Source organism: Rana temporaria, chromosome 2, assembly GCF_905171775.1.
Source record: "Rana temporaria chromosome 2, aRanTem1.1, whole genome shotgun sequence".
NCBI classification, from domain to species: Eukaryota; Metazoa; Chordata; class Amphibia; order Anura; family Ranidae; genus Rana; species Rana temporaria.
The window spans coordinates 504381335-504525513 of NC_053490.1; the positions used below are offsets into that span (position 1 = coordinate 504381335).

At 44.9% G+C, this 144179-nt stretch overlaps 2 protein-coding genes across 4 annotated transcripts; one reads left to right on the forward strand and one right to left on the reverse strand.

Moving 5' to 3' along the window:
• Positions 1-251: 251 nt before the first annotated feature.
• On the forward strand, positions 252-67138 carry LOC120927903 (interleukin-10 receptor subunit beta-like). The gene is made up of 9 exons (XM_040338896.1): positions 252-412; positions 32190-32313; positions 33190-33353; positions 37196-37325; positions 49502-49665; positions 52915-53081; positions 55959-56109; positions 60259-60410; positions 65477-67138. Exons 1-9 carry the CDS (start codon positions 367-369, stop codon positions 65612-65614), a joined length of 1236 nt encoding a protein of 411 aa, XP_040194830.1. The 5' UTR covers positions 252-366; the 3' UTR covers positions 65615-67138.
• A 16482-nt stretch (positions 67139-83620) lies between these two features.
• On the reverse strand, positions 83621-127434 carry IFNGR2 (interferon gamma receptor 2). Of its 3 annotated transcripts, none has more exons than XM_040338897.1 (8): positions 127197-127434; positions 113704-113824; positions 110620-110670; positions 103710-103873; positions 101871-102016; positions 97666-97807; positions 87872-88032; positions 83621-84353 (listed from the first exon to the last, which is right to left on the reverse strand). In XM_040338897.1, exons 1-8 carry the CDS (start codon positions 127273-127275, stop codon positions 84189-84191), a joined length of 1029 nt encoding a protein of 342 aa, XP_040194831.1. In that variant the 5' UTR covers positions 127276-127434; the 3' UTR covers positions 83621-84188. The 3 variants fall into 3 exon arrangements, with proteins under 3 accessions (XP_040194831.1, XP_040194833.1, XP_040194832.1); XM_040338899.1 differs by having other exon boundaries at positions 127155-127232; XM_040338898.1 differs by lacking the exon at positions 110620-110670 and having other exon boundaries at positions 83622-84353; positions 127197-127430.
• Positions 127435-144179: the final 16745 nt, after the last annotated feature.

Consider the following 144179-nt stretch of genomic DNA (forward strand, 5'->3'; position numbering starts at 1 on the left):
GGGTTTTCTGTTGATACTAATAAGTTAAAAGGTCACACAGTTTCTGATAGTACATAAGAAACTAGTCCTGACAGTTCCTGGAACATGTACTGTATATATATATATACACACATGTAGTCATATTCTGGAAGGAAGTGCTCTGCAATAGTGAACCTTATATACAGTAGACAGCCAGCTCTGACACCTTGTGGTGATATAAGGGTAGTACAAGAACCTGTGATCTGCCAGCTGTCCCCTCCCTCTGGCTCTGTAGTATTTTCCTCCCCTGTACTTTCCCTGTAAAAATGAGGAAGTGACAGTGTCGTTGTCGTTGTGTGTGATAATAAAAAAAACGACATATCTTCGGAGGACACAAAGGGGCTCGCAATGTATCCGTATACAATCCTCGTCTTCCTCTGCCTCGCTATCCCAGGTTTGTACATTTTTATATATATATATATATGTGCATTTAGAGTGTTAGCCTGGTGAACCGATTTCACATTCCACCTTTCTAAAGTAACACGAGAGCTCAGAATGTATTTTCTTAGGGAGTTCTGTACAGAGCACCGTGTCCATTGTGTTGTGAGATTCTCAGCATTGTGGACAGAGGGTGGGGTGGGGGGGTTGAAGTCAGGTGACCTCACTGTGGTCCATATAGGGGTATACCGCTGAGGGGGGTAGAATTGGGAACTGTTCAGAAATGTAATGGGTGTGGGGCAGGAGGGGAAGCTGCCCTGGGCACTGTGGTATCATGTAAGGTGTGGGGGTACCACAAGGAGATTGGGGAGGGTATTTGTGGTGGTGGTGGTGGGGGGGGGGATTTGGGGTGCAACAGGAGATAAGAATTGTTCTGGGAGGGTAAATATGGGGAGGCGTACTAGAAGTGCTGATTAGGGGGGGATTTGTGTTGAGAGGTGGGGGATAGGGGAAGAGGATATGTGCTAGGAGAGGGAATTTGGAGGTTTTGTGCTAGAAAGGGTAATATGGTGGGGGGGGGGATTTATGTTGAGAGGTGGGGGGATAGGGGAAGAGGATATGTGCTAGGAGGGGGGATTTGGAGGTTTTGTGCTAGAAAAGGTAATATGGTGGGGGGGGGGGGTTATGTTGAGAGGTGGGGGGATAGGGGAAGAGGATATGTGCTAGGAGGGGGAATTTGGAGGTTTTGTGCTAGAAAAAGTAATATGGTGGGGGGGGGGGGGTTATGTTGAGAGGTGGGGGGATAGGGGAAGAGGATATATGCTAGGAGGGGGGATTTGGAGGTTTTGTGCTAGAAAGGGTAATATGGTGGGGGGGGGGATATATGTTGAGAGGTGGGGGGATAGGGGAAGAGGATATGTGCTAGGAGGGGGGATTTGGAGGTTTTGTGCTAGAAAGGGTAATGTGGGGGGGGGGGGAATTGTGATAGGAGGGGAACTTTTTTTGAAACGGGGATTTGTGCCAGTAGGGATGTTTGGTGGGGGCCTTTGTGCTATTAGTGGAATTTGGGGGGGGGGGGTATTTGTGCTATCATGGAGGATTGGGGAAGGACATTTGTGCTGGGAAGGGGGATTTGGAGTGGGGGAGAGGATTTGTGCTCGGTAGGGGAATTTAAAGGGTAGAGGAATTCATCTGGGGGAAGGGGGGGGGGCACATGACCGCTCTGGGCTCTAGATGACCTTGTCCCAGCACTGAATGGGTTATCAAAGTATGAGAAACATACTGTTTCTTTTTTTCCTGATTTTTTGAACATCAGCCAATCACAATAGAATATGAAACACTGGAGAGGTTTGTTACACAGCTCTCTACGGCGCCGGTGCCCATCCTATGGCTGGGGGGCACATACGCCCATTGGCACTCATTATGCGGCCCTCGGGGGCCCTGCTGACAGTAGACTGTTATCCCTGGCGAGGTGCTCAACTCCTGAAGTCTTGGTTCTAGTAATTAAATGGCTTGTTTTATTTCTTTATTTTATTTTTTGCATCACTTTAGTTTTCTGTGATGTTCATCATTTATTGTTTCTCCTCTGATGTGTTATAATGGTTCTTGCTGAGAAATATCAGAAATATAAGTCTATTTATTAGGCGAGCTGAAGGAACCAAAATATGGAAGGATTAATGTTTAAAGAGCTTTGATCTCTAGCCCTCTCATGTAATGTGTCTTCAGTCTATGACTGTCTTCTGAAGCATGTCAACAACTCCTATATCACGTTTTCAGTCTCTGACCATTTTCTGTAGCATGTCTGCAGTCTCTGACATCTCTTCCAACATGTCTACAGTCTCCAACCATCTCCTGTATCATGTCTACGTCTCTGATTATTTCTTGTATTGTACCTCCAGTATTTGACCATCTCTTGTAGCATGTCTTCCATCTCTGATAATCTCTTTTGGCAGGTCTCCAGTCTCTAGTCATTTATTTTATCTTACCTGCATGTCTACTGTCTCAGACCTGTCTACTGTCCATCTCTTTTGGCAAGTCTGCAGTCTCTGACCATTTCTTGTATCAGACCTGCAGTCTCTGACCATTTCCTGTAGCATGTCTGCAGTCTCTGACCATTTCCTGTAGCATGTCTGTAGTCTCTGACCATTCTTTGTATCAGACCTGTGGGCTCTGACCATTTCCTGTAGAATGTCTGCAGTCTCTGACCATTTCCTGTAGAATGTCTGCAGTCTCGGACCATTTTTTGTATCAGACCTGGGGGCTCTGACCATTTCCTGTAGAATGTCTGAAGTCTCAGACCATTTTTTGTATCAGACCTGTGGGCTCTGACCATTTCCTGTAGCATGTATGCACTCTCTGACCATTTCCTGTAGCATGTCTGCACTCTCTGACCATTTCCTATAGCATGTTTGCAGTCTCTGACCATTTCTTCTATCAAACCTGTGGGCTCTGACCATTTCCTGTAGAAGGTCTGCAGTCTCTGACCATTTCCTGTAGAATGCTGCAGTCTCTGACCATTTCTTCTATCAAACCTGTGGGCTCTGACCATTTCCTGTAGAATGTCTGCAGTCTCTGACCATTTCCTGTAGAATGTCTGCAGTCTCAGACCATTTTTTGTATCAGACCTGTGGGCTCTGACCATTTCCTGTAGCATCTATGCACTCTCTGACCATTTCCTGTAGCATGTATGCACTCTCTGACCATTTCCTATAGCATGTTTGCAGTCTCTGACCATTTCTTCTATCAAACCTGTGGGCTCTGACCATTTCCTGTAGAATGTCTGCAGTCTCTGTTACATAGTTACATAGTAGGTGAGATTGAAAAAAGACATTAGGTTGGACCATGAAGTCCAACCTATGTGTGTGATTCTATGTCAGTATTACATTGTATATCCCTGTATATTGTGGTTGTTCAGGTGCTTATCTAATAGTTTCTTGAAACCACCTTTTATGGAAAAAAAAAAAAAAAAAGAAACCACCGATGCTCCCCGCGCTGAGACCACCGCCTGTGGAAGTGAATTCCACATCCTCAACACTTGTGCTGTTCTCTTTATAGTTATTTGTACATTACATTATTAATCTTTATTTCTACATGTTTGTTTCCATGCATTTCTTTCACTGCTGCCATCTGCTGGCCAGAATTTGCATGCCACACGTCCCTGTTCTTGTTAGTAAAGTTTTTTCTATTCGGAGGCGTGGACTCTTGCTGGGCAGGTCTCTTCACTGGGAGCAGCCATTTTCAGGATCTCCTCATGGCTGTGTGACTAGACACTCCACATTTTTGGGCTCGAGAGAAGGCATCGGTTTTTGACCACGCAGAAGTCAGCAGAAGTCAGCAGTAGTTAGCAGCAGCTCAGCAGCAGCTCTGCAGCCACAGCAGCTAGCCTCAGGACATATTCTAACAAGTCAGCATTGATACCACAACTACAGAACAGTATTGTATCACCGTTTGTTGTCTTATCTGGATTGAATAAACCCACGCTGATTTCATCTTCATGTCTGAGTCTGGATCCATCTAACCTGAACATCTGCCGGTCCTGTCTGCCCCACTGCTTGGATACGAAGGTAAGAAGTCACACAGCTATTATCAGTTATACCTTCATTCGCCTTCATGTGGGAACAGAACAGTCAAAAACTGCCTTAATGTCCACACCCCAGTCACAGATTCCCTCAGAGTTACCACACTAAGGAATCTCCCTTGCAACAGGCCCATCTGCAGCGAATCTGCCCAGCTACAGTGCATGTTCCACAAGTCTAAGGGCAAGCACCGCATGTCCACAGTATCTTTACTGTTGCCTGAAAGCCCTCCACAACTCATCAAGCCGTTTTCTATATCCCATATCAACCTTGCTCGCATAGCAGAACTGTTAACGCACACGGGGTCCCTCTCTAACCTAAACCCCCGCAAATCACTTAAAACACCTGAGGAACCTTGCCAGAGTGCCCCAGCGCAGCCACACTGCAATTTTCAGCCCCCAATTCAAAAGTTTATTTTCTTAAAGAGACAGCGCACCTTAAATCAAAATGGACAAAAAGGACCTTGCACAGTTCCCCAGTGATGAAACAGAGCTAATGCAGCCTGATACTGATCACCAAGAAGTACAGGAAGCAGAACCCACACTTCCAGCAGACCAAGTCGTGCGACCAAGACGCTCCCTCAAACCGACAATAAAGGTCAGGGAAAACTATCAAACCACAAAAGATGAGCTATGCGATAACCTGGAAGAGCTATGGGAGCGAGTTTCCTCCCTCATGTCAGGACTTAAATCCTCTGGTGATACCTCAAGCTTACAAGTTGGCATCAGGCGGCTGAACACAGCTCATGAAGGATACAAGAGACTGTTCACAAGGTATATAACCTTTCTAAAAAACGTTAATAATGATGAAGCCCTTTCAGAACTGAGCAAGGCAGAATCTATAGACATTCAAAGAGACACCATGGTGCTGCTTGCTAAAGATAAAGCGGAACTCCGCATCTCCCATTTGCAAGAAACTAGATCACACAGATCAAATTCATCCAAACATTCCTCTCGGTCATACAGATCATCGTGCTCAAGAAGCTCAACCCTAAGCGACAGACTACTAGAGGCCCGCATAAATGCAGAGCAATCCAAAGCCAGACGTTCCTTCACTGAAAAAGAAGCTCTGGCAAAAGCAGAAGCAGAGGCCAAGAGGGCAGAGGCCAAGAGGGCAGACGCAGAAGCAGAGGCTCGAATAAAGATTCTTGAATCAGAGATGGAAGAGGAAGTTGCATTAGCTAAAGTAAGACTACTTGAGCAAGCATTAAGCCAAGGTCTTGATCCAGTCTGCTCGCTACCACAGGAGGTAGAAGATTCAGCTTACCGCACCAGCGACTACGTGCTGAAACAATTATCTGCATCATCCCCAGTATGCAGTACCGTCCAAGCTGACAACGCCGAAACCTCAAAGTCATCTCCACCTACAGTGCCAGTGTCACTTACAGCACCCGAGAAATCTGATGGTGTTCACCCAGATGTGCCTTCTCAAGGACAGTTATTACGAAACTACAAAAAGGACCATCAGGCGTTTCCTGGCCTACCTCCACAGCTCAAGCAGCAGTCCTCACGATCTACAGAGACTAGATCACAGCTCAACCCTGCAGCAGCATCATTCTACCTGGATGCATCTCACCCTTTCACGCCGCAAAGCCTACACGCCCCGGCGGCACCATAGGTTGTCGTGGCAACAAGCAGTGAGAAATCAGATATGTCTGAGTTGGCCAGGATTATGGCGAGCAGAGAGCTAATTAACACAAGTCTCTCACAATTTGATGACCGTGCAGAGAGCTACAGAGCTTGGAAGGCAACTTTCAAGGCCACCATTGCCAACCTCAAACTAGACGCAGAGAAGGAGCTCAACCTCATGATCTCATGGCTGGGTCCAAGCTCCACAAATCGCATCAAGAGCCTCAGAACTGTCTATGTGGGACAAGCAGAAGCAGGTCTCGCTGCCGCCTGGCAGAGACTCGAACGTACCTTTGGCAGTGCAGAAGCTATAGAGAAGGCCCTATTTAAGAGATTGCAGAACATTCCAAAGATCAATCTTAAGGACGTCCATAAGCTTCAGGATTTGAGTGACCTGCTCATGGAACTAGAGCTTGCCAAAAGAGACCCTCGTCTGATCGGGCTATGCTACCTGGATACAGCCCATGGAGTGAACCCAATTGTCGTGAAACTACCATACAGTCTGCAAGAAAACTGGGCGGCATCAGTCTCAAGGTACAAAAGGGTGCATGACATCACCTTTCCCCCATTTATTAATTTCTGCAGATTCATTGAAGAACAGTCCCAGATGAGGAATGACCCCAGCCTCGATTTCCTGGAGTTCAACACTACAGCTCCAGCGACACCATCACCAAGGTATGAGAGTGCCATGCATAAACACAGAGACTTTAAGAGCAGCGTGAGTGTTAGAAAGACTAACCTACCATCTTATGCAGCACCCACGGGTAAACAGTACAATACCTCATCAGGAGACAAGTCCTTCAATCGTGAATGTCCCATTCATAAAAAACCACACTCACTGAACAAATGCAGAGGGTTTAGATCCAAACCCATACAGGAGCGCAAGAAGTTCCTCAGCGAGCTTGGGGTATGTTTCAGATGCTGCGCTTCATTGGAGCACATGGCTAAGGACTGTAAATCCATCATCAAGTGTGAGGAGTGTCATAGTGAAAGACATGCCTCAGCTATGCACCCAGTTCCACTGCCCAGAGACTCACCAGCTGCCGTCGCCACCAGTCCCGCTCCAAGTCATGGCGGGAGCCCCAGAACCACGCTAACGCAGCCGCCGCTGTTTCCTGCTCATGTTTGGAAGTATGTGGCGAGGGCCAGGGTGAGAAATGTTGTGCCCGAATATGCCTAATCAAGGTCTATCCAGAGGGACTACCAGAAAAGGCAGTAAAAATGTATGCCATCATCGATGACCAAAGCAACCGGTCCCTAGCAGGACCTAAATTCTTTGAAGCCTTTGGGATAAAGGGACCATCAGAACCCTACATCTTAAACACCTGCTCAGGCCGCATTGAGACTAGCGTCAGGAGGGCGCAAGGATTCATTGCTTCCCCCATCAGTGGGAATACCGAAATACCCCTACCAACACTGATTGAATGCGATCAAATACCCAACCATAGGGATGAGATTCCTACCCCAGAAGCTGCGTTTCACCAACCGCACCTAAGGCACCTAGCCAACGTTATCCCACCTATGGACAACAATGCTGAGATTCTACTCCTGCTTGGCAGAGACAATCTAAGGGTGCACAAGGTGCGCCAACAGTGTAATGGTCCTGACTACGCACCATATGCCCAGAGGCTGGACCTGGGATGGGTAGTCATAGGAAATGTATGCCTGAATCAACCAGAAATCGACTCTTTCAAAACGTACGTGCGTGGAGACGGACGCACAACTTGTATTAAGCCGTGTCCTCATCACTATGAAGTGAAAGAGAAGTCTCCAGACCTCGTACAACCACCTGACATCATTTCTCCCCTCTTTGCTGACGACTCGGGGAGATCAGTCTTCAACACAACCAAGGATGACAATAAGGTATCCTTATCAGTAGAAGACAGAGAGTTCTTTAAAGACGAAACCAATCACTGTGTTTCTCCATTACCCTTCCGAACCACCAGGGTAAGTCTCCCGGACAATCAGGAGCAAGCGCTATCCAGATCTAACTCTCTTCAGCGCACCATGGACAGCAAGCCTGAGACGAGAGAACACATTGTTGTACCATTCGAACTTAATCCAGCAGATCACGCAACCAGGCCTACGTCTATGGGTTCCTTTGCTAAATCTACTTGGCTTACAGGCCAAGAGTTTCTGCTAGGACGAGCAGACAAATGTGAACAGGAAGTTTACAGCATCCAGGATCCGGATAATGATCCAGAAATCTGCGCCGAAGTTAGCGCATTAGTCACTGAAACAAAGCAGACCTCCAGGCTTGACTGTCATCGTTTTGAACATTTCTCCAGTTGGATGAGACTTGTCAGAACCATTGCAAGGTTAGTGCACATCGCCAGATGTTATCACAACACTCAAGAAGATAAAGATTGTCACGGTTGGCACATCTGTCATAAACCATTCTCTGCTGAGGACATTTCTCATAGCGAGTCTCTCATAATACGTCATGTCCAGCAGCAGGAATTTAACGTAGAATGGAAGTGCTTGAACAACAGACAGCAGATTCCTATAAAAAGACCTCTTGCTAACTTAAATCCAATTATGGACACTTTTGGCCTGCTCAGAGTTGGTGGTCGTTTGAATCAAGCCCACCTAGGAGTTGCGGAGCAAAATCCTGTCATTATTCCCAGCAAACATCATATCACCACGTTGCTGATCCGACATTACCACAAAAAGACTGAACACCAGGGCAGACAAATCACTGAGGGCAAGTTAAGGTCTGCGGGTCTTTGGATTATAGGTATGAAGAAACGTGTAGCCCAACTACTGCATGACTGTGTGCACTGTCGTAAAGCCAGAGGAAAACAGCTACACCAACAAATGGCCGACTTGCCCGCGGATAGACTATGCACAGAGCCGCCCTTCACCTACACTGGCCTAGACGTCTTTGGACCATGGATGGTGTCCGCACGTAGAACCCGTGGTGGTCACGCAAACAGTAAACGTTGGGCCGTGCTATTTACTTGCATGAGTGTGCGAGCCGTTCATATAGAGGTGATAGAATCTATGGACACATCCAGCCTCATTAATGCCTTAAGACGGTTCTTCGCCATCAGAGGACCAGTGAAACAGTTGAGGTCAGACCAGGGAAGTAACTTCATTGGCGCCTGTAGAGAACTGAACATCGACACTAAGCCTATCCAAGATCAGTTGGCGGAGAAAGGTTGCACCTGGATTTTTAATCCTCATAGTTCCCACATGGGGGGTTCCTGGGAGAGAATGATCGGGATCTCACGCAACATCTTAAATTCTATGTTGATGGATGTAAACTCTTCAAGACTTACACACGAGACTCTCGTCACTCTTCTCGCTGAAGTTTCAGCTATCATCAATTCAAGACCCCTTGTGCCAGTATCTATGGATCCTGAAACACCAGCCATACTGTCTCCGGCTATTCTACTTACCCAAAAAACTGACAATATGCTCACGCCTAGTGGAGAATTTACCCATGGGAATATCTACCAAAAACACTGGAAACGTGTACAACACCTGGCAGATTACTTCTGGAACAGATGGCGTAAGGAGTATCTCAATATTCTTCAAGGAAGGAGGAAATGGCAACATCAAAAACCAAACTTGAAAGAAGGAGACCTCGTATTAATGAAGGAGCAACAAACCGAAAGGATCACCTGGCCTATGGGACTAATTACAAAGGTTCTTCCTAGCAAGGATGGCAAGGTCCGAAAGGTGGAGCTGAAGATCTTCAGGAAGGGTGAGCTTAAAACTTTTGCAAGGCCGATTAACGAACTCATTCTAATATTACCCATCGAGAACGTTCCCGAAGGATGAAAAAGGACTGAACTCGAACTTCACAGTTTTACCCGCTATGGGTCAGCCAACCCACTATGTCATGTTTATTGCATTTCACATGTTCTTTGTTACAGGTTGCATTATATTTTTATGGACATTCGTCATAGTGAAATCTCCTTACGTAAATTTCAGACGGGGAGTGTGCTGTTCTCTTTATAGTTATTTGTACATTACATTATTAATCTTTATTTCTACATGTTTGTTTCCATGCATTTCTTTCACTGCTGCCATCTGCTGGCCAGAATTTGCATGCCACACGTCCCTGTTCTTGTTAGTAAAGTTTTTTCTATTCGGAGGCGTGGACTCTTGCTGGGCAGGTCTCTTCACTGGGAGCAGCCATTTTCAGGATCTCCTCATGGCTGTGTGACTAGACACTCCACATTTTTGGGCTCGAGAGAAGGCATCGGTTTTTGACCACGCAGAAGTCAGCAGAAGTCAGCAGTAGTTAGCAGCAGCTCAGCAGCAGCTCTGCAGCCACAGCAGCTAGCCTCAGGACATATTCTAACAAGTCAGCATTGATACCACTACTACAGAACAGTATTGTATCACCGTTTGTTGTCTTATCTGGATTGAATAAACCCACGCTGATTTCATCTTCATGTCTGAGTCTGGATCCATCTAACCTGAACATCTGCAGGTCCTGTCTGCCCCACTGCTTGGATACGAAGGTAAGAAGTCACACAGCTATTATCAGTTATACCTTCATTCGCCTTCATGTGGGAACAGAACAACACTCTTACAGTAAAGACCCATCTATGTAGTTTAAGGTTAAACCTCTTTTCTTCTCATTTTAATGAGTGGCCACGTATCTTATTAAACTCCCTTCCGCAAAAAAGTTTTTTATCCCTATTGTAGGGTCACCAGTACGGTATTTGTAAATTGAAATCATATCCCCGCTCAAGCGTCTCTCCTCCAGAGAGAATAAGTTCAGTGCTCACAACCTTTCCTCATAACTAATATCCTCCATAACCTTTATTAGCTTTGGTGCCCTTCTTTGTACTCTCTCCCTTCTTGACAGGAATCCCCAGCAGAGGCGGCTCTAGGCTTTGTGAGGCCTTAGGCAAAACTTGACATGGGGCCCCACTCACGCCCGTGATGGGAAAAATAATTCAAGGACAAGAGCCTCTTCCCCACAACCCTGGCCGGTGGTTGTGGGGGTCTGCGTGCCAGGGGGCTTATCGGAATCTGGAAGCCCCCTTTAACAAGGCAGCCCCCAGATCCTGCTCTTTAATAACTTAGGGGCGGGGGGCCACCCGGAGATGTCACCTGGTGAACCCGCCCCCTTGTGACATCATTGAGGGCATGCTGGGTCATTGAGGTCATAAGGGGTATTGTCATCGATATTCGCTGGTTGTTAGGGGCGCTGGCGGCCCCCCGCTCCTGAGTCAGGGCTCTGAATGCTGCCTGAGCACAGCAGCGTTAAGGTCCCCTGTCCCTCAAAACTGGGATAATGCATTGGGCAAGTTAGGCGGCCGCGAGGCCCCTGTGATTGCGAGGCCTTAGGCGACCGCCTAATTAAAGAGCCGCCTCTGATCCCCAGTGTGAACTGATTTAAAATGCTTGTAAATCCTTATAATCCACTCGATTATAGAATATAATGTACAATGTGTGTGTTTCTGTAATATAATTGTGCCAAATACCTTCGTTATAGCGCCGCTCTTCCCCGCAATTATATTACAGAAACACGCACATTGTACATTATATAATACTGTAATAGAGTGGATTATAGCATTTCACAAGCATTTTAAACTAGGGCTTATTTTCAGGGTAGGGCTTATATTGCAGCCCTCCTGGAAAATAACTCTAGGTCTTATTTTTGGGGAAACACTGTAATCTAAGGGTGCTCCGGTCTGGTCACGTGATCTCCGCAGCAGCCAACTTCAGGGGAGAGAACTGCGATAACGGCCTGGGCATTGACATTATCATTAGTCGTACTATGGAACATCCGTTATCCTCTGTCCCTGAAGCTGATCACGTTACCAGACCGGATAGCCCTTATGCCGCGTACACACGACCATTTTTCGGGTTCTAAAAAATGACGCTTTTTAATTTCATTAAAAGCGATTGTGTATGGGCTTCAGAGCATTTTTCGGGTTCGAAAAAATTGACAATTTTTTTTTTGAACATGCTGCATTTTTTTGTAGGCAAGGCAGGCTTAATGATCGGGTTGAAAAAAACGTTGTTTTTTCTAGAGCCCGGAAAACGGTCGTGTGTACGCGGCATTAGATTAGGTAAGTATAAGCATCTTTCCATAAGGCTTAGAATGGGGATGGGAGCAGATTTAAGCTTAGATACCGTGTTTCCCCGAAAATAAGCCTGGGTTTTATATTAATTTTGCCAGCCAAAAACATACTAGGGCTTATTTTCAGGGTAGGTCTTATATGCTGTCTTCTCTCCCCCCTGCCTGTCAGAAATCCCCTGTGGAAATTCCTAAAATTTACAGCAACGCATATTGCATAATGTGTATGTCTGCAATTCAATTGTGCCACATACCTTCTTCTAGTGCTGGGCGCATCTGTAACCCTTTGAAGATCTCTTCCCCTCTTCAAGCACTGCAGAGGGAGGGGGGCCCGAGATCCCTCGCTGACAGCTTGCAGAAGAGCAGAGCAGCCCGACATCAGCTGATCGCTGCTCGGCGATTCTGTTCCCCGACGAAAGCCTCTTCCCAGGTCCAAGAAATGCAGAGGGAGGGGGGCCCGAGATCCCCCGCTGGGAGGAGAGGGGAAGAGGAGAGCATCGCGAGTAGAGCTGAGAGCACAGGGAGGTCAGCGCTATACCAAAAGGTATTTGGCACAACTACACTATATAATAGTGGACTCTAGTATTTCCCCAGCACTCTAAACTAGGGCTTATTTTCGGGGTAGGGCTTATATTGCAGCCCTTCCTGAAAATCAAGGTAGGTCTTATTTTCAGGGTAGGTCTTATTTTCGGGGAAACACGGTAGTATTAGTCTGGACTTCTACCGGACTACTATTGCCACGCAGACATTTTACAATGTATTGGTCTTTGGGTATGAAGATGCTGTTAGACCTCTTCGGTTGTCTGATTGTTGTAGTCTTAAGCCCCGTACACACGATCCGAAAATCGTACGAAAAATGCCGCTTTCGAAACGATCGTACGATAATCGGATCATTAGTACAGAGCTTCCGAGAGCCGATCAGGACAGTTCATCCGATTTTATTCTATCGTACATGCACAAATTTTTTTTTCGTACGATGCCAGATCGTACGACTTTCGTTTAATCAGTACAGCTGTCGTTCGAAAATGCAATACAAATGCATTACAACACATGACATCACTTCCGATTTTTTATTCTGCCGTACGAGAATTTTTGTGACTTTAGTAAAAGATTCGACGTGAGATTAGCATAAAAAAAAAACGGACGATCATTCGTCCGATAATCGGATCGTGTGTACCGGGCATTAGTTAAACAGAGAGCTTTGTTTTCTTCTTTACCAAAACCCTTTCCTGAGGAGCTCCTATCATCGTGCGTTTTGGAAAGTGGATAATTTAGGTGATGCAATGATGGTTATTTACTAAAACTGGAGCGTGCAAAACCTGGTGCAGCCCTGCATAGAAACCAATCAGCTTCCAGGTTTTATTTTCAAAGCCTTATTGAACGAGCTGAAGTTAGCAGCTGATTGGCTATCATGGACAGTTGCTCCAGATTCTCAGTGCACCAGTTTTAGTAAAGGAAATTCATTTTTTAAAGTGAAGGTTCACCCGGAAATAACGTTTTTTACCCTTAGATTGCTGCTCATTTTGTCTAGGGCAGGGGTGTCCAAACTTTTTTCAAAGAGGGCCAGATTTGATGAAGTGAACATGTGTGAGGGCCTACTATTTTGCCTGACATTCTTTGAACCATTAAAATTTGGTCTAAATGTGTTCGAGCTCTAATACACTGCCCAACAAGAATTCCCTTACCTTTGTGGCTGCGTGTGGTGAATAGATGAGCTTGGGTGTGTTATTTGGATATACTGTATATATTTATTTTGTGGCCCCAACGAATCCCAGAGCACTGCTCAGGACCAAGGATGAGCTTGGGCGTGTTATTTGGATATACCGTATTTATGCAGCCTTACCATTGCAACCAATGCAGCCTCACATGTGGCATAAATGCAGCCTTACATGTGCCATGAATGCAGCTTTACCACTGCAATCAATGCAGCCTTACCATTGCAACCAATGCAGCCTCACATGTGCCATAAATGCAGCCTTACCATTGCTATCAGTGCAGACTGATCAATGCCCATCTGCAGCCTCGGAGGGGGGCGGGACGAGTGCCGACAGATTACAAACAGGAGAATATCTTGTTTACTCTGTGGCCTCTTTAATACAAAGTCCAGTCTCCTATCATAGACAGGACAGTCGTCCAATGGCATCCCAGGAGACGGGACTTCCAATACAGACGCTGCTGAGTAAACATGAGATTCTTTTCATGTAATCCGATGGCGCTCGTCCTGTCCCCTCCAAGGCAGTGCTGATAAATACGGTATATATCTTTTGTGGCCCTGGGGGCCACAAACATTATATATATCCAAATCCCAAGGGGGGCCGTATTAAATCAACAGGGGGGCCGCATTTGGCCCGCGGGCCGGACTTTGGACATGCCTGGTCTAGGGGAATCGGCTAGTTGTTTTAAAATCTAAGCAGTACTTACCGTTGTAGAGAGCGATCTTCTCTGCCGCTTCCGGGGATGGGCTGCGGCACTGGGCGTTCCTATTTTGATTGACAGTCTTCCGACAGGCTTCCGACGGTCGCATCCATCGCGTCACGATTTTCTGAAAGTAGCCGAACGTCGGTGCGCAGGCGCAGTATAGAGCCGCACCGACGTTCGGGTTCTTTCGGCTACTCGTGACGCGATGGATGCGACCGTCGGAAGCCTGTCGGAAGCCTATAAAATAGGAACGCCCAGTCCCAAAGACCCATACCCGGAAGCGGCGGAGAAGATCGCTCTCTAAAACGGTAAGTACAGCTTCGATTTTAAATCAACTAGCCGATTCCCCTAGACTAAATGAGCATCAATCTAAGGGTAAAAAAAAATGTATGTGAAAAAAAAAAGAAAAATTATGGGTGAACTCCCGCTTTAAGCATAAAAAACTTTCTATGCATTTTGTAACCAGGCTATTTCCTCAGGTATGGTGCATCTAAAATCCTCTCATTCTATTTAGTAGCATGCAGAGAACGGCACTTGACATTTTTTAAGAACCGGTCTACCTGGTTGCTGCTACCTGCACCCATAATGTACAGTTCAAATTCCAAACATTTATCCTTTCAGACCTCCTCCCAACCAATTGTCTTCAAATGTACGGTTTACATGAAAGCATTTGACGTGTCCTGCAGACATCACAGTAGGTTGTTCGCTCCCTTGTGGCCTCAGGGCATCAATTGGCAGTCAGATTTAGGCTAGGTTGACACTGCTGCGAATTCAAAATCGCGATTTTACCGCAATTTCGCGGCTGTGTGTTTGCCGCGATTTTGCCGCGATTCGCGGCAGCGATTTCAAGGAATGCCAGTCTATAGAGCTGAATTCGAATAGCACACGGATCAAACTTGCATAGGACCCTTTTTTCCACAGCTTATATTCACAACGCATTCATTCGAACGGCACTAATGTTAAACTATGCAATTTAAAGCGGTGGTTCACCCTAAATAACACGTTTTTACCATGAAATCCAGCATACTAGCGTGAGCTACAGTATGCCCTTATTTATTTATTTTGCGCTGTACTCACAGTTTAATCCCGTAGTTAAGTTTCAGACTCCCCGCGGGGAATGGGCGTTCCTATGCAGAGGGAACATGATTGACGGCCGGTTGTGGCGCGTCACGCTTCCCGAAATTAGCCGGGGTAGGACTCGGCTCTTCACGGCGCTATACGGCGCCTGCGCACAGACTAAGAGCTGACTGCGCAGGCGCCGTGAAGAGCCAAGTCATATTTCGGCTATTTCCGGGAAGCATGACGCGCCATAGCCGGCCTTTACTCATGTTCCCCTCTGCATAGGAACGCCTACTCCCCGCGGGAGTCTGAAACTTAACTACGGGATTAAACTGTGAGTACGGCGCAAAAAAATAAAATAAAGGCATACTGTAGGTCGCGCTAGTATGCTGAATGGCTTGGTAGAATTTTTTTTTTTTTTTTTAGGGTGAACCCCCGCTTTAAATGACTTGCAAATTTGAGAAATCGCAACGGCTCAAATTCGCAATAGAATTCGCAGCAGTGTACTCACAGCAGTGTGAACCTAGTCTAAAGCTGGCCACAGATGGGTTGATTTGTTTTTCATTCATTCAGCAGGTTGAGCGTAAAAAAAAACAAAAGAAAACAAATATGCTCCTCCATTCACAAAAGTGAGGCGGATGAAGGAGTCTGCTGAGACATCTCCGCTGTTAGGGCCCTTTCACACGGAGCGGATCCGTATTGATCCGCTCCGTGTGTGTCCGTCGGCTCAGCGGGGATCATCCGTAAATCCCCGCTGAACTGTCGGCGGACAGGGCAGTCCCCGCACACAGTGCAGAGACCGCCCTGTCTTTCCTCCGCTCTCCCCTATGGGGAATCGTGTGTCCATATTCATCCGATCCTTTCCGCCAGACGGAAAAAAAATAGGGTTTTCTTCCGTCCGCAAAAGCGGATCTTTGCAGACGCAGATGTTAGCGGATGCATCATCCGCTAACGTCTGCAATCCCATAGGGAAGCATTACAAGTCCGTTTACGGACTTGTAAAAAACGGACCGTTTGTCCGTACGTGTGAAAGGGCCCTTAGAATACACTAATTAGGAGCCGCAGCTGATTGACTGCAGCTGCTGATCAACAAATCTTTTCCAACATTCCCATGCGACAAAAGTCAATTTAGCAATCGACTTCTGTGAAACTGGGATGCCGACACATAGATAGAAAGTAGACCGGTCTCTGCTGAACCAGCCACATTTTCTATGAGCGGCTTAACCACTTGCCAACCGCCACATGTACATTTTTTGGCAGAATGGCATGGCTGCGCAAAGGGACGCACCTGTATCTAATAGTCCCACGGACTCGATGTCCGCCAGGTGCCCACGATCGTCTCACGGAGTGGCAGAATGGGGAGATGCAAACAAGGCAATTCCCTGTTCTGCCTAGTGACAGGACAGGGATCTACTGCTCCCTGTCACACAGAGCAGTTATCAATGTCGTGTCACTTTTAGCCCAGCCCCCACACAGTTAGAATCACTCCCTAGGACACACTTAACCCCTTCATTGCCCCCTAGTGTTTAACCCCTTCCCTGCCAGTGTCCTTTACACAGTAATCAGTGCATTTTTATAGCACTGATCGCTGTATAAATGACAATGGTCCCAAAATAGCGTCAAAAGTGTCTGATGTGTCGCCATAATGTCACAGTCACGATAAAAATTGCAGATCGCTGGTATTACTAATAAAAAAAATGCCATAAACCTATCCCCTATTTTGTAACTTTTGCACAAACCAATCAATAAACGCTTATTGCATTTTTTTTACCAAAAATATGTAGAAGAACACGTATCGGCCTAAACTGAGAAAGAAATTAGTTTTTTTATATATTTTTGGGGATATTTATTATAGAAAAAAGTTAAAAATATTGCTTTTTTTTTTTCAAAATTGTCGCTCTTTTTTTGTTTATGGCACAAAAAATAAAAACCGCAGAGGTAATCAAATTCAGATGTGAGTATTGAGCCATAGTAATTCTTGAGCCCTGTACACACAATCGGTTTGTCCGATGAAAACAGACCGATGGACTGTTTTCATCGGACAAACCGATCGTGTGTGGGCCCCATCAGTTTGTTTTCCATCGGTGAAAAAAAATAGAACATGTTTTACATTTTTCTTATGGATAAAAAACTGATATAAAAAAACGATCGTCTGTGTGGAAGTCCATCGGTCAAAAATCCATGCATGCTCAGAATCAAGTCAACGCTCGGAAGCATTGACCTTCATTTTTCTCAGCACGTCGTAGTGTTTTACGTCACCGCGTTGGACACGGTCAGATTTTTGACTGATGGTGTGTAGGCATAACTGATGAAAGTCAGCTTCATCGGATATCCGACGAAAAAATCCATCAGATTAGATTCCATCAGATATCCGATCGTGTGTACAGGGCATTAGTATATAATATGTTAAACGTTCCAAAGAAAGCACACTGCCAACAATAGGACCATACTCTGCCTGTGGGCAGATCCATATTGTTAAAACAAACCAGAACTTTATTTATTCATGGTAAAGCATCAGATGTTCATAATAGCCCATACCCAACCCATAGCCCATACCCAACCCTTCCCCACCACCCTTTTAGCCCTCCACAGCCATGTAAAATACCCACTGGGTGAGAAGGGTATTCTCTCACTTTCATCTCACAATATAGTACCAGATGCCCGATTGGTGAGCCCAAATGTGACCAAAAGTGACCTTGGCTTTTGATTATGGCTCCAGTGGGCATACAAGATGCTGTGAGAGTGTCAGGTTTGCTTTTAAGGCATTGATTATACGCAGTGGCGGTGCATCCATAAGGGCGCCTACCCCTCTCTCCAGCCACCCCCTCTATCACCAATAGATACATGCATTGCATTCATCTATTTATGGCCGTCGCTGCCGCCCCCTATTCAGGCGCCCGGCCCCTTTTCCGGCGCCATGCGCCTGAATTACAGCAGCAGGGGTGTTTTTGAAGCACCTGATAGGTGCTCTAATAAGCTTTAAAAAAGGTAAACAGCGAGCGCCATCTCGCAGTTCACCCAGCTGTATTAGAAAAGCGAATCAATATTCGCTTTCCTAACACTGAACCGCCTCTCCGCCAATCAGGTGCTCGGGTCTGTTACCCGTCACCTGATTGGCTGAAGCGACAGGCGCTGTTATTGGACGCCTATCAGGCGTCCAATTATAGGAGAAGACGGGAGGAGCGGACAGGAGAAGACATCAAGGATATGGAGGAGCATGGAGGGCACCACCCGCCACCCCACTGAGACAGGGTAAATGCCGGGCAGACGGCGGGTGGGGGGACACAGTGGTAGCATTTGCTGGGCACAGTGGGAGCATTTGATGGCACAGTGGGAGCGTTTGATGGCACAGTGGGAGCGTTTGATGGCACAGTGGGAGCATTTGATGGGGTACAGTGGAAGCATTTGATGGGCACAGTGGCTGCGTTTGATGGGCACAGTGGCTGCGTTTGATGGGGCACAGTGGCTGCGTTTGATGGGGCACAGTGGCTGCGCTTGATGAGGCACAGTGGGAGCGCTTGATGAGGCACAGTGGGAGCGCTTGATGAGGCACAGTGGGAGCGCTTGATGAGGCACAGTGGGAGCGTTTGATGAAGCACAGTGGGAGCACTTGATGGAGCACAGTGGGAGCGTTTGATGGGGCACAGTGGGAGCGCTTGATGGGCACAGTGGGAGTGTTTGATGGGCACAGTGTCAGCTCATGGTGGGCACAGTGGCTGCATTTGATGGCACAGTGGCTGCGTTGGATGGGCACAGTGGCTGCGCTGGAAAAATCAGATCCCATCAGATCTGGGCTCCTTGATCTGGCAGTTGGGAAGCACTGTATTGTCTATAATGGCTGGTATGTCATGTAAGAACCCGCAGCTATGTTTTGTGAGTGCCAGGTTTCAGTTCCGGCTGCAAGCCTTAAAGTTTTGACCACAATTAAAGTTAATCCCTGGTATCGTATGGTTTACCTTGCAAATGTAAAATGACTATATGTTAACCCCTTCCCACCCAGTCCTGAAATCCTTTACACCCAGGGGCTATGATTGGCTGTGAGATCGCAGCATCGTACCATTGCAGCTCAGTAAATGTGCTGGGACCACGCAATTAGTGCAGAAACCTCGGCCATCCATGTATTCGAATGTACAGCATGTGGGCGTTAAAGCCACCCACTGTACATATGCCTCATGTGAATGGCAAAGCTCAATTCCAGTCCAAAGCTTTTTTTTTAGGTTTGGCAGACAGAGGGTTTTAAACCTTCATTATTGTACATTAAAATTAGTTTTATTGCCATTTCACTTTTAGTCGATCTTGCAGTAAAAAACCCAAAAGCAAACATTTATTATATTGCAGCTTAGCAAATATTAGATGTGATGGCTGCATTATTTTTATTTTTTAGTGTTTCTTTGCTTTATTTTTCTCCTAGTGATCCAGCTAGTAAGTCTGTTTTTTTTTTCTTTAAAAGAACAAGCTGTCCTGCAGATGTATCAGTTACAGGGATGAGACAAACCATTTAAAACTCATAGGGGTGCTTACATTCATTACCATTTTTTTATTTGTGTTAAATATTTTCCCAAGAGGAAAAAAAATGCTGTATTGGCTTATAAAGTGTTAACTGGAGTTTGGCTTTGAGAACGCGCAGCGCAACTGAAGATGCCTTTGCGCTTCGGGTGAGGACATCATGGGCGCCCTAGATAGGTAAGTGTCCTAATATTAAAAAGTCAGCAGCTACAGTGTTTGTAGCTGCTGACTTTTATTTTTTATTTTTTTCAAGCGGAACTCCTCTTTAAAGACTAAACCTTTTTCTGACATTTGTTGGTTTCAAGTAAAAAACATAATTTTTTGTTCTAGAAAATTACTTAGAACCCCCAAACATTATCTATTCTTTTAGCAAAGACCCTAGAGAATAAAATAGTTTTTTTTTTATGCAAAATTTTATGTCACTCTGTATTTGCGCAGCGGTTTTTCAAATGTAATTTTTGGGGGAGAAAAACTACACTTTAATGAATAGAAAAATTAAAATAAACAGTAAAGTTAGCCCAATTTTTTTTGTATAATGTGAAAGATGGTGTTACGCCGCGAGAATCGTGATCTTTATTCTAAGCAAAAAAATCGTGATTCTCATTTTGGCCACAATTGTGCAGCCTTATCAGTGCCTCATGAGTGTAGCCTATCAGTGCCCATTAGCGCAGCCTATCAGTGCCGCCTCATCAGTGCAGCCTTATCAGTGCCTCCTGAGTGCCTCAAAAAATCGTGATTCTCATTTTGGCCACAATTGTGCAGCCTTATCAGTGCCTCATGAGTGTAGCCTATCAGTGCCCATTAGCGCAGCCCATCAGTGCCACCTCATCAGTGTCCATCAGTTACGCCCTCATCAGTGCCAATTAGCGCAGCCTATCAGTGCTGCCTAATATTTCCCATCAGTGCAGCTCCAACAGAGCACATCAGTGAAGGAGAAAAATGACCTGTTTGTAAAATTTTAGAACAGAAACTGAAAAAAAAGCTCTATTTGTGTGATTTTTTTTTTTATAAATGATAAAAAAAGCCAGGTAGTGCTTGCAGGACCACCCACAGCTGAAGTTTGAGCCTTCTGTGGCTGGCATTACTTCCTGTTGTGTCTGAGACCCTTAAAGCAGACAGGAAGTTAAAAAAAAAAAAAATCTTTCCATTAATTTTCTCATCTGCTCTCTTCCATTTTTCACTTTTCACTGTACTCTTTGAAGTGGTTACTTTGGCGAGTTGTTGTGTAAATTGTGTTACCGTTATCAACCAATCAGATTCTCCCTTTTATGTAATGTAGAGCAGAAAATGAAAAGTAGATGTTGGTCAATGTAGTAAACGTGGTTATTTTTTCAGTCAGTCCTGTGTAGATCATGGCCTGTATGAGTCACAGGAAGCCCCGCTGTCTGGCATTTCCTCTCATGACACAATGCATTATTCTGTCTTAAACTGTGTCTTGTTATGGCTTTGTTTTATGGTCAGTTATTGCAAGGTGGTGTGTCTCTTACCTATAGGGCCCCATGCATTCAGACTGGGAATGCACCGATACCATTTTTTTTACGAGTACCTATACATTTTTTTTAGTACTTGCCGATACCAATTACTGATACTTGCCGGCAACTGCTTTGTTTACACTTCAGCTGTCAGCAATGGTATAGACTAGAGCAGGGGTCTCAAACTCAAATTACCTGAGGGCCACAAGACAAGTTTTCATATCCCATGGGGGGCCGCATGCAAACTTTCAAACTTCAAAAACAACAGTACTGGTGCCAGCGAACACATTATTAACCCCCAGCACTGGTGTCAGCGAGCGCATTATTACCACCAGCACTGGTGTAAGTGAGGGTTTGACAAATTTGCTTGGAATGTAGGAGCCAGCTAAAAAAGTTAGGAGCCAGAAAACGCACCCCGTCCCGACGAGCTTGCGCGCAGAAGCGAACACATACACGAGCAGCGCCCGCATATGTAAACAGTGTTCAAACCACACATGTGAGGTATCGCCGCGATTGGTAGAGCGAGAGCAATAATTCTAGCCCTAGACCTCCTCTGTAACTCAAAACATGCAACCTGTAGATTTTTTTAAACATCGCCTATGAAGATTTTAAAGGGTAAAAAAGTTTGGCGTCATTCCACAAGCGGACGCAATTTTGAAGCGTGACATGTTGGGTATGAATTTACTCGGAGTAACATTATCTTTCATAATATAAAAAAAAATGGGGATAACTTTACTGTTGTCTTATTTTTTAATTTAAAAAAGTGTAATTTTTTCCCAAAAAAGTGCACTTGTAAGACCGCTGCGCAAATACGGCGTAACAGAAAGTATTGAAATGATCGCCATTTTATTCTCTAGGGTGTTAGGATAAAAAATATATATAATGTTTGGGGGTTCTAATTAGAGGGAAGAAGATGGCAGTGAAAATAGTGTAAAATGACATTAGAATTGCTGTTTAACTTGCAATGCTTAACTTGTAATACCAACGGCCACCACCAGATGGCGCCAGCTCACATCTGGTGGTAATAACTTGAAATACCAACGGCTCACCACCAGATGGCGCCAGCTCCTCTTTGCTCCCCCCACTTCCGCCCTGCCTGCGGGCCATTTATAACTGGTCCGCGGGCAGTGAGACCACTGGACTAGAGCATTGAAGAAAAGTTATTTACGATTGAAATCCATTTAAAAAAAATATATATTATTTTGTGCTTTTTTTCAACATGTTAAAGGTGTAAAAATATTAATGAACAAAGCAAACATTTTTTTTTTTAATTATTAAAAGTTTATAAAATAGGTTTAAATTTGTTGTATCAGCCATCTCCCATCGAGTGCTGTACGGAGTTGAGCTATCTATGTCTTGTCTTGTCTATTGTGTGTTTTTCTGTCTAAAATTCTTCAATAAAAACAATAAAAAAAAAAAAAGTTTATAAAATAGAAGTGAACAAAAATTAAATCAGCAGAAAAATAATAATTAAATGGAGAAGGAGAAAAAGGAGTTAATTAAGGCTGGTAAGAGTAAATTAAGCGTAAATTAAACATTATGGGGTTAAAAAGAGGAACATTACATAAAAAGAACTCACTTGACAGGCTACTTTAACCGCCTCCCACCGACAGACAAATTATGCCGGATGGGGTACTCTCTTGTTCTGGGACGACGTCATATGACCTCGCCCCAGTCTCACCGGGGTGCGCGGGGATCGCAGGTGCTAACCCTTAGCTTAGTAAAGAGCTGATGACGTAGGATCTTTACCCATGTGATCAGCTGTGTGCAATCACAGCTGATCACATGTAAACAAGAAAATACTGATTATCGGCTCTCCTTGCCTCACACTGACAGAGTGTGAGGAGAAGAGAGGAGAGCCGATCAACGGAATTTCCTCACAGGGGAGACCTTTACAGATAATCAGTGCAGCCCCAACAGTGCCCAGAAGTGATGCCAGTCAGTGCCCAGCAGTGATGCCAATCTGTGCCCATCAGTGACACAAGTCAGTGCTGCCTATCAGTGCCTGATCATCTGACATCCATCAAACCTGCTTTCAGTGCCGCCTATCTATGCTGCCTATCATTGCCCATAAGTGGTGCATATCAGTGCCCATAAGTACCACCTATAAGTGCTTATCAGTGTTGCATATTAGTGCTTCCTCATTAGTGCCATCCCATCAGTGCAGCCTCATCCGTGCCCATCAGTGCAGCCTCATCAGTGCCCCTCAGTGCAGCCTATCAGTGCCCATCAGTGCAGCCTCATCAGCGCACATCAGTGAAGGAGAAAAATTACTTATTTACAAACATTTTGGATGGAAACTGAGAAAAACGTTTTGCTTTCCCCAAATTTTTGCTCATTTGCAAAAAAATAAACCCCGGCAGTGATTAAATACCACCAACAGAAAGCTCTATTTGTGTGAATTTAAACAAAAAAATAATAATTTGGGTACAGTGTTGCATGATCATACAATCGATATTCAAAGTGTGACAGCACTGAAAGCTGAACATTGGCCTAGGCAGGAAGGGGATGAAAGTGCCCAGTATTGAAGTGGTTAAACTGACTTCAACTGCAGATCAAAGTTCGTCCCTTTGATCTGCAGATGAATGAACAAAAAGATACAAAATTAAACAATATTTATTTTTATCTTTCTGTTTCAGGCTGAGCAATGTTGTTGATAAACATTGTCAGGCTGCTTTTTTTTTTTGACAACTCCAATTTTCAGGGCTTTATTTACACTTCAGCTGTCAACAGGAGAACCCCACTGACAGCTGAATGAGTCATCCATTCAGGCGACTCCTCCCCATGTCCTTGAATTTTTTTCTTTTTAACATTACAGCTGTCAGTGGGGGATTTCCACTGACAGCTGAAAAAACCGGAGCATTTGAACGAGTACTGATACCCATGCAAATGCTTAGTATCGGCACAGATACTGACACTGGTATTGGTATCAATGCAACACTAATTCTGACATATGCAATTTACAAAGGCAGCATGAACTTGCATAAACAGTGGGTCACACTGCACCACAGACCACACATTGTTGGTGTTTTCATCTCACCCTGGATGAGTCATTCACATGGCGGCGGCCCAGGCGCCAAACGAACTTCAGTCATTCTCAATGACTAATCACTGTGTCTGCAAGGTGTGAATGTCTCCTTCAGGGAGAAACGTAAATAAATATCTACAAAGTGTAAAATGGCAAATGCCCAAAATGATTATGCATCTCAACTCATATGGACATAAGCGCGTGTAAGAGTGTTTGTCCATATGAGTTAAAGGGGTTGTAAAGGAAAACATTTTTTTCCCTAAATGGCTTTCTTTACCTTAGTGCAGTCCTCCTTCACTTACCTCATCCTTCTATTTTGCTTTTAAATGTCCTTATTTCTTCTGAGAAATCCTCACTTCCTGTTCTTCTGTCTGTAACTCCCCACCGTAATGCGAGGCTTTCTTCCTGGTGTGGAGAAAGCCTCTTGAGGGGGGAGGGGGCGAGCAGGACGCCCACTAACACACAGCTCCTTTCTCTATCTGCAAAGTAGAGACTGTCCTGACTTGCCTGCCCGCCCCCTCCCCCCTCAAGAGGCTTTCTCCACACCAGGAAGAAAGCCTCGCATTACGGTGGTGAGTTACAGACAGAAGAACAGGAAGTGAGGATTTCTCAGAAGAAATAAGGACATTTAAAAGCAAAATGGAAGGATGAGGTAAGTGAAGGAGGACTGCACTAAGGTAAAGGAAGCTATTTAGGGAAAAAAAATTCCTTTACAACCCCTTTAAAATGCATAATCATTTTGGGCATGCGCCATATTCACTTTAATATTTACATCTCTCCCTGAATGAGCCACCCACGCCATTTAGATGCAGTCATGAGTCTGAATGACAGAAGGCCAAATTCATTCTGCGTCTGCGCCGCCATGATGTGAATGACTCATTCAGGGCAAGATAGAAACATCAACAACGTGTGGTCTGTGGTGGCATTTAAAATGTCTGAAGCCGAGTTCACTGTGGCTGACTACACATTGCTGGTTTACGTCTCACCCCGGGTTCACTAGGCAGTGGCAGAGGCACGAATGAGGCCGCGTACACACGGTCGGACAAAACCGATGAGAATGGTCCGACGGACCGTTTTCATCGGTTCACCGCTGAAGTGGCCTGATGGTCTGATGTGTGTACACACCATCGTTCCAAAAACCGATCGGGTCAGAACGCGGTGACGTCAAACACACGACGTGCTGAATAAAACGAATTTCAATGCTTCCAAGCATATGTGGACTTGATTCTGAGCATGCGCGGGTTTTGAACCAATGCTTTTCTGTAATAACCATCGGTTTGGACCGATCGGGCAGTGGGCCATCGGTTCGGTTTTGAAGCATGTTTTAAAATTTTGGACCGAAGGAAAACAGACCGATGGGCTATACACACGGTCGGTTTGGACCGATGAAACTGAACCTCGGTCCATTCTCATCTATTTTGTCCGACCGTGTGTACGGGGCCTGATACTTCAACCACTGGACCTCTAGAAGGTTTTGCCCCCTTCATGACCAGAACATATTTTGCTATTCAGCATTGTGCTACCCATTGGGCGGTCATGCAAAACTGTATGAAACAAATACAATTTATATCATTTTTTCACACAAATAGAGCTTTCTTTTAGTGGTATTTGATCACCGCTGTTTTTTTTTAAATTATTATTATTATGACACCCGCTATCTCATAGGGATTAATGTATGTCCCCTTTTCATCCGTAAACGGATGGATGAAAAAGCGGACATACGGTCATGTGGTATAAGGGGCCTTATGCTGTAAGACTCCTTTCACACTGGGTCGCTTTGCAGGCGCTATAACGCTAAAAATAGCGCCTGCAAAGCAACTTGAAACAGCTGCTGCTGTCTCTCGAGTGTGAAAGCCCCGAGGGCTTTCACACTGGAGCGGTGCGCTAGTAGGACCAGGGCTGTGGAGTCGGTAGATAAATGTTCCGACTCCGACTCCTCAGTTTTATGTACTTCCGACTCCGACTCCGACTCCCCGACTCCGACTCCTCTGTATTAATATGCGAATGTATTTTATACATTCCTTGAGGGAAAGAAACGCAACCTACCACAGGACTACTGGCTGGGAAGCCAACAGTCTACTGTATTGCACAGTTTAAGCAAAAGACAAACACAATGAAAACAAAGTTTTATAAAAAAAAAATATTAATCAATCAAGTGGCTGGATAGTAGCAGCAGGCATAAACATCAGGAACAGGATCTTTACCAGTTCAAAAATACAAACCACATTATTTGGTTGTTTTAGAACAAAAACAAATCTTATCTATAATGAACCAAAAACAAAATCTGTAAAACCTAGAAATGGTTTATATTAATCTTGAAATGTAGTTATAGGCTTAGCAAATGCAAATCAATATAATGTAGAGTTCTAAGGAAGAGAATTGCCTCTGCCAGATCCTCTTTCATAGAGGCTCTTAAAGCGGGGGTTCACCCTATAAAAAAAAAAAAAAAATTTCTTCTAGCATAAAATTCGGCATAGTAGCGCAAGCTACAGTATGCCTGTCTTAATTTTTTTATCCCCGTACTCACTGTGTAATCGTACATAGAAGATTCCGACTGCCCACGGGGAATGGGCGTTCCAATCCAGACGGAAGGTGATTGACGGCCGGCTCTGGCGCGTCACGCTTCTCCGGAAATAGCCGAAATAGGCTTGGCTCTTCACGGCGCCTGCGCATAGTCTGTGCGCAGGCGCCGTGAAGAGCCGAGACCTACTCCGGCTGTCTTCGGGGAGCGTGACGTGCCAGAGCCGGCCGTCAATCACCCTCCCTCTTGAAAGGAACGCCCATTCCCCGCGGGCAGTCGGAATCTTCTATGTACGATTACACAGTGAGTACGGGGATAAAAAAATTAAGACAGGCATACTGTAGCTCGCGCTACTATGCCTAATTTCATGCTAAAAAGTTGTTCTGCAGGGTGAATCACCGCTTTAAGTCAGACTATTATTTTTAGGGCTGAAAATAATCTTTCGACACTGACTTGGGTGGGTGGCATTGCAGTAACTATTCTGGCCACATCACTAACGATCTCTGGATAAATAAGGATGGCTTCTTCAACAGTAAGTTTTGATGAGCGATCATACTTTTCAACTTCTTTTAGTGCTTTATAAAACTCCTGTTGGAATTTTTTTATTTGGACACTTACTGGTTCTCTAACATGCGTTCCCTGTAAAAGCAGAACACAACACTATGGAAAGTATAAGTATTGCAGCTCCTAATTGTGCGTTGCGTGCCATATAGTGAAGCACATTAAAAGCATGCTTCTTCACGGTCACTTAACGTGTTCGTTTTGCGGTTACGTGAGGCACTGCATGCATTGGTCTTTATTCTTACAGTAGAGAAGTCATTAATTATAACTTTTTGTGAATTGGGACATTTAAACTTGCTTTTTTTTTTTTTTAATTCCAATCTAAATTTAGTAGGAGTCGGAGTCGGTGCATTGTTTGCCGACTCCGACTCCAGGTACCCAAAATTTCCCCCGACTCCGACTCCTCGACTCCGACTCCACAGCCCTGAGTAGGACGCTAAAAAAAGTCCCGCTAGCAGCATCTTTGGAGCGGTGAAGGAGCGGTGTGTATACTGCTCCTTCACCGTTCCTGCCCATTGAAATCAATAGGCACCGCAGCTATACCGCCGGCAAAGTGCCTCTGCAGAGGCGCTTTGCAGTGGTTTTAACCCTTTTTTGTCTGCCAGCAGGGGGTAAAAGTGCCCCGCTAGCGGCGGAATAGCGCCGCAAAATTGACAGCGCCCCCACCCCAGTGTGAAAGGGGCCTAAAGCGCTGTATACACGACCGGGATTCCCTGGGAATCCTGGGGGTAAAACCGAGAACCTGCTTGGTAACTTTCCCCCTGTACACACCAGAGGTTTTCCCGTCGAGAAAACTGCGGTGAGAGCTCCACCGCAGTGTTTCCCATAGGGAAACTGCCAGGAAAAAGACTGCCGGGAATTGCGGCAGGAAAAAAGAGAACATGTTCACATTTTTTCTGCCGTGATTCCCGGCGGTTTTCCTGTCGGGAATACTGCCATGGAGCATACACACGGCCAGTTTTCCCGGCCAAAAGCTGTCATGGCAGTTTTTGCGATGGAAAAACTGGTCGTGTGTACGAGGCTTAAGAGCTGGTGTTCGTCTTTGAAATCTTTGTTGTCACCGGTCACCTTTGCTCCCCTGTGTTGGTGGGAAAAAAAACAGGTATTGTCACTTGACACACCAAACCAGTTTCTAATCTGTGACATCAGAAATTCTGTAAACTAAAGTCCATGTTTTTTTTGCCGGGTAATTCCAGTAAATAGTACAGTTCAGAGAAAACAGAAAACACTGAAGGTTCCACCTGACGTTATGACGGCGCTTAGTACTTCTTTTACCAATTTGTGTTACCTCACTAAGCTGTACAAATACATTTCAAATATATCTAAAGCCAAAACCTTTTCATTTTTTTTTTATTATGGGCACAGTAGAGGCAGTTTAAAATTCTTGAACAAAGACTTTCGTGGCAAGATCACAAGGTATAATTTTTGTTAAAAGCAGCAGGTTTAAAATAAAAAGAAAAATGACTTTTGAAATGAGATGTAGCACCCTGATGGTTGGGCAGGGTTGTTAGTATATTTACCTGCCAGGTATAGTTGCCTTGGCCAATTGTTAGGGATCAATTGCTTGCACAGTAACTCTGGAATTGCTGCACTTCTCACTTCTGTCACTAGATGGCCGGGTATCTGGTGACATTAGATAAGACAAGGGCATTGTAAGGACAGATTAGGAATGAATGGGGTGTCTCAGCCAATCGGCTCAGGGATCTTCTTGGGTCCCTTGGCCTGCTGGCAGAGCCTATTTATTTGGGTTAGGTCAGGTGATCGGGGTTCTGTGCCACCTGGACGGCTATCTGGGTGGATGTGTTTTTATGCGCCCCCTGGCTGCTAGGCCAGAGCCTTAGGCCTATCAGGGGGACATCTGGCTGCTAGGCCAGAGCCTAAGGCCTATCATGGGGACATCTGGCTGATAGGCTGTCTGAGGGCCTATCCAGAAGCAAGAGAGTTCAACCATAAGTGGCGGTTCTGCCAGCTGGAGAACCTGTCATGGTCGGAGGTAGAGGGGAAGCTGTCGCCACTAAGGAACCATCCACTTTATTACCAGGGACCACAGTGAGTAGCTGAAGCAAGTACCGGAGCAGTATTCTCACCAACCGGGGATGGTGAAGAATTGGGAAACTTCAGAAGGGGGCAAGCCAGGGACCCAGCTAGTGGAGGTGATGCTTGAGGAGTATCTGTGAATGCCAAGCCAGGGACCCAGCCAGTGGAGGTGACGCTTGAGGAGTATCTGTGAATGCCAAGCCAGGGACCCAGCCAGTGGAGGTGACGCTTGAGGAGTATCTGTGAATGCCAAGCCAGGGACCCAGCAGGGAAGCGGGGGTGAAGTATGAGGAAGATACTCAGTGAGAAGGTTGGAAGTGCTCAGGAGATCCAGTGGCAGTGGATCAGCAAGTCTAGTGAGGAGAGACTGCGAAGCTCAGTGGAGTGAAGAGCTACAAGAAGTGGTTGTAGAGGAAGTACAGAAGTTTGTTACAACTTGTGTTAGAATGGAGAGGACCTGGAACCTTACTACATATATGTTAAAGCTTATATGAGGTTTTGTGATTGAATTTATATATACTTTAACATGGAGCAGTGTTAGTCCCATTCAACTGGACATGTTCTGTAAAGTTGAAGATATTTTGGTGCTTATCCAAGCCACTTCTTCAATTTTAATGAATGTGAGGAACATAGTCCAGCATTCATATCCATACACCAATCACCATGGAATGCGTCAAGGTAGATTGTCAAACAGGACAGGAGGTGTGAAAGTTGTGGAACCACCCTGTTCTGGTTACATAACCCCATCCTTTGGTTTTAGGAAGTCTGCATGGGTGTTAATCCTTTGACTTACATGGCAGAAATTGTAAATGGTTGTCAAATCAGCAAGGTACAACACCATTATATGTGGGAGACAGAAAGTGTCGAATTGCCAAGGACTGGATATGGTGCCAGGATGACTAACACCACAGCGCAGCCGCCACATGCAGCTTGTCACTAGCCTGCTACCACAGCCACCAGATACAGCTTGTCACTAGCCTGCCACTGCAGCCACTAAATGCAGGTTGTCACTAGCCTGCTACCACAGCCACCAGATGCAGCTTGTCATTAGTCTGCCACTGCAGTCACTAGATGCAGCTTGTCACTAGCCTGCCACTACAGGCACCAGATACAGCTTGTTACTAGCCTGCCACTACAGCCACTAAATGCAGGTTGTCACTAGCCTGCCACTGCAGCCACTAGATGAAGCTTGTAATTAGCCTACCACTGCAGGCACCAGATGTAGCTTGTCACTAGCCTGCCACCGCAGCCACCAGATGCAGCTTGTCATTAGCCTGAAACCGCAGCCACTAGATGCAGCTTGTCACTACCCTGCCACTGCAGCCACCAAATGCAGGTTGTCACTAGCCTGCCACTGTAGCCACTTGATGAAGCTTGTCATTAGCCTGCCACTGCAGCCTCTAGATGCAGCTTGTCACTACCCTGCCACTGCAGCCACTAGATGCAGCTTGTCACTACCCTGCCACTGCAGCCATTAGATGCAGCTTGTCACTAGCCTGCCACCACAGCCACTAGATGCAGTTTGTCACTACCCTGCCACTGCAGCCACTAGATGCAGTTTGTCACTACCCTGCCACTGCAGCCACTAAATGCAGCTTGTCACTACCCTGCCACTGCAGCCACTAGATGCATCTTGTCACTACCCTGCCACTGCAGCCACTAGATGCATCTTGTCACTACCCTGCCACTGCAGCCACTAGATGCAGCTTGTCACTACCCTGCCACTGCAGCCACTAGATGCATCTTGTCACTACCCTGCCACTGCAGCCACTAGATGCATCTTGTCACTACCCTGCCACTGCAGCCACTAGATGCAGTTTGTCAATACTCTGCCACCGCAGCCACTAGATGCAGTTTGTCATTACCCAGATGGCCGTTAGTCACTAGCCTGCCACTGTAGCCACCAGATGCCGCTTGTCACTAGCCTGCCACTAGAAGCAGCTTGTCAGGATTTGTAAGGGTTTTGTGCGGTGAAAGAACTTAGTAATAATGGTACAGCCTCTCCCCAGCCTTGTGAAGAATCCATCCAGAACAGGAAACCAGCTCACGCTCAGTTGATTATGATGAGATCTACAAATCTCATGGAGGCGGACCCAACATCGGTGATGTGAGCGATAACTCATTCAGTGAGGCTTGTGTGGCCCGGCATCCAGCAGGGCATGGACCGGCACCGGTCTGCAGCCTGAGGGTTGGGGATCCCTGCTCTAGAGTCTTGACCTGTAGAATGTGCCACCTATGCTGGCCCATTCACTGTTGATAGGTCTTTACATTCCCACTCCAACATACAGTATACTTCAGTTATTTCACATGTGTTTGGGTGTTGGGTCTTTGGCAGGGGTGGACTGACAACTCATGGGGCCCCCGGGAAATAGAAAATTATGGGGCCCCCGGGCTTACAGCTGGCCACCACGCCAGGAGGCAGTGCAGAGGCAGGGCAGCTAAAATCTCAGGATTTTCACATCAAAAGCATGTCGGTTTCAGACATATCAGGGACAGATGTAAAAAAAACACAGATTTTTACATACTGTCCCTGGTTTTACTGAGGCTGGCAGCCCTGATGGGACCCCCTAGTGGCATGGGGCCCTCGGGCAGTGCCCGAGAGTCCCAATGGTCAGTCCGCCCCTGGTCTTTGGATATACAAGCTTATGTCCCAATGTATTGTATATAATGTCATATCATCATCTCTACCCCAGCGACTTGACAACAATTCACACCCTCAGCCAGGTAAAGCCAAGGATTGACAACAATGCAGACGTCATGACAGCAAAAGATTGGATTATATCTTCAACATTACAGAGAAAGTCAAGTTGAATGTGACTAGCCACTGCTAGTTATAGATAACCAGAATGAATTAGAGATTTTATAATTATAATTGAATAAACCAATGCTGCTTTTGTTTAGGTTCAGCCTTTTCATTCTGTTTATTTTGTGCTGTTTTTCAGGTTTTGGGAAGCTGCCTAACCCCACCAACGTCAGGATGGATTCTGTAAAATTTAAGAACATTCTAAGGTGGAACCCCCCACCTGGGATTACGGAAGACGTTGTTTATCGAGTGCAGTATAAACTGTAAGCTTCAAAAAATTCATTTCTTTTGTTTGGTGAAACATATTAGACATACCTGCAATTATTCCCTGATCTCAAAATAATGTGGGTTCAATCGTCCTTATCTCCCCAAATACCACCCACAATTGCTAAAGCCGAAAATAGCAATAGTGTACCTCCTATGAGCAAAATATCAATGTGTATACTATCACTCAAAGCAAACTTGATTTAAATCAGAATTTTTAAAGCGGGGGTTCACCCTAAAAACGATTTTCTAACATTACATCCAGCTCACTCTCTACATTGACAGTATGCCGTTAGTTTTTATTTTTTTGCTGTACATACCTCGTACCGCTATTTTCTTCCCCGGCTTCCGGGTAGGGCCTCCCACGGGAGTGGGCGTTCCTATCCAGCAGGTGATTGACGTGATGACAAAAACGACCTCCACCCGTCGCATAAGGAGCGTCACAGGTTGCCGAAAGAAGCCGAGCGGCGAGTCGGCGCTATACGGCGCCTGCGCACCGACGTTCGGCTTCTTTCGGCAACCTTTGACGCTCCTTATGCGACGGGTGGAGGTCGTTTTTGTCATCACGTCAATCACCTGCTGGATTGGAACGCCCACTCCCGCGGGCCAGGATATTTTAGGGACGGCGCATTCGCAGTTCGTTCGGCGCGGGGACGTGCTTCATTTAAATGAAACATGCCCCCTACCCGCCGAATTTGAATTCCGCAGGGTGATTTACGTTACGCCGCCGCAACTTTACACGCAAGTGCTTTGTGAATAAAGCACTTGCCTGAAAAACTTGCGGCGACGTAACGTAAATCAAATACGCTACGCCCGCCCAGTTTTACGCCATTCTACGAGAATCTGGGCCAATAATCTGTGTTTTTTTTTTGCAGTGATGTTATCAATGAACAGATGAAATACACCGATGTCTGTATGACTAACGACCTGAAGTGTGATTTAACATATATCAAATATAAATTTTATGCAAGAGTGAGTGCAGCAGTGGGTGACAAGAAGTCAGACTGGATGATGATACACTTTGACCCCAGCGATAGAAGTACGTATATTTACTCTGTAAATGAGCTAATGGTTTGTGTAAGTATGTGGATGACAACTTCCTTGGATGCTACCAAGGGCCAGAATTTCAACAGGAGCTCATCTGCAAATATTTGGAGAAATTCCAAACTTCTTTGCTTACATTTTGATTGGTTAATTGGCTAACAGAGTCATGGGCAGCACTAAGAGCCGGTTCACACAGATGCTACTTGTCAGGCGACTTAGCCGCCTGACAAGTCGCGCTACGTTCTGTACAATGGAACCGTTCTAATAGGAGCGACACAAGTCGCTCGGACTTAGGAAAAGGTTCCTGTACTACTTGGGGACGACTTCAGGGCGACTTGCATTGACTTCAATATAGAAGTCATTTTGCAAGTCGCCTCTGAAGTTGTGGGGAGATCGCCTTGCCGAGTCACTCGGCAAGTCGCGCTGCCCCTGTGTGAACCGGCTCTAAGGAGACTTTGTAGCAACACTTTACTAACGCCATAATAAAAACATAAGGCATACCTCCCAACTTTCTGAGATGGGAATGAGGGACGCCTATCAGCAAAAGTATGCAGGCATAGAACACACCCCTTGCCACGCCCCCTTAAAGGAGCATTGTACAAAAAAAATAAGATTGGTTAAACCCACAAGTGCTTTTTTTACCACTACTATTTCTTTATATTGGCTTTTGGAATTTACAAATGCAGCAATTTAGAAATCAGATGAAAGTTTAGTGCTGGGAAACACTTTTTGATAGATAAAAAGTGCATTTTATATACATTTATATAGATCAGACCAAAATGAGGGACAAATGAGGAGAATGAGGGACAGAGGGACATTGCTCCAAATCAGGGACAGTCCCTCAAAATCAGGGACAGTTGGGAGGTATGCATAAGGTAGTCCAACAGATTTCTTGACTAACCCACTGCACAGGCCCCACCAATAAACTTCTCCAGACCCATCAGATGTGAATAGCCTGGTGCCCATCTTTGCTGGCCTCTGGGCTGGTGCAAGGATTTTTGACACCCTAGGCAAGACCTAATTTTGCCACCCCCCTTGGCTCCACCCTTATTTCCCTGACCATGTAAACCCCAACTTTTAATGAAGCAAATGTAGCCTCACCAGTGGTTATCAATGAATGTTTGCTTGCTTCCATTTATTCGGGAGTTGGGACACAGACACAGTCCTTCCCCGCTGCCGCACCTCTGACACTATGTGTAAATGGAGCGGTAGCTGCCTGCCGATGCTGACTCTTAGTTGATTGCTGCAAAGAGAAGAGAGTAGGAACCCCAGTGGCTGGGCGCCGCCTAGGCAGCAGGGCTCCCTAGGCGGCTGCCTAGTTTGCCTAGTGGTAGCACCGGCCCTGGCTGGCCTGTTACTTTGACAGCAAATACAATTTATTGAGACCTATCTCTTGGTGCTTTTTTAATTTTTTTAAATTTTTTTTGGTAGACCTTGTTTCTGAGTTGGCACATTCATTGAGCATACCCTGTCAAGTTTTGTAGCCCACAGACACCTGAGCAGGGATGCTAATATTTTTTGGGTTAATGCTGCAGGTGTCCTTTCTGTTCAGATGTGCACCTCACTGTCTTAAAAAGCAGGGATCCCCAACCCTTTTAACACCAGGGGCAGCTTATGTGGATTTTTTTTTGCCAAGGACCAGGCAGGTGTCGGGGTGGGGGGCGGGCAAGAATGTGGTTGGAGGTTTGCCGGTTGGGGTAGATGTTAGCAGTTCAGTCATCCTGACATTATGGTGGAATAATAAATACTGCAATGCTTCAACGCACTTCAACGCACCAAATGCAGCTTGTCACTAGCCTGCCACCGCAGCCACCAGATTCAGCATGTCACTAGTCTGCCACTAGATGGAGTTTGTCACTAGCCTGCCACCATAGACACTAGATGAGTTTGTCACTAGCCTGCCACCATAGACACTAGATGAAGTTTGTCACTAGCATGCCACCGCAGCCACCAGATGCAGCTTGTCACTAGCCCGCCACTGCAGCCATTAGATACAGTTTGTAAGTATACAAAAAAGTGGCAACCACCCCAATCTATAACTGGCATTTGCAGCAAGGAAGGGCATGGACATGGAAGGGCAATGCAGATCACAAAAAAAAAAGATTTTCCAGCACACTTACCGACCAGCCTGCAAAACAACCAAATGGACCCTGTCTAACAGTTTACATTAAAACAGAGGCCCAGATTCTCAAAGGGCTTACGACGGCGCAACGCAATGTACGCCGTCGTAAGTCCTAATCTGGGCCGTCGTATCTCTGCGACTGATTCTTAGAATCAGTTACGCATTGATAAGCATTAGATCCGACAGGCGTAAGGCTCTTACGCTGTCGGATCTTAAATGCAATTTTTTTTTTGCCGCTAGGTGTCGCCGATGTCGTTTTCCCCGTCGAGTATGCAAATTAGCAAAATACGCGAATTCCCGAACGTACCCGCGGTCGACGCAGTGAAGTTACAACGTTTACGTTAGATTTGCGACGCGTAAAGTTGCCCCTGCTATATGAGGGGCAACCAATGTTAAGTATGGCCGTCGTTCCCGTGTCGAAATTTTAAAATTTACGTTGTTTGCGTAAGTCGTCCGTGAATGGGGCTGGATGCCATTTACGTTCACGTCGAAACCAATGACGTCCTTGCGACGTCATTTGGAGCAATGCACCCTGGGATATTTTCCGGACGGCGCATGCGCAGTATGTTCGGCGTGGGAACGCGCCTAATTTAAATGATCCACGCCCCCCTACCCGGCTCCTTTGAATTAGGCGGGCTTGCGCCGGGGGATTTACGCTTCGTCACCGCAACTTTACAGGCAAGTTCTTTGTGAATAAAGCACTTGCCTGTAAAACTTGCGGCGGTGTAACGTAAACCAGATACGTTACGCCCGCACAGTTTTACGCTCATGTATGAGAATCTGGGCCAGAGGGTTTTGTTTGCACACATTTGCAAACATATGCGTAAGCCACAGTGCCCGAGCCAAGGAACCAAGGGTATATACTATGGCCCTAACTTTCTGAGCCTCCATAGTAGGAGCACATGTAAGAATGAATAGATTAAGAACAGGTATGCATGGAGGGAGCCCACCCCTCCTTAATAGGGACACACGTGATGCCCAGCTCCTACTATGGAGTGTCCTTGGCGTAGGCACTGTGGCTTACGTATATGTTTGCAAATGTGTGAAAACGAAACCCTCTGTTTTTAATGTAAACTGTTAGACAGGATTTCTTGTTTTGCAGGCTGGTCGCTAAGGGCTCTTTCACACTGAGCGCCTGTACAGGTCCGTCTGCCAGTTTTTTAGGCGGACCTGAGCGGGCGCTCCGTGCTCCTCTATGGAGCCGCGGATGTCAGCGGTGACATGCCCGCTGACATCCAACCCGCTCCGATCCGCCAAAGTGTGACGGAGGAAAAACCTACTTTTCCTTCTGTCTGGCGGATCAGATCGTGTGAACACGGACATACGGTCCGTGTTCATCCGATCCCCCCATAGGGGGGAGCAGAAAAAACACAGGGCGGTCCCTGCACAGTGTGCGGGGACCGCCCTGTCATCCGCCAGCTCAGCGGGGATCAACGGAGCGATCCCCGCTGAGCAAGCGGAGGTGCACGGGGCGGATCATTACTGATCCGCCCCGTGTGAAAGAGGCCTAAGTGTGCGTGGAGATCTTTTGTTGGTTTGTGAGATGCAGCGTGTCACTAGCCTGCCACTGAAGCCACCAGAAGCAGTTTGTCACTTTGTAAGGGTTTTGTGCTATGAATTATGAACTTTAACACAATAATTATATTTTAATAAACCAATGCCTCTTTTGTTTAGTTCAGCCTTTTTATTCTGTTTTTTTTTGTGCTGTTTTTTAGGTTTTGGGAAGCTGCCTGAACCCACCAATGTCAGGATGGATTCTGTAAACTTTAAGACCATTCTAAAGTGGAACCCCCCACCTGGCTTCACGGAAGATGAAGATGTACTTTATATAGTGCAGTATAAGCTGTAAGTTTCAGGCAATTCATTTCTTTAGTTTGGTGAAACACATTAGAAATGCCTGCCAATATTCCCTGCTCTCAAAATAATGTGGGTTCAGTCGTCCTTTCCTCTCCAAACACCCACCACCCACAATTGCCAAAACCGGAAATAGTGTACCTCCTATGACAGCCCTCAAAATTTCCACTCGCCTACTAGCATTTGGCGAGTGGATTTAAGCTGGGGGCGAGTGATGACAGGGCTGCATGACCAATCTCCCTCCAATCTGTGCCTACACTTAGAGTCCCGATGAGATTGGCGGCCGAAGAGGAAAGGTGCATGCTCGGGAAAAGTAGTCTGGTGAGCCGCGCACAGGCAGAGCAGTACACAGGTGCTCTCCTTACAATTCTCATTAAGTCATGGGACCTAACAGTATGACCTCTCTGAGCCTGCCCCCCTCCCCCGACCAATGTAGCTGGAGAGCAGAAAGTAATGAGTGAGGTGGAGGATTGCAAAAATTACCACTCCGGTGCAGCGCTCACTGAAAGTTGCCCTGACATGAGAGCGGCAGCCTTCCAGTTTGTACAGTTTTTTTCTCCTTGTGCTCTATGTAAGTGTCCAACAGTTTAGCCTGAGCACTGTGAGCAGACTAGTATCAATATGTGCTGTGCGCTGTCAGTGTGCGCTGTGCTATGGTGTCAACGGCTGTGCAGTTGTGTGGATCTCAGCGCTGGATTGTACTTCCTCCCGCTGTGCTACAGCTCCTCTCCTCTCCGCCAGCCTGAATAAAAGGGGGAAGTGGGGACATGCAAGCGTGGAGCCGCACACACAGGCTTCTGATGATGAGATGAATGGGAGAGAGAGAGAGGATGGATGGGAGTTGCAGAGGAGACAGCATAAGAATGGGGAAGAGACACAGTTCTAGTGCCCTGTCCCTCTGGTCTGCCCCCAGTGCCCTGTCCCTCTGGTCTGCCCCCAGTGCCCTGTCCCTCTGGTCTGCCCCCAGTGCCCTGTCCCTCTGGTCTGCCCCCAGTGCCCTGTCCCTCTGGTCTGCCCCCAGTGTCCTGTCCCTCTGGTCTGCCCCCAGTGTCCTGTCCCTCTGGTCTGCCCATAGTGCCCTGTCCCTCTGGTCTGCCCCCAGTGCCCTGTCCCTCTGGTCTGCCCCTAGTGCCCTGTCCAATTTTGTTAAAGTTGTTGTTGGTAATATTTAATTTTGTAAATTGATTCTGCATAAAACATTGTCATTCCATGAGATAATGTACGAGGGCGTGTTTACGGGTGCAATTAGGCGCAGGGCAGTGTATGAATTAGGTGGGGCAACTGGTGGCGAGTAACTCTTGAGTCCTGGCTAGTGGCTCAGGACTTGAAATTTTGAGCCCTGTCCTATGAGCTAAAAATCAATGTGTATACTATCACTCAATGCAAAATAATCTATTCTGCAGAGAAGGATACAGAACATCAAATGATAAATGTACCCTAATTTTGTTGTTAGCAGTAATAAGGGTTAAAACCCAATTTCAGGTATTGTTTTATAAAATTTGGACTATACAGGAAAGGTTTAGAACGTACATCAGTTTTTATACCTATCTGTGGCCACAATTTAAGGAGATCTCTCTTTCCTTCTTGTGACGTCACCAAGATTTGAAGTAGTAAGAATTGAGGGTGCATTTGTCCCTCTGTCCTTAACTTTGCTGTCTGTAGCTAATTTCCTTCAGTTCCTGTCTCCTCAGGACATGAATAGTCAAGATTTGCACAAATTCATTCCAATGTCAAGATACAAATTCAAGGGTGGGAGGAGGTTGTAGGGAAATGTCACGGGAAGTAGGGGGAGGTCTTATAGAAATCAAAATTACATTTTACTTATTTTTTTCTAGGGTTTTTGGAAACACGTAATAAGGGATACTTTAGTTCCTTTTTTTGTATTTTGAATAATGTTACCCTTTTTTCACTTTAAGGGGTGAAATTTTGACAATTAGGCCTCATACACACGATAGGTTAAACAGAGGACAACGGTCTGATGGACCGTATTCATCTGTCAAAATTGATCGTGTGTGGGCCCCATAGGTTATTTAACCATCGTTTAAAAAAAAGCCAACTTGCTTTAAATTTAACGGATGGATTCCTAACCGATGGGAAAAAAAACGATCGTTAGTAGGCACAACCATCGGGTAAAAATCCACGCATGCTCAGAATCAAGTCGACGCATGCTTGGAAGCATTGAACTTTTTTTCAGCACGTTGTTGTGTTTTACGTCACCGCGTTCTGACACGATCGTTTTTTTAACCGAAGGTGTGTAGGCACGACGGACCATCAGTCAGCTTCATTGGTTAGCCGATGAAAACGGTCCATCGGTCCGTTCTCATCGGATGGACTGATCATGTGTATGAGGCTTAATACAACGAAAAGACACTAAGGCCGCGTACACACGGTCGGTCCAAACCGATGAAAATGGACTAAAGGACCTTTTCATTGGTCCAAACCGATCGTGTGTGGGCCCCATCGGTCAGTTATCCTTCGGTCAAAAATATTACAACTTGCTTTAAAATTTAACCGATGGACACCAAACTGATAGGTCAAAACCGATCGTTAGTATGCAAAAGCATCGGTTAAAAACCCACGCATGCTCAGAATCAAGTCGATGCATGCTTGGAAGCATTGAACTTAATTTTTCTCTGCACGTCATTGTGTTTTACGTCACCGCGTTGGACTCGATCGTTTTTTAAACTGACCATCAGTCAGCTTCATCGGTTAACCGATGAGAACGGTCCTTCGGACCGTTCTCATCGGATGGACCGACCGTGTGTACGCGGCCTAATATTATACAATTTTTTTCTCTCCTCTTTCTTTTTCCTTATTTCACAAATTAGGGTTTTCGTAAACACGTTATAAGGCGCTATTTAGCTCCTTTCTTAAATACATTTTGAATATTGGGTCACAAACAGGTTGGGGTTTCGTTTGTGGGTTTTTTTTATGGACAAGATCTAGGACCTAGTGTACTATCGGGGAAGGGGGGCTTCTGTGTTTTATGCAAATGACTGTACTTGTATAGACATTTTGAGTAATGTGTATTTTTATGTTGTATGCTGAAATTTGTTATAATAAAGGAAAAAGGTGATTATAAAAAAAAAAGATACAAAATTCATTCCAATGTCCAGATACAAATTCGTTCCACTGTAATATCAGGTAGTAGACTATATAAAAGAGCCAACGTGTTTTGGGGGGCCAGAACTCGCTCTCAAACCTACTGCTGACAAACACTGTTCTTCATCATTCAGTTGGTAAAGCCCTGATGAAATGGGCAAGTTCTGGTTTCCATAAATGCATTGGCTCCTTTATAAATTTGTCTATATGACTTTAAATTGGAATAAATTTGTATCTGGACCAGGGGCGGATCCAGAGTCTGGTCTCGGGAGGGGCACTGGCAGAAAATTTTGCGGGCATATTGTCGGGGCAATGGCTGGTGTTGGCACTTCAATCATCACGGCGCCATGGTTGTTATGGTGTCAGGATGATTGAAGCGCATTATTTCTATTATTACATTGTAATAATGCAGAATCAGTGGGAGCCCTGAGTGTGTCACTTGCCACATTCCCTGCCACCAGATGTGGATTGTCACTTGCCAGTGGCTGTGTCCCGGAGTGAGGGCGGACAGTGAGTAGGGTTGCCACCTTTTCGTCAAGCCAAACCCGAACACATTAGCAGCGCACGCCAATATATATATATATATATATATATTTTTTTTTTTGTAGTACATTAAATTCATTACCTCTGTACAAAGCAATGCACAGCTATTGTTTTTTATGCAGTATACACTGTATATATATTTTTGTGATTAAATACAATTTCTAATCATATGGAGTTAATCACAAGAGTCCCCCTTTATATTAGAGTCAGTGGAGAGGAGTGCCTAGGGTATAATGGGGGCAGTATGTATAGAAGAGGAGTGTGGAGTGTATGACAGGGACAGTATGTACAGGAGAGGAGTGCAGAGGGTATGATGGGTGCAGTTAGTACAGAAGAGGAGTGCGGAGGGTATGATGGGTGCAGTTAGTACAGAAGAGGAGTGTGGAGGGTATGATGGGTGCAGTTAGTACAGAAGAGGAGTGCAGAGGGTATGATGGGTGCAGTTAGTACAGAAGAGGAGTGCGGAGGGTATGATGGGTGCAGTTAGTACAGAAGAGGAGTTTGGAAGGTATGATGGGTGCAGTTAGTACAGAAGAGGAGTGCGGAGGGTATGATGGGTGCAGTTAGTACAGAAGAGGAGTGCGGAGGGTATGATGGGTGCAGTTAGTACAGAAGAGGAGTGCGGAGGGTATGATGGGTGCAGTTAGTACAGAAGAGGAGTGCGGAGGGTATGATGGGTGCAGTTAGTACAGAAGAGGAGTGTGGAGGGTATGATGGGTGCAGTTAGTACAGAAGAGGAGTGCAGAGGGTATGATGGGTGCAGTTAGTACAGAAGAGGAGTGCGGAGGGTATGATGGGTGCAGTTAGTACAGAAGAGGAGTTTGGAAGGTATGATGGGTGCAGTTAGTACAGAAGAGGAGTGCGGAGGGTATGATGGGTGCAGTTAGTACAGAAGAGGAGTGCGGAGGGTATGATGGGTGCAGTTAGTACAGAAGAGGAGTGCGGAGGGTATGATGGGTGCAGTTAGTACAGAAGAGGAGTTTGGAAGGTATGATGGGTGCAGTTAGTACAGAAGAGGAGTGTGGAGGGTATGATGGGTGCAGTTAGTACAGAAGAGGAGTGCGGAGGGTATGATGGGTGCAGTTAGTACAGAAGAGGAGTGCGGAGGGTATGATGGGTGCAGTTAGTACAGAAGAGGAGTGCGGAGGGTATGATGGGTGCAGTTAGTACAGAAGAGGAGTGCGGAGGGTATGATGGGTGCAGTTAGTACAGAAGAGGAGTGCGGAGGGTATGATGGGTGCAGTTAGTACAGAAGAGGAGTTTGGAAGGTATGATGGGTGCAGTTAGTACAGAAGAGGAGTGTGGAGGGTATGATGGGTGCAGTTAGTACAGAAGAGGAGTGCGGAGGGTATGATGGGTGCAGTTAGTACAGAAGAGGAGTGCGGAGGGTATGATGGGTGCAGTTAGTACAGAAGAGGAGTGCGGAGGGTATGATGGGTGCAGTTAGTACAGAAGAGGAGTGTGGAGGGTATGATGGGTGCAGTTAGTACAGAAGAGGAGTGCGGAGGGTATGATGGGTGCAGTTAGTACAGAAGAGGAGTGTGGAGGGTATGATGGGTGCAGTTAGTACAGAAGAGGAGTGCGGAGGGTATGATGGGTGCAGTTAGTACAGAAGAGGAGTTTGGAAGGTATGATGGGTGCAGTTAGTACAGAAGAGGAGTATGGAGGGTATGGCGGACTGGCAGTGGCATAATGGGGAGGGATGTCTTGTGGTGTCTATGGGGTAATCAGGGAGTGATGTTGGGAAGATAAGGGAAGGAAAGTGACCATGGAATGATGTCCCTCAGCTGGAGAGGGGGGGGGGGGGGTAGGAAGCAGATCGGAGTGGTGTCTGTATGAAGTGGTCTGGGGGGTGATGCAAGATGGGGGCTGAGAAGTGGTCAGATAGCGATGTTTATAATAATAAAAAAAAAAAAAAAACTCATCCATTAAAGACATTTACAACAATAAATCATACAACAGTACTACTAGATGTAGGTACAGATCTATGTAATCCAGCCCCTAGCACTCTGTATGCCCAGATAATGTGAAGGTAAATATATGATCCAGGCTGAGTCTGTACAATCAGAGGTGTGAACTCACCACATATACAGTATACAGGTTACATGAATGGCTATAAATTACTCCACATATCTAGTCTGAACAATTGGATTGGCACAGACTGTTCATGCTTAGAAGTGATCTGTCACATGTGATCAGGCTGCAGACCTCAGCCCCCTCCCCCCCTCACTCTCACTATCTCCTCCAAGATTCTTCTCCTGAAGAAAACATCTCCTTGAAAGTTTGCAACTACTATCCACCCTAGGAAACTTCAGCTCACCTTCTCCCTTCCTCTGGCCAGCCGACAGGAGCTACAGTGAGCTCCGCCTCCCAGGTCTCTCAACACACCGCACTGCTGATTGGAGGGGGGGGGGGCTGAGTCAGAGATAACAAGGACCCCGCACAGCACGAGACTGGAGGGAGGAGGGGGGGGACAGAAAGGAGCTTTGAATCCCGAACACACACCGCAGGCACAGTGTATTCTTTGCAATGCTGCTGTTTCAGAGTGAAACGTGTGATGATGCCTGGTCTCCCCTGTCTGGATGGTCTGCCCCTGTTCTGGGCTGAATCATGTGCCCGGGTTACGACCCACCTCCTCCTCCGCGCCTGCTATGAATGATAGTGCGACGCCGCCGCGTAACTACACAGATGTGACACACAGTCACAGACGAGTCTCTCTCTCTCTCTCTCTCTCGGCAGCGGCGCCGCTGATTAGCTGATGTGAGAGTCTGAGAGAGACTCGGAAGAGCGGCAGATAGCCGCAGAGCAAGCAGTGAAACCCCCCCCCCCAAAAAAAAAAAATTACAAAAAAAAAAAAAAAACACAGCAAGCGAGTGTGACTGTGACATGATTGTCTCGGGGGGGGCAATTGCCCTGTTGCCCCCCCCCCTGGATCCGCCGTTGATCTGGACTAATACCTTGTGGAGTGGCACTTCAATCACAGATTCATTTAGTTGTGATACAAACCAAGGAAACTGTGAGATCCTTTGATGTGTAAAAGCTGCCAGATGAGAATCCAGACACTGTGTTCGAACATGAACGCAGCACAATTGGATACCAATAGCACAATCCTAGGGTTCCAGCACTATGGGCCAGATTCACAAAAGAGATACGACGGTGTATCTCCTGATACGCCGTTGTATCTCTGAGATACGATTGTCGTATCTATGCGCCTGATTCATAGAATCAGGTTACGCATGGATAGCCCTAAGATCCGACAGGTGTAACTGTGTTACACCGTCGGATCTTAGGCTGCAATTCTAGGCTGGCCGCTAGGTGGCGATTCCATTGAGGTCGGCGTAGAATATGCAAATGACTAGTTACGCTGATTCACGAACGTCCGCTTTGCCCGTCGATCTAAATTTACGTTGTTTCCGTAGAGATGCGTCGTGTAAAACTAAGCATGCCCTCTAGGTGGTCTAACCAATGTTAAGTATGGCCGTCGTTCCCGCGTCGAATTTTTAAATTTCATGTCGTTTGCGTAAGTCGTCCGTGAATGGCGCTGGATGCCATTTACGTTAACGTCGAAACCAATGATGTCCTTGCGACGTCAGTTAGCGCAATGCAAGTCGGGAAATTTTAGGGACGGAGCATGCGCAGTATGTTCAGCGCGGGAACGCGCCTAATTTAAATGGTCCCCGCCCCATTTGAATTAGGCGGGCTTGCGCCGGGCGGATTTACGCTACACCGCCGCAAGTTTACAGGTAAGTGCTTTGTGAATCAGGCACTTACGCTGTAAACTTGCGGCGGTGTAACGTAAATGGAATACGTTACGCCGCTGCAGCGTAGCCCATTTCTACGTGAATCTGGCCCTACTTATCCATCCATCTGACGAAGGTTTCATGTTTTACAACTCTATAAAAACTGGATATCGCTGGGCTTTTATTACAAGGTTTGTAGATGCTGAAGTGTAAAAATTAATCAAGTAATAAAATACCCATGGCAGGAGTCAATATGTTCATTCCAAACTTACTATGGCAGCGAATGTTGTCCATAGCAGGCCAACAAAATATGGGACTACTCTCTACAAGAAGTAAAGAAGAAAAAAATTCATGAACATTTTTTTTTTTTAAAGAAAAAAAAAATGCAACAGTTTTCTTGCTCATATATGAATTTACTATACAAAAATTATTTTTATTGACATTTCCAAAAAATTTAGGGCCAGATTCACAAAGGAGATACGACGGAGTATCTCAGATACTCCGTCGTATCTCTCAGAGTATCTATGGGGATGATTCATAGAATCAGTTACGCATAGATATCCCTAAGATCCGACAGGTGTAATTGTTTTACACTGTCGGACCTTAGGATGCAGTACCGCGGCCGCCGCTGGGGGGAGTTTGCGTCGTAAACCAGCGTCGGGTATGCAAATTAGGAGTTACGGCGATCCACGACGGTTTTTCGCGTTCGCTACGTCGCCGCTAGTCTAGTTTTCCCGTCGCAAAGTTAGTCGTCGTTTTGGGTGCCCTAACTTTAGTCAGCAAACGTATTGCTGACCAAAGTATGGCCGTCGTTCCCGCGTTGAAATTTAAAATTTCACGTCGTTTGCGTAACACGTCCGGGAATACGGAAGTACGCTACGCTCGTCGCCGTTCGAAAAATGACGTCACTTTGCGCAAAGCACGGCGGGAGTTACGAAACGGAGCATGCGCAGTAGGTCTGGCGCGGGAGCGCGCCTAATTTAAATGGCACACGCCCATTTGAATTGGCCCGCCTTGCGCCGGACGTATTTACGATACACCGCCGCAAGTTTCCAGGTAAGTGCTTTGTGGATCGGGCACTAAAACTGGAAACTTGCGGCGGTGTAACGTAAACAGGTTACATTACACAGCCGCAAAAGTATGTGAATCTGGCCCACAGAGACTGCTATAACACTCATTAAAACTAAACCCCAGGCAAACAATAAAAAAAAAACATGGAAACTATATATAAATAGAATCAGCGCTACACCCAAACTAAGTCCAACGTGAAAGGAGCTGCTAGCAACAAGAGAAATATACAATCCTCCACAAAACTAAAATAACAAAAAAAATTGCAGCATTCAAAAAAATATAAAAGAAAACAATTAAAGTCCAAATATCAATGAATCATCCATTAGTGTTTTCTAAAGGTAGTAAGAGAGATGTGGCAACTCACCAGAAAAAAACAAGAGCACAGGAAACACGCTTTGTGTAGTAGAATAGTAATGTAATCATCAAAATCCAGTAATAAGTAGTATCAGCTCCTCCTCAGGATCCCGTAGTGTTGAAATATCATGAAAGCAAAAATGGTGTAGTAGCTATAAATTACTGTATAAAATATTAGAAGTGAACGCTCCCCCACATGCAGTGCGCACTCACCAAAATTCATGTGCTGCCATAAAGTATGCATCTAACACACTTTGCAAAATGGATGGATGAATGGATGGAAAATAAACACCAATCTCCTCTGATGGGATCTTCTCCTTATATCTCTGTAGGGAAAAGTGTGCCGCTCATTTATTTAAATGATATCATCAAACAGCAAAGCTAAAATATCATAGAGTAATACTTTATTTGCCCGAATGTAGCAGCTAAAACAGTCACTAGCAATAGCATGAATCAGCCAGTATAGTAATAAAACAAAACAAAACTCTTTCACTCACATCAAAACGCTGCCACCTCAGAGACCGGCATGGCGGCGTGACGTTACGTAGACAGCTCCGCCCTTAGTGTTTCCCAACCAATGTGCCTCTTCAGGGGCCACTAGTGTTCCTTGATTGGAACCAAGTAGGAGTGCTAGCCCCGGCCCGGTTCCGTAAACGTAACTTGAGAAAAAGAAGAAATGGCTGCACATCCAAAGTTTTCAAAAGTGCCTGTCCTGAGCTTACTGGGACAGCAGGTGGCAGCAGGTAGGCAAGGCACATAGAACTCTATTAGACGTGTTACCCTGTGTACACCCTGGGACACAGACGCAATTCCATATCCAGCCTGCTTGGCTCCCATATAGACTGGTGGCGCTGCTAATTAAGGACCTCTAATAGAGTTCTATGTGCCTTGCCTACCTGCTGCCACCTGCTGTCCCAGTAAGCTCAGGACCATACAAGTTAGTATACCTAAGTTATACAATCCTCCTGTGGCGTTTAGTTTCCTAACCCATGGACCACTGTGTTGACTTTTATTGGCCATCCTAAGATCCTTGGCTCATGAGAACTTTTATACAAGCTCATTGCTGATTCTGATGATTTTTTCTACCTGTGCCTTATATGCCTCATGGATGTATCCGTTGAAGGACCATTGGACATATAAATTTCTGTCTCACTGCTAAAACATATATTCCTCGTCTTCGTCCTGAAGAAGCCCCACGGCGAAACGTGCGTTGGCGACTTCTGAGGAACGTACAGTGATCAATTTTCTGTAAAAACTATTGTAATATTATATTGTATTATTGTTTGTTAATTTATATGCTATTAAATATTTTTTTTTTTAAACATACTTCCCTGGCCTGAAAGTCTGACCATCAATGTCCACTTGCTAGATATTGCTTCCTTTATTGGTTTTATTTCAGTAACACGATCTTGTCCCCCTCCCAGCCTATGACCAGTAAATAAATTAAGAATATTTTGTCTTTATTTGATTAAGTGCCATGACCCCTTAGCGGACTGTACATCCCCTGAAGAAGCCCGGCGTGTGAAACATGTTGGGATTCACCACCATAATACAGCTATGGACTAAAAGAATATAGGAAATGGGTCATTAATGTATTACATTTCATATGGATGTATTTTTTTAACCAAATTTTGTAATAAATATTGTTATTTTAACAAATCGCTTAGTACTGGTGTTGCCCCTTAAAAGTCCCTAGGAACCCTCTGTTTCTACCTTTCTGAAAAGAGAAGCAGTAGACTGATAAATCCATCTCTCTGTCACTCTGTACAAGTACTGCAGCTGATTGGGTCTTTGTGCTGCTTCTCCCTCTCTCAGTCAGACTTTACCAAGTCAAACTCAGAAACTTAGGCCTTGTACACACGACCGAGGAACTCGTCGTAAATGAAACATCGTTTTCCTCGACGAGTTCCTTGTCAGACTTGTCGAGAAACTTGACAAGCTTTCTTTGCGTACACACTGTCAAGACAAAATCTCATTGTTCTCAAACGCGGTGACGTTCAACACGTACGACGGCACTATAAAGGGGAAGTTTGATTCCACTGGCGCCACCCTTGGGGCTGCTTTTACTAATCTCATATTACTGCGTGTTAAGTAAAAGTTTGGTGAGAGACGATTCGCGCTTTTCAGTCTGTTACAGCGTGACGAATGTGCTATCTCCATTAAGAACGCTACTTTTATCGAAGGTGCGTTCCCGTCTCATACTTTATTCTGAGCATGCGCGGGTTTCTAACCATACACACGAACATGTTTCTCGTCGAAAACCAGCCAGACGAGGAAATTGAGACTCCCGTCGAGGAAAAAGAGAACTTGTTCCTCGACAGTTTTCTCGATGAAAAACATACACACGACCGTTTTCCTCGGCAAAAAAGCTCTGCCACCAAGTTTCTTGATGGATTCTGACGAGGAAAACGGTCGTGTGTACGAGGCCTTACACTGCTTACATATAATATAAATACCAATTAAAACAGAACTGTAATCATTTGTGTACATTTTATCTCCCTGGAGTTTAGCTTTAATGTGTGGTGAAGACTTTCTTTCATTGGGCCAGATTCACAAAGAGATACGACGGTGTATCTACAGATACACCATCGTATCTCTGACTTACACTGGTCCTATCTATGCGCCTGATTCATAGAAGCAGTTACGCATAGATAGGGCTAAGATCTGACAGTGTTACACTGTGTTACACTGTCGGATCTTTTTTTCCATTTAAAAATGGCGCCGGGGGGCGTTCCCACTGATTTACGATAAATAATATGTAAATCATCGAGATACGCAAATTCACGAACGTACGCGGACCCGACGCAGTCTTCTTACGACGTTTCCGTATCGGCTTTCCCGGCGTATACTTACCCCTTCTTTTATCAGGCGCAGCCAATGTTAAGTATAGCCGGCGTTCCCGCGTCGAATTTGAATTTTTTAACGTTGTTTGCGTAAGTCGTTCTCGCATACGGACGGACGTCGTTTACGTAAGCGTCGAAACCACTGACGTCCTAGCGACGTCAGTGGGAGCAATGCACGCCGGGAAATTTGGCGGACGGCGCATGCGCATTTAAATCGGCACGGGAACGCGCCTGATTTAAATAGTACACTCCCCCTAGCCGCGGAATTTGAATTCCGCCGGGGGATTTAGGATCCGCCGCCGCAAGTTTGGAGGTAAGTGGTTTGTGAATTAGCCACTTTCCTCTCAAACTTGCGGGAGCGGATCTTAAATCACGTAGATCGAGCGGATCTATAGATCCGCTGATCTACGTGAATCTGGCCCATTGTGTGTATGCACATTGTCAAGAAACGCATTTGGTAAAATTACAATTTGCCATTTAAATACAATAATCAGTTTTTGTTTGTTTTTTGCAGTGATGTTATGAGTAAACAGCTAAATTACGCTAATGTCTGTATAACTAAGGACCTGAAGTGTGATTTATCAGATATCAAATATAAATTTGATGTAAGATTGAGTGCAGCAGTGGGTGACAACAAGTCGGAATGGATGATGATACACTTTGACCCCTACAATGAAAGTACGTATATTTACTCTGTAAATGAGCTAATGGTTTGTGTAAGTATGTGGATGACAACTTCCTTGAATGTTACCAAGGGCGAGAATTTCAACAGGAGCTAATCTGCAAATATTTGGAGGAATTCCAAACGTCTTTGTTGACATTTTGATTGGTCAATCGGTTAACTGAGTCATGCGGAGCACTAAGGAGACATCTTGTAGCAACACTTTACTAACACCATAATAAAAACATAAGGTAGTCCAACAGATTCCTTTTCTAACCCATTGCACCAGAGGCGTAGCTTGAAGCTTGTGGGCCCCGATGCAAAAGTTAACCTGCCCCCCTCCCCCATTACCACCCACCACTTCCACCGTGCGTGCAGATACATCCACCGCACACCAAGATACTCGAATTGGCTTAAAGGGGTTGTAAAGGTTTTTTTTTTTTCACCTTAACGCATCCTATGCATTAACCACTTTAGCCCCGGGCCTGTTTTTCAGAGTCGGTGTTTACGAGACAAAACCATTTTTTTTTGCTAGAAAATTACTTAAAACCCCCAAACATTATATATTTTTTTTCTAACACCCTAGAGAATAAAATGGCAGTCATTGCAATACTTTTTGTCACACCGTATTTGCGCAGCGGTCTTACAAGCGCACTTTTTTTGGAAAAAATTCACTTTTTTAAATTAAAAAATAAGACAACAATAAATTTGGCCCAATTTTTTTATATATTGTGAAAGATAATGTTACGCCGAGTAAAATGATACCCAACATGTCACGCTTAAAAATTGCGCCCGCTCGTGGCATGGCGTCAAACTTTTACCCTTAAAAATCTTGATAGGCGACGTTTAAAAAATTCTACAGGCTGCATTTTTTGAGTTACAGAGTAGGCCTAAGGCTAAAATTAATGCTCTCGCTCTAACGATCGCGGCGATACCTCACTTGTGTGGTTTGAATACCGTTTTCATATGTCGGCGCTACTCGCGTATACGTTCGTTTCTACGCGCGAGCTCGTCGGGACGGGGCGCTTTAAAAAATTTTTTTTTTGCTTTTCGCATTTATTTTTATTTATTTTAGAATTTTTAACACTGAAAAAAAAAAAATTATCACTTTTATTCCTATTACAAGGAATGTAAACATCCCTTGTAATAGAAAAAAGCATGACAGGTCCTCTTAAATATGAGATCTGGGGTCAAAAAGACCTCGCATCTCATATTTGGGCTTAAATGCAAAAAAAAAAAAAAAAAATTTGGAAATGTAATTTTTTCAAATGACAAAAAAAAAAAATGTTTCTTTAAGACGCTGGACGGGACTGACGTTTTGACGTCACTTCCGCCGAGCGGAGCTATGGGGACGGGCGAAGGAGATTTTTCCTTCAGTCTCGTCCCCGCTCAGCTGCCGGATGGTCGCGATCTCCTCCGCCGCTACCGACGGCTACGGTAAGCGGCGGAGGGCGCGGGAGAGCGGCGGGAAGGGGGGGGCCCTCTCCCGCCACCGATAACGGCGATCTCGCGGCGAATCGTTAACACGGCCGCCCACAGAAGAGATGGATATCTCAATTGTGGCAGCAGCTGCTGCCGTTACCGAGATATTCATCTCTAAAGTGAGGACGTATAACGACGGTGGGCGGTCAGCAAGTAGTTAAGGTGAAAAAAAAACTGGCAATGATGGCCCCTCCAGCCCCCTGGTTTTACTTACCTAAGCCCCGAAACTCTGTGGGCTCATTCCCCCAACTTGAGTTGGCTCATTTTTGGATATTGATAGCAGCGCAGTCATTGGCTCGCGCTGCTGTCAATCATATCCAATGAAGCGGCGCGCTGGGGGACGGGGCAGAGGGATACAGTGAGCGGCTATAGTAAGACCTCATCTGGAAAATGCAGTTCAGTTTTGGGCTCCAGTTCTCAAAAAGGATATCGGGGAACTGGAGAAAGTGCAGAGAAGGGCAACCAAACTGATAAAAGGCATGGAGGAGCTCAGCTATGAGGAAAGATTAGAGGAACTGAACTTATTCACTCTTGAGAAGAGGAGAATAAGGGGGGAATGATGAACATGTACCAATATATAAGGGGTCCATATAGTGAACTTGGTGTTGAGTTATTCACTTTACGGTCAACACTGAGGACAAGGGGGCACTCTTTACGTCTAGAGGAAAAGAGATTTCATCTCCAAATACGGAAAGGTTTCTTCACAGTAAGAGCTGTGAAAATGTGGAACAGACTCCCTCCAGAGGTGGTTCTGGCCAGATCAGTAGATTGCTTAAAGAAAGGCCAGTATACTTTCCTAAATGTATATAATATAACTGTGTACTAAGATTTGTCGGTAAAGTTGATCCAGGGTAAATCCGATTGCCTCTCGGGGGATCAGGAAGGAATTTTTTCCCCTGCTGTAGCAAATTGGATCATGCTCTGCTGTTTTTTTTTTGCCTTCCTCTGGATCAACTGTGGGTATGGAGTTGGATGTATGGGATTGTACTATGTTTTTTATTTTGTTTGTTTAATTTTTTTGTGTGGTTGAACTGGATGGACTTTTTTCAACCTGACTAACTATGTAACTATGTATAGCCGCCGGCTGTATCACAGGAGCGCGCCCGCAATAACTTTCCACCATGCAAGAGAGCTCACATGAAGGTGGAAAGTTTTTACCTCACCAGCGACATCGGTCCCATCGTGGCTATAGGACGGCACTCTCCTCCTCTTGCCTCGCTAAGCACAGTTACCATTCCATGTTGCCAGCACACAGCACAGACACTTCCCAATCCTGGGCTGTTCTCACCTCGTGCTCCTCTACATTCAGAAAATGCCCCATAGCTTCTCCCCAGCCAATGAGATTGGAGGGGTGTGGAAGGCAAAGTAGAAGCAAGAAATTGTCGCTCTATTTTTGTTTTATAGCGCAAAAAATAAAAACCGCAGAGGTGATCAAATACCACCAAAAGAAAGCTCTATTTGTGGGAAAAAAAGGACGTCAATTTTGTTTGGGAGCCACGTCGCACGACCGCGCAATTGTCTGTTAAAGCGACGCAGTGCCGAATCGCAAAACCTGGCCTGGGCCTTTAGCTGCATAAAGGTCCGGGGCTTAAGTGGTTAAGTAGTACCGGTAATAACTATCAGTGGGTACTTGAGATTAGGTGACCCAAAATTAGGAACATTGGCTTAGGGCACCCAGATCAGCTGTATTGTTATGTTTTGTAAACAACAGAGTCTATTGTAAATCTATTGTAAATAAATCTATTGTAAATAGTGTATAACTCTTGTTCTTATTTCTTCTCCAGCGGTGATTGGTCCACCAGAAGTCCTTGTATCCTCCAGATCTGGCCACTTGGATATCAGTATGTCTGGCCCTTTCCTTGAGTCAGATAGTCAAAACGACACCATAAAGGACGCATATGGTGAACTCTTTTACAGAATATTGTACTGGAAGAAAGAAGACCCTTCTCATGTAAGAATAGTTATAGTGTATAACTGACCACGTCTACTGTACAAGGTGTCTTAGGTCTAGGTGTGTCTGGATGATTCAGGGGTCTATGCCTTTATTTGATTTAGTGTTAAGCCTCATTCACACTACGGGCCGTTCGGGTCCGTCTGTCACGGACCTGAACGGCCGCTCCATGCATCGCTATGGAGCGTCGTATGTCAGCGGAGACATGTCCGCTGACATCCGACCCGATCCGATCCGCTAAAAACAGACGTATGGGGGCACGTCCCCATCCATCCATGCGGATCAGGTAAGATCTGATGAAAATGGACATGCTGTCCGTTTTCATCAGATGGCTCCATAGGACACAGCGGTGCCCGACAAGCCCCTCCCCGCTCAGTGAGCAGAGAGGAGCTTGTCATCTGTCGGCTCAGCGGAGATCTGCGGACTGATCTCCCGCTGAGCTGACGGGAGCAGGCGGACTCTGTAGCGACGGAGTCCGCCTGTGTGAATGAGGCCTCAGGCTGGGTTCACACTACTACACTACTTTCATCCTACTTTGCTCTGTGTTCAATGTTTCCCTATGAGAGCGTCTTGTAGCGTCCTACACAAGTCGGTCCGACTTTGAAAATGCTCCCTGTACAACTTTTGGTCCTACATTGATCCTACTTCAGGCCCATTGAATATCATTGAAGTCGGACCAAAGTAGTATCCTGTTCATGAAAGTAGGATGGATGTAGGACCAATGTAGGATAAATGTAGGACCAATGTAGCAGAGCAAAGTAGGATGAAAGTAGTGTAGTAGTGTGAACCCAGCCTATGGTCTATTAATTGCAGTGACTTCACTCAGGAACTCAGTTGGCACTTAATTTTTTAATTGCTCCCATAGGAGTTTTATCATTAAAGTGGAGTTCCACCCATAAATATAACATTACATCAGTAGTTTTAAAAACATGTCATTAGTCCTTTAAGAATTTTTTTTTTTTTTTAGATGCCTTCAAAGTGTTGTTGCTAGGCAGAATAGTTAATCTTCCCTCTTCCTGCACCTAGGTGCTTAAGCTTCCTAACCTACACCGCACAGACTCCTGGGAATGTAGTGGGTGTAACTTTCCAGGAGTCTGTGCACTCCCCAGTCTCGAAGAATCATGTGACTTAGGTTTCAGATCAGATTTCAGCACCTGTACTGTCCATTACACTGCTTGTGCAGCGCTGAGCATGTGCGAGATCTGCAAGGCTGAAATCCAGGAAGTCATACAGTCTGGCTTCATGATGCCCACACTTAAGATGGCCCCAGTCAATTTCTATTTTATAAAGTGTCTAAATGCTGTAACAACCTAACAAAACGGACCTTAGTTTACAGACTAACTTTACTAGAATACATTAAGCTTGTGTATTACAGGGGTATTTATATTTAAAAAGTGAAATTGTGGCCGGAACTCCGCTTTAATCGCTTTATTCTAGTGTATAAGGGCATTTGCCATGCATTTGAGATGCATTTACCAAGTATTTGCCACCTATTCAAATTGAATAAAATGGAATAATAAAAGCAAACTACTAACTGATCTTAAACTGATACGGGGATAAGGCCAATGTGTGTGTGCAGGAGGAGGTGTATGGCCAAAAGCCAATGAGTATGTGCTGGTGGAGGGATACAATAGAACAGGGGTGGTAAACTCCATTTCATTGTGGGCCGCATGGGCATTATAGTTGTCCTCAAAGGGCCAGTTGAGCACCACACACCACCTTACACCAGATGTTAAGAGCCCCCCACCATCAGAAGTCAAGAGTCCCCTTTTAAGGAAAAACTAGAAGTTATACGAAACCAGAAAAAGAAGTGGGGGGAGAGAGGGGGGGTGGGATGGAGGGGTGTCTCTTCATCTCTCTCTTCCTTCTCTGCCATAGTCTATTTAAGTGGATGATATTAAATGTAATAATCTGTAACGTAAAACTTGAAATAAATAAAGAATTATAAAAAAAAAGAAGTCAAGAGTCCCCCACCCTCTCTTACATCACAGTTCACCCCCCCTTACCTTGTGCTGCTGCCGGGAAGAAGCTGGGGGTGGAGCTTAGAAGCAAAAAGTGCAGGGTCTGGAGGAGGATCAGACCAGTCTCCAGCATATAACCATTAAACCCTGCTCCGCACTTATGTGTTACCCCGTCATTGCCCAGTCCTCAGCCAATGTACATTATCTATTCAGTGCCCAGCCCTCATATATGTTATCCCCACAGTGTCCAGTACCTTGGTCATGTAGGTTACCCCTCAGCACTAAGGGCCAAATCCTCAAAAGAGATACGACGGAGTAACTGCTGTTACTCCGTCGTATCCCTGGTCCTAACTATGGAACTGATCCACAGAATCAGTTACTCAGCTTCGTTTTTTCTCCGTAAGTTTTATTTTGCAAACGCAAAATTAGGGCTGCTTTTACAAGGTGTAAACTGTTTACACCTTGTAAAAACAGACCTTTCTTGCTAGCGACGCGATTTTTTTTTAATTAAAATTTTTTTTTTTGGCGCCGTATCTTTTTTTTTACCCGACGCAACTTTATTGTCCTGTCGCGATCCACAAAGCCCGACGTAACGTAATTTCGCGCTATGCACGTCGGGAAAATGACGTCACGAGCATGCGCAGTACGACTGGCGCGGGAGCGCGCCTCATTTAAATGGTAATCGCCCCCTGGAGAAGAGGAACGCCTTGCGCCGGCCGGATTTAAGTTACACCGCTCAAAATTTCTAGGTAAGTGCTTTGTGGATCGGGCACTTAGGTAGAAATTTTGCGGCGGTGTAACTTAAATAGGAAAAATTACGTTGCGCCGCTTCTTTGTGGATTACCCCCTAAGTTCCCAATGTATGTCCTTTTCCATTCCGGAAGGAGCTTACTTAAAAAACCTTCATCCCTTCCAGGTTCTGGATGTGAGCACGCCACAAAGTGAAAAAACATTGACTAAGCTGGAGACATGGACCAACTACTGCCTGAAAGTACAAGCTTATATGCCTGAGAGTGAAAGGGAAGGACAGTTCAGCCCAACAGTCTGTGAGAAAACGACTTCTAATGGTAAATATTACTCTTGTTATTACTGTTATAACTTAAACTTAACATTTAATGCAAAGAAAATCCAAGTCCAAACCTGGAAGAAAGACCGGGAGAAGATGGAAGCACCTGTGACAATTGAAGCCGCTTACACCGCAGCGCTGGAAGTGAACGCTGGGCAGGAAAGTTTGCCATTATGTGTTAATATGCAGTGCAGGGCCGATCCTAGGGTACCAGGCGCCTGGGTGCAAAAATATTTCTGGCGCCCCCACATGGGCGTGGTCATTTTACGAACTCCTCCCCTTTTCAAATGTTTCTATGGCAATGACTCAACCACAGAGATGCTCCCCCACGAAGTCTTCATTACCCTGGGATCCTTACACGATCTCTTATAAAACAAAATACAGGAAGAGAAGCAGAGTACTTTATTGGGACCTGGAGGGGGACCTCTCTGATGGACACAAAGAGGGCAAAGAGCCCCCAGACATACTACAGACATGATACAGGAGATGGTCAGAGACCGCAGACATGATACAGGAGATGGTCAGAGACCGCAAACACAGTACAGGAGATGGTCAGAGACTGCAGACACAGTACAGGAGATAGTCAGAGACTCCAGAGATACAGGAGATGGTCAGAGACTGCAGAGATACAGGAGATGGTGAGAGACTGCAGAAATAGTACAGGAGATGGTCAGAGACACATCAGTTCTGGACGGACACACACACCTATGCTCAGAACACTAGTTCTGGATGGACACAAACAAGGAGAGAAGGAGGGAGGGGAAAACTCTGCCACTTTGGCGCCCCCACCTCTGCAGTCACCTGGGTGCAAAGCACCCTGTGCACTCTGCCTAGGATCGGCCCTGTGCACACCAGTACATTATGGCATAAAGCTTCCAGGAGGTTAAATTCTGCTTTAGACCCCTTTCACACTGGGGCGGTGGGGGCATTGGCGGCTTTACCGTCGTTTTTGCGGCGCTATTTGGCCGATAGCGGGGCGCTTTTAACCCCTGCTAGCGGCCAAAAAATGGTTAAAACCACCCGTAAAGCGGCGCTTTACAGGCGGATCGGCGGCACTGCCCAATGCTCCTAGAGCGCCTCAACGATGCGGCTAGCAGGACTTTTTTTTGTGTCCTGCCGGCACTCGGGTATTCACAATGGAGTCAAAGGTCAGCTCTTTACAGGCGCTTTGCAGGCGCTATTTTTAGCGCTATAGTGTCTGCAAAGATCCTCAGTGTAAACGGGGTCTTAAGGTTTCTAAACCCTATAATAATAATAATGTTATATTTTGCAGCCTACTGGTCCTTCAATGAGGTGGATTTGTTTGTTTTCTTTCTTTAAAGTGATTGTAAAGTCAGAAGGTTTTTTATCTTAATGCGTTCTATGCATCAAGATAAAAAGCCTTCTGTGTGCAGCAGCCCCCCCCCCCCCCTAATACTTACCTGAGCCCCATCTCTATCCAGCGATGTCCACAAGTGCCTAGGCCGTCCAGGACTCTCCCTCCTGATTGGCTGAGCCATTTGCTCCCACTGCTGTCAATCAAAGTCAGTTAGCCAATGAGGAGAGAGAGGGGGCGGGGCGAAATGTGGCTTTGTGTCTGAATGGAAACACAGAGCTGCGGCTCGGGTGCCCCATAGCAAGCTGCTTGCTGTGTGGACACTCAAAAGGAGGGAGGGGCCAGTAGCACAGAGGAGGGACCCTAGAACACGAGGACCTGGGCTCTTCTGTGCAAAACCACTGCAACAGAACAGGTAAGTATAACATGTTTTTTTTTATATAGAAAAAAAAAAGAGACTTTACAATGACTTTATTTCCGCATTAAGGCTTCTAAACCCCATACATTGTATATGTTAGAGCCTACCAGCTTCAATGAGGTGGACTCATTTGTTTTCTTTCTTTTCTTTTCACTTTGTGGTCTTGCCAGTAGCACACTTCCTGTGCTAAAGTGACAATGCTCACTCACTGTATGTATGGTGGAGTAGAGTTGTCCCCCTAGGACAGGAAGTGTGTTAGGAATGGACTAAAGAACACCTTGTCCTTTCCTCATTTCCTCAAAATGTTCTGAAGTCCACAGACACGTGAGCAGGGATGCTAACATTGTTTGAGATAAGGCTGCAGAGTGATTTTTGCAGCCTTATACCGAACAATAATATAATATAATAAAATATAGCAAAAATGTTTTATATCGCAGCCTACCAGTACTTCAATGAAGTGGCTTGATTCATTTTCTTTCCTTAAGCTGTTCACCTTGTGATTGTATATTTAACACACTAAGAGGAGCACATAAAAGAAGTTCATTGTTGGGGTTCATTTATACTTTATCCATAACTCATAGTATGTGATTTATGAGTGTAGCGCTACACCAGGAGGAGCCGCTGATTAGATTTGGGATCGGCGTATTTAAGTTACCTCTATACTGTGTCTAGGGATGATGGTAGTGTTGAGAGCAATAACAGAATGTCCAGGACCGTTGGTTGACGTTTTCAAATGCTTTATTTTCCCGGTCAAACATGACCAACATGTAAACTTGAAGTTGACAGGAAAGGTTGGTGAAGGAAGAGCAAGTTCCTGGAATCAGGCTGTGGATAGTAAAGGCAGTCCTGCCCTCTGTAGTTGTATTCATCTACGTCGCCACTCCAGCCGGAATGGGTAAAAGTGCCCCTGGACAGACCCCTCTTACAGGCCTGGCAGCCAGAGCGCCACTTAGAGCTTCTGGGAGGAACAAGTCTCTGCCACCGACTTGGCTCTGATTAAATTAAGATGGTAGATGGAGACCTCTGCCACAGGCCTAGTACTGAAAGTTGTGAACGATAGAGCGAATCCTCCCAGTATGTCTTTTGGGGTTACCGACTGACAGTTTTAATGTAACCTGTCAGTGTCCGGTCACCCAGATGCCTGATGGTTCGTTCAAGCCCCGTTGGATCACCTGCCTCTGTGTTCTCCTCAGACCGATCCCCCACCGAACAGCACCCAGCTTGGGATCTTCTCAATAGAAGTGGGGACCCAGTAAGTCACTGGGGTCTCCTGGTAGCATCAGTTGCTCCGGGCTATGAGAGCCCAGAGTCAGGAACTCCGCGTAGCACACGACCCCGGCCAGGTAGGCCATAGTGGTGGGGACTGTGATGTGCGCACACCTTAAAGGTGGGTGCCGCACCTGGAACCAGGAACCGGCGAAGAACCCCGAACAACGGCCTCCGCCACAGAAATACCCCTCCGCAGCATGCCCCGCGAGGGAAAAACTCCTCCGATTGGCTGCTGGGAAGAAGCGGCTCCGCCTGGACCCCTCTGGCGCCACCTGCCACCCAGAGATGAGACCGCATCTCTGGGGCACAGACTGACCCACAGGAAAGTCCAGATTTGGCGATAGCCAAATTTAACAAATCAAAGAATGAGAGCAACATAACTCTCTCATTCCCCTACTAAATGTAATACATGAGGTTAATTTTAAGCCCTGTATAGGCCTGCTGCATGGCCATGGTTACTGTCTGGTGGGATGTTCTGTAGCCGCATAACTGTATATCTCCAGTGTGAGATCTAATGCCGTGTACACACGATCAGTCCATCCGATGAGAAGGGACAGATGGACCGTTTTCATTGGTTAACCTATGAAGCTGACTGATGGTCCGTCGCACCTACAAAAAAACGAAGTTCAATGCTTCCAAACGTGCGTCGACTTGATTCTGAGCATGCGTGGATTTTTAACCGATGGTCGTGCCTACTAACGATCGTTTTTTTCCTATCGGTTAGGAATCCATCGGTTAAATTTAAAACAAGTTGGCTTTTTTTTTAACGATGGTTAAATAAGCGATGGCGCCCACACACGATCGGTTTTACCGATGGAAACGGTCCATCAGACCATTCTCATCAGTTTAACCGATCGTGTGTACGCGGCATAAGGCACTGCTGCCTCTAACTGCTAGTCTCACCAAATATGCTGGTGAGGAAGCTGTACCTATGGACTAGTACTGCATGTATCTCCCTGCTTCTGCTTTATTTATTCCATGGATCTGGAGCAAGGGTTACTGAAGGTAGTGCAGAGCTGCTGCTAAAAGCATCCAATAACAATGGTGCCTCAGGTGTAGGGCATTTCTGGTCATTTTAAAAACTCAAGACCCTAAATGAAATGATTCTGCTGAATATGATGTATACTTATACTGTATATTAATTACAGGGAGGATACCATGGTGGCAGATCGCTGGTGTGTTCCTCATAACAATGTTATTAACAATGACTACAGTCCTTGGACTTTGCTACTTCGGTTTCACAGCATACACGAGATGGAGATCGTTCCCGTCATATTCCATCCCTGAACATATGAAAGAGGTCAGTATTTCACTGCAGAAGAGGCTCAAGTTGTGTGTTCATTTTTTGTACAGTTGTATGCAAGTTCCCCACCACCTTCCAAATAACCAGTGAAATCAGAGATCTATCTTTTCTATCTAAACTAACTAATCTATCTCAAATTCTCATATAAGCACTGTGCTAAAAATTTAAAAAACTAAATATTATCAAACATGCTGCTACTCTAAAATAAAATATTAGACAAAAAAGGTGAAAAATATATAAAACATTGAATGAAATTATTTAACCACTAGAGGCCCGCGCTATAGTCGAATGACGGCTACAGCTCGAACCCCAATTGCTAGGAGGACGTCAATGGACGTCCTCCCCTTTGCACGCGCGCCCCCTGCAGGGAGCGCGCTGTGATCACTGAGTCACTGAGACTCGGGTGATCACAAATCCAAGTAAGGGGCTGGTCCTGGCCCCTTACCACATGATCAGCTGTCAGCCAATGACAGCTGATCATGTGATGTAAACAAAAGTTCGGTAATCGTTTTTTTTTTCTCCTCGCACTGACAGCGTGAGGAGAAAAAAAAAACGAACATCTGCTCCTGCATAGGGGACATCAGTCCCCAGTGGAAGAGGCACATCAGCCTCATTAGTGCACACCAGTACCGCCTGCCAGTGCCCACAGTGCCCACCAGTGCCACCTGTCAGTGCCCATCACTGCCACCTATTAATGCCCACCAGTGGTGCCAGTCAGTGCCTCATCAGTGCCACCTAGCAATGCTGTATATCAGTCTCACCTATTAGTGCCAATTCTCAGTGCCCATCAATGCCCTTCAGTGCCACCTATCAGTGCCACCTCTCAGTGCCCACCAATGCCGCCTATCAGTGCCCACCAGTGCTGCCTTATCGGTGCCCATCAGTGCAGCCCATCCGTGCAGTCTATCGGTGCCCATCAGTGCAGACTCATCAGCGTACATCAATGAAGGAGAAAAATTACCCGTTTGCAAAATTTTATAACAAAATATAAAACAGATTTGTATTTTTTTTTATTCTGTCTTTTTAATATTTTTTTAACAAAAAATAAAACCCGCAGAGCTGATCAAATACCACCAAAAGAAAGCTCTATTTGTGGGGGAAAAAATGATAAAAATTTCATTTGGGTACAGTGTTGTATGAATACGCAATTGTCATTCAAAGAGTGAGAGCGCTGAAAGCTGAAAATTGGTCTGGGAAGGAGGGGGGTTTAAGTGCCCAGTAAGCAAGTGGTTAAAATAGTGTCCATATTCAAAATGTCCATCACAAATATAAATGCTTTTATATCAATGTTCTCTGCCTATCTATCACAGCACTCCTTCAGTGTTGCCTACAACTCTGTCTCCTCCTCTCCATTGCCCCTTTCTGTGGGGGTCCCCCAAGGCTCTGTTCTTGGACCCCTTCTATTCTCTATCTACACTTGTCACTTGATAACCGCCCCGGCTTCCAATACCACTTATACGCAGATGACACCCAAATCTATCTGTCTACTCCTCACCTAACTCCTTCAGTCTCCTCACACATCACTAACTTTCTGAGGCCTTGTACAGACAAGAGGATATCCGATGGAAACGGTCCGCCGGACCGTTTCCAGCGGTCATTCATCCTCCGGATTTTGATCTGATGGCTTGTACACACCATCAGATCAAAATCCCCGCGGAAAACATCCGCGGTGATGTGGCCGCGCCGTCGCCGCGACGATGACGCGGCGACGTGCGCGACCTTGGAAGGTAAATACTTCCATGCATGCGTCGAATCACTTCGATGCATGCGAGGGATGGGGATCGGTTCGTCTGTACAGACGACCGGATAAGTCCGAGGGACTGGATTCCAGCGGATAGATTTCTTAGCATGCTAAGAAATTTTTATCCGCTGGAAATCCGTCGGCTGGATTTTTATCCGCTGGAAAATGTCCGCTCGGGCCTACACACGACCGGATCTGTCTGCTGGAACTGATCCGCGGATCAATCCCAGCGGATAGATCCGGTCGTGTGTACAAGGCCTAACTGACATCTCAGCAAGGATGTCGCACCACTTCCTTAAAGGAGTTGTAAAGGTCAAAAAATCTTTTGCCTAAAATGAATGTCTGCAAGGTAGACAGACAGAATAGTGTAATGATTCTGTTAAAAACGAGTAAATACCTATTGAATTCCTTCATCTATATCACCTCCGGCATTCTAGTTTCTGTTCTCTCATTCACTTCCTGGTTTGCATCGCTCGTTCATGTAAGAACTACATTTCCCAGTATGCATTGCGGCACGCCCAGTAATTCACACCTCCTTGAAGTCTCTAACACGTAGAGAGCGTCCTGCCGCACAGATGTAGTTCCCAGGAGGGGGTGAGCACGTCACTGACCACCGCAGTAAACCCTCCCTTCACGGTGGTGAGTAACAATCCGACAAGCAGGAAGTGAACAGAACAGAGAAGAAATAGAGCAACTTCTGAGCAAAAACGAACAATGAGGAAGTGAAAAGAGGAATGTCTGCAGCTAAAGGATGCTTATTATGAAAAATATTTTTTTCCTTTACAACCCCTTTAAATGAAATCTCTCTAAAACTGAGCTATCAAAGTGGTTGTAAACCCTTTATAACCACTTTTACCTACAGGTAAGTCTAGATTACGGCTTGCCTGTGGGTGCTTGAAATATCTCTTAAACCTCCACCGTTTAGGAGACAATTACAAAAATTACGGGTGCCGATGTCTACGGTGCATGCGCCATAGACAACGGCGCAGGCACACTTTAGCAACAGCGATCGTGCTGTTCCTAAAGGAGGCCATGCCATGACGGCTCCAGCGCATGAGTGACGTGCGCTGTGATTGGCCAGAGCCGCGATACCGGGAAGTAACGCCCCGGGAGAGATGTCGGCCACCGGAGAGGTGTACAAGGACGGCTGCGGGGGCTTCGATCGGAGGTGAGTATTACATAATGAGCTAGTATGCTATGCATACTAGCTCATTATGCCTTTGTCTTGCAGGTGGTGTTTTTTTTTTTTTTTTTCGAAAAGTGGGTTTACTTCCTCTTTAATATTCCCCCGCCTGTGCCCCCCTCAAAGACGTTTCTATAAAAATCAACAATGCATAAATCCCTCTGTAAAACACTGCTCGGGTTGGTAGATGACCTGGCCCCTACTACGGCTATACGAACCTTACTGTTTTTTTTTTTTTTTTTCATGTTAGGCAATGCATAGTTTTATCTTGGAAGAGCACTACACCCCCGTCCGTAGAGTCCTGGAAGGCCTCCGTGAATAAGACCCTGCCCTTTTACAAAGCCACATAATTGAGTAGGGGGGCGCTTCTTAAATTTGGTAAGATTTGGGGGGGGTGGGTGGCCTCACCTTCGTGTTTTTTCAAACACCTTACACTGTCTGGCCCCTAGCCCCCCGTTTTACTTATCTGAGCTTAAAATTTCAGGGGGCGCAATCCCGCGTCTCTCTCTCCACTGCTTCTCGGCTCTTCATTGGATAGATTGATAGCAGCGCAGCCATTGGCTCCCGCTGCTGTCAATCAAATCCAATGACGCGGACACCGGGGGGTGGGGCGAAGTCATACACATACATGGAACCCGACTGTATGACACGGGAGCATGCCCGCAAGGTAACCCCTCAGGAGAGAGCTTCCCAGAGGGGGTTATCTATTGCGTAGAGGAGCCGTGAGAGCCGCCAGGGGACCTCAGAACAGGAGGAACGGGGCCACTCTGTGCAAATGTGCAAAACGAACTGTACAGTGGAGGTAAGTATGACATGTTTGTTATTTAAAAAAAAAAAAAAAGTGAACCTTTAGTGTGACTTTAATTTCATTGTATTATAACTGTATTGTCTCCCTTTTATATTGTAAGGCACTGTGGAAACTGTTGGCCCTGTGGTGCAAATATCCAAAAGAGAACTTAAAGTGGAGTTCCACCCATAAATATAACATTACATCAGTAGTTTTAAAAAAAATGTCATTAGTCCTTTACGAATTTTTTTTTTTTTTTTTTAGATGCCTTCAAAGTGTTGTTGCTAGGCAGAATAGTTAATCTTCCCACTTCCTGCACCTAGGTGCTTAATGCTTCCTAACCTACACCGCACAGACTCCTGGGAATGTAGTGGGTGTAACTTTCCAGGAGTCTGTGCACTTCCCAGTCTCAAAGAATCATGTGACTTGGACAGCACAGGTGCTGAAACCTGATCTGACACTGCTTGTGCAGCACTGAGCATGTACGAGATTTGCAAGGCTGAAATCCAGGAAGTCATACAGTCTGGCTTCATGATGCCCATACTTAAGATGGCCCCAGTCAATTTCTATTTTATAAAGTGTCTAAATGCTGTAACAACCTAACAAAACGGACCTTAGTTTACAGACTAACTTTACTAGAATACATTAAGCTTGTGTATTACAGGGGTATTTATATTTAAAAAGTGAAATTGTGGCCGGAACTCCGCTTTAAAAAACACCATAAATCCTTCACCAAAGTGAACAAGTGCCAATTCCACACCCTTTTCGAATGAGGCTCGCCAGATTGTGTACATTTTAATCGCATGTGCAATTAATGCAGATGACAATCCCAATCTCCGTTCAGATCTCTTCAGACTAAAAATAGATGACAGCTCTCTCCACATGTAGAGATAAAATCAACACGGAGCCTCCAATAGCGTAAAACCTCTAGTCTAAGGTACCAGTTTTAATGAAAAAAGTATTGCTCTTACATCACAATTTAAAAAAAAATCTTTGACATAATTTAAGTTACATGCCGGTTGCCTACGCTCTGCGTCTCCAACCTCTCCTCGCTCGCACTCACAGATCGCACTTCCAGCGCCAAGATCCAGTTGCAGTTTAGTCATCCCTAACGCGTTTCGTCATTTCAGACTTCATTACAGGGGATGCCCTTTAAATTGAATTTCATTCAGTGTTTTATATATTTTTCACTATGCTACTGTGAATGTGTAGATTGACACTACATTTGTTTTCACCTTTCTTGTCTAACTAATCTATCTAATCTATCATGCAATGGTGTGACAGGTCCTTTCCAGTGTGTATGTGATCAGTTTTTCAGGATAAAATTTGATGTTTTTTTTTTTTTCTTTCAGTTTTTAAGCAATCCATTTAATAACACCCCAACGCTGCCGTCACAGTCTTCAGAAGAATATGGAGAGTCCTGTGAACCGCTGACATTTCTATCAGAGGAGAATGAAGAGACAAAGGAAGAGACCAATGAAACTGCCTAAAGAAAAACTCTGCATAGAACACTATTTATTTTTTGATAAGTTCCTGGAAATTGTTCAAGGAAGTTGTTCATTTTCTGGCTGTCCATCTCCTAAATGTACTACTTAGTAAGCCATTGCCTGGAATAAGTACTCTATCGATGTCTAAACAGGTTAACAAAGGCACAAACGTGGGATATTTGATGGGATTTTAAAGGTGCAAATTGAATAAATATTATTTATTGAAAATTTAAAACGACAGTCAAAATATGAAAATCTGATCATACAGTACAGTTGAAAGGTGCAAACTGAATAGTTCTCTACATGTTTCACCACGACTGAGGAAGCTACTACTTGTGGTGAAACATGTAGAGTACTATTCAGTTTGCACTGTACTGTGTGGTCAGATTTTCATATTTTGTCATTTAAAATTTTCAATAATATTTATTCAATATAATAGTCAAAATATGAAAATCTGATCATACAGTACAGTTGAAAGGTGCAAACTGAATAGTTCTCTACATGTTTCGCCACGAGTAGTAGCTTCCTCAGTCGTGGCGAAACTTGTAGAGAACTATTCCGTTTGCACCTTTCAAATTTTCAATAAATAATATTTATTAAATATAACTTTGGTGTAAAATACCAAATATAATACCATAAAATATCCCCACTTTTGTATAAATGTTCCCTATAGGGATGTGGTGCTGGTCTAATATTTAGATGATAAGCAATAACTTCTCTCCTTAGGTTAACAATGGTGCACAAATATAACTCTCAGTCCAAGATTGAGTTTGGTTCCCCGGGTGCAGTAACTGTCGAGTGTTTGCATGCTCAGTAAAGCTTGTTTCATATCTTTGCAATGTACGTTGATGCACATTCTTGCACGCGCTACTGCGCATTGCTTAAGGGCAACTCATTAAATTTTAATGGGCTGCCCAACATACGTTTTTTTGTAAAATGCAGCAGACCACAACGCATGGTAATAGATTACTATGCATTGGGGGGCACTGCAACACATGTGTGTTTGGGTGCTATTGGGAATGAATGGCACTGCAACACACCTATAATAAAACACGTGCTCCCGCAGCTCACGACGTGATTTAAAAAAATAAAATAAAATCAGAGCTATGAATGAAAACGGGGGGTCAGGTAAAGCGTAGTCACATGGTTTACTCACTACAATTTAAAAAATATTTCACACTATATGCAGCGACTGGCCTTTGATTAAGTCCACACAGAAAACGGTTGTTAGTTGTTGTTCACATTGCTATGCTGCCTCTGGGTGGGTTGCGGTGCGTTGCACTGAAGCTCACCAGAATTCGGTGTCTATTTTCGCACCGCAGGTCCGATGCGACTCATAGGCATGAATGAAATGTCACGATGACATTTCAATAAAGTAAAAAAAAAGAAAGAAAAGTTAACGTATCGTGTTAGCGTGCTGTTAATGCGAACACGCCCTATAGAAAGCTTGTCGGTTTATTACTATGAATAATAAGAGACACTCAGCTTATCAATAGGCATTTTTTTTTGCAGTCTGGAGAGAACAAATTAGGAAAATACCGTAATTAGAAAAATAAAATAAATCAAAGTGGAACTATACTCACCTTCTCTCCAGCTCTGTGGTGTCCTGGAGCTTCCTGCTGGCCGCTGACATGGTACCGACCTCCGGGCGTTTTCATTGGCCGGGTCGGACCAAAATTTCGGTAATTTGCAGCTCAATGTAGAGACATAGGGGGTTTTTTTACTAAAGGCAAATCCACTTTGCACTGCAAGTGCACTTGGAAGTGCAATCACTGTAGATCCAAGGGGGACATGCAAGGAAAACCAAAAAAAAACAGCATTTTAGCTTGCACATGATTGGATGATAATATCAGCAGAGCTTCCCCTTATTTAAATTCTTGTGCAATTCAGTGCACTTGTAGTGCAAAGTGGATTTGACTTTAGTAAATAGTATGGCCTTCAGGTCCTTGCAGAGCATGTTAGCCCATTCACGTATGTGCAGGTGATTTTCTTCATGTGTTTTTGGACTGCACTGTCAGCAGTTTTGCGCATGCACGGGAAACCCCACATGTGTGCAGATGGCTGGGAAACCCGGTCCATGCACAGACGTGCCACAGGGCTCTCTCACAGTGCCAGGACAAGGTCATCTAGACATTGATGACCAATACCAACCCCCCCCCCCCCCCCCCCCCCAAGATGTATGAGCATTATGTCTCAGCAAAAATCCCCCCCCCCCCCCAAAAAAAAAAATAATAATTGGGCACTAATCCCCATGCTTAACCCCCCTTGCTGAAATCCCCTCTCCAAGAACAAATATTTGCCCCCCTTCCAGCACAAATGCCCCTCCCCCCAAAAAAATCACCACTCCTAGCACAAATCCTCTACCCATCAAATTTCCCCTCCGAGTACACATCCTCTCCCCCCCACTCCAAATCCCCCTGCTAGCTCAAATCACCCCCCTCTCCTAGCACACACACCCCCACCTCAATTTTTTTCCTCCTAACACGAGTACCCCTCAATCATCCCTACTTGCACAATCCCCCCCCCCCCTGAAAAAAATCACCCTAGCACAAATATTTTACCCCTCAAATTTAACCACTGAGTACACATCCTCTCCACTCCACTCCAAACCCCCTGCCAAAACATATTCCCTCCTAGCACACATCTGGGGGAACGGAGGAGGGGCCGGACATGGCGTAGATTGCCGGAAGTGGGCGCAAATACCTGTATTAAACAGGTATCTGCTCCCCCCTGAAAGGTGCCAAATGTGACACCGGAGGGGGGGGGGAGAAACCGGATAAGCGGAAGTTAAATTTTTGGGTGAAACTCCACTTTAATTACAAATTAATAGTGCTTTATTTATCACTAGCTACGTTTTGGGCCGACCTAATATGGCCACATGGCTATACATTGCCAATGTCTTTGACCAAATATGGCTGTGGGGTTGATTTACTAAAACTGGAGAGTGCAAAATTTGCTCTGCACTGAAAATATTAAGCTTCTCAGGTTTTTTATGATAAAGCTTAACTGAACAAGTGGTGTCAGAATCTGACAAGGTCAGTGATGTCACAAGCATCTTCACCCCTTTGTTACGCATTGCTATGGAGCAGGGAATTCCATGGCTGCTGTTGATCGGCCCACATTCTGCTATCATATGACAAGTCGGTTTGAGCCGAATGTGAACTTATTCTTATTTAGCACTGAAGACATACTCACGGGTATCAAAGCACTCCTTTTATTACAAGGCACTTTATTTTGATAAAAAAGTTAATGTGGCCACAGCCTACATTTCTATTGGCTGGCTACATTCCACTGTGCTTTAGCCACACCCCCAAGGTTCCTCTTTGGAATCTTGGGGGTGTGGCCAAGGCACGGTAGATTGTCTGGAATCACAGTGTGGAACCTGTGCAGAAATTCAGATTGTATCAATGAAATTAGAGGGTAGTTTAAGCAGACTTAAAGAAAACCTATAGTTTGCCCATTTCATGAGAATTAACCAGTTCACTCTATAGGAGGTATCATAGGTTGGTTGAACTCACTATCCCTATGGTCCACCTCCAGGGTGCCCCAAAATCTGTGCAGGGATGATATATATTTTTTTTTTAGTTGTGCTTGGCCCTTCCCCTTTTTCTTTCTATTGGTCTTTTCATGTGATTGGTTGCCTCATTAACCAACTGCAAAGTCCAGGAGGTATAAGGGGTGGGGCAAAGCTCAACCTTTACAGTTGTCTATATCTTTAAATGTGTTCTTGTTTTGACACACTGACGGTAACCCCTGTTATGCATTTTGTAAAAACGCTTCAGTGTGAAAGGGGTCTAAAGTGTAAACTAAACCCATAACAGTAAACTCTCTGTATATGCAGTAAAGAATGCTTGTTATAATCACTATGGAATCTAGGGGGTTAATCATTTGTAGTGTGTAAAAAGGCTGCTTGACCCTGTCTTCTCTGATCCTCCCCTCTTTTTATTGTCCCCTAATAATTTCCTGATAACAAAAAGTGTATGGAGTCAGGCTGCACATGCTCAGTTTGATGTGTTTTGCAAGGGAGTTTATTTTATTTTTCTTGGGAGAGTGCATGGGATCAGCACAGGACCAATCGGCACTGTCCAGACAGAGGGTCAGGGGTCCTGCAGTCTCATAGGATAGTCAGAAAACTCCTCCTATAAGATTTAACCAGACACTGATAGAAGTCATAGGACTGCTATATACTGCTGATGAGAAAATGTATTTAGCAGTTTATATTTACTAACATAATTGCATTTCCATTTTCTGTGTACTGTGGGAGATCAGATATAGTGAACGCAGGGTTCTGGGTTTAGTAACACTTTAAGTCAAAGTAGTGCAAAAATAAAAGTCTAAATCAGAGTTAGCAGGACTTAGAGCCGGTTCACACTGGGGCGGCACGACTTTGGGGGCGACTCTGCAAGTCTTCCTGAAGACAAATTCAGAGGCGACTTGCAAAATGACTTCTGTATAGAAGTCAATGCAAGTCGCCCCGAGTAGCCCCCAAAGTCGTACAGGAACCTTTTTCTAAGTCGGAGCGACTTGCGTCACTCCTATTATAACGGTTCTGGTGAATAGAATGGGACGCGACTTGTCAGGCGGCTGAGCCGCCTGACGAGTCGCCCCAGTGTGAACCGGCTCTAACTCAAGTCTGTTAGAAGATGAAAGTTTTTGTAAAGTTCCTGTTTATTTTATAATGTTTATTTGTAGTTTACTTGTGCCACTTTAATCAAATACAAGGTCTGTCTAACATACTGTTAGTTGTAAAAGATTTTAATTTGAATTAGTTGCTATGGCTTATTTCAATTTCTACCTCGCTCTTTACTTTATTAAATCAGCCTATTCTTCATCTTCATTAGCCGTTCTATAGTAAACCTGTGCTTTGTCCATGAATTTTTAGACGGCCGGTGCATAGAGAGGTATATCTTTCTCAACCAGGGTGCCGTTTGGGCTTATCCAGTGTGCCATAAATATAAGATGCGGTTAGTCGTCTATTTTTGCACTGTGTAATAGGTTGCCATGGTTTGGGTTGGCCGGCCACTCGTACCGTAACAACCAATGATGTTCTAGGGCCAGGGCACATGATGTCATTCATTATAATGGCAATACATGATGCTAATCCAGGGAGGGTGTCCCCCAACATTTAGGAGAGGACAGGAGTGTACCTCTATCCAGACCTGCTCCACTCCCCACCCTCTGCCATGATGCTGGAGTCATAGGCTAGGGCTCAGATGGAAGAAGTGGACTTTGTGATGGGAGAATTCTGATGTGACAAAGAGACTACATGATGGGGAACTCTGACGTGAAGGGGGAAATGTGATATGGTGGTGAGACTTCTATTATATTGGGGGGGGGGGGGGGACGACTTATGTGATGGTGAGACTTCTGTTATGTTGGGGGGAATCCTGATGTGATGGTTCAATTACCCTTACATGGTAGGCTCCCCTCCCAGGTCTTAAAGTTACCTGTCCCCGATCCAGTGCGATATCCCCAACAAAGCTGCAAAAAGCCCCTTGTCGAAATCTTCTGCCCTCTCCCATGCAATCTTTTGGGGCGTTTGTACTCCATTCTCAGGAGTACAAAATCTTAATTAGACTGAATAGGGAATACAGAGCAAGTGTGCAAGGACAGCTCAGAGAATTTGGAGGTCTTCAGCTCTATGTTTCTATCTCACTGAATCTGCAGCTTCCTGAACAATATCTATCTGGATGGGGAACAGTTGAGTATAAGACTTCCACTTGCTTATGCAATAGTGCATACATGGGACTTGGGAGGGGACAAAAAAGTTGGTGAACAATGTGATGCTCACTAGTATAAATATGGCGTCATCTGCTGGTATTTCCATGAGGTTTGGCGAAAAGCTGACAATGACCACAAGAGATCTCCTTTGAGATAGGGCAATGCTTTAAGGGGTGGAAGAAAGCCACAATTCGGGCTTTCGGTACAGCACAGGTTCTCTTTAAAGCTTGGTCTCCCAGCAGCACATGCTCACCCTTCCTGTGCTTAGCCTGTCTGGAGCGTGGGAAATGTCTGCTACTTCCAAAAATGGAGTAGCCGGGAACTCAACCTATGTTTAAGCACTTGGTGATTTTCCAAGGGTGTCCCATGGAGGGAGATAGTAAGCCCTATGTAAAGCTGGTCATATATTTAAAGGCTTCTTTCGTTCAGCCAGTTGGGCTGAAGAGAAATTTATATATTTTCCCATTCCTGTGATAGACGGATCTCCTGCTGCTAGTTATAGCATTCTGATTGTCCGTCACTAGATGGACAATTTTTTTCTGCTTGGCGCCTTTGGTATCCTAATTGAAGTTTGTCGAGCTGGGTGGCGTTGACAAGGCAATACACGGCTCCATTTTTGGACAATTCACAGTAATCGTCCCAAATTTGAGTTGTGTATGGCCAGCCTAAGCACAGACTTACACAGCGCTGTTCTTCCTTGCACCCCATGGAATAAGAGAGTGGAGGGGGAGATCAATTAGGATAAAAAATGCTTTTGGGGGATGAGGAGGATCACATTTATTGTGTTGCATTGCCCTGCATGATAAAAGCACAGGTTCACTTTAACAATAAGAACTCTTTATTGAATAAGGCTAAAAGTTGGTTGAACTCTGACTTTTACTTTACCTGTCTTAAATTTTTTTTTTAGATGTTTAAGTTATGAAAATGTCTTTTTATAAAAGTAATTACACTATTTTTTTTCCAGAACATTTTACCTTTGCACAGAAAGAAAACGCCTTTATATTTTAATGTTACAAAGCAATCAGAGTCCAGCTCTTTATCTCTATTTGGACAAAACAGAATCTGATTGAATGTCCATTATTACGTTGACACAGTTGTATATTAATGTTGTTTTTTTGAATTTTTTCTATAGTAACTAAAAACTTTCTATGGTGTGTGCAATTAACAATGATTTTTTTTTAATTATAAATAAATATATATTTTTCCAAAAGAAACATGATTGTCATATGCGTGAAATAAATATTTTTAACTATATACATTATATTACTGAACATTTGTGAACACGTGACCATCACACCCCTATGATCTTGTTGGAAATTCTATTTCAAAACAATTATGGATGCCGATGCAGCTACAATTGGATTTTCATTCCTGCAAGATTCCCCCTATAAACGCAGTCAGTGTTGATGAGGGGATCGCTCCTGCAGAGCTATTGTGTGTACTCCCAGTGAATGAAGGGGGGGGGGGGGAGCCATCCCTACCAGGAGAGCACACAGCGATTATTGCTAGCAGCTATTGTAAGGTTGGAGGTGTTCCTCTGTACCCGGGTTGGACTATTGGGTGTGTGGAAGAACCTTTGATGCACATCAGATATTTAAGAGCCACTCAGGATTATGGTGAATCTTAACTAACTCTGGTTTATTGGTTACACAGCATATTTATGCATTCATCATTAGGAACCCCCCCCCCCCCTCGGGTCAGCCAATTACAGCAGGACACGATATTTACACAATGCAATAGTATGTTAGGTTCCAAGCAACACGTAATATTCTGCCTGCAGGTAATTCTATGTATACAGTAATGACAGACCATAAAAAACTAGCTTCTGCTATGGTTCTAATTTTTCCTGTCAACAAGCACATTCTTGTTATGTTTATGTTTGTGCTAATCGCAGGATACAACCTTATCAAACTAAGTTAAATGCCATCTACACATTCTTCTGCTCCCTTTTGCACGTAGGTATACATGATATGTTATTTATAATTTATCCTAGTTAAAACATAAAGGGGTACTCTTTCAGAACCTTACAGCTATACAATAAGCACATGAAAAATGACATGCTAGTTGTACCCAAGTTGACTGATCGATCAACTTGGGTACAATCAGTCTACCCATACATGGTTTGAATTTCAGACGGTCCCTGTTTGAACTGAGATTCAAACTGTCGCTAGCCAGCTTAACCCCCCTGGCGGTATTCCTGAGCGTGACTCAGGGTGTTTTTTTTGTGCCATTATCAGTAACCCCCGAGTCACGCTCGGGGTAGCTATGCAGAGCCAGCAGCGCGCGCTGGCTTACCTTGTTCCTGGATCCAGCGATGCCACCGCGCTGTGTGAGCGAGCGGGACCTCGCTCGATTCACACAGTGTCCCCATGTGCCGTCGATCTCCGGTCCCTGCGATGTTACGATGCACGGGGGTGGAGATCGGCACCAAATTCAAAAAAGTAAACAAACACTATACATACAGTATACTGTAATCTTATAGATTACAGTACTGTATGTAAAAAATACACACCCCCTTGTCCCTAGTGGTCTGCCCAGTGCCCTACATGTTCTTTTATATAATAAAAACTGTTCTTTCTGCCTGCAAACTGTAGATTGTCCATAGCAACCAAAAGTGTCCCTTTATGTCAAAAATGGTTTTAGAGCCGCTAGAAAACAGTGATAATAAATTTATAATCACTTGCAGAATTGTGCGATAGCGATTTGTGGGGAAATTCGTCATAAAAAATAAAAAATGACAGTAACAATTCTGCAACTGAGCAAATTTCAGTGATTTTGATTTGATTACATTATTGAATAATTTTTATTAGAATTATATTATTATTTGTTATAATTATTTATAATTATTTATTATATTATAATTTAGGTTTTAAAAAAAATTCATACCTGGGATGCCTATTAGACTCTTGTTTGGTCAGATTTAAGTGAGTTATTCCTAAGAATTACAGGCCTACAGTATAAAACGCCAAATTTCCTTGCAAATAATGGTACCGCTTTAAGCACCTTTTTTTCTGAAATAATCATACCGCCAGGGAGGTTAAGACCCCACTCTTTTGGGAAGGCTTTCCATAAAATTGTGTCTGTGGGAATGTGCGCATTCAGCCAAATGAGCATTTGTGAAGACAAGTACAGATGTTGAATGAGAAGACATGCATGTCTTGCAGTTGGTGTTCCAATTGGTCTCAAACTCGTTAATTAGGGTTGAGATCAAGGCTTGGTGTATGCTCCTTGAGATCCTCCTTACCGAACCCTTAATGGGTTCGGTATGGAGGATCTCAAGGAGCATGCACCAAGCATATCTTTACGGAGCCGGTTTTATGTACTGATGCACACTCATGTTGGAACAACAAGTTTGGAAGCGCTCAATTGTCCAAAATGTACTTGTATGATGTAGTGTTAATGGTACCCTTTACAAAATGTTGTGTATCACTACCCCCGAAGGAGCTGCTGATTGTTGTTGGGATCGGCGTATTAAGTTACCTCAGTGTTGTCTAGGGGTGTATTTGATGAGTAGAGTAGTGAGCGAATGTCCAGTCAATGAATTAAGATTTTCAATCGCTTTATTTCCAGGCCCAACACGGCCAACATCAACATCAATAGGGAGAAAAGGTTGATGAAGCGGAAGAGAGAACTTTGCAGTATCAGGCCTGGATATGAACCAAGCAATCCTGCTCTCAGTAGTATCAATTGCAGTTCGTCGCCACTCTAGCCAGAGTGGGTGAAGTGCCCCCGGACAGACTCCTGTCACGAGCCTGGCAGCAGAAGTGTCACTTTAGGTTTTCTGGGAGGAACAGGCCTCTGTCACAGGCCAATTACTTAAATGGGCTAAATGAACAGATTGAGATTGAGCGAATCCTCCCAGTAGATTAAGCATATGTCACAGGATGACAGCAATAGTGTACCTGTCAGCATTCCGGTCACCAGATCCCCGATGGTTCGTTCAAGCCCTGTTGGACAACCTGCCTCCGGGTTCTCCTCAAGTCGACCCCCCCAATCGAGTGGCACCCAGCTTGGGATCTCTTCAATAGAACTGGGGACCCAGTAAGCCAATGGGGCCCCTCTCAGGAACATGGAACTCCACGTAGAATGCGACCCCGGCCTGGTAGGCCATCGCCGGGGTCCGTTTGATGCGCACACCCTAAAGGTGGGTGCCGCACCTGGAACCCGCGAAGGACCAAGGAAGATGGTGTCTGCCATAGATATACTCCTCCCCAGCATGCTCCTCGAGGGAAAACTCCTCTAATTGCTCTGCCAGAACCCCTCTAGCGTCACCTGTCACCCAGGGGTGGAACCGACACCCCTGGAGAGCAGACTGACCTACAGGACAGTTCAGGAATGACAGCAGCCCAAATTTAACAAATTGCGAATGGGAGCAAAATAACTCTCCCATTCCCCACTAACTTTAGCGTAGTGCCCATACTGAAAGTAAGGGGGCGCTACAGTTGCATAGTGACCTGTAGAAGTGAATGTTTTATATCGTAATTAAATGCAAATAGTTACTGCGCTAACCCAATAAAGAAAAAAAACGGGGAAAACAGCTGCTACATAAGAATGTGACAAAAATTCTAAGTAAAGGATGATGTGAAATGAAACGCTAGACATAGTGTACAGTGAGTGTACCAGTGGTATAAAGTGAGCATAAACAGTCCACCACAAAGAAGTGGTTATTCCAAAGCAGATACTTCTACAGAAGTCCTATTTGGATGAAACACGTTGGGCTTGGCTTATTGCTCCCCACGCTGCTTTTAATCTGTGATACATATTATCCATGTACGTTGTTTTAAAAAATAAATAAAAAAATAAACTCTTTTGACCTACACTATTGCAGGCATTTTTTCTTATCATACTCCCCTGGATGAGAGTTTTTTGACTGTCCAGTTTTGGTCATCAAAATTTCAGTTTGGCGGTTATCCACATGATCCTTTGGAGTCTCTTTTGGAGTTCCTTGGGCTTCTTTGATCGATTTGGAGGCCTGCCGATCCGAGCACCCCTGCTTGACTGACTCGTTGTCGCTGACACTCGAGTCCACCTTTTCTGATCAGAGTATATACCTCGTTCACTGGTTGGATGACATACTATTCCAGATGTTGTACATGCTTGTTTACGCCATCAGTACCTGCTTGGGAATAACCACTTCTTTGTGGTGGACTGGTTATGCTCACTTTAGGATTGATTTACTCCACCAGACTTGTTTTATATGTGTTTTTATTCACTTACGTACGATCATTATATTGGAGATTGATTTTTATTAACCACTTACATACCACTGGTACACTCTCACTGTACACCAGGGGTGCCCAACCTTTTGAAGAGCGAGAGCCACTTAAGCAACAAGGTAACCAGTTGAGGGCTACAATGAGCGAAGCGGGTGGATGACAGGTCAAGGCTATGCAATATGCCCTCCGATCCACCCAGATAAAAGGGGACGGATTCCCTTCTGTTTTTCTGACTGGAGGTAGGCAGGCGTAAACAGACATCTGTTGCTCTATAGAGGTGAATCGAGGGTCCCATTTGGTCGGGCTGATCGTGTGAAAAAGGCCTAAGACTGCTTTCACACTAATGTGCTGCGGTTTCCACACAACGCGGGTGCAACGTAGTGCACCTGTGTCAAACCTGCGGGTTAGCTGAACTTTGCCATAGACCCCACCTGTGGCAAAAGCCGACGCTGTCGAGGAAGCATTGGCTTATGGGGCTGTACTCCGCAGCCGCTTTCTTCCCCTACTACCAGCTTCATTCACAACACTGATGCTGTGGTATGGCGGGTCGGCAACCTGCTCTCTGGGCTTGCCATCCCGCCATTTCAGATCAGGAGGTCGCAGGCCACATGTGGCCCCCGGGCCACTGGTTGGCCACCCCTGCTGTACACTATTTCTAGTGCTACATTTCACATCATGCAATGTTTTATATCGGTTCCCAATGATGGCACAGGGTGGATGGAGAAAAGTGCCATTGTGTGCGATGGCAAGAGTATATCCACAAAAAGAAGACGCAATAGGTCTATTTCCTGCTATGGGTCCACACTTAATCAATTCTTTACTTGAAAATAAAAATGTATGAACAAAAAAACAGACACAGGCAGGTAGATCTTCACATTGCCTACCATCAGGTTTCCTCCAGAGAGAGTAAGGTTGCTCTGGAGATTCGGGCACCAGGTGTTTCCAGGTATACATCAACAGTTATATGAATGATCTGATCTATTGCCCGGAAATATTCTTTATGTTCTAATTGCAGTTAATCATATGTTCCCGAAAAAGGTATTTCATAACACTTCCGCCTCACCATTTTATTACATGATGTTATTTAGATTGGAGCCAGGCTCCAGATAATGGAAAGATCAGCATGAAAAGATCAGCTACACAATGCAAAGGCTGGTGATTCACCGACTGGCAGCACATTTCCTGGCAGGACAAGTCTATTTTTCTATTATTAAAACAATTAAGAAAAAAAAAACACGCTTTTGTTGTCTTCGCTGTGGCATCTTTGTGCTCCCTGAAGGATCGCTGAGAACTGTTTTGTGCATTCTGCAAGGCTCTGCAGAACAAAGGTAGTACAATAGTATAAAAAAAACTCAATGTTCCACTTCACGTACCTTAAAGCGGAGCTCCGGCGTTTTTCTTTTTTTTTTAAGTCAGCAGCTACAAATACTGCAGCTGCTAACTTTTAAATAAAGGACATTTACCTGTCCTGGGCGCCCGCGATGTCAGCACCCGAAACCGATCTGTCCCTCGGCTCTAGGGTGCTTCCGCCTCCATTTTCGGTAAGGGAATCAGGAAGTGAAGACTTGCGGCTTCAATTCCTGGTTCCCTACTGTGCATGCGTGACATTCCCACTGGTCCCTTCTGTCTTCTGGGATCTGTGTGCCCCCCAGAAGACAGCAGGGGAGGGGCAGGTATCTGCTCCCCCTCCACCTGAAAGGTGTACAATGTGACACCAGTGGTGGGGGGGGGGGGGGCAACTCCGCTTTAACGACCAAGTCCAGGGAAGTAAAATTTTTGCACACACATTAGAATCTGCATATTTGCTTTGTTTCGGTCAAAGCCCCATTAGACACCCTCATGCTATTATTTAATCTTGTATCTCTTGACCCCCCAGGAGGACTGCCCTTCTCCCCAAAACAATCCTGAAAAGATGTGCATCTAGCTCTAAAGTCTTCTAAAGTAATTTCCAAATCGTACTGACATTTGAGATGCAATACTAAAATCTGGCCTGTTAGTGGGTCCTGAGGACAGGCATTGGGAACCACTGCATTAGAGAGAAATCCCCAAAATTCTAAGATTTTACCATACCTGATTGTTCAGCATACATCCTGCTACACCACTCCTCAACCATTCCTCAATTCCTATTAAGCCATACAATATATTACCAAAAGTATTGGGATGCTTGTCTTTACATGAACTTTAATGGCATCCCAGTCTCAGTCTGTAGGGTTCAATATTGCGTTGGCCCACCCTTTACAGCTATAACAGCTTCAACTCTTCTGGGAAGGCTGTCCACAAGGTTTAGGAGTGTGTCTATGGGAATGTTTGACCATTCTTCCAGAAGCCCATTTGTGACGTCGGCACTGATGTTGGACATGAAGGCCTGACTCGAAGTCTCCATTCACTCTAATTCATCCCCAATGTGTTCTAATTGGGTAAAGGTCAGACCTCTGTGCAGGCCAGTCAAGTGCCTCCACCCCAAACTCGCGCAGAGAACAGCAGGCTACGTCCGTGTTTGCTCTGCATCAGTGGAGCGTCATTCGGAGATCCCCTGCTGAGTGGGAGGATCTGCTGACAAACTCCGCCAGTGCGAAGGGGACCCAAATCCTGGAAGCTGATTGATTTCTCTGCAAAGCTGCACCAGATGTTGCACTCTCCAGTGTTAGTAAATCTTTCCCACAATGCGTTTTTCTTCTGCTGCATTAAAGTTGAACTTCAGTCAGAAAATAAAGTCCTGCTAGATCAATTCATGCCGGCTTCTTTTGCAGGTAGTTATGTAAAACATTAGAAATAAGTGCCTATACTGTTTAACGACCGCCATATATGTACATATACGTCCACAGAATGGCACGTATGGGCGTACATGTACGTCCTCGCCTTTCCGCGGGTCGGGGTCCGATCGGGACCCCCCCCCCAGTACATGCGGCGGTTGGTAACCCGCGGGGAGCGATCCGGGACAAGGGCGCGGCTATTCGCGATCGCTCCCCGGAGCTGAAGAACGGGGAGAGCCGTGTGTAAACACGGCTTCCCCGTGCTTCACTGTGGCGGCGTATCGATTGAGTGATCCCTTTTATAGGGAGACTCGATCGATGATGTCAGACCTACAGCCACACCCCCCTACAGTTGTAAACACACACTAGGTGAACCCTAACTCCCTCAGCGCCCCCTGTGGTTAACTCCCAAACTGCAACTGACATTTTCACAATAAACAATGCAATTTAAATGCATTTTTTGCTGTGAAAATGACAATGGTCACAAAAATGTGTCAAAATTGTCCGAAGTGTCTGCCATAATGTCGCAGTCACGAAAAAAATCGCTGATCGCCACCATTAGTAGTAAAAAAAAAAAAAAAAAATTAATAAAACTATCCCCTATTTTGTAAACGCTATAAATTTTGCACAAACCAATCGATAAACGCTTATTGCGATTTTTTTACCAAAAATAGGTAGAAGAATAATCGGCCTAAACTGAGGAAAACATTTTTTTTATATGTTTTTGGGGGATATTATAGCAAAAAGTAAAAAATATTGAATTTTTTTCAAAATTGTCGCTCTATTTTTGTTTATAGCGCAAAAAATAAAAACCGCAGAGGTGATCAAATACCACCAAAAGAAAGCTCTATTTGTGGGGAAAAAAGGACGCCAATTTTGTTTGGGAGCCACGTCGCACGACCGCGCAATTGTCTGTTAAAGCGACGCAGTGCCGAATCGCAAAACCTGGCCTGGGCATTTAGCTGCCTAAAGGTCCGGGGCTTAAGTGGTTAAAATCCACTAATACACGGTCTCGACCCTGCTCTGCACATGCTCAGTTACTCTCTAATTTTAGGCACTGGGCTGAATTTGTAGAGGCAAATCTCCTGCCAGCCTAAACATTTGCTGCTTTTCAGGGGCTCTGGGCTTCAGCAAAATGGCAGCCTCCAGAAACATAACAATGCTGGAGGCAATTTACAGCACACACAAATTTTGGTAGCATAATTATAATGTAGAATGTATGCGCCTTGCTAAAGAACATTGGTTATTTTTTATTATTGTATTGGGTAAAGTTTCACATTTACAGCATTGTTTCACACCTAAGACATTTGCACAGTACCAATTATATATATATTAGGGCTGGGGAAATTAAAGATTAATTCCTTGAATAATCTCTAATTTTTTTAATCGATCAAAATTCTTGACGTCACCGGACAGCCTGGACAGTGAGACTTGCCCTGCTGGATGCGAGCAAACTGCACCCATTGGATTGAGGTAAGCAGGTGGGAGAATGGATGGACAGCCGCACTCCAAAAAGTCTTGTTGAAAAAAGACGTGCTCTTTATTGTAAAAAGGAAAAAATGCACAGCACACAACAGCATACAGTGGGATAGACAGCTGACGCGTTTCGCATTAACAACTAATGCTTAGTCATAGCTTCTGTGTGTGGCGACATCACATGACCAGGATTCAACCAATGCGTTTCGTCATACAAAAGACGTCATCTGCACACACTAACTAGTGTTTTAAAGCTCTGTTTAAAAAAAACAAAATGCTGCATTATCATCATTAACATGCATTGTTTTTTCTTTTCAAAAATGGACTTCTCAATTCACCAATGCCAGAGAAAATAAGTGTAGCACATTAGTATTTTATATGACATAGTAAATTCACAGATAACGTACTGGTGATCTCTCCTTACAATACTGCTGGCTTTAGGTTGTCAATAACCCAATTTCAAGAAAGTCTCCATCGAGGAAAGCAGGAAAAAAAGCCTTTTGGGGTGATTATAAATGAGGATTCATGAGATCGCATTAATAAGTACAGTATACCAGGCTTTCAATTCAGTTGAATACCTCTTTATTGCCAACAAATAATTCCACAGTGAGAAAACCATTAGAGCTCCGAGTCTGAAGTGAACACTGGAAGTAATTTTATTACACGGCATGAACAGAACACGTCATTTATTCCCTAAAAAATGTGCTTGTGCCTTCCCAATGTACCATATAGAAGAGTTCCCAGTAGATAAAAGTCTACATCACGTGGCTGCCACTCTTGTACAGTTCTTCGCACTTGCCGGTTTCTGCATCCTTTAAGGTGTGCTAAAGTGATAAACATACGTACAGTATTATGTTCACCAAAAAAAAGGAATCCTTGGCTGGTCACATGACAGGCAGCTCTTTGGGCACCAAAGTGCGTTTCTGCTGCCGACTCTGGGAGACGGAGTCCTGTTAGAAGGGGGTGGGGCTCTGTGAGTCGTTGAACCACAGTGAAAAGGCACTGAACCGCGTAGCTCCACTCTGGTAAGCAAAATGATCATCATGAAAAAGAATCTCCAGTCTAAAGACGAAATACATATATAGGAAATGTTTTTCTAGCGGAATATATAATTTGGTTTGTCACACAGGAAGCCACATTACCCAAAATGTGTTGTCACCTGCTTGGCTTTGCACTGTGGCTTGGGTGTGGTAATCACAAGACTGGCTGGACAGACTGAGATAGATGTCTATATTAGTTTTATTATATATAAATATTACTAATTCTCATTCTGTCCAGCCAGTCTTGTGATTAATTCTAGACATATGCAGTTAATTTCATTCCAAATCAAAATTCGTACAAATTTTCCGTTATTTGGAAATTCAGATGTATCCAAATTTCTGAATTACCATAGCAACAAATTTAAACAAATCCAAAATAACAAAATGAAAATGTGAGACAGAGTTATAATTCAAATAGTTTTCAAATCCAATTTAAATATCTGAAGAGAAAATAGAATAGAAAATAAAAGACTAATAAAAGTAAAACAAACCATTATACGAAATAAGAGAATAGAACTAAGAGAATAGAAAAAAAAGCATAGAATAGAAAAGAATGGAGTCAAACAGAACAAAATAGAAAATGAAAAAATTGAATAGACAAAAAAAAAAAAAAAGAATAGCATAGAATAAAAAAGAAAGAATATATAAAAAAAATTGAAAATAATATAACCTCCTTCTAAAATGTGAATTTCGATTAGAATTAAAATAGAAAAGAACAAATTAGAAAATAAAATAGAATTTTAAAAACAATAGAAAGAATATAACTGTTTGCCAAAATTTGAATGTAATAAATTTGAATAGAGAAGAAAAGAACAGAATGGAAAATAAAATAGAATTTTTAAACAATAGAATAGAAAGAATATAACGGTTTGCCAAAATTTGAATGTAATAAATTTGAATAGAGAAGAAAACAGAATGGAAAATAAAATAGAATTTATAAACAATAGAATAGAAAGAATATAACTGTTTGCCAAAATTTGAATGTAATAAATTTGAATAGAGAAGAAAAGAACAGAATCGAACGTAAAATAAAATTTTAAAAACAATAGAATAGTAAGAATATAACTGTTTGCCAAAATTTGAATGTAATAAATTTGAATAGAGAAGAAAAGAACAGAATGGAAAATAAAATTTATAAACAATAGAATAGTAAGAATATAACTGTTTGCCAAAATTTGAATGTAATAAATTTGAATAGAGAAGAAAACAGAATAGAAAATAAAATATAATTTATAAACAATAGAATAGAAAGAATATAACGGTTTGCCAAAATTTGAAGAGAGAAGAAAAGAACAGAATCGAAAATAAAATAGAATTTTAAAAACAATAGAATAGTAAGAGTATAACTGTTTGCCAAAATTTGAATGTAATAAATTTGAATAAAGAAGAAAAGAACAGAATCGAACATAAAATAGAATTTTAAAAACAATAGAATAGAAAGAATATAACCGTTTGCCAAAATTTGAATAGAATAGATTTGAATAGAATAAAAAATAAAAGAAAACAATAGAATAAAATAGAAAAGAATAAAACCATTTTCAGGAATTCAAATTTTGAATAGAAAATAGAAAAAGGAAACTTTTAGAAAAGAATAGAAAAAAAACAATAGAATTGAAAAGAATATAACAATATAACCATCTTTTGGACTTGGAATCAATTAGAATTTTCTGAATTCTGAAAATTCGTATAAATTCGAACTCGAAAAAAGGAAACGAATTTTGAAAACGAATCAAAACAAAATTTAAACTAAATGAATGTAAATAAAGAATCTAAACAATTTTTTTTTTCTCTCTGAACATTAATACATTTTGAAAACAAATTAAACAAATTTAACCAAGCAAATTTATGTAAATAATGAATCAAAAACAAAACATTTTTTGTTCATTCTGCAGATGTCTAAGTCACACCCAAGCCACGCTGCACCTTTTCACCTTTGCGCTTATCTGTTTGGATGGAGTTCTTTAGTAAAGCTTTATTCAACACTTTATGTCTGCATGTCACATGAACCCCCATCGGAAGGTCCAGGACTGAGGATCCGCCACGTTCATATGAAAACCCGTGAAAATTGAGGAGCATAGTGCAAATCATTGATTAGCTTTACATCTTTTCCTTGCTGAAAAAAAATAGGAAGACAATAAGACGGGAAGCAGCCGGCTGCCCCTACAGAATATCAGATTCCCAGGATGAGGCCTATGAATCCTTTGTACACCCGGCCTGCATGGTGTACAAGGTAAAGATCCGCTTGTCCTGATTGCGTCTGTAGCAGCGCTCCGGGAGTACATCCTCTGTAGTCCATACTCTGTATGTTCAGCATGAGGCTCCAGGTTTGTAAATTGATTGTTCCATTTACTAATATCCCTCTACGGAGCGCTCAGGTATTCTCTGAATCCGATTGGCTGTGATCAGGAGGCATTTCTTCATGATCATCCTGATAGAGGTCCATTTCTACGATAGATATGTGATCACATTGTTGTTCTTCAAGTATGTGCCGAGTAGATTCCTCGTGGACCAAGGGAGAAGGGTTTTCCACCAAGTACTGCAAGAGACAGATCATCATATACTGGAGTTATTAAAAACCTACAATTAAAAGTATAGAAGAGCAGGGGGGGGGGGGTGGTACAGCATGGATAACCCATTTGGGGGGGGGGGGGTGGTGTGACTCCCAACCAAATGAAGTCTTACATGTAATTTAAAGTGCAACTCAATCTGAACAGCTAAATACAGTAAAACCTTGGTTTGAGAGCGTTTGTCTTGATATAAGAGTAGCGTCACGTCACAACTGAGTATAAAAGAGAAGAGAGGCGCCTCTAAGTGTAGCAATATGGTTACATTTAATGAAGGTACAACATTTAGAAACTCATAGGGCTGATGATTAAAAGAGCCACATCTAAGTATCGAGGCATCCGGGGTAAAGCTGTCCACATAGACTGTCCTCTGCACCACCATTGATGTCGTCCCTTCCACGAGCAGTTAAAGCCTCGCTTTCAGATCACTCTACTGCAGGGTAGTCTTCCCGGTTACGATTGCAGACTGATAGTGGCGAGAGCCGGCGGTGAGGAGGACGGTCTATGTGGACAGCTTTACGCCGGATCCCTGCATACTTAGATGTGCCTCTTTTAATCATCAACCATGTGACTTGCTAAATGTTGTACTTTCATTAAATGTAACCATATTGCTACACCTAGAGGCGCCTCTCTTCTCTTTTATGCTCTGTAGCTCCTGCTGGATTTTGCTTTTAAGCCCCTTGTGGAGGCTTCCATTTGTGGATGGACATTTTATGGTCACACAACCTATCACATTGCTATAATCTTTTTATATGGACTATAAACTGAGGGACTTATAAATAAATGGTTGTGGAACGAATCATTCGAGTTTCCATTATTTCTTATGAGAAAATTTGCTTTGATATACAAGTGCTTTGGATTGCAAGCATGCTTCCGGAAAAAAATTATGCTCGCAACCCAAGATTTTTCTGTATGCAGTTGTAATGCATATTTGTTAGCCGTTATGCCTGCCCAGGGATTTGTTATTCAGCTCAGCCAAACTTGTGATTCAAACACCCTCGTCAGCTTGCACAACCATGAAAAGGATTCTGCCATTTCCTCGGTCAGCTTTACAGTTTCCTGGGTAATAGGCTGATGATGCCAACATATTGCCCATTAAATTGTTACTAAACCCAGGACTCTGCATTCACTATATCTGGTCTCCCACAGTACACAGAACATGGAAATGCAATTACTTTAGTAAATATAAACTAAATAGCTTTTCTCATTATAGCTAGAGGCTCTAATAGGCTTCCAAATGGTTAAACAGAGGGTGCACAGGCTGTGCCTTCCCTGTTTAAACAATGCTGTGTTAGGGAATCGCTTCCCCAACACTGACCCGCCTCTCAGCCAATCAGGTGCACTGGGTCTGGTTACCGGGCACCTGATTGGCTGAAACGACAGGTGCTGTGATTGGACCCCTATAAGGCGTCCAATCATAGCAGAGAGGACGGAGGAAGACATCAAAGGACTCAGAGGGAGCGTGGAGGACGGGCGCTGACCCCAGTAAGGTAAGTGCCGGGCGGGGGGGGGCAAACCAGCTGCATTTGAGGGGGCACAGTAGCTGCAATTAGAGGGGGCACAGTAGCTGCAATTAGAGGGGGCACAGTAGCTGCAATTAGAGGGGGCACATTAGCTGCAATTAGAGGGGGCACATTAGCTGCAATTAGAGGGGGCACAGTAGCTGCAATTAGAGGGGGCACAGTAGCTGCAATTAGAGGGGGCACAGTAGCTGCAATTAGAGGGGGCACAGTAGCTGCAATTAGAGGGGGCACAGTAGCTGCAATTAGAGGGGGCACAGTAGCTGCAATTTGTTTTTTTGTTTGTTTGCGCCCCCCAAAAAAAATTTGAGCACCAGCCGCCACTGTTTTAGACTTTTCTTCATGCTATGATTGGGGTAGAGGAGCCGCTTCACCACTCATATTACATCATTAATTCTCACTGCTGATACATTCGGATTTTCCCTTCACCTAAATTAAACTCCTATGCTGACAGATAGATTACTGGCCTGTGTATGCGACTTTGCACACAATGGCAGGCTAATAAAAATAAATCACAGCCCCAGGCTTATTTTAAAGCCCAAATGATCTTTCCGTTTAAATCAAATCAAAAACAAAAAAGGGAAACAAAGTCTTACAGCTCATACAGTTTTAGGAATGTATTTCATACATCATGGCAATCAAAGATTTAATGCCCAATTAAACTTGCAGTGTAAAGAAGCTACGTATATTTCAGGTGAAAAAACAAAACAAAAAAAGTGTGCAAAGTCTTAGGTTGTTGAGTCGCAGTTCTACTGCCCACCTAAAAGATGGGCTCAGGGTTATACACAAGCCCCAGCCATAATTATACCCATGTTACATTCAGTGGGCAGTACGGTCACCAAACCAACCGCTTCAAAATTAACAGGGTTGTGCCGTAACGATGAGCCAAACACTTGGCTTGCAATCGTGGCACTGTACAGTGCATCCGGAAACTATTTAAAGTGGGGGTTCACCCAAAAAAATGTTTTTAACATTACATTCCTAATGACAATCGGCTGTTTTTTGTTTTTTTTCCCCGTACATACCGACTTTCACCGCCGCATCCGGGTATGTCTTCTTCGGGACTGGGCGTTCCTATCTGATTGACAGGCTTCCGACCGTCGCATACAGCGCGTCACGAGTTGCCGAAAGAAGCCGAACGTCGGTGCGGCTCTATACGGCGCCTGCGCACCGACGTTCGGCTTCTTCCGGCAACTCGTGGCGCACAGTATGCGCCGGTCGGAAGCCTGTCAATCAGATAGGAACGCCCAGTCCCGCAGAAGACATACCCGGAAGCGGCGGTGAAAGTTGGTATGTACGGGGAAAAAAAAAACAAAAAAAAACCATCCGATTGTCATTAGGACAACTCGGCTGAATGTAATGTTAAAAATTTATTTTTTGGGTGAACCTCCACTTTAAGGTGCTTCACTTGTTCCATGTTTTGTTATGTTACAGCCTTATTCCAAAATGGACTAAAGTCATTATTTCCCTCAAAATTCTAGAAACAATCCCCATAATGACAATGTGAAAGAAGTTGGTTGAATTGTCTGGAAATGTATTAAAAATACACGAAAATAAAAAATCCCATGTACAGAAGTATTCACAGCCTTTGCTCAATACTTTGTTGAAGATGCATTAGCGACTTTGCCGTGTTTTGTTGAGCAAAGGACAGCCCACTAAAATTAATAGGCTGCTGCCTTGTGTGCATGGTGCAAAAATATGCACATGTGCGGGGCAGCTTTGCGCATGGTCACAAAATGCGAATGCAGTCATATACTGCAAGTTCAATCTGGCTTTAAACTTTATTGCCATGATGTATAATATATGTGGCAGTCCAGTCAAAGAGGTTACATACTACTAAACACCACCATTACCATTTTCTTTTCACCACAGATCATTGCTGACCCAGGGAAGATAACCAGAGAGATAGAGAGGAGCAAGGCAATGTGTACAGGTCAGATGATCTGTAGAATAGAATCTGGGGTACTCACATTTATTACGTGGGGGGGAATCCTATAAGGGCCATCAAGCCAATCCTTGATCCCAGATAGAGCCTTGTGAAGAGGTTTGTCGGGGATGACCGACAAGCTGATTACAACAAAAATGAGTACAACACCGAATGCACACACCAGCACCACAGTAAGAGTGTAATCTGAAATAAAAACAGATTTGTTAAATACAATAAAAAAATAAATAAATGAAACTTTAAGCAGATAGAAAAGGTAAACATGAATCCAGCTCTAAAGTGGTTATAAAGGCATCTATATTTCCTGAAAAAAGAAATAAAAAAATTATATACTTAACTGCTTTATACCATGCTAGTACGCAGAGCGGCCCTGATCCTCCTTTTCTGGGGTTCCCCGTCGGTGTTGTCCAGTCCTCCCCATGTGAGTGCTACCATAAGCAAGTCGGCTGCTACTTGTGCAGGCGCGCTCCCTGCATCTATAGACACATACAGCCCAGCTTGACCCCACCTTCCACATCCATGGGGTGCTTTAACCTCCATGTGTAGCTCTAATGTCTATGGGTAACTCTAGCATCCATAGGGTGCTCCAACATCTATGGGGCACTAGCATCCATGGGGTGCTCCAACATCTACGGGGCACTAGCATCCATGGGGTGCTCCAACATCTACGGGGGACTAGCATCCATGGGGTGCCCCAACATCTACGGGGCACTAGCATCCATGGGGTGCTCCAACATCTATGGGGCACTAGCATCCATAGGGTGCTCCAACATCTATGGGGCACTAGCATCCATGGGGTGCTCCAACATCTACGGGGCACTAGCATCCATGGGGTGCTCCAACATCTACGGGGCACTAGCATCCATGGGGTGCCCCAACATCTATGGGGCACTAGCATCCATGGGGTGCTCCAACATCTATGGGGCACTAGCATCCATGGGGTGCTCTCAAGTTTATGGGGCACTCTAACAGCCATGGGTCATTCTAATGTCTATGTGGCACCCTAACCTCCAGAGGGTGCTCACATGTCTATGTGGGACTCTAACCTCCATGGGGGTGCTCTAATGCCTTTGTGCAGCCCTCAGTGCACCTTTAGCTGGATAACCAGCCATTCCTACCAGCTGTTCTCACTTTTTGCACAATACATAATTTATTCTGCAAATATATATCCTAATGTGTAAGAAACAAAGTTGGTGGTTGGACAGCAGCAATGAGTTTAGTACAATGCATGATCATATTTCCTTCTCCACCTATACCTGCCCTTATGCATTCCCCAAGACCACACCCTCTTCACCCCCAGCACTCAGCATCCTCTGACCAGCATCATCATCCTCCCTGCGCAAGACACGAGAACCCCACAAAGCCACCGCATCAACTCCGGACAATGGAACAGCCCGACTTGTCCTAGGTCTACCCGGCAGGACAGTGTCATTTTCTTATCTGGTTCTGACAGATGCCTTAATATACAAGGATTCTCCAAAAAGTTCCCGCACTTTATTTTATACGTTTCGCAGCTATATTCACCACAGTGTGCCAGCTCTTCTACTGAACTGCAAGGTCAGCCGGCTTGCCAGACACATGGCACCTACAGACACGACCACTTACTACTCTTCCTGCCCCATCTGTTTCCAATGAAAATATAAAAGTGCAGAGATTTTTGAAGACCCCTCGTGTCTGGTAATTGGTCATATGAACTTTTGGGGCAACTCCCCCAGAAAGCCAGATCAGGCAGTAAATATACATCAACAACCCAAGTTTTTTTTTTTTTACAGTAAAATGTTTATCTTTTTACATGATTCTGTTTGTCCGATTCAATTAGTTCTGTTTTGTGGCTCTATGTAATGATCATATACAGTGGATATAAAAAGTCTACACACCCCTGTTAAAATCAGGTTTCTGTGATGTAAAAAAATGACAAAGATAAATTATTTTTTACAACTTTTTCCATGCGACCTATAAAACAGTAAAACGTTTGAAAAAAAAAAAATTAAATCTTTGAGGGGGTTGAAGTAAAAAACAAAATAATTTGTTTGCATAAGTGTGCACACCCACTAATAACGGAGGATGAAGTTGTGATCAGAATTAAGGGGGGTTGTAAAGGCCAGTGGCGGCCCGTCCATAGAGGGCGCCCGGGCGCCCCCCCCCCCCAATCAGTAAAAAAAAAAAAAAAAAAAATCTAAAAAAAAAAAAAAAAAAAAAAGTTTATTTAAACATGTCCCTTTAAGGAATTTTTTTTTCCAAAAAAGGTACTTAGGTGCACTGTGTCCGAGCGCTGGACACAGTGTTGTGTGGGTAGCGCCACGTCTGTGCAATCACGGGATTGCAGACAAGGCGCTACATTGGCAGAAAAAAAAGTGTTGTGTGGGTAGCGCCACGTCTGTGCAATCACGGGATTGCAGACAAGGCGCTACATTGGCAGAAAAAAAATGCCTTTGTGGCGTTCTCCATCGCGCCACTTGCTTCCGGCGCGATGGACTGTCTTGTTATGGCTTGGGTGCACACTTTCTGTGTGCACCCGCACGTCTCTGTGCTAGTCCCGACGTCTCAGGAAGAACCGGAAGTGACGTCGGGACTCAGGAGCTATCTGCCAGCATGCCTGCAGTAACAGGTATGAACCCCCTCCCTGCCTAATTAAAGTGTGTCAGATAGCGGGCATGTATGCAAGAGCCAGCAAACGGACCCCTTCCCGCACCCTACCTATAAAAAAAAACTTTGGGCAAAAATACCGACCGTATCGGCCGACCACCAACCCCCCCCCGCTTATTCAGATGATTCAGATGTTTTTTTTGTCAATAGGTGGAAAGAGCAGCAGTAACGGCACCACCCAAACCAGCTGTGACGGCACCCAACCCCCCCCCCCCCCCCCCACTTATTCATTTTTTTATTTGGACCCCATCCAATCCCCCCCCCCCCCCCCCCGGCTTGTTAAAAAAAAAAGTATTTAACATTGTTTTTTTTTATTTAATTGGTGGAAATAGCCAAACCATCCCCCCCGCTTATTCATTCATTTCTTTTTGGACCTTATCCAATCCCCCCCCCCCCCCTCCGGGCTTGTTAATATGTTATTTTTTTTATTTATTTAATTGGTGGAAATAGCGGCAGGAAGGGAACCCATACTCCCCCCCCCCCCCGCATATTCAATTGGTTTTTATATTTAATTGGTGGAAATAGCGACTTGGGACTGGAAAGTTGCAGGATAAGTTGGACCTGATCAGAACCGTTCATATCTGTGCAACTTCAAGTCACAGCGACTCCGAAGTAGTCCCTGCATTACTTTTGTCCCACTTTGATGTGACTTGAGGTCCATAGACCTCCAGAATACACAGGCATTGCTTCAAGTCGCTGCAAAATCGCAGCAAAAAATTGTGGCACAATCTTGCGACTTTCAGGCTAAAACAGTCTGAAAGTTTGATGCGACTTAAAGCAATGCCTGTGTATTCTGGGGGTCTATGGACCTCAAGTTGCATCAAAGTGCGACCAAAGTAATGCAGGGACTACTTTGAAGTCGCTGTGACTTGAAGTCGCACAGATATGGGGTACGACTTGTCATGCAACGTTGAATTCCCAAGTCGCAGGACAAGTAATGCAGTATGTCTTCAGTCTCTGGTAATCTTGTGCAGTATGTCCACAGTCTCTGATAATTTCGTGCAGTATGTGTGCAGTCTCTGGTCATCTCGTGCAGTATGTCCACAGTCTCTGATCATCTCGTGCAGTATGTCCGCAGTCTCCGATAATCTCGTGCAGTATGTCCGCAGTCTCCGATAATCTCGTGCAGTATGTCCGCAGTCTCTGATAATCTCATGCAGTATGTCCGCAGTCTCTGATAATCTCATGCAGTATGTCCGCAGTCTCTGATAATCTCATGCCCATTTAGAGTCCTTCATAACTAACAGTGTCATTTTTTAGTTTGTTTGCGCCAATCTGTAAGCCTGCGCTATATACCATGATTTGTGATGCTGGGGCTATATACTCTGTGCTGTGATGCTGAGCTGTATACTCCTGACACTATGAGTGGAAGCAAGTGGAATACAGGGGACGGAGTGGGTGTATTCTATAGGGGGTGTGGCTTATGAGAAGTGGGAGGGACCAAATGTGGAGGGGCGGGGTCTTGCGCCCCCCCATCCTAAAATGTCACCAGCCGCCACTGGTAAAGGCACATGTTTTTTTTTACCTTAAAGCGGAGCTCCACCCTAAACTTGCACTTCTGATGATCGGAACCCTCCCCCCATCCGGTTTCACATTTGACACCTTTCAGGGGGAGGGGGGTGCAGACAGGTATTTGCACCCACTTCCGGCCACACAGTCTGCGGGTAGAACGTCAGTTACGGCCCCCCCCCCCCCCCCGTTGTGTTCTGGGAACACTCGGCTCCCAGAACACAGCGGGAGCCAGTCAGATTTCACTTCCTGGTTCCCTCACCGAGGATGGCGGGGGGGGGGGGCAGCAGAGTGACGAGCGATCGCTCGTCCTCTGCTGCGGATGGCGCTGGACTCCAGGACAGGCAAGTGTGCGGATATTAAAAAAGTCAACAGCTGCAGTATTTGTAGCTGCTGGCTTTTAATATTTTTTTTTTCAGCAGACATCCGCTTTAATGCATTCTGTGCATTAACCACTGAAGGACCCCTTCACGCCGATATACTTCGGCAGAAGGGCACGGCTAGACACAGGCACGTACCTGAACATTGCCTTTAAGAGCCCAGCCACGGGGGCCGGTCCGAAGCTCCGTGACCGCGCCCGTGGGATCCGTGGACCCAATCGGCGCCGGTGTCCCGCGATCGGTCACAGGAGCTGTAGAACGGGGAGAGGTGTGTGTAAACACAGCTTCCCCGTTCTTCTGTGTGGCAGTGAAACTGATCGTTTGTTCCCTGATTTTTCTCAGTTTAAGCCGATATGTATTCGTCTACATATTTTTCGTAAAAAAAAAAAATAAGCGTTTATTGATTGGTTTGCGCAAAAGTTATAGCGTCTACAAAATAGGGGGTATTTTTATGGCATTTTTTTTAATTTTTTTTTTTTACTAGTAATGACCGGGATCAGCGATTTTTTTACGGTAATGCGACATTATGGCGGACACTTCGGACACATTTTTGGGACCATTGGCATTTTCATAGCGATCAGTGCTATAAAAATGCATTGATTACTATAAAAATGCCACTGGCAGTGAAGGGGTTAACACTAGTGGGCGGGGAAGGGGTTAAGTATGTTCCCTGGGTGTGTTCTAACAGCCTCACTGGGGAAATGACTGATCTTCTGTTCATACATTGTATGAACAGAAGATCAGTATTTCTCCCCCGGACAGGACCGGGAGCTGTGTGTTTACACACACAGCTCCCGGTCCCCGCTCTGTAACGAGCGAACGCGTGTGCCCGGCGGCGATCGCGCCCGCCGGGCACGTACACAGGAGTCGGGGGCAAGCGGGTGGCGCGCACACGCCCCTAGTGGCCTGCGCGAGAGCCGACGTATAGCTACGTGCTCTCGCGCAGGGGAGCCGACCTGCCGCCGTAAAATGAAAAAGTAGTTAACCTCAAATAAAGTTCAGCTGTCCTAGTAGGTCTTTTCTGACATTTTCTTAGTCGCATCTTACAGCAAAAGCCATGGTCTGCGGAGAGCTTCCAAAGCATCAGAGGGATCTCATTGTTAAAATGTAAATGTATCAGTCAGGAGAAGGGTACAAAAGAATTTCCAAGGCATTAGATATACCATGGAACACAGTGAGGACAGTCATCATCAAGTGGAGAAAATATGACAACAGTGACATTACCAAGAACTGGACGTCCCCCCAAAATTGATGAGAAGAAAACTGGTCAAGCTGCCAAGAGGCCTACAGCAACATTAAAGTTGCTGCAGGAATATCTGGCAAGTACTGGCTGTGTGGTACATGTGACAACAATCTCCCATATTCTTCATATGTCTGGGCTATGGGGTAGAGTGGCAAGACGGAAGCCTTTTCTTACCAAAAAAACATCCAAGGCCAGCTAAATTTTGCAAAAACACATCTGAAGTCTCCCAAAAGCATGTGGGAAAATGTGTTCTGGTCTGATGAAACCAAGGTTGAACTTTTTGGCCATAACGCCAAAAGATATGTTTGGCGCAAAAACAACACTTATCACCCAACAAACACCATACCCACCGTGAAGCATGGTGGTGGCAGCATCATGCTTTGAGGCATCTTTTCTTCAGCTGGAATAGGGGCCTTGGTCAAGGTTTAGGGAATAATGAACAGATTTTTAAATACCAGGCAATATTGGCACAAACCTTCAGGCTTCTGCTAGAAAGCTGAACATGAAGAGGAACTTCATCTTTTAGCACGACAACGACCCAAAGCATACATCCAAATCAACAAAGGAATGGCTTCACCAGAAGAAGATTACATTTTTGGAGTGGCCCAGCCAGAGCCCAGACCTGAATCCCACTGAAAATCTGTGAGGTGATCTGAAGAGGGCTGTGCACAGGAGATGCCCTCGAAATCTGACAGATTTGGAGTGTTTTTTGCAAACAAGAGTGTCAAGATGTGCCATGCTGATACTCATACCCAAGAAGACTATAATAAAATCAAAAGGTGCTTCAACAAACTACAGGGAGTGCAGAATTATTAGGCAAATGAGTATTTTGACCACATCATCCTCTTTATGCATGTTGTCTTACTCCAAGCTGTATAGGCTCGAAAGCCTACTACCAATTAAGCATATTAGGTGATGTGCATCTCTGTAATGAGAAGGTGTGTGGTCTAATGACATCAACACCCTATATCAGGTGTGCATAATTATTAGTCAACTTCCTTTCCTTTGGCAAAATGGGTCAAAAGAAGGACTTGACAGGCTCAGAAAAGTCAAAAATAGTGAGATATCTTGCAGAGGGATGCAGCACTCCTAAAATTGCAAAGCTTCTGAAGCGTGATCATCGAACAATCAAGCGTTTCATTCAAAATAGTCAACAGGGTCGCAAGAAGCGTGTGGAAAAACCAAGGCGCAAAATAACTGCCCATGAACTGAGAAAAGTCAAGCGTGCAGCTGCCAAGATGCCACTTGCCACCAGTTTGGCCATATTTCAGAGCTACAACATCACTGGAGTGCCCAAAAGCACAAGGTGTGCAATACTCAGAGACATGGCCAAGGTAAGAAAGGCTGAAAGACGACCACCACTGAACAAGACACACAAGCTGAAACGTCAAGACTGGGCCAAGAAATATCTCAAGACCGATTTTTCTAAGGTTTTATGGACTGATGAAATGAGAGTGAGTCTTGATGGGCCAGATGGATGGGCCCGTGGCTGGATTGGTAAAGGGCAGAGAGCTCCAGTCCGACTCAGACGCCAGCAAGGTGGAGGTGGAGTACTGGTTTGGGCTGGTATCATCAAAGATGAGTTTGTGGGGCCTTTTCGGGTTGAGGATGGAGTCAAACTCAACTCCCCGTCCTACTGCCAGATTATGGAAGACACCTTCTTCAAGCAGTGGTACAGGAAGAAGTCTGCATCCTTCAAGAAAAACATGATTTTCATGCAGGACAATGCTCCATCACACGCGTCCAAGTACTCCACAGCGTGGCTGGCAAGAAAGGGTATAAAAGAAGAAAAACTAATGACATGGCCTCCTTGTTCACCTGATCTGAACCCCATTGAGAACCTGTGGTCCATCATCAAATGTGAGATTTACAAGGAGGGAAAACAGTACACCTCTCTGAACAGTATCTGGGAGGCTGTGGTTGCTGCTGCACGCAATGTTGATGGTGAACAGATCAAAACACTGACAGAATCCATGGATGGCAGGCTTTTGAGTGTCCTTGCAAAGAAAGGTGGCTATATTGGTCACTGATTTGTTTTTGTTTTGTTTTTGAATGTCAGAAATGTATATTTGTGAATGTTGAGATGTTATATTGGTTTCACTGGTAAAAATAAATAATTGAAATGGGTATATATATATTTTTTGTTAAGTTGCCTAATAATTATGCACAGTAATAGTCACCTGCACACACAGATATGCCCCTAAAATAGCTAAAACTAAAAACAAACTAAAAACTACTTCCAAAAATATTCAGCTTTGATATTAATGAGTTTTTTGGGTTCATTGAGAACATGGTTGTTGTTCAATAATAAAATTAATCCTCAAAAATACAACTTGCCTAATAATTCTGCACTCCCTGTATTAGTTTAAAGGGGTTGTAAAGGTTTGTTTTTTTATTTTTTAAATAGGTTCCTTTAAGCTAGTGCATTGTTGGTTCACTTACCTTTTCCTTCGATTTCCCTTCAAAATTTTTTTTTTTCTTTGTCTAAATCTCTCACTTCCTGTTTTTCCTCAGTAAGCTTGCCCCCATTATCCGAACCGTTCTGGCTGGGGGTTAGTCAGCCAGAACAGCCTAATGAGGAGGAACAGAAAGTGAGACATTCAAAGAAAACAAAAAAAAATGTTTTAGAAGGGAAATCAAAGGAAAAGGTAAGTGAACCAACAATGCACTAGTTAACCACTTACCCCCGGACCATATTGCTGGTCAAAGACCAGAGCACTTTTTGCGATTCGGGACTGTGTCGCTTTAACTGACAATTGCGCGATCGTGCGACGTGGCTCCCAAACAAAATTGATGTCCTTTTTTCCCCACAAATAGAGCTTTATTTTGGTGGTATTTGATCACCTCTGCGGTTTTTATTTTTTGCGCTATAAACAAAAATAGGAGTGACAATTTTGAAAAAAATGAATATTTTTTACTTTTTGCTGTAATAAATATCCCCCAAAAATATATAAAAAAACATTTTTTTTCCTCAGTTTAGGCCGATACGTATTCTTCTACGTATTTTTCATTAAAAAAAAAATCGCAATAAGCGTTTATTGATTGGTTTGCGCAAAAGTTATAGTGTTTACAAAATAGGGGGTATTTTTATGTCATTTTTATTAATATATTTTTTTTACTAGTAATGGCGGCGATCAGCGATTTTTTTTCGGTACTGCGACATTATGGCGGACACTTCGGACACTGTTGACACATTTTTGGGACCAGTGGCATTTTTATAGCGATCAGTGCTATAAAAATGCATTGGATTACTATAAAAATGCCACTGGTAGTGAAGGGGTTAACACTAGGGGGCGGGGAAGGGGTTAAGTATGTTCCCTGGGTGTGTTCTTACTGTGGGGGAGGGGTGGCCTCACTAGGGGAAACACTGATCCTCTGTTCATACATTGTATGAACAGAAGATCAGCATTTCCCCCGCTGACAGGACCGGGAGCTCTGTGTTTACACACACAGCTCCCGGTCCCCGCTCTGTAACGAGCGATCGCGTGTGCCCGGTGGCGATCGCGCCCGCCGGGCACACGCACAGGAGTCGGGGGCGAGCACGCGCCCCTAGTGGCCGCTCTAAGAGCCGACGTAGTATGACGGGCTCTCGCCCAGGAGAGCCGACCTGCCGCCGTAGAACGGCGGCTGGTCGGCAAGTGGTTAAAGGAACCTAGTTAGAAAATAAAAAACTAACCTTTACCACCCCTTTAAGGGTGTGCACAATTCTGCATCCATATTTTATTTTTATTTTTTTTACCCTCCATCCACCTAAAAGATTTCAGTTTGTTGTTCAACCGAGTTGTACAGTTTATAGGTCACATTGACAAGGTGGAAAAAGTTCTGAAACTATTTATCTTTGACTCGATTTTTTTACATCACAGAAACCTGACGTTTTAACAGGGTTGTGTAGACTTTTTATATCCACTGTATACGTTGAGAACATGGAAATACGATACATTTACTGACTTTGCTCTAGACTTCACATTTCAATGTTACATGCCATTCTCTGCAAGAAGTTTTTCTATAAATAAAAAATCAAAATCAAAAAAAATCAATTACCTGTAACAGTTTTTTCACACACAGAGTCGCTCATCAGACCTTTTATAGAACGTGTATAAGCATACACCTGTACACAGTAATTCGTATTGCGCTCTAGATTGTCCAATACGTAGGTCATGGAAGAATGGAGGTCAACTGTCTTCTAAAGTGAAACGACAAATACAGGTCAGAAGATGAACAAGTTGTATAGACGTCATCAAGAAAGAACTTTCAGCTAGAAACAAAACAAGCAAAAAACAAACCAACTCAATGATATAGTGAAGTTCCAAGATCTTTGAAGGCCACGTATGTGGCAAACCACGGGCGTGGCCACGTAGACTGCTGGAGACCGAATCGGCTTCAGAAAAGGTATGTATAGCCATTTTTGCTTCACAAGGTTAGACAGATCAGTCTTAGAATGTGGCTGTCAGTAGATTTAGAGTTGGTTAGTTTTAGGCTACTACTTTAAAGCCAAAGGCCCAGATTCACGTAGGGCGGCGTAGCTTTGTGTGGGCGTAGCGTATCTTGTTAACGCTACGCCGCCGCAACTTAGAGAGGCAAGTGCAGTATTCACAAAGCACTTGCGTCCTAAGTTACGACGGCGTAGCGTAAATGGGCTGGCGTAAGCGCGCGCAATTCAAAATAGGCTGGTAGGGGGCGTGTTGTATGCTAATTAATCGTGACCCCACGTAATTGACGCTCTTAACGAATGGCGCATGCGCCGTCCGTGAAAGTATCCCAGTGCGCATGCTCCAAATTACGCCGCAAATAGTCAATGCTTTAGACGTGAACGTAACTTACGCACAGCCCTATTCGCGTACGACTTACGCAAACGACGCAAAATTCGACTCTGTCCTCACGTCCATACTTAACATTGGCTACGCCTCATATAGCAGGGGTAACTTTACACCGGAAAAAGCCTTACGTAAACAACGTAAATCAATGCACCGGGCGCACGTACGTTTCTGAATCGGCGTATCTAGCTCATTTGCATATTCTACGCGTAAATCTATGGAAGCGCCCCTAGCGGCCAGCGTAAATATGCAGTCCAAGATACGACGGCGTAGGAGACTTACGCCGCTCGTATCTAGGCAAAATTCATGCGTAACTGATTCTAAGAATCAGGCGCATAGATACGACGGCGCACATTCGGACTTACAACGGCGTACGTGGAGTTAAGTCCTTTGTGAATCTGGGCCAAAGTGTTTTTAGCTTCTCTTCTTTTACTTCCTGTTGCGTCTCTGGGACAGAGTACAGTGGAACCTCGGATTACGAGCATAATCCGTTCCAGAAGAATGCTCGTTATCCAAAGTACTCGCATATCAAAGCGAGTTTCCCCATTGAAGTCAATGAAAACGAAAATAATTGACTTCAATGCCATGCAATACCGCATGCGACCAGAGACGGGTGGGCGCCGGAGAGCCTCAGAAAGACTTTCTTCCCGCCGAGATTTGCCAAGGTCAGCCGAGCTATCCTCGGGCCTTTCCGTGCATTTCTGAACGGCGCCGATTGGCGCCATTTGGCTTCAGCGCCCCCCCCCCCCCACACCTCAGGCCAAATGCGGTACTCCACACCGCTTTGGCCTGAATCGTGCTCATTTCGCGAGACAACACTCGCAAACCAAGTTACGATTTTTAAAAATACAGCTCGTTAACCGGGTTACTCGCAATCCGAGGTTCCACTGTATGTACTTCATACTCATTCACATGGGGGGGGATCTGGGGGGCCCCTTGCTTTCAGATTCTGATAAACTCCCTGTGGGGATGAGGACCCCCTCTGCCATACAGAGCATGGGGTTCTTATCTCCATCGTGCTGGCAGGGAGCAGGGTTTTCTACTCAGGATGTGGCTTCTTTCTAAAGAAAACTGACTTTAACGCCCCTTTCACACCACGCTGATCTCATCCATCCGTTCATTCTGCGGACGGAGGAAAATCCTATTTTTCCATCCGTCTGCAGAGCGGATCGGGTGAACACGGACAGGCGGTCCTTGTTCATCCGATCCCCCCATAGGGGAGAGCGGAGATCTGACAGGGCGGTCCCTGCACAGTGTGCGGAGACCGCCCTGTCACCTGCCGGCTCAGCGGGGATCAACAGAGCGATCCCCGCTGAGCAAGCGGATACACATGTATGGATCCTCACGGGATCCGTACATGTGAAAGGGGCCAAAGATTTTGCACATCTTTTGTTTTGATGCACCTGGAATGTGCTTCTCGGCCTCAAACTGAAAGTTCAGTCGAGCTAAAAAGTTTCACATCCGACTTGAATGTATGTGTGCGGCCCGGGCACGTCACACAGCAGTTGGTTAACCACTTCCATACCGGGCACTTACGCCCCTTCCTGCCCAAGCCAATTTTCAGCTTTCAGCACTGTCGCACTTTGAATGACAATTGCGCGGTCGTGCTACACTGTACCCAAACAATTTTTTTATCATTTTGTTCCCACAAATAGAGATTTCTTTTGGTGGTATTTGATCACCTCTGCGGTTTTTATTTTTTGCGCTATAAACAAAAGAAGAGTGACAATTTAAAAAAAAAAACACTATTTTTTACTTTTTTATTTAATAAATATCACAATTTTTTTTAAAAAAAACGTTTTTTTTCCTCAGTTTAGGCCGATATGTATTCTTCTACATATTTTTGGTAAAAAAAATCGCAATGATCATATATTGATTGGTTTGCGCAAAAGTTATAGCGTTTACAAAATAGCTGATAGATTTATGGCATTTTTATTTTATTAATTTTTTTACTAGTATTGGCGGCGATTTGCGATTTTTTTTACTGTCACCGTGACATTGCGGCGAACACATCGGACACTTTTGACACGTTTTTGGCGCCATTCACATTTATACAGCGATTAATATGCACTAATTACTGTATAAATGTGACTGGCATTCAAGGGGTTAACACTAGGGGGTGAGGGAGGGGTTAATATGTATACCTGAATTGTGTTCTAACTGTGGGGGAAGGGGGGTGACTGGGGGAGGTGACCGATCTATGTCCCTATGTACAAGGGACACAGATCGGTCTCCTCTCTCCCCTGACAGGACGTGGAGCTCTGTGTTTACACACAGAGCTCCACGTCTTGTCCCTGTAGCCGCCGATTCCGAGTGCCTGGCGGACATCGCGACCGCCAGGCACGCGCATCGGCATCTCGGGGACGCGTCGGGCGCGCGCGCGCCGCCGTCGGCGCGCTCGCGCGCCCCCCAGTGGCCGCAAGAATACAGGATGTCAAATGACGTCCTGTTGAATTTTCAGAGTAACCGTGGAGCCGTCATTTGACGATGGCCCGGTACTCTAGTGGTTAAAATGCAATATGCTGTATTCCACATAGAGCAAAGACCTGGTGATACCCAATTCCATACCTCCCAAAATTTGACATGGGAATCAGGGACACCTACTAACAAAACGTATGTAGGCATAGGACACGCCCCCCACCACATCCCCCTTTAAAGCGGAGTTCCACCCACAATTTCACTTTTTAAATATAAATACCCCTGTAATACACAAGCTTAATGTATTCTAGTAAAGTTAGTCTGTAAACTAAGGTCCGTTTTGTTAGGTTGTTACAGCATTTAAATAGTTTATAATCTAGAAATAGACCGTGGCCATCTTAAGTGTGGGCATCATGAAGCCAGACTGTATGACTTCCTGGATTTCAGCTTTGCATATCTCGCACATGCTCAGTGCACAAGCAATGTAATAGGTTTCAGTCAGGTTTGCAAGGACTACTGGGAAACATGATGCCTATCCCAGAAACCCTTGCAAATAGCCTAGGCTAATAAGGAGGAGGAAGTAATGAAGGACTACAAAATAAAGGTATTTACAAGCAACAAATTAAATAAAAATTGGCCATTCTGAACACTATGAGATTAGAGCATGCAGCACAGACAAACATAAAAAAATGGGTGGAACTCCACTTTAAGGAGAATTAACCCCAAAAAAAGTTTAATCAAATCCACAAGGGCTTTTTTTTACCACTATTTCTTTGTATTGGCTTTAAGAATGTACAAATGCAGCAATTTAGAAATTGGATGAAAGGTTTAGCACTGGGAAACACTTTTTGATAGACAAAAAGTGCATTTTATATACAACTATATAGATCAGAGCAAAATGAGGGACAAATGAGGGACAAATGAGGGGGGAAGAGGGACAGAGGGACATTGCTCCAAATCAGGGACAGTTGGGAGCTATGCAATTCCCTGGACAAGCACATGCCAGGAACCTACCTTCTCCTCTGAATCTTCCTTCCAGTAAGACAGGTTATAGTATATTACCAATACATCGGGAATTGGTGAGAAAGGAGGTGAAAAATCCACAGCCAAATTTCCTGAATGGGAATTCAGACCAAGTGACTTCACGGGTCCTATGATTGCTGCAGAGAGAAACAGCACATGTGAACATGACTGTATGATCTGTACCGGCATCTATCGATCCATCAATCAGCCATCATTTTATTACCACCCACCTAACACCCACCCACCTAACATGTAGGAGCAAAGTGTCAGATCAAGCAAAACGTATTCAGGGCACAGGTCTCCCTGATTAGATACAATTTGATTGGATAGTCTAGGTAGGTCCTCATATTAGGTAGATCCAAAAGATGATTCTGCAGAGAATGGATGGTCAGATAGTGAACTTTAAAGTAGAACTTCTAATCGGTACATATGAGGACTTGAAGAATGTTGTTCGAGAATACTTCAAGATTTAGTTTGCTTTTAACCACATCAATACTTGCTTAAAGTTCATTCTAAATCCCGCCATAACTTCCGCAATGTCTCCTGGGAACAATGACAAAAGCTCCCAGGAGACATTGCGGCATCGAGGAAGTGACGGAATACCCGCACACTACCCGATGAATCCATATACAGGAAGCGGCCAGTAACATAAAGGATTACTAAGGTACAGTGGATGGGGGAGTGGATCTTGAGTGGGAGTTCCCACACTTTATTCCCCAGGACTTGACCCCTGACTGACAGGCACTGATAAGGCGGCACTGATGGGGTGGCACTGATGAGCATCTAACAGAAGGGCCCCCCTATCCAGCACAGCTGGAGGAGTGTACGGGATGCTGAAGGCTCTCCATTTGCTGTAGATCAGGCATGCCCAACCTTTTGAAGAGCGAGGGCCACATGAGCGACTTGGTTACTGGTCGCGGGCCACAATAAGTGGAGCGGACGGAAGACGGAATCTGTGTCTGCTCTGTATATGCAGAACAGACACGGACACAGCCCACTCTACTCTGTGGGCCCTCCCATCCAATACAACCAGATGGAAGGGGACAGATCCCCTTCTGTTTTTTTTTTTGTATTGGATTGGAGGTAGGTGGGTGCAAATGGACACAAGTCCGTTTACAGCTGCCTCTACATAGAGATGAATGGAGGGTCTGTGTGGGTTGAACCGATCATGTGAAATGGGCCTAAGGCTGCTTTCACACGGGTCGGCAACCTGCGGTCTGGGCTTGCGAACCTGCTATCCCAAAGCAGAAGGCCGCGGGCCACATCCGAGGGCTCCGCGGGCCACATGTGGCCCCCGGGCCGCTGGTTGGGCACACCTGCTGTAGATCTTTAGCACAGCCAAGAATCAAGGAACTACATGCTGGAAATGTAATCATTATAGCTCTTGCTGTGCAGGGGCCATTATTAGCATTTTTCTTCTTGTGACTTAAAGTGGTTGTAAACCCTTACAGACCACTTTTGCCTACAGGTAAGCCTAGATTAAGGTTTACCTGTAGGTACAATAAATATCTCCTAAACCTACACGGAAGGCGATCATGCCATCACTGCTGGCTCCCACATGCATGACGTCATCGCTGCTCTGGCCAGTCACAGCGCCGGAGCAGCGATACCCGGAAGTAACTCCGGGTATTATGGCGGCGACGGAGGAGGTGAACGAGGGTCGCTTCGGGGGCTTCGATCTCAGGTAAGGAATTCATAATGAGCTAGTATGCTATGCATACTATCTCATTATACCTTTATCTTGCAGTGTGTTTTTTTTTTTGAGGGTTTACTTCCTCTTTAAGTGTCACTTCAAGGATAACCACTCCCTCCCATCTCAGAATCACGTACTGTTTTTACTTGGTTGGAAATTCGGCAATACAACCCATTCCGATCTTCTTGATCCCAACTCCGCCCGGACCTTCATTCTTCCCCTCCAGAAGGACTCAATTTTCTCTGTGAAGTCACACTCTGTCTCTGTGATGTTTACGCACAATTCACGGAAATCCATGTAACTGCAAGACACAAAATACAGAGTTATTGCAATGACTCTACTATTGCCATCCTATTTCACCTACATATACATTTTTTTTTTTTTAATCAGTATAAACCCCGAAGTAGACCTAGCTGTGAAAAACAATTCAGATTGCTGCCATTTCATTTAACGCTCAACTCCAGGCACAAAAAAATTAATTTAATTATATTCTTCATTAGCCACAAAAGATATACAATGTACTTTCAAATGCCTTTGCAAATTTAGATATTACCATGTATAGGTATCAGTGGCATCATTACTGTTTTCCCACATTGCCTGTAGAGAGCAGAGCTGTGGGAGGGCCAACAGGCTCCATCCACTACAGGCTGCCTGCAGAAAACTACAGGAAGGGGGGCGGAGACAAGACCAGTCGCCCTGCACAAGGAGAGAGAGCAGCAGTGAGAGGTCTTTATCACAGGAAGCTCCTACACTGAAGAGTAAAGCCTCACACTGAATCACTGCACAGATCTGGAATAAATATACAAAGCACACCAAGATTCAAGGAACAATACACATGACTTTTATATTTAGACAATATTTGGTGATCCCGGCATTTAGTTTTAAAACGACTTTTTATTCAAGTATATGAATGTGTACAAACACAAAATAACGAATGATGATGCAATGTAAACAAACTGTAGAAGACTAACTTTTAGGCCCCTTTCACACTGAGGAGTTTTTCAGGCGGTTTAGCGCTAAAAATAGGTGCGCGACCCACAGCTGGGCACTTAAAGAGGACGTACAGGTACGTTGCTTGTGCCCAGCCGTGCCATTCTGCCGACGTATGTTTGCAGGAGGCGGTCCTTAAGTGGTTAACCTGCTTATATTTTGCCTTCCCTGGTTCCTCCTCTCCCTCCTCATAAACATTCCAATGAAATAAAATCTTTAAAGGGGTTGTAAAGGTCAAAAAAAAAGTTCTCTAAATAGCTTCCTTTACCTTAGTGCAGTCTTCTTTCACTTACCTCATCCTTCCATTTTGCCATTATATGTCCTTATTTCTTCTGAGAAATCCTCACTTCCTGTTCTTCTGTCTGTAACTCCACACAGTAATGCAAGGCTTTCTCCCTGGTGTGGAGAAAGCCTCTTGAGGGGGGAGGGGGTGAGCAGGAGTGTCAGGACGCCCACTAACACACAGTTTCTTTCTCTATCTGCAAAGTAGAGAGTGTCCTGACTTGCCTGCTCGCCCCTCCTCCCTCAAGAGGCTTTCTCGACACCAGGGAGAAAGCCTTGCATTACTGTGTGTAGTTACAGACAGAAGAACATGAAGTGAGGATTTCTCAGAAGAAATAAGGACATTTAAAATCAAAATAGAAGGATGAGGTAAGTGAAGGAGGACTGCACTAAGGTAAAGGAAGCTATTTAAAAGGAATTTTTTTTTTACCTTTAACCCCTTTAAGGCCTCATATACACGGGGCAGTTGAAAACCTCTTCTGAATGCTGGAAACTGACAGCTAATAAACGACATTGAAAAATCACTGTTTAACAGCTTTTACATACTGGCCAGGATTCAGATAGCCTTTACGCCGGCGTATCTATTGATACGCCGCGTAAGTGCTACGAAGTGCCGGCGTATCTTCTTTCTGTATTCAGAAAGCAAGATACGCCAGAATTTCCCTAAGATCCGACCGGCGTAAGTGTCTTACACCGTCGTATCTTAGGCTGCATATTTACGCTGGCCCGCTAGGTGGCGCTTCCGTATATTTCCGCGAGGAATATGCAAATTAGGTATTCACGGCGATTCAGAAACGTACGCCTGCCCGGCGCATTTTTTACGTCGTTTGCGTTAGGCTTTTTCCGGCGTAAAGTTACCCCTGCTATATGCCCGGGTATCCTATGTTAAGTATGGACGTCGTTCCCGCGTCAAATTTAGAAAATTTTACGTCGTTTGCGTAAGTACATAGGGCTGTACATAAGTTACGTTCACGTCTAAAGCAATGACGATTTGCGGCGTAATTTCAAGCATGCGCACTGGGATTTTTTCACGAACGGCGCATGCGCCGTTCGTAAAATACGTCAAGTACGTGGGGTCACAGTGAATTTAAATAAAACACGCCCACATCATCCACATTTGAATTAGGCGGGCTTACGCCGGACCACATACGTTACGCCGCCGTAACTAAGGGCGCAAGTTCTTTCTGAATACGTAACTTGCGCCCTAATTTACGGCGGCGTAACGTACCTGAGATACGTTACGCCCCGCCGAAAGATACTCCAATGTATCTGAATCCGGGCCCACTGAGTTTAGCAGCAGTTGAGGTTAGAAGCTTACCTCAGATAACCTCAAGAAACTATCCCAAATGTCCACAATGCAGGGAAAACATGTAAATGATTAACTATTTCAGCCGTAAGGCTTCACTGCCCGTTTCCCTTAGCGAGGATGGAGGCGCCAGGACCGAGCGATCGCCGTCGGGGGGCCGACTTCGGGGGCACCTAAGACAGGGAAGTGTCCTTATTAACAAAGTCAGCAGCTGCAGTGCTCCCCTATTTTGTAGACGCTATAATTTTTGCGCAAACCCATCAATAAACACTTATTGCGATTTTTTTTTAACAAAAATAGGTAGAACAATATGTATCGGCCTAAACTGAGGAAAAAACATTTTTTATCAATTTTTGGGGGGGATGCTTATTATAGCAAAAAGTAAAAAAATATTGATTTTTCTTCCAAATTGTCGCTCTATTTTTGTTTATAGAGCAAAAAATAAAAACCGCAGAGGTGATCAAATACCACCAAAAGAAAGCTCTATTTGTGGGGGGAAAAAAAAAGGACGTCAATTTTGTTTGGGAGCCACGTCGCATGATTGTCAGTTAAAACGACGCAGTGCCGAATCGCAAAAAGTGGCCAGGTCTTTGGCCAGCAAAATGGTCCGGGGCTTAAGTGGTTAAACTGACCAAAAATTCAGCAAACAAGATTTTTTAACACCACAAGGGAAGCACAGCGGACCAGTGCGAAGACAGACATAGAATTTAAAGGAATGCATGTTTCTTGAGCTTTTCTTGCACTAAACAAGACGATAAAGTCCGACAATATATTCAGGTTCATTTAAAATTTAAGATATTAATTAAAACATTTTAATACAATTTTATATATAATCTGTCATTTTCAGTTTGGGTTTTGGCCAATTGCATCCTGCATTTTGGGTTTTGGCATCAATATTTTCATTTCATTACACCCCAAATTTAATTGGAGTTTGAAAAAAGTGTGGAAACTTTTTGAAGACTCCTCTTATTTAAAAAAAAAATAAAAAAAAAATGGTTACAAATGCTGCATTTTATTTTCGCCTGTGCGCATGAGGTCTTTAGGGCAGTTCACACCAAAATCACACAGAAACGTGGTCTGTGTTCCTGTGTATTTCTCTGCAGTGCGATTTGGCAGCCCATTCCTTTGAATAGGCTGCAAATCACACCAGAACTCACAAAAAGCATGCACTACTTTTGAAAAAGCGCGCTGCACCGTGCGATCTGGTGCCTGCAAAATGCACTGTGTTTGCAATCTGGCAGCTGCAGAAGATCGCAAAGGCAGTGCATTTTGAATGTGGCGAGTGAGCTGGCCCTTAACCACTTAAACCCCGGACCATATTGCTGGTCAAAGACCAGAGCACTTTTTGCGATTCGGCACTGCGTCGCTTTAACTGACAATTGCGCGGTCGTGCGATGTGGCTCCCAAACAAAATTGGCTTTCTTTTGGTGGCATTTGATCACCTCTGCGGTTTTTCGTTTTCTTCTACCTATTTTTCGTAAAAAAAATTAAAAAAAAATTGCAATAAGCGTTTATTGATTGGTTTGCGCAAAAGTTATAGCGTTTACAAAATAGGGGGTATTTTTATGGCATTTTTATTAATATTTTTTTTTTTACTAGTAATGGCGGCGATCAGCGATTTTTTTTCGGTACTGCAACATTATGGCGGACACTTCGGACACTTTCGACACATTTTTTGGGACCATTGGCATTTTTATAGCGATCAGTGCTATAAAAATGCATTGATTACTATAAAAATGCCACTGGGGGCGGGGAAGGGGTCAAGTATGTTCCCTGGGTGTGTTCTAACTGTAAGGGGGGGTGGCCTCACTAGGGGAAATGACTGATCTTCTGTTTATACATTGTTTATATATTGTAGATCAGCATTTCTCTCCCTGACAGGACTGGGAGCTGTGTGTTTACACACACAGCTCCCGGTCCTCGCTCTGTAACGAGCAATCGCGGGTGCCCGGCGGCGATCGCACCCACCAGGCACGCGCACGGTAGTCTTGTTAGTGGCCTGCGCGAGAGCCGACGTATAGCTATGGGCTCTCACGCAAGGGAGCCGACCTGCCACCGTATAACTGTGGCGGCAGGTTGGCAAGCAGTTAAAGAGGAACTGCAGTCGGCTCACATAATTTGTAATTAAAAAAAACATCTTTGCCATTCTGAAGCTTCCCTCCAACCACTTTGCATATTATTTCATATATATATATATACACACACACACACACACACACACACACACACACTCTGTGATTCTGTACTTGCCAAATCTGCTGCACAAATCTCCCTCCACTGAGTCTGGCTGCAGCCATTTTAACTGAGAACTGTGGGAAGCTGAAGCTGCTGCCTGTTTACTTCCTGGATTTACACAGAGACACACCTCCAGCTCTGCATCTCTATTTGGCCCTCTTAGGCTGCATTCACACCTGAGCGTCGGTCGTTCGGTCGTTTTTTTCCGGCGTTTTGTCGCGCGTATTCATGCTTATTTGCGCCTTTGCATACAGCGTTGTCCGACGTTTTTGTACTTCGACGTTTTTTATTTTAGCCAATAGGAAAAATTATCATCTTTTCATCACTTGTTGCTATGTTGGTAGATTTTTTTAATCTTCTGCATGGGTCGACAAGTTCTATTGATTAAAGCGACGAAACGCCCGTAGCAAACGCCCATGTTACTTTCTATGGGAAATGGAAACGTTTAAATACGCCCAAACCGCCCGATACGCGCGGCAAATAAGGGTCCGGAACTTGTTTGAGCTTCAGGCGATCGTCGTTTCAGCGTTCGCCGTTGAGATGTGAACAGTCTCCATAGAGACTAATGTAATTTCGACCCTCCGGCGTATTGTAGCGACGCGCTTCAGGCGTTAAAACGCCTAGGTGTGAATGGAGCCTTATGACTCACCCCCCCCCCCCCTCCTTTCCTGACAAACTCTCACTAGAATGAGGGTGAGTGAGAGAGAGAGAGCCGTGCATGATGTCATAAGCCTAGGCCAGTGATGGCGAACCTCGGCACCCCAGATGTTTTGGAACTACATTTCCCATGATGCTCTTGCACTCTGCAGTGTATTTGAGCATCATGGGAAATGTAGTTCCAAAACATCTGGGGTGCCAAGGTTCGCCATCACTGGCCTAGGCTAATGACCAGACAAGAAACAGGAAGTGGGCTGTATAAAGTATTTACTGGCAGAAAAAAATGGTTTTACTATCCAAAGTTAAAACAACAAGGGCAGAAGATTAAATAGATGGAAAGGTGAAAAAATAACTGAAGTTCCACTTTAAGTAATCCTTGGGTCTTAAAATGTGCATTTTAATGTGTGCAGGAAAGTTTTTTTTTTTTTTTTTTTTTTTTATTAATAAAAAAGGGCTCAGGCACTAAAAGGGGTTGTAGTAGCCAGAGTGCAGAGAGGAGCAGGGATGGGACACCCCGTGTATTGGATGTTGAAGATTCTACCAACAGTTTTATGTCTGCAAAAGAGTGAAGATGCAGCCTACACCCCAATGATAAGAATCAGAGATGTGTTCTGTGATGTCACAATAGTGTCCCTTTAAAGCTAAATTCCAGACAGTCAGGGCTCATTCAGATGTGTGGTCCATGGGGGGGGGGGGGGGGGGAGGGGGCAGTGTACATGCAGGCAGTTGAGCCACAGACCGTTTACATCCCCCCTCCTGACCATCCATTTAAACCCATACAGCTTTGCTTCATAGGCATAGCACAAATTAAACCACCCCCCCCCCCCATTCGTCACCTTCGGCGGGCAGTACCACCACTGCATGTGACCAGGGCCGTTTGAAGGAATTTGGGGGCCCCAAGCAAAATGCACATGGAGGCCCCCCAACCCCCCCCCCTTACGCACACATGCAAAGCCCCCCTCCCCATGTTTTTTTACCCCCCCTCCCCTCCCTATGTTCCTTTTACTCCCCCCCGAGCCCCCCCTCCATACCGGGTCCGTACCGCGCAGCAGGAGATTCTGTTTCCTGTTCCTGGCCGGACTGACAGGAAGTGAGAACTCAGTGTTCACTTCCTGTCAGTCCGGCTGGGAACAGGAAACTGAATCTCCTGTACCGCGCGGAGTACGGACTGACAGGAGGAAGGAAGAAGAGCTCTGCAACGCTACAGAGAAGGGGATGTGACGACTTGTCAGGTGGCTGCAGCAAATAGGAAGTTTAGCACGGCAAGGGCCCTGCTTGGGGCCCCAGGCCAGCTCGGGGCCCCAAGCAATTGCTTGGTTTGCCTGCCTTGTAGCAACGGGCCTGCATGTGACCCAATCAAGGAATGCAGACATGCCTCAACTGGCCTCAACACGGTGGGTCAGCATTTTGAGGGTTAAAACAGGCAGCGAAGTGGTGACATATCACCTCTTCATCGCTTTTCCAAGACACTCTGAAAAAGTGATCCCCTGCAGATCACTTTTCAGAGGGGCTTCCGCACATCAGCACAACGCCCATACACAAATAATTCAAATATATATTTCTGGGAACTGTCTTACCTCACAAAAGATTTGTCATTCTGTTCAGACATTCTTGTGGACTGACCATCCCTGCAAGACAGCATAGCCAAGTTGGTGACATCACTTCTCTACAGTTACAGCAATACAGCGAAGTCACCAGCATGCTGAATAGGGAGCAAAGCATTATGGCCATGCAGGGGGGGGGGGGGACAGATCCAAGGACTTACAGCTGCTAAACCTAAAATTAATTACCGTATTTATCGGCGTATAACACGCGCCCTAATTTTTAAGAGGGGTGTTTAAGGAAAAAAAATTATATTTTAAATGCCCATCAATGCAGCCTTATCAGTGTCCATCTGCAGCCTTGCCCCCATGCCATCCATCTGCAGCCTTGCCCCCATGCCATCCATCTGCAGACTTGCCCCCATGCCATCCATCTGCAGTCTTGCCCATCATTGCAGAATGATCAGTGTCCATCTCCAGCCTTGCCCATCCATCTGCAGCCTTGTCCCCATGCCATCCATCTGCAGCCTTGCCCATCATTGCAGAATGATCAGTGTACATCTGCAGCCTTGCCCATCCATCTGCAGCCTTGCCCATCCATCTGCAGCCTTGCCCCCATGCCATCCATCTGCATCCTTGCAGAATGATCAGTGTCCATCTGCAGCCTTGCCCTTCCATCTGCAGCCTTGCCCCCCATGCCATCCATCTGCAGCCATGCCCATCATTGCAGAATGATCAGTGTCCATCTGCAGCCTTGCCCCCATCCAACTGCATCCTTGCCCCCATCCATCTGCAGCCTTGCCCCCATGCCAGCCACCTGCAGCCTTGCCCCCATGCCAGCCACCTGCAGCCTTGCCTATCATTGCAGAATGATCAGTGTCTATCTGCAGCCTTGCCCATCCATCTGCAGCCTTGCCCCCATGCCATCCATCTGCAGCCTTGCCCATCATTGCAGAATGATCAGTGTCCATCTGCAGCCTTGCCCATCCATCTGCAGCCTTGCCCCCATGCCATCCATCTGCTGCCTTGCCCATCATTACAGAATGATCAGTGTCCATCTGCAGCCTTGCCCATTTATCTGCAGCCTTGCCCCCATGCCATCCATCTGCAGCCTTGCCCATCATTGCAGAATGATCAGTGTCCATCTGCAGCCTTGCCCATTTATCTGCAGCCTTGCCCCCATGCCATCCATCTGCAGCCTTGCCCATCATTGCAGAATGATCAGTGTCCATCTGCAGCCTTGCCCCCATGCCATCCATCTGCAGCCTTGCCCCCATCCAGTGTTAATCTGCAGCCTTGAGCGAATGAGCGCCAGCAAGATACACAGAGCCGGGTTGTCCGGTGTACTCGGCTCCTCTTGCAGTCCCGCCCCTTGGCTCGGCTCTTATGATGGACCTAACGCTGGTCCAGTGGCGTGACTGCGAGCTGAGCCGAGTACACAGTACACTCAGCTCTGTCTATTTCGGGGGCACTCGTTCCCGCCGAGGCAGCCGTTTTGCATATAACACGCACCCACGATTTTCCCCTAAATTTTAAGTAAATACGGTAATTATTATTTTTAACTGGATTTTGATGTGCCAGAGGCATTTTTGCAATTTATTTTTAATACATGTTACAATGCACATTTTTGACCTGAAGATTAGATAAACCGCCCCTCCAAATTATATATTTTTGGAAAGCAGGGACCCCCGAGAATAAAAAAAATAAAAAAACATTAACAAACATGTTTGCTTACCTGCTCTGTGTAATGGTTTTGCACAGAGCAGCCCCAATCCTCATCTGGGGTCCCCCACCAGTGCACCTTGCTCCTCCTGTCTTCCAAATGCCCCCATAGCAAACGGCTTGCTATGGGGGCACTCATGTGGGCTCTATCCATACAAATGATCTCCTCATGATGAAAAAAAAACAATTCAGCCTTTACAACCACTTTAAAATTTTATGACCCTCTGAAATTAATGAAAACTTCGGTACCAAATATTGTCCATAGGATACACTTAATAACCTTTACAGGTGATCAATTTAGAGTTAAAGCGGTAGTAAACGCTGAAAAGAAAAAATTTACAGGCCCCCTGCAAGGTATTGTCATAACGTGCTAGTACTGGCACTGCCTTGGAGGGGACAGTAAGGGGGCAGGACGAGCGCCATCAGATTACATGAAGAGAATCTCCTGTTTACTGAGCAGCTTCTGTATTGGAACTCCCGTCTCCTGGGATGCCATTGGATGACTGTTCTGTCTATCATAGGAGGCGGGACTTTGTATTAAAGAGGCCACAGAGTAAACAAGAGATTCTCCTGTTTGTAATCTGTCGACACTCGTCCCGCCCCCCTCCCTCTGCCCTCCGAGGCTGCAGATGGACATCGATCAGGCTGCATTCATGGCAATGGTGAGGCTGCATTCATGGCACATGTGAGGCTGCATTCATGGCAATGGTGAGGCTGCATTCATGGCAATGGTGAGGCTGCATTCATGGCAATGGTGAGGCTGCATTCATGGCAATGGTAAGCCTGTGCGTGTTATACGCCGATAAATACAGTTTATCCAAATAACACGCCCAAGCTCACCCTTGGTCCTGAGCAGCGCTCTGGGATTCGTTGGGGCCACAAAGGAAGGATATACACGCCCGAGCTCATCTCTTCACCACACGCACAGCCACAAAGGCAAGAGAATTCTTGTTGGGCAGTATATTAGAGCTCAGACGAACACACTTAGATCAAATTTTAATGGTTCAAAGAATGTCAGTCAAAATAGTCAGCCCTCACGCATGTTCACTTCATCAAATCTGGCCCTCTTTGAAAAAAGTTTGGACACCCCTGTCCTAAAGGATTACTTCAAGGAGGATTGAGAACAGGAAAGACTCTCTTTAGTTGGGTAACACTCAGCCACCTCCTACTCTGTCGATTTTTAATGTGAGGACTGTACATATAGAGCACACAGGATGCTACTGCCAATTATATATTCAAAAAATAAATATCATAAAATTAAATACTCACGTATTAGGGTGAAGCCTCTATAAAAGGCTGCCTTTTCTTGAATGGTCGCCAAATACTGGTCACCCAATATCCTCATCAGAACAACAAAGATGGCACAGATCCAAAAAGGTAACACAAAGTAATACTTACAGTTCAAATCTCACACTGTACATTACGGGCATTGACTCATCCTTCACTTCTACCGGATCCCACCTCACAATGTGCTTCATGTTGTAGGAGTCAATGTGGACATTGCTTGGGGCAGGAAGACCTAGAAAATATAGAGAGAGACTATAACCAAAGCATTGCTCAAACTCAGAACAGCTAAACAAACAAAAAAAGTTCTTCTGGTCACAGAAGGAAGCTGATGGGTTGATTCGCCAGCTAGTTGGTTCCTTACATCATCCTTGAAGCACCAATGTGGACATCTGTGCACCCATTACTCTGGTCAGGGCAGCCACAGGAAGATGTCCCTCAAATCTCCCTTATGCCTCGTACACACGATCAGACATTCCGACAACAAAACTGGATTTTGTTTCAGACGGAATGTTGGCTCAAACTTGTCTTCCATACACACGGTCACACAAATGAAGTCGGAAATGCCGAACGTCAAGAACGCGGTGACGTACAACACTATGACAAGCCGAGAAAAATGAAGTTCGATGATTCCGAGCATGCGTAGGATTTTTGTGCAGTTCTCATCTCTGCTCCTCTGCTTACTCTTCTTGCTGCATTCTCTACAATATACTCTAATGCCGCGTACACACGATTGGAATTTCCGACAACAAATGTTCGATGTGAGCTTTTGGTCGGATATTCCAACCGTGTGTAGGCTCCATCGGACATTTGCTGTCGGAATTTCTGACAACAAATGTTTGAGAGCTGGTTCTCAATTTTTTTCCGACAACAAAAGTTCTTGTCGGAAATTCCGATCGTCTGTAGCCAATTTCGACGCACAAAATGCCTATGCATGCTTGGAATCAATTTGACGCATGCTCGGAATCATTGAACTTCATTTTTCTCGGCTCGTCGTAGTGTTGTACGTCACCGCGTTCTTGACGTTCGGAATTTCCGAAAACATTTGTGTGACCGTGTGTATGCAACACAAGTTTGAGCCAATATTCCGTCTAAAAAAAAAAATCCACAGTTTTGTTGTCGGAACCTCCGATCGCGTGTACGCAGCATTAGTTTGCTGCCCTGCTGAATAAAAATGCAGGGCAAACCTACTTGGCCTGTCCCTGGGTTTCCCTTTCCAGTGCATGGTTTACCGTTAGCACTACCAGTTGTGCTTGCCCAGGGCTCGACAAACCCCAAGCGCCAGGTCGCATTGGCGCCTAGAATCAACGGCCTGGCGCCTGGGCTAGACTGCGGCAGGTGTCTTGTCTAGACATGTGCAATTTGTTTAGTTTCTAATTCGTTTAACGAAAATTCGTTAATTTCGAATTTTTGTTTTCACACATTTATTTCGAATTTATCAAATTTCAGAATTTTTGGATTTCCGAAAAATTTGAATTTCCGAACTTCCAAAATTTTGAATTTCCGAATTTTTTAATTTCCGAATTTGTAATTTCCAAATTTTTCGAATTTTTTAATTTTCAAATTTAAAAATGTCCGAATTTTCGGAAATTCGAAAATTTTTCTTTTAATTTTAAAAATCCCGAATTTTTCATTTTTTATTTTCGAATTTTTCAATTTTAGAAATTTCCAATTTTTCATTTTTTTTTTTAAATTTTCATTTTCCAATTTCAAATTTTTCAATTTCGTATTTCCGAATTTTCGTATTTCCGAATTTCGGAAATTCGAAAATTTCTTTTTTTTCCATTTTAGAAATTCCGAATTTTTCATTTTTTATTTTCGAATTTTTCAATTTTAGAAATTTCCAATTTTTCATTTTTTTTTTTAAATTTTCATTTTCCAATTTCAAATTTTTCAATTTCGTATTTCCGAATTTTCGTATTTCCGAATTTCGGAAATTCGAAAATTTCTTTTTTTTCCATTTTAGAAATTCCGAATTTTTTCATTTTTTATTTTCGAATTTTTCAATTTTAGAAATTTCGAATTTAATTTTTTTTTTAATTTTCGAATTTTTCAAATTTCGAATTTTTAAATTTTAGAAATTTTCAAATTTTTTACTTTCGAATTTTTCAGGTTTCTATTTTTTTATTTTTCGAATTTACGAATTTTTTACTTTCGAAATTTCGAATTTATGAATTTTCAAAATTTCTAATTTTCGAATTTTTCATTTTCGAATTTTCGAAAATGAAAAATTCAAAAAATAAAAAAAATGTAAAATTCGAAAATTAAAAAAAAAATCTGAATTTTCAAATTTTCAAAATTGTGGAATTCTGAAATCCTGAATTAAATTTTTTTCGTACTTCCGAATTTTTTCTTTTGCGAATTTTCCGAATTTTTTGAATTTCCAAAAATTCGTTTTTTTTTTCATTTTCATTTAATTTTTTTTTTCCCCGGAAATTTCGTTTTTTCCGTTTTATTCTTTTCTTGCTTTTTCGGAAATCCGAAAATTCGGAATTCCGAATTTTCGAAAAGAGCAAAAAAACTAATAAAACGGAAAAAACGTTTTTTTTGGCAGTGCACATGTCTAGTCTTGTCCCCATGCAAGACCCCATTACCCGCTCATCTGGCAGGTGCGCGGACTAAGATGTCGCTCTGGTCAGTAATTGAGGCCAAGGCTTTGCGGCCTGCTGGAGCGAGGTGCACCGCTCGCTCTGTTGACTGAGGGCATTGCCCTTACATTGCTCACACTTCAGGGGAACTGGCGCCCTCTTCTGGTGGCCGGGACTGCTACAAGCAGTCACTGGCCGCGCCGAGGGTTTTTTCTGCCTGACAACTGGTTGATGGAGTTGCGGGCTTGATCTGGTGCCCATAACAATGAGTGGACAGGGATTGTGGGGCAGCTGGTTGGAACAGCTTTAGTTCCATTTACACACCCCCTCCCCCACAAAGATGGAAACAGTTTTCTGTGTAAATTTAAGATCAGTTATTTTGGTCGTAGGAAAAAAAAAAAAAACAACTGGCTTCTAACTTTTTTAGCTGGCTCCTAGTTTCAAAGTAAATTTGTCAAGTCCTGTAGCTTGCCCCTCTTATAGCATACAAAATTTCTTTTTGGATAGATTAAGGAAGGGTTAAAACCCTTGCTGGTTCAATTTTTAAATGTTTGCGTTCCATTGGAGAGACTTCACTTCCTGCAACAGGAAGCGAGAGGAAATCTCTGAAAAGTGAGGCCAACACCTCTCCTAGACTGCTGTGCATATTGGATCATTTCCATGACTTCCTGTACTGGTGACAATGGCAGAATTTTGAATTTTCTATCACCTTGTCCCAATGACAATGGTCAGCAGAAAAAAATGGAGGGGGTGAATTTGTCCTGCATGTACTCAAACAGCAAAAAAGAAAAAAAAAACCTGAAAGGGGTTCTAACCTTTCACCACTATCCAAAAAATACATGAAAAATAAGTACATACATACCAGTATCTCACAAAAGTGTAAATATTTTATTATAGCTTTTCATGTGACAACACTGAAAAAAAAAAATACAAAAACATACTTGGGGGGCACACCCTAAAATTTACATTGAAGAAGGTGCTGCTGTAAAACCAAAAAAACAGTACAAAAGAGATTACAGCACACACATGCAAAAACGACACTGAAGAAATGACACTTTGCTACAATGTTGTGTAGTGAGTGTACAGCTTGTATAATAGTGTAAATGTGTTGTCCCCTCAAAATAACTCAACACACAGCCATTAATGTCTAAACTGCTGGCAACAAAAGTGAGTACACCCCAAGTGAAAATGTCCAAATTGGGCCCAAAGTGTCAATATTTTGTGTGGCCACCATTATTTTCCAGCACGGCCTTAACCCTCTTGGGCATGGAGTTCACCAGAGCTTCTCAGGTTACCACTGGAGTCCTCTTCCCCTCCTCCATGATGACATCACAGAGCTGGTGGATGGTAGAGACCTTGCGGTCCTCCACCTTCCATTTGAGGAGGCCCCACAGATGCCCAATAGGGTTTAGGTCTGGAGACATGCTTGGTCAGTCCATCACCTTTACCCTCAGCTACTTTAGCAAGGAAGTGGCCATCTTGGAGGTGTGTTTGGGGTCGTTATCATGTTGGAATACTGCCCTGCAGCCCAGTCTCCGAAGGGAGGGGATCATGCTCTGCTTCAGTATGTCACAGTACATGTTGGCATTCATGGTTCCCTCAATGAACTGTAGCTCCCCAGTGCCGGCAGCACTAATGCAGCCCCAGACCATGACACACCCACCACCATGCTTGACTGTAGACAAGACACACTTATCTTTGTACTCTTCACTTAGTTGCTGCCACACACACACACCTGACACCATCTGAACCAAATAAATGTATCTTGGTCTCATCAGACCACAGGACGTGGTTCCAATAATCCATGTCCTTAGTCTGCTTGGCTTAAGCAAACTGGTTTGCAGGCTTTCTTGTGCATCATCTTTAGAAGAGGCTTCCTTCTGGGACGACAGCAATGCTAAACCAATTTGATGCAGTGTGTGGCGTATGGTCTGAGGCTGACCCCCCCCCCCACCCCTTCAACCTCAACAGCAATGCTGGCAGCACTCATATGTCCATTTCCCAAAGACAACCTCTGGATATGAAGCCTTATCACGTGAACTCAACTCCTTTGGTCGACCATGGCGAGGCCTGTTCTGAGTGGAACCTGTCATGTTAAACCGCTATATCTTGTTGGCCACCGTGCTGCAGCTCAGTTTCAGGGTCTCGTTATACTTCTTATAGCCTAGGCCAGGGGTCTCCAAACTTTTTAAACAAAGGGCCAATTTACTGTCCTTTAGACTGTAGGGGGGGACCAGATGTTGGTGTCAGTTGGAGGAATAATACCCCATCATTGGTGTCAGTGGGAGGAATAGTGCCCCATCATTTGTGTCAGTGGGAGGAATAGTGCCCCAACATTGGTGTCATTGGGAAGAATAGTACCCTATCTTTGTACCCCAAAGTTAGTGTGAGGAATAGTGTCTTGTACCAGTAGGAGGAATAGTGCCCTAAGGGCCGGATCTGGCCCCCAGGCCGCAGTTTGGACACCACTGGCCTAGGCCATCTTCATATAGAGCAACAATCCTTTTTTTCAGATCCTCAGCGATTCCTTTGCCATGAGATACAATGTTAAACTTCCAGTGACCAGTATGAGAGAGCGAGGGCGATAACACCAAAATTTATCACACCTGCTCCCCATTCACACCTGAGACCTTGTAACACTAACGAGCAGGGCCGGCATCAGGAATTATGGGGCCCCTTACACAGCTTCAGGCATGGGCCCCCTGGAGCAGAAAACCAGGGGGGGGGGTAGCCATCCAGGGCCCTGGGGACCTATGGGGCCTTTAATAAAAACAAAAAATACATATACATATTTTATATACACATATAAAAAAATTATAAAAAAAGGGGGGTTGCCCTCCGGGCCCCTTACAGGTGTACTGCCTGTACCCCTTGATGGCGGACCTGCTAACGAGTCACATGACACCGGGGAGGGAAAATTGCTAATTGGGCCCATTTTGGACATTTTCACTTAGGGGTGTACTCACTTTTGTTGCCAGCGCTTTAGACATTAATGGCTGTGCGTCAAGTTATTTTGAGAGGACAGCAAATTTACACTGTTATACAAGCTGTATTACTAATCTTACTACTGTAAAGCAGGGGTTGACAAATTTGCTTGGAATCTAGGAGCCAGGTAAAAAAGTTAGGAGCCAGAAAACGCGCCCCGTCCCGACGAGCTTGCGCGCAGAAGCGAACACATACGTGAGAAGCGCCCGCATATGTAAACGGTGTTCAAACCACACATGTGAGGTATCGCCGCGATTGGTAGAGCGAGAGCAATAATTCTAGCCCTAGACCTCCTCTGTAACTCAAAACATGCAACCTGTAGATTTTTTTTTAAACGTCGCCTATGGAGATTTTAAAGGGTAAAAGTTTGTCGGCATTCCACGAGCGGACGCAATTTTGAAGCGTGACATGTTGGGCATGAATTTACTCGGCGTAACATTATCTTTCATAATATAAAAAAAAAAAATGGGGATAACTTTACTGTTGTCTTATTTTTTAATTAAAAAAAGTGTAATTTTTTCACAAAAGTGCGCTTGTAAGACCGCTGCGCAAATACGGCGTGACAGAAAGTATTGCAACGATCGCCATTTTATTCTCTAGGGTGTTAGGATAAAAAATATATATAATGTTTGGGGGTTCTAATTAGAGGGAAGAAGATGGCAGTGAAAATAGTGAAAAACAACATTAGAATTGCTGTTTAACTTGTAATGCTTAACTTGTAATACCAACGCCACCACCAGATGGCGCCAGCTCACATCTGGTGGTAATAACTTGTAATACCAACGGCTCACCACCAGATGGCCCCAGCTCACAAAAAAAAAAATTTTTTTTTTTTTTTGCCCCCCTTCCAAGCCAAGTCGCCAGGACCCTATTTCTAGTCGCCATGGCGACCTGGCGCCCGGGATTTGTCGATCCCTGCTGTAAAGCACTACTTTAAATTGTAGAAAAGTGTAATTTCTTCAGTGTTGTCACATGAAAAGATATAATAAAATATTTACAAAAATGTGAGGGGGTGTACTCACTTTTGTGAGATACTGTACATGTTAAAGATGAATTATCAGTATAACTTAAAAAGAACTATAAATCCCCCCCCGGGGGCCCAGTGCATGGAGCCCTTGATCCTGTTCTGGTCTGTGCTCTCGAGATTAGGGACTATGGGATGTGCATACTAACGAGAACTGCTTGTTCCAAACAAATTAAAGTGGGGGGGGGGGGGGGGAGAAAGACACACTAAGAAACTATTTAGAAAGAAAAAAATATTTAACAGAGGATGTGTATGAATTATATTTGTAGAAAGAAAATATCATTTACAGTAATTTTAAAACCTCTAATGCCGCATACACGACCGTTTTTCATGACGTGAAAAATGCTATTTTTTAAAATGGTCATTAAAAACGATCGTGTGTGGGCTCCAGAGCATTTTTCCTCGACGTAAAAAATGGGCATTAAAAATTTAGAACACGCTCTAAATTTTCACGTTGTTTTTCACGTCGTGTGTAGGTTTTACAGCAAGATGCTGTAGTGTGAACCAGAAATTAGACTAATAGATGTAAATAAAATATGTGTAGCGCTACTGAAGCATATAGGCCCCAGGTGTGAACCTAGAGAACAATAAACATGAACCCCTAGGGTTGTGCAAAAATTATCAAGGTGATTAAACCAAAAAATGTATATTAGTTACGGTAAGTTGTTTTGGTGCATCTACAAATCAGCTTTAGACCCCTTTCACACTGAAGTGTATTTACAGCATTTTAGCTTTAAAAATAACGCTCATAAAACGCTCTCCATGCATCTCAATGGACCCTTTCACACCGAGTCCTGCAAGCAGCATCTTTGGAGCAGCTTTTGGGCGCTGAAAAAAAAATGCTCCAAAAACGCCCCTCTCCATTTAAATGAGTTGAAAGCGCTGTAAAAACGCCTTGCCCTTTCACACTGAGGCACTGCAAAAACGCCCTAAAACATTAGGGTCTTAGAGTCCATTCACACCTGAGCGACAGGCGCGTTCGGCGGTAGCGGCGTATTTTGCCGCGATTATGAAACTTTCATTTTTTTTTTTCTTTCAAAAGTCTTCCCATTGCTGTCAATGGGAAAACGCCACTGTCGCCTGAAAAAAAGGGTCCGGGACTTTTTTTCAGGCGACAGGCGTTCGGCGTCTATGAGATGTGAACCATCTCCATAGACAGCAATGGGAATTCTCCCCTCTAGCGGCAGAAGCGTCCGGCGTCGGGCGTTTTGTCGCTCAGGTGTGAATGCAGCCTTAGTGGTGCTTTACCAGCACATTGGGATTGCAGAGGAGGCTTCACTCGCAAAACGCCCCAGTGTGAAAGGGGCCTTAAAGCGGGGGTTCACCCTTAGAGGGCACTTTTCCCCCTTAGATTCCTGCGCGTTATTACTAGGGGAATCGGCTATTTATTTAAAAATAGGTGCAGTACTTACCCGTTTACGAGACGCATCCTCTCCGTCGCTTCCGGGTATGGGCTTCGGGAATGGGCGTTCCTTCTTGATTGACAGGTTTCCGAGAGGCTTCCGACGGTCGCATCCATCGCGTCACGATTTTCCGAAAGAAGCCGAACGTCGGTGCGCAGGCGCAGTATAGAGCCACACCGACGTTCGGCTTCTTTCGGCTACGAGTGACGCGATGGATGCGACCGTCGGAAGCCTCTCGGAAGACTGTCAATCAAGAAGGAACGCCCGCTCCCGAAGACCCATACCCGGAAGCGACGGAAGAAGATGCAGCTCGAAAACGGGTAAGTACTGCACCTATTTTAATACAAATAGCCGATTCCCCTAGACCGAACGAGCAGGAATCTAGGGGAAGAAAAAAAATTTTTTTAGAAATGGGTGAACTCCCGCTTTAAGGTTGGACACTCAGCCACCAAGAGCATGGCAAATTTCAAAAGTTGCATAGCAGCAAATATAATGTAGCCTCACACAAGTGCATGGGTGTTCAGATTACGCAAACCGTACAGTAAGCATCCAATCCGAGTGTAGTAGTTAGTATTGGAAATCAAGGTCAGCATTTTTACGCATTCAATATGTTACAGTAAATAATGGGATCATCCACAGCCAAGTAGCAAGGAGATCCTTGTCTATGATGGTAATACATTAAATTAGATACAAGCAGGCACTTGAAGCATCAGCACCAACAGCAAATGTCAGAATCCAGCCATATATAGACAGCAGCAGGCACAATGGCGTCCAGCCACGTGCAGAATGTGCATCTGTCACACGGATACAAGAAGCACAGAACACTAAAAGTACAGTATAAAAGCACAAAACTCTAAGCGTACAAGTACAAAACTAAGCGTACATTACTACAGCATACAAGTACAGTATACAGTACTAGAAATACAACCTAGAAGTACACTACACAAGTACAGTATATGTACAGAAGGAATACACTAGAGGTACAGTATACTAGAATACAACATACAGTAGACAAGTACAGTATACAGCATACAGTGCACTAGTACAGTGAAAGTATAGAAGTACAGTATACAAGTACACTACACAAGTACACTACACATGAAAAGGGGGCATTACTTAGTGCCCACAACATGGGGAGAGTGGCTGTCTGAATAAATAAAAAAAGAAATAAGGTTTAAGTTTAAAAAAAAAGTCCTATGACTGAGCGAGATCTTGAGAGAGAATTTTAAGTTTTGAAAGTTATTTATTAAGAATTTAAATATTGAAAGTTTTATTAAGAATTTAAATAATATTAAATGGAATATATATATTCACACACACACACACACACATATAAAGGTGCCGCGGCCATTTCTATTACCATTAAAAAAAAAAAATTTTTATCAATAAAATTATTTAAATATATTTTGGTCTATGTTGAGTTTTTTATTTATAGGCATTAGTCAAATTTATTTGGTACAGCCTACATTCCCAAGTATACAGCATACAGTGCACTAGTACAGTGGAAGTATACAAGTACACTTCACAAGTATACAGTGCACTAGTACAGTGGAAGTATACAAGTACACTACACAAGTACACTACACAAGTATACAGTGCACTAGTACAGTGAAAGTATAGAAGTTCACTACACAAGTACACTACACAAGTATACAGCATACAGTGCACTAGTACAGTGAAAGTATACAAGTACAGTATACAAGTACACTACACAAGTATACAGCATACAGTGCACTAGTACAGTGAAAGTATAGAAGTACACTACACAAGTATACAGCATACAGTGCACTAGTACAGTGAAAGTATAGAAGTACACTACACAAGTATACAGCATACAGTGCACTAGTACAGTGAAAGTATACAAGTACAGTATACAAGTACACTACACAAGTATACAGCATACAGTGCACTAGTACAGTGAAAGTATAGAAGTACACTACACAAGTATACAGCATACAGTGCACTAGTACAGTGAAAGTATAGAAGTACACTACACAAGTATACAGCATACAGTGCACTAGTACAGTGGAAGTATACAAGTACACTACACAAGTACACTGCATACAGTGAAAGTACACTACACAAGTACACAGCATACATTGCACTAGTACAGTGGAAGTATACAAGTACACTACACAAGTACAGTGAAAGTATATAAGTACACTACACAAGTACAGTGAAAGTATATAAGTACACTACACAAGTACAGTGAAAGTATATAAGTACACTACACAAGTATAGTAGAAATACACTAAAAGTACAATATACAACATACAGTACACTAGAAGTACAGCATGCAGGTACAGAACACTAGCAGTATTGCCTCCAGAATGCCTGCCAGCTGCTATATATATTAAAAAATAAAGATCCGTCCCTGGAGGTAGGGAAGTCATGGACACTACACATTTATTGGTTCAACATCTATTTGTTCAGAAGATAGGAGGTATAGAAAATATATCCAAGTGGATCTAAAATAGATAGGAAAGGAAAGGACATGTACATATTATATATATATACATATTATATATATATATATATATATATATATATATATATATATATATATATATATTTCCCCCCCCCCCCCAAAAAAAATAATCATTAATTACAGGAACAGATGGTGATTCGGCAATGGGGTGGTTGGGTTTTGGGGGATGTTGGGGACCCTAAATATGGGTGCAACATGAAACATGGTCAAGAAGGTGAACCTGACTTGACTGCATCAATATACAATAATAAAAAACAATAACATAAGAAGAAATCGAGTTTTCATTATCTGAGAAGATGTTTGTTTCCCTGTCTACCAACATGGATTTTTATTAAATGAAGTACAAACAAAGAATGGATGAATAAGGCCAGACACCCATCCCCACCGGTGATATCAGAGGAGGAGCAGGGTGCCCGGGTGCAGGTCTTAAGGCATTAGTACAGGAATTTCTGAGAAAAGGCCAACTAAACAAAGTGCTCTGTGTATGGAGGATCACACGACTGAACAAGGAAGCTCTGTGTGTATTTGTTTGTCTAAAAATGGAACTCTAAATACATGTAAACTGTATTACTGTAACAGAAAGGGGAACTTTGAGGCTGCCGGACTCAGATTGGTTGGATGTGGTAATCATTTTACACCATGTGCTGTTTGCTGTAAAAGGCCCAGTGTACTCAGCACTCGTGCGTTACTTCTGCTCGGACTCCATTTGTTTTTATTTTTTTCAAATGTATTTCAGAATCTCTAGAACCATTTCTCTCAAACATTTTATCATAGAGGAACGGTAGATGGGGGACTGTGGCCCCCGAGAGTCAGTGGTACGGTAGATGGGGGACTGTGGCCCCGAGAGTCAGTGGTACGGTAGATGGGGGACAGTGGCCCCGAGAGTCAGTGGTACGGTAGATGGGGGACTGTGGCCCCGAGAGTCAGTGGTACGGTAGATGGGGGACTGTGGCCCCGAGAGTCAGTGGTACGGTAGATGGGGGACAGTGGCCCCGAGAGTCAGTGGTACGGTAGATGGGGGACAGTGGTCCCCGAGAGTCAGTGGTACGGTAGATGGGGGACAGTGGCCCCATAGATGGGGGACAGTGGCCCCGAGAGTCAGTGGTACGGTAGATGGGGGACAGTGGCCCAGAGAGTCAGTGGTAGAGTAGATGGGGGACAGTGGCCCCGAGAGTCAGTGGTAGAGTAGATGGGGGACAGTGGCCCCGAGAGTCAGTGGTACGGTAGATGGGGGACTGTGGCCCCGAGAGTCAGTGGTACGGTAGATGGGGGGACAGTGGCCCCGAGAGTCAGTGGTACGGTAGATGGGGGACAGTGGCCCCCGAGAGTCAGTGGTACGGTAGATGGGGGACAGTGGCCCCGAGAGTCAGTGGTACGGTAGATGGGGGACAGTGGCCCCCGCGAGTCAGTGGTACGGTAGATGGGGGACAGTGGCCCCGAGAGTCAGTGGTACGGTAGATGGGGGACAGTGGCCCCGAGAGTCAGTGGTACGGTAGATGGGGGCAGCTTCCACTACAGTCAGTGGTAGGGTGGGTGACTGGCAGTAGCCACTAGTCAGTGGTACAGTTGGTGTGAGACAATAGCCACTAGAGTCAGTGGTAGGGTAGTTAGGAAGCAGTAATCACTAGAGTCAGTGGTAGGGTGGGTGAGAGGTAATGGTTATTACCAGAGTCAGTGGTAGGGCAGTACTCACTAGAGTCAGTGGAAAAGTAGCTAGGAGCAGTGCTTCGTAGAGTCAGTGGTTGGGCCGGTTGATGGCAGTAGTTGCTAGAGTCAGTTGTAGAGAAGGTGAAGGCACTGCTCATTATAGCCAATGGTAGAGCAGAAGGGAGGCAGTATTCTGTAGAGACAATGGTAGAGCAGGAGGGGGGGCTGTATTCTGTAGAGTCAGTGGTAGAGCAGGAGGGGAGGGACAGTATTCTGTAGAGTCTGTGGTAGAGCAGGAGGGGAGGGACAGTATTCTGTAAAGTTAGTGGTAGAGCAGGAGGGGGGGGCAGTATTCTGTAGAGTCAGTGGTAGAGCAGGAGGGGGGGCAGTATTCTGTAGAGTCAGTGGTAGAGCAGGAGGGGGGGCAGTATTCCGTAGAGTTAGTGGTAGAGCAGGAGGGGGGCAGTATTCTGTAGAGTCAGTGGTAGAGCAGGAGGGGGGCAGTATTCCGTAGAGTTAGTTGTAGAGCAGGAGGGGGGGCAGTATTCTGTAGAGTTAGTGGTAGAGCAGGGGGGGGGCAGTATTCTGTAGAGTTAGTGGCAGAGCAGAAGGGGGGGGGCAGTATTCTGTAAAGTTAGTGGTAGAGCAGGAGGGGAGGGACAGTATTCTGTAGAGTCAGTGGTAGAGCAGGAGGGGGGCAGTATTCCGTAGAGTTAGTTGTAGAGCAGGGGGGGGCAGTATTCTGTAGAGTTAGTGGTAGAGCAGGGGGGGGCAGTATTCTGTAGAGTTAGTGGCAGAGCAGAAGGGGGGGGGCAGTATTCTGTAGAGTTAGTGGTAGAGCAGGAGGGGGGGGCAGTATTCTGTAGAGTTAGTGGTAGAGCAGGAGGGGGGGGCAGTATTCTGTAGAGTTAGTGGTAGAGCAGGAGGGGGGGCAGTATTCTGTAGAGTTAGTGGTAGAGCAGGAGGGGGGGCAGTATTCCGTAGAGTTAGTGGTAGAGCAGGAGGGGGGGCAGTATTCTGTAGAGTTAGTGGTAGAGCAGGGGGGGGGGCAGTATTCTGTAGAGTTAGTGGCAGAGCAGAAGGGGGGGGGCAGTATTCTGTAGTAGAGCAAGAGTGGGCAGTATTCTGTAGAGTCAAAAGGTAGAGCAGGAGGGGGGGGGGGGGCATTATTCTGTAGAGACATTCATAGGGCAGGAGGGAGGTGGTAGTCCACAGAGTCAGTGGTAGGGAATACTCACTAGAGTCAGATAAGGTGGGGAAATGTACCATTTAAAAAAAAAAAAAAAAAGTAATTTTATACTGGTATATTCTGGCATACATCTCAGGGGTACTGGCATACATCTCAGGGGTACTGGCATACATCTCAGGGGTACTGGCATACATCTCAGGGGTACTGGTATATTCTGGTACACATCTCAGGGGGTACCTACTGGTATACAGCTGCCAGTCACCATACAGGGTTGATCACTCACCAGGCTCGGTGTTGGAGGAGAGGACAGCCGGTAGCACGGTGATCAGAGCCGGGATCAGGACGAGGAGTGCAGGCGGCATGCCTGGCCGGAGTTCGGAGGATCCGGTGCGGGGAATCCGGGGTGGTGCGGGGGGGGGAGGAGGAGGTTGGGGGTGAAGCTCCGGTAGCAATGACGGGATTATCCGACCTCTTCCTGCTCGCCGAGCTCCTCCTTTACTGGAGGCCAGCCAGGGACTTCCCGTCTCTTCTCCTCCTGCAGATGACTCATCTCCTCTCCTCTCCTCTCTCTGCACACATCTGATAAGGAATTGTATCCTCCACACTTCTCCTCTATCACCCAAATGTCAATAGAAACATTCTGGATTTATATGTTTTATTCCATAAAGAGGAATTCATAAATAATAACAAACACCAGATCTGTTGTGTACATCTCATTACTCAGTCTATACAAATGTGCAAACAAAAAAAGTGTTTCCTAACATTCAACACAATGACAATGTTTCTTATTTGCAACCAGATTGTGTGCATGACAAATATGAAACATTGTATCAAAAATGAGAAAACATTTGTGTTCCCTTCAATACAATAATCTGCAGGATCCTGTGCTGGGCACTCTCCATGATCTGGGTATAATTGCCCAGTTTTAGGATTTATTGCAATTAAATTAATTATTGCACTTTTTTTTTTTTTAATATGCATGTATCAAGTATTTTTTAAATGTGAAATCTGCCTTTAGGCTTTTGGGACACGGTTGCCTAAAACTCATTTTTTAGGCATACAAGCACTTTCTATAATGCAGCCCACTGTTTTCACTGGCCCGGATTCAGAAAGGACTGAATGTGCGCCGTCGTATCTATGCGCGAATTCAGGAACTGAGATACGCCTGAATTTTGCAAGATACGACCGACGCAAGTCTCTTACGCCGTCGTATTTTGGGTGCATATTTACGCTGGCCGCTAGGGGCGCTTCCGTAGATTTACGGGTCGAATATGCAAATGACCTAGATCCGCCGATTCACGAACGTACTTGCAACCGTCGCATTCAGCTACGCCGTTTACGCAAGGCTTACGTCCGGCGTATAGTTACCCCTGCTATATGAGGCGCAGGTAATGCAAAGTATGGACGTCGGAACAAGCGTATATTTTTACGTCGTTTACGTAAGCCGTACGTGAATGGGGCTGAGCGTAGGTTACGTTCACGTCACAGGCATTAAGCCGGCGTATGTTATGGAGTAAATTTGACGTGATTGTGAGCATGCGCGCACATGTGCTGTTCATTCGGTGCTTCATTTACATGGGGTCACGCTTCATTATAATACAACACGCCCACCTTCCACCTACTTTGAATTAGGCGGGCTTACGCCGGGCCGATTTACGTTACGCCGGCGCAACGTTGTCGGCGAGTGCTTTGTGAATACAGTACGAGCCTCTCCAAGTTACGTCGGTGTAGCGCATATGAGATGCGCTACGCCAAACTAAAGATGCGCCGATATCTCTGAATCCCGGCCACTGTGTCTGTACACACAGGAGTGCAAACATGCAGTGCATATAGATCTGAAGAACTAAAAATACACAAATCCGCATTGCCGGTGTTCTCTCGATTTGTGCCCTCCGTTGAAAAATGGCCGCGCATGCGCAGAAGGGCATTCCAGCGGATTTCCTGTTCAGATGGCGTGACGTCACCATAGCGCATGCGCACATCGTAGGAGGCTTTTTTCGATGGGAGATACCATTTGACGGGCACAATTGAATGCTATGCAAACAGCGGAGGGACACCGTATCTCTGATATTATGCCTCGTTTTGTTTATGTTACAGGGCAGGTTTGGTGTGTTAAATGGCGATTTTTGCCTGTGTCTGAAAGGGGTTGTAAAGGTTTGAAAATTATTTTAAAAAACAAACAATCATGTCATACTTACCTCCACTGTGCAGTTCGTTTTGCACAGAGTGGCCCCTATCATCCTCTTCTGGGGTCCCACGGCAGCTCTTGCGACTCCTCCCCGCAAGAGCTAATCCCCTCTGGGAAGCTCTCTCCAGAGGGGGTTAGCTTGCGGGCGCACTCCCCTGCCATACAATCTGCATCCATAGCTGCCAATTGTATGACTCAGGCCCCGCCCCCCGTCGGCCACGTCATTGGATGTGATGGACAGTGGCGGGAGCCATTGGCTGCGCTGCTATCAATCATCCAATGAAGAGCCGACAAGAGCTGAGGGAAAGCAATGGGGGATCGTGCCCACGGAGATTCAAGGCTCAGGTAAGTATAACGGTCAGAGGGTGGGGGGGGCGCTGACCGCAAAGGTGTTTTTTCACCTTAATGCATAGGATGCATTAAGGTGAAAAAAACACAAAGCTTTACAACCACTTTAAGCCTTGTGCACACAATCAGATTTTCCGACGGGAATTGTGTGATGACAGGCTGTTGTCGGAAAATCCGACCATTTGTATGCCATACAATGTACATAAGGCAGGGTTACTATCAAGGTAGAGTTTAACCACTTCAGCCCTGGAAGACATTGGCCCGGATTCAGAGAGCAATTGCGCCTGCGTAACCATAGTTACGCAGCGCAATTGCTGACTTGCGCCGGCGTTACGAATGCTCCTGATTCAGGAACATCGTAACGCCGACTGCAGCCTAAAAGGCTCTTATGCCACGCATATTTTAGGCTGCATTCTTGCGATGGCCGCTAGGGGGCGCTCCCATTGTGCTCAGTGTATAGTATGCAAATTGCATACTAACACCGATTCACAATGTTGCGCGAGCCCTCGGTACGCAAGTTACGTTGTTTCCGTACGGCGTGTTTAGCGTAAGGCTGCCCCTTCTAATAGTAGGGGCAGCCAATGCTAAAGGATACCTGTCGTTCACGCGTCGCCAAATTTGAATTTCACGTCGTTTGCGTAAGTGATTCGTGAATGGCGCTGGACGCCATTCACGTTCACTTGAGAGCAAATGACGTCCTTGCGACGTCATTTGCCGCAATGCACGTCGGGAACGTTTCCAGACGGAGAATGCGCTCTATGCTCGGCGCAGGAGCGCGCCTAATTTAAATGATTCCCGCCCCCTACGGGATCATTTACATTAGGCGCCCTTACGCAGGGCAATTTTAAAGAGCGCACACGCAATTTACGGAGCTACTGCTCCGTGAATCGCGTGCAGCGCAGATAATTTGCGGGGGGCGCAGGGCAAAAACGCTGCCCTGTGCCTCCGTAAAAAAAGGGGCAAATTTCTTTGAATCCGGGCCATTATCTTTAGTAAAAATAATCCAAATAAGTGCATATTATTTGGTCTTTGTGAAAGTTATAGAGTCCACAAGCTATGGTGCCAATCATAGAAAATTGATGACACCTGATGTACTGATGGCCTCTCATTTCTTGAGACACTAACAAGCCAGGAAAGTACAAATACCCCCCAAATGACCCCTTTTTAGAAAGTAGATGATCCAAGGTGTTTAGTAAGAGACATGATGAGTTTTATGAAGTTGTAATTTTTTCCCACAAAATTGTCATAAACTGCATACTATACTGTACATCAGGGGTGCCCAACCTTTTGAAGAGCAAGGGCCACTTAAGCGATTAGATGGCAGCCCACTCGACTCTATAGAGCCCACTTTTTTTTGCGGATTGTATTGGAGGTAGGCGTTTCTATTCCACTCAGACGTGAATGGAGGGCCCAATTGGGTCAGAGTGACCATGTGAAAGGGGGTAAAGGCTGCTTTCACACTGATGCACTGTTGTTTACCCGCATAACGGGTGCAGCACAATTCACCTGTGCCTTTCCTGCAGGTTAGCTGCAATTTGCCATAGACGTCTATTATATCCGGTAGGTGTGGTGCACTTTCAGAAAGCACACCAAACTCGCAGCTAACAGAAGTCTACGGCTCAGTGCAGGTAACCCGCAGGTAAACTGCTCTGCACCTGCGGATCAGTTTGAAAGAAGCCCAGTAACCACTGCAGAACAGATATGCCCATGTATACACTGTGATTTTAGTAATAAACTTACCTTTAGCCCTGGTTCACACTGGGCTGCGGGAGTGAAGCAGTGCGAGTTCAGCTGAACTCGTACGGCTTCACTCCCGCCGGCAGTCCCGAGTTCGGCCGCGATTTAAGAGACATCTGTGCAGGTTTCTGCACAGATGTCTATGTAAATTGCGGCCCGAAATTGCAAAAAGTAGTACAGGAACTACTTTTTGAAATCGGTGCAGTGCCGCAGATGCGGCGTTGCACCGATTAGGACGGAGTCATTGCCGACAATTGCCAGCAAATGCCGCCGATTTGAGATGCGATTTCACATGTGAAATCGCATCTCAAATCGAAGCAAATCGTACCCAGTGTGAACCTGGGCTAAATAACAGTATTCTATTCTATTCCGTCCCAGAGCAGGAGGTCACGGGCCACATCAGAGGGCTCCGCGGGCCACATGTAGCAACTAGTTGGGCATTCCTGCTGTACATGGACATATTTTTCAGTAGGCTGTATTAAAAATCCTTTTTTTATTGGTCTTATGAAATATTCTAATTTTCTGAAATACTGAATTTGGGGTTGTGAAGGACTTTTTACCTATATGCTTCAGGTTAATCCTCCCTGCTTGTTTAAGGCTGTTAATGGTATTTACCCTTCTGCAGCCAGTCCTGTTTCAAATGTTAATTGCTCTAGTGTGTAGTGTGGAAAAGCCCTGTGTTTACTGGTTACTGTGATTAGATAAGTGGCTCATGTTAATTATGCTGATTGCTTCATTGTGGTAATTATCTCTCTATATGCGGGGTCGAGCTGTGTAGTTAATGTATTCAGTACAACTAGTAATTAGCGTCACTGATCTCATTGTCTAAAGAAATGTGTCTGATCAGGTTAAACATAGCGGAGCCGAACCGGCTAGATACTGATTAGTTCAAAGAAATATCCTTATTTCAAAGGATCTGTATTGAAGACCCCCCACTGTGTAAGGGGGGGCGGAGATTGTCACTGTAACAGTTGTAACCACATATAAGCTCTGTGTTATACCATTAAAAGTCTGTCTGGTTCCAGCAGTAAGCTTGTCTCATGTGGGGATGATTCTGTGATGTTCCGTTATGGGAAGAAGGGACTGTTTGACGGGGATATCATACCAATACCGTCACAGGGGTTTTCACTAGATGTAAGCCATAATCATCAAAATTAAAATAAAAAAAAGGCTTTAACCACTTCAGCCCCATACCATATTGCTGGTCAATGACCGGGCCCCTTTTTGCGATTTGGCACTGCGTCGCTTTCACTGACAATTGCGCGGTCGTGCGACGTGGCTCCCCAAACAAAATTGGCGTCCTTTTTTTCCCACAAATAGAGCTTTCTTTTGGTGGTATTTGATCACCTCTGCGGTTTTTATTTTTTGCGCTATAAAAAAAATAGAGCGACAATTTTGAAAAAAAATAATATTTTTTAATTTTTGATGTAATAAATATCCCCAAAAAATATATAAAACATTTTTTTTTCTCAGTTTAGGCCGATACGTATTCTTCTACATATTTTTCGTAAAAAAAACCGCAATAAGCGTTTATTGATTGGTTTGCGCAAAAGTTATAGCGTCTGCAAAATAGGGGATAGTTTTATGGCATTTTTATTAATATTTTTTTTTACTAGTAATGGCGGCGATCAGCGATTTTTATCGGTACTGCGACATTATGGAGGACACTTCGGACACTTTTGACACATTTTTGGGACCATTGGCATTTTTATAGCGATCAGTGCTATAAAAATGCATTGATTACTATAAAATGGCACTGGCAGTGAAGGGGTTAACACTGGGGGTCGAGGAAGGGGTTAATTATGTTCCCTGGGTGTGTTCTAACTGAAGGGGGGGTGGGACTGACTAGGGGAAATGACAAATCGCTGTTCATACATTGTATGAACAGACGATCCGTCATTTCTTCCCCTGACAGGACCGGGAGCTGTATGTTTTACACACACAGCTCCCGGTTCTCGTTCTGTAACAAACGATCGCGGTTGCCCGGCAGTTATCCCGCCCGCCAGGCACCTATTGGCTGAAATGCGAGATGTTGCATAGCTACGTGATCTCGTGCAGCCGAGCCGACCTGCCACCGTATAACTGCGGCGGCTGGTCGGCTAGTGGTTAAATATATCACTCTGTGTGTAACGCACTTAGATACAATATACAAGTTTCACTTTTTGAATTACTGAAATAAATGAACTTTTTGATGATATTCTAATTTTATGAGAAGCATTTGTAGTTTAGCTGTGAACTGCTGACTTAGTAAATAATAAAAAAAATTCTGGTCCTGTGGTTTTCTCTCGTGTTATAACACAGGAAGCGGGGAGCGGCCCCAAGGTGAATCTCATTGTATTTACAAACAATGTCTACATTATTCTTTATCTGGAAACTCCCCCAGCTACTGAATGTTTTCTGGACTGCGGCCTGCACCCAGGGCCGGATTAACATAGGGACTATTGGAGCTGCAACTCCTGGCCCCTTGCCTTAAGATACGATAAAAAAATTCACAAAAAAAAAAAGATCGACTTCGAGGGTCGTGGTTCGGGGACCAGGGGTCACAGAGACCCCAAATTTGCCTTGGCCGAGCTGCGCTGATGTCACTCCCATGCATGCTCATGCGCATCCTCTCTCTCACCCCCTTTCTTTCTCTCTCATCCTCCCTCTCTCTATTTAATTTAATTTGTTATAACAAAAAAAAAATTGGCCTTTTTTTTTTTTTTTAATAAACAGCCCCTCCAAAATCCTCGGCACCAGGCCCATAATGTAGGGTGACCAGACATCCCCAGTTTCAGGGGACAGTCCCCTGATTGAGAACACTGTCCCCGGACCAAGTCTGTCCCTGGTTTTGTCCCCAGATTGGATTTAATAGGGGGCAGGGGCAATTTCAAAGACAGTCAGTGCAGAATTAAAATAAAAAAAATTGAATTACACCCCCCCCCCCGCTCCGCCGCGTCTACTAGCATAGGGGGGTTGTATTTTTCCCATTATCTTTCTGATGATCGTGTGCTGGTCGGAGCGGAGGGAATATTTCTTCAGTTTCGGGCGAATGCCCATTCAGCTTCGCTCGCATGTTCCTCTGCCTTGGCTCAAATCCTGGCCAGCCACCTGCCTATCTCCTTGCCTTCCCTGGCAGAGTGATCTTCCTGCGCTCCCCATCCAGTAGTACCCGGGGCCCGGAGTGTAAGACTTGAGAGGCTATGAGGTGGGCGGCGACGGGCAGAGAGTCGCTGATTGCTGCCATTACTAGTAAAGAAAAAATATGTCCCCGGATTTCGATTTAGAAATCTGGTCACCTTACCATAATGTTCTTAATCCGGGCCCTGCCTGCACCATCAGAACAAGAGGCAATCTTTTCACAAAACAAAATAAAAAATGAAATAATAATTTGGGCACAACAGAAAATATTCTTGCAGTGGGCCATCCCACAGACAGCAACGGTTAAATGTTGGTTAAAGCATACCTCCCAACTGTCCCTGATTTTGAGGGACTGTCCCTGATTTGGAGCAATGTCCCGCTGTCCCTCGTTCCTCCTCATTTGTTCCTCATTTTGGTCTGATCTATATAGATGTATATAAAATGCACTTTTTATCTATCAAAAAGTGTTTCCCAGAGCTAAACCTTTCATCTGATTTCTAAATTGCTGCATTTGTAAATTCCAAAAGCCAATATAAAGGAATAGTAGTGGTAAAAAAAAGCACTTGTGGGTTTAACCAATCGTATGTTTTTGTACAATTCTCCTTTAAGGGGGCGTGGCAAGGGGTGTGTTCTATGCCTGCATACTTTTGGTGATAGGCGTCCCTCATTCCCATCTCAGAAAGTTGGGAGGTATGGTTAAAGATTATGGAAACCCAACACTTCATAATCCTGATATGTGTCTGCTGTACCTTGTATGAGAAAGTATCCTGTTCTCTTTGTATCGCTTCCTTTGTGTGAAATCCCTGGTGTTCCTGCCAGTCTCTATGCTGTCCTATTAAAAACTGACTACGCCAAGCAGAAGAACAGACTGTGGTCAGTTCTCTAGCTGTGTTGGGAACTCAGTATGCTCTCCTCCAATGATCAGGCTTCTGCTGACATGAGCCCTCTGCACAGCCATTCACTGGGAAGATGAGTGTGCTGCTGTTTCGCTCACTCATCCATGTCTTTATGGACCTTGCTTTGTGCACTGGTGCGCAGTCATGTTGGAACAGAAAGGGGCCGTCCCCAAACTGTTCCCACAAAGTGTTCAAAATGTCTTGGTATGCTGACACTTTAAAGCCTCGTACACACGATCGGATTTCCCTCTGACTTTTCCGTGGATTTTGGTCCGAAGGGGCGTTGGCCATAAACTTGTTCTGCGTACACACAGCAGAACTTTTTCAGCCAACATTTACCAAATCATGTGGTTTTTCAGCTCTTTACCGCCACCCTTTGGGCAACTTCTGCTATTGTTGTCTGATCTTTAGCATTGGTTCTGAGTATGCGTGTTTGTACTTTGGACTTTAGTCCGATGGACTTGTGTACACACGATCGGACATTTGTTGTCGCAAATTTTTCATGCACAGCGAACATTTGTCCGTTGAAAAACCGAAAACAATTGTCCGATGGAGCATACACGCGGTCGGATTGTCCGATACAACACGTCCATCATACAGTTGTTGTCAAAAAGTCTGATCGTGTGTACGGGCCTTAAAGGTTCCCTTCACTGGAACTAAGGGGCCAAGCCCAACCCCTGAAAAATAACCCCACACCATAATCTTCCCTCCACCAAATGATTTGGACCAGTGCACAAAGCAGGGTCCGTAAAGACACGGATGAGCGATTTTGGGGGCGGGGAGGAACTTGAATGACCTGCACAGAGTCCTGACCTCAACCCGATAGAACACTTTTGGGATGAATTAGAGTGGAGACTGTGAGCCAGGCCTTCTCATCCAATATCAGTGCCTGACCTCACAAATGTGCTTCTGGAAGAATGGTCAAACATTCCCATAGACACACTCCTAAACATTGTGGACAGTCTTCCCAGAAGGGTTGAAGCTGTTATAGCTGCAAAGGGGGGGGCCAACTCCATATTGAACCCTACAGACCAACACTGGGGTGGCATTAAAGGATATGTGTGTGTAAAGGCAGGCGTCCCAAAATTGTTGGTAATATTGTGTATATTGTGCATTCACATCAGTCCCTGCCCTTAAGAAGCTTACAATCTAAGGTCCCTATCTCATATGCCCAGGGCCGCCATCAGGAATTATGGGGCCCCTGGCACAGCTTCAGGCTTCGGGGGGAAAAATATATATAAAAAAAGGGGGGTAGTCATCCGGGGCCCTGGGGACCTCTGGGTCCTTTAATAAAAATATATATATATATATTTATATACACACATTTTATTTTATTTTATAAAAAGAAATTACAAAAAACGGGGGTTGCCATCCGGAACCCTTGGACCCTTTAATAAAAAAAAGTGTAGTATTGCTGTGTGCATAGCGTGCTGCAGTAGAGTGTGGGTGTGGCCAGGACCGGTGCAAGGATTTTTGCCAACTCAGGCAAAGGTGCATTTTGCCGCCCCCCGGCGCGCACACACACACCCCAACACTATACAGAGAGATACCACATAATACAGTATATCTAGATATATAGAGAACAATGCTAGTACTATCTGTCTACTCTTGTGCCCACACTGCCCAGTGAAACTGACCTGCTCTCTCTGGGGGTCCTGGACAGCGTGGCGCTCTCTCTCCCTGGTGGTGGTGCGGGTACAGTGTGACGCTCTCTTTCTGGTGGTGCGGTGCATTGTGGCTCTCTCTCTCTAATGGTGCGGTGCAGCATGGCTCTCTCTCTCTGGTGGTGCGGTACAGCGTGGCTCTCTCTCTGGTGGTGCGGTACAGCATGGTTCTCTCTCTGGTGGTGCAGTACAGCTTGGCTCTCTCTCTGGTGGTGCGGGTACAGTGTGGCGCTCTGGTGATGCGTGTACAGCGTGGCTCTCATGGCTCTCTCTGGTGGTGCGGGTACAGCATGTCTCTCATGGCTCTCTGGTGGTGCGGGTACAGCGTGGCTCTCATGGCTCTTTCTGGTGGTGCAGGTACAGCGTGGCTCTCATGGCGCTTTCTGGTGGTGCGGGTACAGCGTGGCTCTCATGGCGCTTTCTGGTGGTGCGGGTACAGCGCGGCGCTCTGGTAGTGCGGGTACAGCATGGCGCTCTGGTGGTGCGGGTACAGCATGGCGCTCTGGTGGTGCGGGTACAGCATGGCGCTCTGGTGGTGCGGGTACAGTGTGGCGCTCTGGTGGTGCGGGTACAGTGTGGTGTTCTGGTAGTGCGGGTACAGCATGGCGCTCTGGTGGTGCGGGTACAGCATGGCGCTCTGGTGGTGCGGGTACAGCATGGCGCTCTGGTGCGGGTACAGTGTGGCGCTCTGGTGGTGCGGGTACAATGTGGCGCTGTGGTGGTGCAGGTACAGCATGGCACTCTGGCGGTGCGGGTACAGTGTGGCGCTCTGGTGGTGCGGGTACAGCATGGCGCTCTGGTGGTGCGGGTACAGTGTGGCGCTCTGGTGGTGCGGGTACAGTGTGGCGCTCTGGTGGTGCAGGTACAGCATGGCGCTCTGGTGGTGCGGGTACAGCATGGCGCTCAGGTGGTGCGGGTACAGCATGGCGCTCTGGTGGTGCGGGTACAGCGTGGCGCTCTGGTGGTGCGGGTACAGCATGGCGCTCTGGTGGTGCGGGTACAGTGTGGCGCTCTGGTGGTGCGGGTACAGCATGGCGCTCTGGTGGTGCGGGTACAGCATGGCGCTCTGGTGGTGCGGGTACAGCATGGCACTCTGGTGGTGCGGGTACAGTGTGGCGCTCTGGTGGTGTGGGTACAGTGTGGCGCTCTGGTGGTGCGGGTACAGCATGGTGCTCTGGTGGTGCGGGTACAGTGTGGCTCTCTGGTGGTGCGGGTATAGGGTTGCCACCTTTTCTTCAAGCCAAACCCAAACACTTTAGCGGCACAGGGCACCTTTTTTCCCGTAGTATACACAATCGGATAATAAAAGACCTGGGGCACTTTCGGGTGCCTCAAGGACAGTGGTATTGCAGTGCGCTGCGGCAAACAGTGGGTGTGGCCAAACTGCTCTTGCTGACATCATGGCTCCCTCTCAGTGATGCCAAACCTGCCCCCAGACAGCGGCCCGCATCTCCCGAATGACAACAGATTTTTGTGTGACTACCTCAGTTACTTGGGGAGCCACAGCCCAGTCTAAATAATGTGTCCGGGTTTCAGGCAGACTGAAACCCGGACACAAGATCCCAAACCCGAACTGTCCGGGTGAATCCTGGACAGGTGGCAACCCTAGTACAGGTACGTGCTGTGCTATTGTTCAGCCGTGGGTCACGGGCGCGCGCCCGCGACCCGGTCCGAAGCTCCGCGACCGGGACCCGCGGAAACCCGATCGCCGCTGGAGTCCCGCGATCGGTCCCCGGAGCTGAAGAACGGGGACAGCTGTGTGTAAACACAGCTTCCCCTTTCTTCACTGTGGCTCCGTCATCGATCGTGTGATCCCTTTTATAGGGGGACACAATCGATGACGTCACCCCTACAGCCACACCCCCCTACAGTTGTGAACACACTTCAGGTCACACATTACCCCTACAGCGCCCCCTGTGGTTAACTCCCAAACTGCAATTGTCATTTTCACAATAAACAATGCATTTTAAATGCATTTTTTGCTGTGAAAACGACAATGGTCCCAAAAATGTGTCAAAATTGTCCGAAGCGTCCACCATGATGTCGCAGTCACGAAAAAAATCGCTGATCGCCGGCATTAGTAGTAAAAAACATTTTTTTTTTTGAAAAATGCAATAAAACTATCCCCTATTTTGTAAACGCTATAAATTTTGCGCAAACCAACCGATAAACGCTTATTGCGATTTTTTTTTACCAAAAATATGTAGAAGAATACGTATCGGCCTAAACTGAGGAAAACATTTTTTTTTAATATATTTTTGGGGGATATTTATCATAGCAAAAAGTAAAAAATATTGCATTTTTTTTCAAAATTGTCGCTCTATTTTTGTTTATAGCGCAAAAAATAAAAACCGCAGAGGTGATCAAATACCACCAAAAGAAAGCTCTATTTGTGGGAAAAAAGGACGCCAATTTTGTTTGGGAGCCACGTCGCACGACCGCGCAATTGTCAGTTAAATCGACGCAGTGCCGAATCGCAAAAAGGGGCAAGGTCCTTTAGCTGCATTTTGGTCCGGGTCTTAAGTGGTTAAGGCCTTGTTCACATGTTGTACTGACAGTGGAAGTTTAGCCTATTCCCAACTAAGCTTAACCACTTCAATACCAGGCACTTTCACCCCCTTTTTGCTGATTGGCACTGTTGTTGGCACTGATTGGCAGTTTTAGGGGCACTGACAGGCGTTTATAGAGGGGGACAGGCTGGCTATGGGCACTGATTGGCAGCTGATGAACACTGATTGGCAGCTGATGAACACTGATTGGCAGCTGATGGGCACCTTTTCATGGGGGCTGTGCTGATAATCAATGTGCGGATTATCAGCACAGAACCCCTCTACCCGCCTCCCCCCCCCCAACAGGGAGAGCGGCAGATCAGCTCTCCCTGTCAGCGTAAACAAAGGAAAGCCGCTAACTGGCACTTTCTGGTTGACGCGATGATCATCAGCTGTGATTGGTCACAGCTGACACATGTGGTAAGAAGCCTCTGTCAGAGGCTCCATACCACGATGGGAGCGACACACAGCGGGCTAGGGTGAGCACATTTTCAAAGTACCATTCAGGGACACACCTTCCCTTTCCAGAAATCAGCTTGTGATTGGACACAAGAGGCAGGTATTCTGATTTCTCCAATCACAAGCAGGGGGCGGGATTGTGATCCTCCAGGTATTCCCGGCCAAGACAAGTACTGTCAGTTGATAGATTACGCAATACAATTACATGTTATAATTACCCGGAGAAGTCCTACACCATTGGAGCAGGTTTAGCTCAGGGCTAGGGTGCCTGCCCTGCAAGCATTACACTCTGGGTTCAACGCCCAGGAAGGTCTGCATTGTCACGTGGCCAGGGCTCCTCAGCGTGGGCGCATTTATACACTCTTTTGCTTTTTAACTTTTTACACAAAATCACACTAGTTGCCACAAAATTAACAAACATTTCACTTTTTTTTTTGCACCAAAACTATTCTGACCGCCACATTGCGCCCGACAACATAGCTAGCGCACACACACACTTTTCACACATCTTTGGGACCATTCACATTTACAAAGACATTCCTGCTGCTATACAACTGCACTGATTACTCTGGAAATCTCACTGCCAAGGAAGGGCTTAACACTCACTAGGGGCTTAAATCACTTCCCTACTCAGTGATTTTAACTGTAGGGGGAGGGGACTCACAAGGGGAGGAGGAGAACCATGTCTCTTCCTCTGTACTGGCAACACACATCGCTCTCCTCTAGGGTTGCCACCTTTTCTACAAGCCAAACCCAAACACTTTAGCGGCACAGGGCACCTTTTTTCCCGTAGTATACACAATCGGATAATAAAAGACCTGGGGCACTTTCGGGTGCCTCAAGGACAGTGGTATTGCAGCGCGCTGCGGCAAACAGTGGGTGTGGCCAAACTGCTCTTGCTGACATCATGGCTCCCCCTCAGTGATGCCAAACCTGCCCCCAGACAGCGGCCCGCATCTCCTGAATGGCAACAGATTTTTGTGTGACTACCTCAGTTACTTGGGGAGCCACAGCCCAGTCTAAATAATGTATTTTTTGCTGTGAAAACGACAATGGTCCCAAAAATGTGTCAAAATTGTCCGAAGCGTCCACCATGATGTCGCAGTCACGAACAAAATCGCTGATCGCGTGCATTAGTAGTAAAAAAAAATTTTATTTAGAAAAATGCAATACAACTATCCCCTATTTTGTAAACGCTATAAATTTTGCGCAAACCAACCGATAAACGCTTATTGCGATTTTTTTACCAAAAATATGTAGAAGAATACGTATCGGCCTAAACTGAGGAAAACATTTTTTTTTTAGATATTTTTGGGGGATATTTATCATAGCAAAAAGTAAAAAATATTGCATTTTTTTTCAAAATTGTCGCTCTATTTTTGTTTATAGCGCAAAAAATAAAAACCGCAGAGGTGATCAAATACCACCAAAAGAAAGCTCTATTTGTGGGAAAAAAGGACGCCAATTTTGTTTGGGAGCCACGTCGCACGACCGCGCAATTGTCAGTTAAATCGACGCAGTGCCGAATCGCAAAAAGGGGCAAGGTCCTTTAGCTGCATTTTGGTCCGGGTCTTAAGTGGTTAAGGCCTTGTTCACATGTTGTACTGACAGTGGAAGTTTAGCCTATTCCCAACTAAGCTTAACCACTTCAATGCCAGGCACTTTCACCCCCTTTTTGCTGATTGGCACTGTTGTTGGCACTGATTGGCAGTTTTAGGGGCACTGACAGGCGTTTATAGAGGGGGACAGGCTGGCTATGGGCACTGATTGGCAGCTGATGAACACTGATTGGCAGCTGATGAACACTGATTGGCAGCTGATGAACACTGATTGGCAGCTGATGGGCACCTTTTCATGGGGGCTGTGCTGATAATCAATGTGCGGATTATCAGCACAGACCCCCCCCCCCCAACAGGGAGAGCGGCAGATCACCTCTGCCGGGTTAGCCCCCCCATATAAAAAAAATTGACTTTTTTTTATGCAGTTTGTTAGATCTTTGTTAGATCAGGTTAGATCAATCATTGTTTGCGTTAGATCACACACAGAAGAAGCAATAATAACAGTTATTTGCTGGGGGGGCTAACCCGTCATCAGCCCCCCCTTATCAAATTTTCTGGCCAAAAATCATTCAGGCTAATAGATATTCGTTAGATCCGGTAAGATCAAGTGTTTTTAACGTTAGATCTCATATAATTAGGGACTTATTAAGTGATTAATGAGGGGGGCTGGCCCCCCCTTATCATTTTTTTTTACCAAAAATCATTCAGGCTAATAGATATTCGTTAGATCCGGTAAGATCAAGTGGTTTTAACGTTAGATCTCACATCGTTTCCGAGATATTCCACATAAAAAAATCGATTTTAGGTGGTACATATGCATGGACATATGGACGGGTTGGCCCCCCCTTATCAAATTTTCTGGCCGAAAATTATTCAGGCTAATAGATATTCGTTAGATCCGGTAAGATCAAGTGGTTTTAACGTTAGATCTCACATCATTTCAGAGATATTCCACATACAAATACAGATATTGGGTGTATACAAGGACTAATGAGGGGGGGCTGGCCCCCCCTTATCATCTTTTTTGACCAAAAATCATTCAGGCTAATAGATATTCGTTAGATCCGGTAAGATCAAGTGGTTTTAACGTTAGATCTCATATAATTAGGGACTTATTAAGTGATTAATGAGGGGGGGCTGGCCCCCCTTATCATTTTTTTTGGCCAAAAATCATTCAGGCTAATAGATATTCGTTAGATCCGGTAAGATCAAGTGGTTTTAACGTTGGATCTCACATCGTTTCCGAGATATTCCACATAAAAAAAATCGATTTTAGGTGGTACATATGCATGGACATATGGACGGGTTGGCCCCCCCTTATCAAATTTTCTGGCCGAAAATCATTTAGGCTAATAGATATTCGTTAGATCCGGTAAGATCAAGTGGTTTTAACGTTAGATCTCACATCATTTCAGAGATATTCCACATACAAATACAGATATTGGGTGTATACAAGGACTAATGAGGGGGGGCTGGCCCCCCCCTTATCAATATTTTTGGCCAAAAATCATTCAGGCTAATAGATATTCGTTAGATCCGGTAAGATCAAGTGGTTTTAACGTTAGATCTCATATAATTAGAGACTTATTAAGTGATTAATGAGGGGGGGCTGGCCCCCCCTTATCAATTTTTTGGACCAAAAATCATTCAGGCTAATAGATATTCGTTAGATCCGGTAAGATCAAGTGGTTTTAACGTTAGATCTCACATCGTTTCCGAGATATTCCACATAAAAAAATAGATTTTAGGTGGTACATATGCATGGATATATGGACGGGTTGGCCCCCCCTTATCAAATTTTCTGGCCGAAAATTATTCAGGCTAATAGATATTCGTTAGATCCGGTAAGATCAAGTGGTTTTAACGTTAGATCTCATATAATTAGGGACTTATTAAGTGATTAATGAGGGGGGGCTGGCCCCCCCTTATCATTTTTTTTGACCAAAAATCATTCAGGCTAATAGATATTCGTTAGATCCGGTAAGATCAAGTGGTTTTAACGTTAGATCTCACATCATTTCAGAGATATTCCACATAAAAAAAAATAGATTTTAGGTGGTACATATGGACGGGCTGGCCCCCCCTTATCAAATTTTCTGGCCAAAAATCATTCAGGCTAATAGATATTCGGCTAGAATAAGGCTTACCTATAGGTAGTGGAAATATCTCCTAAACGTGCGCCGTCAAGGAGTTATTTCACTTGTAGTCCGCCGCAAATGTTAACGGTGCATGCGTGGGGAAGAAACTAAACTTAAGCCTAGTACACAAGCACGGTTTTCTCAGCAAGAACCAGCAAGAAAACTGCTGGTAGAGCTTTTTTGCCGAGTACACCGAGCGTGTGTACGAGGCTTTGAGGTTTCTCGTCAAGAAAACTGCCCAGAATCTAGACGAGAAAAATAGAGAACCTGCTCTCTCGTCGTGAGATTCTCTGCAGTGTTTTCCTGCCCAGAAACCCGAGCGTGTGTATACTTACCTCTCCATGGAAACCCGCGCATGCTCGAAATGACTTTGACGCATGCGTGTTAGCTTCCAAGGCATAGGCAGGGTGAAGCAAGATGGTGGCGACGGCATCGAATGTGACGAGCGCATACTCGTCGTAGTCGATGACGTCACCGCGTTCGTGCCATTCAAAAGAACGGCGGTTCTTTTGAATGATGTCTGTACACTCGGCCGGCAAGAGATTCTTGCCAGGAATCTCTTTAGGAAAAACAATGTTTTCCATGTGTACAGGACTTAAGTGCCGTTT

Excerpts from the sequence above, each read along its gene's own strand:
- LOC120927903 (XM_040338896.1), top strand. The coding sequence starts at position 367 with ATGTATCCGTATACAATCCTCGTCTTCCTCTGCCTCGCTATCCCAG. Across the intron at positions 56,110-60,258 it reads TGAGAAAACGACTTCTAATG|GGAGGATACCATGGTGGCAG; the intron begins GTAAATATTACT and ends TATTAATTACAG. Across the intron at positions 60,411-65,476 it reads TCCCTGAACATATGAAAGAG|TTTTTAAGCAATCCATTTAA; the intron begins GTCAGTATTTCA and ends TTTTTCTTTCAG.
- IFNGR2 (XM_040338897.1), bottom strand. The coding sequence starts at position 127,275 with ATGCCGCCTGCACTCCTCGTCCTGATCCCGGCTCTGATCACCGTGCTA. Across the intron at positions 113,825-127,196 it reads CTCCTCCAACACCGAGCCTG|GTCTTCCTGCCCCAAGCAAT; the intron begins GTGAGTGATCAA and ends TATATTTTCTAG. Across the intron at positions 88,033-97,665 it reads GTGTGAAAAAACTGTTACAG|ATTACACTCTTACTGTGGTG; the intron begins GTAATTGATTTT and ends TTTTTATTTCAG.